The sequence below is a fragment of the Ochotona curzoniae genome, unplaced genomic scaffold (assembly GCF_017591425.1).
Source record: "Ochotona curzoniae isolate NIBS_2020 unplaced genomic scaffold, NIBS_Ocur_1.0 scaffold_3171, whole genome shotgun sequence".
NCBI classification, from domain to species: Eukaryota; Metazoa; Chordata; class Mammalia; order Lagomorpha; family Ochotonidae; genus Ochotona; species Ochotona curzoniae.
The window spans coordinates 3115085-3259263 of record NW_024467104.1 but is presented as its reverse complement, the minus strand read 5'-3'; the positions used below and the strand labels follow the sequence as shown (position 1 = coordinate 3259263).

General features: G+C 43.1%; 8 protein-coding genes across 8 annotated transcripts; 5 read left to right on the top strand and 3 right to left on the bottom strand.

The window, feature by feature from the left end:
* Positions 1–2727: 2727 nt before the first annotated feature.
* On the bottom strand, positions 2728–3672 carry LOC121172201 (olfactory receptor 4D6). The gene has a single exon (XM_041004048.1). The coding sequence runs from the start codon at positions 3670–3672 to the stop codon at positions 2728–2730; it is 945 nt and encodes a 314-aa protein (XP_040859982.1).
* An 8694-nt stretch (positions 3673–12366) lies between these two features.
* Positions 12367–13314, bottom strand: LOC121172296 (olfactory receptor 5A1-like). Its single transcript, XM_041004147.1, has one exon. The coding sequence runs from the start codon at positions 13312–13314 to the stop codon at positions 12367–12369; it is 948 nt and encodes a 315-aa protein (XP_040860081.1).
* Positions 13315–33480: 20166 nt separating this feature from the next.
* On the top strand, positions 33481–34536 carry LOC121172295 (olfactory receptor 5A2-like). The gene has a single exon (XM_041004145.1). It carries the CDS (start codon positions 33574–33576, stop codon positions 34534–34536), a length of 963 nt encoding a protein of 320 aa, XP_040860079.1. The 5' UTR covers positions 33481–33573.
* Positions 34537–53125: 18589 nt separating this feature from the next.
* On the top strand, positions 53126–54106 carry LOC121172294 (olfactory receptor 1440-like). The gene has a single exon (XM_041004144.1). The coding sequence runs from the start codon at positions 53126–53128 to the stop codon at positions 54104–54106; it is 981 nt and encodes a 326-aa protein (XP_040860078.1).
* Positions 54107–64430: 10324 nt separating this feature from the next.
* On the top strand, positions 64431–68631 carry LOC121172293 (olfactory receptor 1440-like). The gene is given in 4 exon segments (XM_041004143.1): positions 64431–64437; positions 64849–64871; positions 67701–67960; positions 67962–68631. Coding segments are annotated over 4 exon segments (960 nt in total).
* Positions 68632–81901: 13270 nt separating this feature from the next.
* On the top strand, positions 81902–83267 carry LOC121172372 (olfactory receptor 5A1-like). The gene has a single exon (XM_041004234.1). It carries the CDS (start codon positions 82252–82254, stop codon positions 83203–83205), a length of 954 nt encoding a protein of 317 aa, XP_040860168.1. The 5' UTR covers positions 81902–82251; the 3' UTR covers positions 83206–83267.
* Positions 83268–99734: 16467 nt separating this feature from the next.
* MPEG1 (macrophage expressed 1) lies at positions 99735–104160 on the top strand. Its single transcript, XM_041003983.1, has 2 exons — positions 99735–99860; positions 100130–104160. Exon 2 carries the CDS (start codon positions 100190–100192, stop codon positions 102341–102343), a length of 2154 nt encoding a protein of 717 aa, XP_040859917.1. The 5' UTR covers positions 99735–99860; positions 100130–100189; the 3' UTR covers positions 102344–104160.
* Positions 104161–106274: 2114 nt separating this feature from the next.
* On the bottom strand, positions 106275–137367 carry DTX4 (deltex E3 ubiquitin ligase 4). The gene is made up of 9 exons (XM_041003968.1): positions 136919–137367; positions 128503–129229; positions 122643–122704; positions 122147–122308; positions 119855–119916; positions 118809–118961; positions 115562–115723; positions 111458–111547; positions 106275–107939 (listed from the first exon to the last, which is right to left on the bottom strand). Exons 1-9 carry the CDS (start codon positions 137127–137129, stop codon positions 107706–107708), a joined length of 1863 nt encoding a protein of 620 aa, XP_040859902.1. The 5' UTR covers positions 137130–137367; the 3' UTR covers positions 106275–107705.
* Positions 137368–144179: the final 6812 nt, after the last annotated feature.

Below are 144179 nucleotides of genomic sequence, written 5' to 3'. Positions count from 1 at the left end.
AGTCACATTATCTTGGCTCTTCTGCATGTTCCATGGTTTTCTTGCTAGGGGCATAGTCTCTCAGGTCCATGCTTAATGCAAGAATCAGCAAAGCGGATTTTATTGGGTGTGAGTATGGAATAGAATGGACAGTCTCTTGGTAACATACCTCCAATGGGAGTTATTACACATTTCCCAAGTCTCCACTGCAATCAACGCATGCATCTGCATGTGTGTGTATGTGTGTTTAAATGCATACGTGTACACATACCCACGTATCCCAATGTTCACACTTATCTCTCTCTCTCTCTTTTTAAATTCCTGCGAGATAACAGGATATATAACTCCATCTAGTCAGTGGGTCTCTAAAATTTAAGAAAACATTGAAATGTGAAAACACCTAAAAGCATTCATTAATGGGGTCTGTCTATCCAAAGGAGCACCAGTTGGTTCTTGGGGGAGCCAAACATTCGTTTTAGATGTCATAATGTTTAGTGTCGCTTCAAAGGACCTCAATACATAAAAAGACATACAGTATATCTTTGGCATTAAATTTTCTTGGGGGGCAGGAAATTATGAAAAAAATGCCTAAGTAGCCTCCATGGAGGCAATACTTTTTAAAAACATTGAGAAGACTGTCGGCCAATCAAGAGTCTTGGCTCAATGTCTCCTTTGCAGATGATGATAGGTGTCTGTTGTTCTAGAATCTTCTTGGCCAGTTGTTAAAGCATCATAGCATTAAAACAAGATGCTCAGTGTGTTATTCTTTAACTTTTCTTACTTCAAGAAAGCCTATTTTAAGTGATTATTGAAGATGGAAAGTGGGATTTGAAGCAACACTAGGGAGAAAGAAAATCCATCAGCTCCTTACATATTCTCTTGGAATTCTTCCTTGGGAGAGAGGTAGATTCCAACAGTGATCCAGCAGCTATTCCTAAATAATCCCCAAACCAGTTTATTTTCTTATCTAACATGGGTCTTGAGGGCATTAAAATATTTCTTAGAAAGTTTTAATTATGGTAATTAGTTGCACACACCTAGACAAAAGTATACTTTTGCTCCAGTCATAAAAGCCCTGGGCATAAAATGCAATGATGAAATAAAGGGAAGAAGGAACTTCAGATTAACAGAATGTAAGTTAATTGTGGGATTTTGTGCAGCTATGACCCCAGACTAAAATTTTGAAATCAATTTTAGTGGGTAACTCAGGAGAATATACCAAAGAATAGGAAGTACTTGGTCCATGTTTAGATTTGTCTATGTAGATATATGAAAACACAATTTAAAATATTTTTAAAAATATTTATTTTTATTATTTTTTTATTGGAAAGGTGGATATACAGAGAGGAGAGACAGAGAGGAAGATCTTCAGGTCCGATGATTCACTCTCCAAGTGATTGCAACGGCCGATGCTATGCCGATCCGAAGCCAGGAGCCTCTTCCTGGTTTCCCATGCGGGTTCAGGGTCCCAAAGCCTTGGGCCGTCCTCAACTGCCAAGTAATTAGTGGGGCCCAGCACGGTGGCACAGTGGTTAAGGTCCTCACCTTGCACGCCCGGGATCCCATATGGGCGCCGGTTCTATCCCGGCAGCCCCACTTCCCTTCCAGCTCCCTGCCTGTGGCCTGGGAAAGCAGTCAAGGATGGGCCAAGGCTTTGGGGCCCTGCACCCGCGTGGGAGACCAGGAAGAGGCTCCTGGCTTCGGACTGGCATAGCACTGGCCGTTGCGCTCACTTGGGGAGTGAATCATCGTACGGAAGATCTTCCTCTCTGTCTCTCCTCTCTGTATATCCGCCTTTCCAATAAAAAAAATAATAATAAAAATAAATCTTTAAAAGTAATTAGTGAAATATATTTAAGATTTTGTTTCAGTATTTAGCAAAATATATTTAAGATTCTGTACTCAAAACATAAAATCCACAAATCATTTTAATCATTGATTGGAGATAGCAGAGTCACTTAAGAAAAAATGAATAAACTAATATACCTATTCTGTATAAATACACTTTTAGGAATTGGGCATAGATAGCAGGAATGGAATAGCATGATGAATACTAAGGGCAGTGCTAACCTTTGCAACTATTACCCTGGCAGTCATGGCCATACTTCTGTATGATAACCTTCTAGGAATGCAATTGTAGCTCCGTGTAACAGGTGGTTGAACATGAGATAAGTGTTGCACTAAAAGAGCATTAGGTGGTTGATTTTGACTTTTTAAAGAAGAAAATTTGGCTGGCTCATTAAGACTTTTTAAATATAATTTGAGTGATGTGAAAAAAAAATAAGGGGTAGAGAAACTGGTGTTACATACCCTCTGCTTCACTTCCCAAATTCCTTCAACAGCTAAGCCTTGGACCTATGAAGTTAATCTAGGTCTTCATGTGGATGGTATGACCCATATATTTGAGCCATCAGTGCTGCCTCCAGGGTATAATACATTATCAGGAAGGAGGAATTAGAAGCAAAGCTGGGACTTGAATTTAGGTATTTCAATATGAGATGTGGTCATCCCTACTGGGACTTAACTGCTAACCCAAATTCCCACCCCAGATGTCAATCTTACACTTCCAGGAGCTCGTTGTTTCATCTCATCTCTTCCTTTCAGTCTTATATTCTGCCTAATAGAATTGAATGGCCATAAAGATACACAATAAAATGACTGAAGGGGAAAGAGTCTGTGTCTTACTCTTGGACGAGCAGTCTGGGAAAAACAAAATCTGTCTTATGCATCTATAGGTCATCTCACTGCTCACCCCAGCTTATTCTGGTCTAAAGGCACGAGCCTCCTCTGCAGTCTCCTCATAGATGATTTCATCTCTTGGTTCCTCAGGCTGTAGATGAGGGGATTCAGCATTGGGGTGATGACCGTGTTATTGATGGACACGGCTGTGTCCATGGGCAGAGTGGTGAAAGGCCGGCAGTAGATGTAAACACAAGGCACGAAGTGGAGTGTCACCACCAGTATGTGGGATGTGCAGGTGGAGAGGATCTTGGTTCTCCCCTCCCCGGAGTGAGATCTCAGCATCACCAGAATGGCAGCGTATGAACCCAGGAGGAGGAGAAACCATACCAGTGTCACCAGTCCATTGTTGGAGATCAGCAGGAGCTCCAAAGCAAAGGTGTCAGTGCAGGCCAGTTTTACCACCTGGGGTACATCACAATAGAAGGCCTCCAGGATGTTGGGGCCACAGAAGGGGAGTGGAAGCATTAAAATTACCTGGACAATTGAATGCAAACCACCACCCACCCAAGAAACCACCACTAAGGCCACCCACACCTCTCTCCTCATAATTGTCACGTAGTGCAGGGGTTTAGCTATTGCAAGGTACCTGTCATAGGCCATCACAGAGAGGAAAAAAATATCTGCTCCTCCAGCAAAGTGGAAGAAAAAGATCTGTGCCAAACAGCCATTGTAGGAGATGGTCTTTCTCTCTGATAGAAGATCCACCAGGAACTTGGGGACAGTGATAGAGGAAAAAACAATATCCAGGACTGATTTGTTTCGTAACAGAAAGTACATGGGTGTGTGGAGGCGAGACTCAAAGGTGATTGTGATGACAATGAGTGCATTTCCCAAAATGGTTGTTATATACACAAGAAGAAAGATCACAAACAAGAAGAACTCAAGCTCCCGGAAGTGAGTGAGTTCCAGGAATACAAACTCCCTCACATTGGTGTAGTTGGTTTGGTCCATGATGGGGTGACTTCTCTGGGTCCACCTTGGGAAAAGACAGGTAGAGATAAGGCATATAGATGTTGTGAGATGGTAGCATTATTTAGCATGCATGACTGTTGTAATAAGGCTATGTCAACATTACAATCCAGGTCAACATGTTTACTCAGAACAAATGTGCCAAATCCTTGCCTTTGTGTTCTGGAAAGCCTTTCCTTTTGTGAGTGCGCCAAATAGACAAGAAGAACCTTTATACTCTGTTATCTTTACTCTGACTAGGGAGAGATGAACAGACTGTGACCATTTGCCAGTGGTTTATCTTCTGCCTAGTTGGCCCTAATTAGTACTTTCAAATAATGCTGCATTCAACATATTGAATGAATCTCCATATACATCTGTGATTTCTTTAAGATAAATTTCCAGAAACAGACTTACAACGTCAAATGACATGTTAGTTTTTAAATTTTTACCTGATGATTAAGGTAATTAAAAAAACAAGTTGATTCTAATTGCACATGCATATTTGATTTCTTTTTACGAGCTAAAACAGGTTGCCATGCCTTTTAATTTCTTATTGAAATGGAATACTGGAGAAGATTTTATCATTCTGACAACATAAATATCAAAGTTTAATATGGTTGATTATTAGAATAAAATTTAAGAAATATTTTCATCACTTTTGGGGTGCAAGTGCATTATGTAAAATATTTTAATGTTGGGCTTGTATACCTACTTAAAATTTGAAATAAAAGATTTTAATTATTAACTTGAACTCTGCCATTACATTTATTGTATTTTTCCTTTTAGTTTCTGTAAAGTTCTCAAAGAAAGTCATTTTAATTAAAAAAACTAAAATGAGGTTCATGGGTAAGTTAATCCCAATTTTCCTTTGGTATTGGCTGTGACTTTTTAGTGGAGAGAAGGACAAACCAACTTGCGTCTCCAATAACAGATTGTAGCTACGGGTTGCTGAGTTAATCTCTGAATTATTGTTATTCCACCTACTCTTCTTGTCAATCACCTTAAAGGTTCTAGACTATCAAATTCGGTGTCAGATCAGGACACTGGTCTTTCTGTCTTCTAACCACTGGGTTGTATTATTTAGCTAAAGCACAGCTTGTTCCAGAGAGCAACCTCAAAGGTCAGAACTTTTTAGGAATCTCAGGATCTTCTTCTAGAAACCCCAGAATCTCCTATTAAGTGGAAAGCATATGGCTTTTTTTTTTTATAATGGGATTTGCTTTTTATGATCTAGTTCTGCCTTTGCCTACAAATGTTAAGCTCTCTGAAGCCAAGACTTCCATTTGTCAGCAGTGTATCTCCAGTTGTCACCTGATATAAATCATTTCCTTAATGATTCCTTTTGAATAAATGAACAAATGGATATCAGAGACACTAATACAATAATTTCCCAACAAGTTTTTTTCTCTTCTCCACCCTTAGCCTTGTGTTGATGTCTAGATCAATTTACTGAATCAACACATTGTGAAACCATACTGTGAACATCAAAGCATCACACAAATGTAAGATATAAACTTCATCACATGTTAATAGAATTTATATATTTGTGTCTCTCTTTGCTTTCAGGTAAAGTTTAATTCCTTTTAAGAAAGTAACCATGCCAGCTGATTTCCTACACATTGTAGGTGTTCAGTTAATGTTTATGCAGTGAGATCTGGTTTTAAAAATCAAATTCTAATTTGAATGTGTCTTGAGAATCCCAATATTTTAAGTCAGATGTTAAAGAATCTTAATTGGTCTACAGTGTTTTTTTTTTTTGTTGTTGTTGTTCAAACGACATATTCCTCAACAACTGATATGAATAGCTTGTTTTCGGACTGAAGACCGAACAGTGTTGAAATAGCACAATTCTTGGTGTCATGAGCTCAATTTGTCTTCACCTACCTTTGTGTTAGCAAGCTGAGCCTGCCATTGTCAGTGTTCTGCCTTTCTTCATCCGAACACATGCACGACCTGCGCTGTTTCCATAGACTGTGTCGAAAGTCTAATATAACAACCAGCACAGGGAATTGTGTCTGATAGTTGTAGGAAATGTAATTTTCAATGAAGAATTTGCCTGTTGCAGATGCAATGGGATTTATTAAAAAGTTACTAAGGAATGTGTGTGTGTGTATATATATATATATATATATATATATCTTTCTCTCTCTCTTTCTGCAGGAATGTCAGAGGAATACTCAAAGGCCACTTCCTAGACTGTCGCTATGCAATTGACATGAAGTCCTTGTATCATTTGTACCCATTATGGTAGTTTTATCAACGAAATTCAAGAGTCAATTTCATGAGACAAGATTGGATGAATGGAAAAATATGATCCCCACCCTCCTGGAGTTTACTGTCAGCTGGGGAAGCCAGGCATGGGTTACATCACATGAATTATGATCTTGATGAGTTGAGGGTACTTGGATTACTTTGATTAGAGAAAGTGGTGTTTGATAACAAAACCCTAACATTTAGATCTTATTTTCATTTTTCTAAAATATTCATAAAGAAATTCATTGTCTTAATTGGGCTGGTAATAGTATTTGAAGTCCCAGGTGTTGGATACGACCATCCTTATGCAGAAGCCTCAACTGATGCTTGGAGACTTTTTCCCGTTCCTCTCCGGCTTGGAGATACTTGCAGGAAGTGTTCTACTAGTCTGCACCTCCTAGTACGGAAGTCTCTGATTATGGAAGGGAGTTCAGCTAAGAGTCTCTTAGTGGATGAGAATCGAGGAACCCCAAATATCTCAGTAAACACGTGAGAACCCAGTTCTCTTCTTGTGTTTCCCAGGAAAGTGGCTGAAATGGAATTGACACACTTGCTTTTTTTTTTATTGATTACATTGCATTATGTGACACAGTTTTATAGGCACTGGGATTTCCCTCACCTCTCCCTGTACCTTCCCCCCATGGTGGATTCCTCCACCTTGTTGCATTACCACAGTTCAAGTTCAGTTCAAATTCTTTCATTGCAAGCATTTACCATGCGTAAAGTCCAGCATCTTATTATCCAGATAAGTTCAACAGTTTCTTGGGAAGACCATCTCTGGTCTGAAGGTAGAGCTGGCAGAGTATCATCCCGATCAACTAAAAGCCTCGACATAATATCAGTAACAATTTACAAAGTTATGGAATTAATTGACATGGTATTGAGTAACTAATATGTTAAAAGAAAAAAAAAGAATCTGAATTCTGAACCACATCCTGTGACTTCTTCATTGACATTTCAATTATTAGTTTATATACAACCGGGTTCTATACACCTTAAAATGGCTACTGATTACTATTCAGCTGTCTCGTGTCTATTTTAATTTTAGTATTTAGCAGTTTATAGCGTTGAAGCATGATTTTGCTGAATCTGGCTGTTTTTCCAGGTAGTCTAACTCTTTAACTCTAACAAGACATATGTCAACAGTTTAGGTGAACAGTTTTAGGAGGGGTGTGCAGAGAAATCTTCGATACCCTAGTGAGGAGTAACTAATCTTTATGTCCCACCCAGTGAGGTATAATTGCATCCATGCTGACCATTTCCTGTCTGATTCTAAGCTTTCTTTGTTGTTCTCTGTCTATCTGTTCTAGATTTTTTGTTTGTTAGTTTTGAGGGGTTTCTGGAGTGATCCTGATGGTCATTGTGAGAGAGGGTGGGGACCCAAAGTTGGAACCAGGCAAGGACCAGAGAAAGCTCACCTCCCTAGTTCTGAAGGAAGTTTACTGTTCTGTTTCTGAGGACCGCTCAGGGCTCCTGGTTGTTGTTCCGATGACCTTGGATCCTGCAAGCCAAGATTTGGAATTCTTCCATCCCATGTGGTAGATCCAGATGGGGGTGGGTGACCTCAGAGTGCTCAGCCTCTGAAGGCACTCCAATTCCCAGTGGTCTCCTTGGCAGTTGGGATGTAGTCCTTGGTGCTCGTACTGATAGTCCTTGGTGAAGATCTGGGAGTCTTCAGGGTTGGGATACAAGCTTCCTCCTGTCCGCCTGCTCTACTCTGGGTCCCCCCCACCCCACTCCATGTGCTTGACCTCCTGTTAAGAGGTTGTCAGGATCGCTCCTGATTCTGCCCATATGCCGTTTGTAGTTTTACTATTGTCTAATGCAGATTCGAGTCTGTTTTCTATGAGTTACCAATTATGATCCTGGTAGGTTGTATTTCACGTCTTCCTCACACTTTTTAGGGAGATGGAAGATTTCTCTGCTCTCCCACCCCATTATGGAATAACATAGTATTAAAAGTATATTCAGTTTTGTAATTCTTTGATGTAAATCATAAGCAGTCTGACTCACATTGATTGTTGATTCATAGATTACATCGCATTATCTTATTGCATTAGATACAGGCTGTTTGAGGTTGAAATAATATTACAATATACAGGTACTATTTTCCAGATTGACATCATTTCATCTTAAATTAAGGCAAACATGTGGTATTTAACCTTTTGGGATTGGCTCATTTCCCTTAGCATAATAGATTCCAGTTGGGCCCATTTGGCCACAAAAAGACGGTATTTCATTTTTTTTTAATAGCTGAGTAGTATTCCATGGAGTAAATGAACCATAGCTTTCTTACCTAGTCTTCTGTTGATCGGCATTTCTGTTGCTTCCAAGTTTTTGCAATTATTGATTGTGCTGCTATGAACATAGGGGTGCATGTTGATTTCCTGTGAAACAGATGTTTTGGATATATTCCTAGGAGTGCTATTGCTGGATCATATGGTATGCTGATTTTCAGCTGTTTGAGTGTTCTCCATACTGATTTCCATAGAGGCTGTACCAACTTGCAGCCCTATCAGCAGTGGAGTAGGGTTCCCTTTTCCTCACATCCTTGTCAGCAAGTGTTATTGGTTTTTTGTATGTGTGCTATCCTTACTGATATTAGGGACACACCTGCTTTTATGGTCCCCTCTTACTCAGTGCTTTCTAGGAAGGTAGAAATGATTTAGATGGCTGGTGAATTTGGGAGAAAAATTAGAATAGCTAGATCCCTGGATTTTTAATCGTCTTCTTCCTTCCTTCCTTCCTTCCTTCCTTCCTTCCTTCCTTCCTTCCTTCCTTCCTTCCTTCCTTCCCTCCTTCCTTCCTTCCCTCCTTCCTTCCCTCTTTCCTTCCCTCTTTCCTTCCCTCCTTCCTTCCCTCTTTCCTTCCCTCCTTCCTTCTTCCATTCCTTCCTTCGTTCTTATAAAAGGTCTTTTTTTCCCTAAAAGGATTTATTCATTTGAAAGGCAGAGTGATAGAGCAGGACAAGGAGGTAGGGAAGCATGGTGGGAGGCAGGGAGAGATAGAAAGATAAGAGATATCTTTTGGTCGTAACAATTGGCTGAGTCAGGTTGAAGCCAGGGGCCAGGAATTCCATCCAGATCTCCCACAAGGTAGGGGTCCAAGTATTTTCTGCCATCATCTCCTTCCTTCCTAGGTGTATTAGTAGGGAACAGGATCATGAGCAGAGCAGATTGGGCTTGAGCAGGTGCTCATATGGGATGCTAGCTGTGCAGGAGACTCAACCTGCTGGACCACTGTGCACTATCAGTAACTAAGCTTCTGACTTTGATCTAGCTGCTCCCTGCTGTTCTCTTGGTAGGGTCTAAACTTTTTTAGAGTACAAGAAGAGATCTATTAGTTTGCTTAAACTTCAAAGATCTCATTTGTCATTATAATAGTTTGTATGTGTTTTTCATCTTCACAAGAACAAATCTTCAAGCATCAGGAACTACATTTCACTGATATGCATTTCTAATGATGCACCTTGTAGCCCTCAGTGAAGGTAGGTAGGAGTGACGATTGATATTTGAAACCTTGGTAGGGATGTCTTAGCATTCTCTAACTCTTCTGCTTACTGCTTCCCTGCAATAAAATAAGAACAGAAAAAATAATCTATTTAAACCAATTCTATTTAAGCTTTATCCTACATCACCTGTTATTGCCACCATACTCACATCCTTATGTTACTTATGTAACTCCATTAAATGACTTCATGCTTAGGTGAATGTATTATGCATTTCCAAGTGTTATGTAAATGTGAAGCAGTCACCTCATTACAATGTGAACAATGTGAATATCTTTATATAAGTGTGGCCTCTGCTTTTTTACCTCCAATTGGTAAATGGGCAGTGGGAGCACAGCAAAGGGGAAGAGGAGTTATGAAGTGAATCCTTTTTTTTTTTTAAAGATTTATTTATTTTTATTGGAAAGACAGGTTTACAAAGAGGAGAGACAGAGAGAAAGATCTTCCATCTGCTTGTTCATTCCTCAAGTGACCATAATAGTTAGAACTGAGCCGACCCGAATCCAAGAACAGGAACTTCTTCTGGGTCTCCTGTACAGGTGTAGGGTCCAAGGCTTTGGGTCATCCTTTACTGCTTTCCCAGGCCATAAGCAGGGAGCTGGATGGGAAGTGAAACAATCAGAACACAAACTGCTGCTCTTATAGGATCCTGGCATGTACAAGATGAGGATTTAGTAGCTGAGCCAACGTGCCAGGCGTGAAGTGAATTTCTTTAGTATTTTCTCTGGATAGTATAATTGGGTTGCCACCAACATGTCCAGCATTATCCTAATTATGGGCCCACTGTGAGCCAATATAAGACAAGAATGAAAAGCTTAGCTTTGGGAGCCACACGCTTGAATTGGAAACTAGATTTCACTCACTGGCTGTGTGACTTGAGAGGCAGTGGCCTAACAATCTGAGTCTTCTACATAGGTACCTGGGACCCACATCTGCTCCCTTTCCCAGCACATTAACAAGGAACTGGATTCAGGTGGGTCAGTTGGGACACAAACCTGCATTCATATGGGATGTAGGTTAATGTGCTGCATTCCAATACCCATCCCAAGATATTTTTCTTGATATTATTTTTGTGGCTAATATAGTATAACAACTAGTAATGTATAATTTACATTACATTAGATGTTATAAATAATCTAAAAATGATGTAAAATATACAAGAAGATGTACATAGGTTATATACAAATACTATGTTGATTTAAGTTAGGAGCACGAGCATCCAGGGATTTTGTTGTTCTTGGGAGTCACAGAATCAGTTCCTAGTGGATCCCAAGGGATGACAATGTGTTATTTTCAGGGATCATTATGAATTTTCTTGGCCTTTTCTGGGAGAAAGAACAATCCAGGAGATCTGAGCAGAGATCACTCCTCCCATTGTATGCTTATACTCTTTCAGACGAAAAGGAAATAATGAACTTTTTAGTCTGAATAATGAAATCAAATAGCAGCTCTGTATATTGAACAGACCTATGTTAATGGGAAATGAGTGTGTTGGAAGTGTCCATAACCTGAAGAACTAGGAGAGAGGACTTAAGCAGGAATGTTGTGATGGTCATTGCTCCATTGGTTCTTTCTGTGAAGGAGAAATGACACTCTTTCAATGTGGCAGAAAATAAATAATACCTGAATATGCAGCTACCACAGTTAACACATTCAGAAGAGGAAACTGGGGTTTTTTAACAAAAGAAATGAAGGGGAATTTGAAGTATGCAAATCAAAGTAGGCATGCATTTGTGAAATGAAGTCAGGTGACAACGAGTGAAAGAATGGGAGGGATAAAATCAGGAAGACGCTAGCCAAATCGCTGACTAAAACTGGGAAGAGAAAGGTACTGTTGTGATCCTATTGGACACAGCCATGCCTTAGCTGAGACAGAGAAATGGCCGCAAAAGATAACACCGTTCTGGATTTGTTCAGGAAATAGTTCGGTCACCAAAATGAAAAAGCTCATCAGAGAGATCTTAAAACGAGTGTTTAATGGAATAGGTGGGTTGTTTTCATAACTTGTCTCAGCTTTATAGAGTGTCTTGTTAAACTCTGCCATATGATAGTCACAAAACTTTGTTGTGTGACTTCAGGGCTGTTTGTTGCTCTATGTGGGTAAAACATGGAAATGCAGTGATGAAGATCTGCACCTGATTCAGAGTTCTGCCCCTTTCATCCTGCACAGCCGTGACCAAGTCATTTTTCCTTGCTGAGACCATGTTTCCTTATTATGATTATTTTTTTAACATAAAGATGGTGTAATAGACACTGTAGCAGGACCTACCACAGTAGCCTAGTGGTTAAAGTCTTCACCTTGAATGTGCTGGGATGTCATATACGTGCCTGTTCTAATTCCCGTGGCCCCACTTCCCATCCAGCTCCCTGCCCCTGCACTGGGAAGGCAGTCGAGGATGGCTCAAAGCCTTGGGACTCTGTACCCGCATGAGAGACCTGGAGGAAGTTCCTGGCTCCTGGCTTAGGATCGGTACAGCTCCGGCCATTGCAGCTACTTGGAGAGTGAATCGTCGGACAGATCTTCCTCTCTGTCTCTCCTCCTTTCTGTATATATGCCTTTGCAACAAAAATAAATAAATCTTAAAAAAAAATAGACACCATAGCATTGTGTGGTAACTTTTAATTAAAACGCGTTTGTGCTTGCTGCATATTAAGTAACCAATAAAGGCTAGTTGTTGTGATTATTGTGGGAATTGGGCTATTATGGGGAGAATTTTTTTTTTTTGGTTTTTATTTTTCACTGAAGATATTTCTTTCTGCTTTTGTTATGTTTGGTTGGGTCAAGAGAGAGGTGATGATGAAGAGCAGTGAGAGGCAGCAAGTGAGGAGTCTCCTTTTTTCAAAGACGAACCCCTTATGTCTTCCTTCTTTACTACAGAGGTGAAGGTCACGTCTGGCATCATTTAAGTTTCCAGTAATTTAGAGGCTACCGCTCATGACCTGGGAAAATTCCTCTCCAACACCTTCCACAGGGCATCCTTGATCTCTTTGTTCCTTAAACTGTAAATGAGTGGATTCAACATGGGGATCACAAGTGAATAGAACACAGACACCACCTTGTCCCTACCTAGTGAGTAGCTGGAACTGGGTCTCAAGTACATGAAAAGGGCTGTCCCAAACAACAATGTCACCACCATTAGGTGTGAGGCACAGGTATTGAAGGCTTTGCATCGGCCGTCCAGGGAGCGGATCTTCAGGACAGCAGACACTATGTAACTGTAGGAAATGAGGAGAATGAGGAACGATGTCCCTCCAACAGCAACCACCACCAGGAAATTGATCACTTGGCTGAGGAAGATGTCAGAACAAGACAGGGCCAGGACTGGTGGGAGGTCGCAGAAGAAGTGGTTGATAATGTTGGGACCACAGAAGTGAAGCCGGAAGATGGAACAGGCCTGGATCATGGAGCTCAGGAACCCTCCCACATAGGCGCCCAGCACCATGCGTGTACAGAGCCTCTGAGACATAATGGCTGTGTAGAGCAAGGGGCTGGAGATAGCAGCATACCGGTCATAGGCCATAGCTGTGAGGAGGAAGCATTCGGTCAGACCCATCCCGACAAAGAAGAAAAATTGAGCTGCACAGCCCATGAAGGATATGGTCTTCTGCTTCTGGAAGAAGTCAGCGAGCAGCTTGGGAGCCACAGCAGAGGAGTAGCAGATGTCAATGAAGGACAAGTTGCTAAGAAAGAAGTACATTGGTGAGTGCAGTCGAGGGTCATTTCTGATCAGAAAGATGAGGGCCAAGTTCCAGGCCAAAGTCACGAGATAGATGCCCAGGAATGTCACAAAGAGGAAGACCTGCAGTTCCGGATGGTCTGTGAATCCCAGTAGGATGAACATGGTCACTGAAGAACTGTTGTAGGTCTCGGCTGTGTGCATGTTTTTCATGGACCACAGGGACAAGATGTAGACCTGGATAACGAGAATCCTTGTGCAGGGAGTGTCAACAAATTATTCCAAATGCATGCGAGGGAGGGAGGAGGATTACAGAGGGTTGCAGTTTTACCCAAAAGCTCTATCTTTACCTTTTCTTCTCTCCTTTGCCCTCTGCCCATCTTTTCCTCAGTTTTTCTCTATCCAAGGCAATTGCAGTTCAGTGTCCCAAATACGTAGGCAGCATGGCATAGCCAATAGAAGTCTAAATTTAGGATTTAGACTTTCTGAAATCAACTGTTCTCCACTGTTTATTCATTACATCGTTTTGGATGGCATCTCTTGCTTTAATTAATTTATGTTTGAAACTGAAAGATAGTGATTACTTCACAGATTTTTAAGCATTGCATTTGCATTTCTAAAGTTAATATAAAGGGAACAGATTTCATGTTTCATATATACAATTTTAAGAATGCAATGATACTTCCAACCCCTCTCCAGCTTTCCCTCCTACTTTCTTTCTTAGTTCTCTTTTAATTTTTGCGATGACATACTTTCTTTTTTGTGTATGTGTTTAGCGTAGTCATTTTTTCCAAAATATAAATACTTTACATTTACAAAGAAGTCACATTAGTGGGTTGTCAAAGCAAGTTAAAGCTAAGAAACAATATCATTGTAAGAACATTTACCACTGTACCGGAAACCTCTTTTTTGCTTTCAAACCATGTCTCCTTTGCCTGAGAATATACAGACGGACAGTTTCCAAGAGGTACCTAAACAATTACAAGGACATGTCCGTTCTTTGTTTTCAAATCAAATGATATTTGAAATGCACACCAATCACCTAAACCAAGTGTCAATGCAAAGGACAAAGAAGTTTTCTTTGGAAGGGCTACAACACTTTCTGGGCCACTGCACTACTGAACAAAATGATGTTTGGTAATAAACCAAAATGACATTTATGCAAGATTTGCTTTTATGCTTTTTGTTGAAAAACACAAAGCTAGAAAAGCAGTAGCCAAGTGAGGAGCAAAGAACTTTGGACCTGGAGTCAGAAGTTCTGCAAGTGAGTTCTGGCCCCAGGGCTTTGTGGGAGATGACATACTTTCAATTTACCTTATAATCACAAACTCAAATGGCTATAGACATAAAAAAATGCTCAGGTTCCCTACCTGTTAAAACAAAACAAAACAAAACAAAACAAAACACAATGAAGTTGTACCAACTCCAGGGAGATTGGCCTATGTGCAGAAATCTAGTACTAACAAAGAAAGTGGGAGGACCTGTGAAGAACTTTAGCATGATTGAATGAAGGTGTGAAATCTCATAGAGAATTGCAAGATATACTTAAGACAGTTTTACTGTAGCTTCCACTCACGGTGTGGAGGACCCATCTTTTAGCAAGGCTGAGGTCTGAAATCTGTGTTGTGAGTCAGCACCACCTCGCCATACCTGTTCAGGTTAGCAGGAAATAGCATAAGGTTGAGGTCATGATTCTGATTGTGCTTCAGGCTGAGCCTGATTCTGATGTGATTTGGCCACTTGTCAGCTGTAGATAGCTGGGCAACTCATTTAGCCTGAGTTTTAACTTATTATTTAAAAAAAGAGGTACTAGTTATTACTTAATTGGAGGGTCACTTATGATAATACATGAAAGGTTTATGAGTTCCAGATGGTACTTATATGTGCTGCCAAAGCAAGCCCTCAAGATATCACTTATAAATTTACTGACTTTTTTTCCTCCAGAGAAACTGATTTATTGTTATTTATAGATTTAGTTCTTATTGAGCAACATTTCCTCCTCATGTGATAGGTTGAAATGTGCTTATCTTATATAATGGGGAGCTCACTGATGTATCATGCAGGTTCATAAAACATGTTTAGAAGTGTGGCTGAGGTATTAAATTATTTTAGATGGGGTCAATGTGTTAACTATAATCTATTTGGAATAGTGTGCTAGAAGAAAGAGTTTGCATATTTATTTATTTCTTTATGGAAGGATTTTCATAGTTAAGGATGATATTCTAGTCCCAAAAGTAAAAAATTGAAAGGAAAGGAAGGAATCAAGGATTGGTATTGTAATAATGCAGCAGGTTGGGTAATATCTGGTATTTGCTGATAATCATGCACATGAACTATTCGCTGATGGTCAATAGCTGAAGTTTATTGACATAGAGGATTTTAAACATGGAATGTCACGTAGGAATAAGGAAGGAGGGTTTGGGACAGGATGTGATTTGTGTGCTAGCAGCAGAGGGCATCAATGAGTAAACAATGCATTCTGGCAGGCACCTCTATATGATCTGCTATCTAAACTTGAGGATTAGGAAGTTCCTGACCTGTACATCTCCCTATCAAATGTTTCAGACCTTTGCTCTGAATTCCCAGAGCTTTCTCACAGGATTACAATGGTTATGGCTTTGCACAAGTGAGATTTCCCATTATTCTCTCATAATCAATCTGTCTTCCTACAACCTGGGAGGCGGGCATCCCATATGAACACTTTTTTTGTTCCTAGCTGCTCGAGTCGCAGTCCAGCTTTCTGCTAATGTGCCTGAGAAAGGAGCAGAAGATGGCTCAAGTATATGTACTCGTGTCACCCAAAATGGGAGACTTGAATGGAATTCTAGGCTGGCCCATCCTGGCTGTTGCAACCATTTTGGGAGTCAACTCTTCTCTCTTCCTCTCCATCTCTGTAACTTTACCTTTCCAATAAGTAACAACAACAACAACAACAAAGTTTACCTAGAGTCTTATTTCCACATATGAAGTCTCCTGACTCTTATTCTAGAAGTTGAAAAAGAAAGCGTGAGTGCTGTGCATGAAGAGGTACCTCTTCTTTTTCAAATAGCGAGTCAGCAAATATAGGAGGCTCAGATTGGGCTGAATCTGGGCGCCCTACAATTCTGCTGTGTTTAGATGAGGACTGAGTTGCTTAAACTCATGTTTAAACTTCTTACAGTTGGAATAGGAATATCTGAAGAAGAGATGCATTTATTTTTGTGTGAGTGGTTTGGTATAAAGCAGGTTTACTCTGTTGACTTATTCCCCTCTGTACCTGCCTGCTTTCCTTTTGTTGTTTCCTACCGTGTTATAGGGTGGCTTGAGATCCTCACCACTCACAACCATCCAGTCTCGGACTTCCAACCTCATTGTTGTAAATGACCTATTCTCAGATTTTTCTGTTATCACAACTGAAAAAGGAATAAGGCAAATCCCAGGATTTAGATATGATCAATGCAAGATTATATGAAACAGCTAAAGAAGTAGACCTCATTGGATTCATAAAGGCTGAGTTGCATGGTCATGAATATAAATTTTGAAGGTTGTGTAAGATTCAATTATTCCTTAGAATAAGACATCTAGCAAAGTATCTTACATATAGAGTTGATCCATGAGTTAGTTCTCATTTCATTGTATATCTGCAAGAGGGTGTTATATTTTGTGACCAAATGTGTTCAGTTGAGTTCAAAAGACATGGAATAACGGTGAAGAGACTCACAGCAGGCTTGTGGAGTTCAGAAGATTCTGTGGTTGCCCCTGATCAGGGCTCTAACCTTTACCTTGTAATGCTTTATTCTCTTACACCCATAAGTACCCAGCTTTCTCAAGATCTCACTTTTTCAGATCTTTTTTGTTCTTTTAAATGAACAAATGGCTGAGAGAACTGAAATAGTCCCTCTCAGTGCAAGGAGACAATTAAAAAAGAGTCAAGCTTTAGTTCAAGGATTGATTCCGATGGCAAAATTCATAGCATGAGTCATAAAAGATAAGGAGAGTTTTGGAGGTGAGGCAGGTTCTGTGAAATGTGGGAGAAACTATGATACAGGCTCGATTCAGATCCTCCAGCTTACTTTTCAGTCCATTTATGAATAATTGGGGCTGTATTTAAGGGCATAGAAATCTCTACAGAGATTTAATTTCATCTTAATTCTCATGCTAATTGTGAAAACTCGAACATGTTTCAAGTAATCCTTAAAGGAGGTGAAGGGCAGAACCAAAATTGGGCTTTTATTCCAGCACTGAAGCAGCTTATTCTGCAGCCTGTCTCAGATCATCGTGATGAACAGTATCTCTCTTTAGATAACTTAGTTTATTTTAAAGGATTGATGTTATGTTTGTTTTATGCTGTGTTGGCTTCTTACAAAAGTTTTTAATGGATATTCAGTACATTTATGAGATGAAGAATTCAGTTCATTGTGACTTTCTGAAGACTTTAAACATGCCACTACATTTTTAATAATCAGCCAGTTGAAAGGATTCTTTTAATTATTTGTAATATGGTTCATTTAAGACTTAATGAAGAATACAGTCCAGATTAGAAGTACCTATCAGTAGATAAATTGTGTACTGAGTAAACTGTTCAACTGACAAATCAAAAGCATTGAGATATCTGAGGCAGATAACAGTTTAGTACAAATTCCGGATTTCTGTGTGTTTTCACTTGAAGAATGCTCAATGGTTACAAAAGTATTCCGTCTGTAAATCAAACTTTGACATATTCTATTTAAGTAATTCATGACTGTCAGGGACACTTCAAGAAAATATACCTCAGAATTTTGAAAAGTATGGTCTCTAAAGGAATGAGCTGTCAAACAAAACACATGAGGATTCTGCTAAATGAAAAAACTCTATCTGAAAATGCTGTATGTATATAATTCCAAATGTATGATATTGCAGGAAAAATGAAAACTATGGACTCAGTAAAGAGACCAATGATGATGGAGCAGGGAGGGAGAGGGATACAAGCAGTGCAGAGGATTTTTAGGACAGTGGAACTACTCCGTGTGATGCTGTATTGCTGGCTTCCTGCCACTGGGCATTTGTCTTAACCCACAGAATGTTCAAACAGTCCTGATGTGCATTATGGACTTCAAGGGATAATGATGTGTCAGTGTAGGTCATTAATTTTAACAAAACATTGTGGTGGAAGGTGTTGCTGTCGTGGGCGGCTAAGATGTGTGGGGCAAAGAGTATGTAGGAAATCTCTATACAATCTGCTCTATATTGCTGTGAAGCTAAAATTGCTATAAACCATGAAGTCTAACTTTAAAAAAAAGTTGAAAAAAATTGGGCTGTCTTTAGTTCCTGCACTCGTTTGGGAGACCCAGATGAAACTCCAGGCTCCTAGCTTTGGATCGGCTCAATTCCAGCTGTTGTGGCCCCTTGAGGAGTGAATCAATGGATGGACAATCTTCCTCTCTGTTTCTCCTCCTCTCTGCATCTCTGATTTTGCAACAAAAATAAATAAATCTTTAAAAAAATTGGGCTGACTTTGAGAAAATGCAGATAGAAGAGAGAGGTACAAGGGTAAAAACAAAGTAATAGAACTCCTTGTTAAACTGTATGAACTTGTAGAGGTAGGTGCTCTATAAACTTAATATGGACATGAAGAAAAAAGAGTCAAAGAGGAGTTACTGCACTTACCCCGTCCTTCCTGGTCTGTCTGCCTCCAGCTGCCACATGACTTGGATTGTTCTGTCTTGGGAAGAGTTCGATGCTTCCAATGCCCAAAATATTAAGAAGTTTGGAAAGAGAGTTTGAGGCTGGTATGTTCATCAAGGATCAGAATACCTGTTTGGCAAGTAAGAGTGTGTTTGGACACAGTGATGGAAAGAAAAGATAGAGGAGGTTGTAGTTCTTATGAAGCTCTTAAAATATCCACTACGTCTACATTTGGGGTCATTTTGGAAGACCGTTTCACAGGTGAAGTTGGGGTGAATTTGGGAGATATTTTCCTCTTTCCATGGTAATGTATTATTACATTTGCCCATGAGGGTCTTTTTGAAAGAGCAATAAACACCTCACCCAAACTTCAGAGCTTTGTAGTTAATTGCCCTCTCGGGTTGTTTTGAAGATAAATTTATGTGCTCCAACGACAATGCTATTAACTCTGTCCCAGTGGCCAGGTCTTCTGATCCCCAAAGAATAATCAGAGTATCTTCTTTTAATACATGTTCAAAAGAAGTTCAAAAAAAGCATTGGAACTTAAGGACAAGACAAACAGCCACTCTGCAGAATAAAGGAAGATGGTTTTTTTTTTTTTGTACATATGTACATGTTACCCCCCTTTCATTTAGCCTGAAGTACCTATGCTAAAAGGATGGAGCCTTAGCCTTGTAAAGTTCCTACTACATGCCAAGCACTGTTCTTTGCATCTTACATCTATTAACTCATTAAATCTTCCAGAATCTTATTGCAGAAGAAGAAACTGAAGGAGCAGTTAATTAAGTTGCTACAAATTTTATAGCTTTTACAGCTTTTAAGGGATTGAACCAATATTTTGTCTCATGACTATATGATATCAAACTCTTCCTATGAAAGGATGGCACAGGTATTTATTTTGATGCTCAATTGCATACAAATGTATTGTTATGGTTACTCATCTCCCTTACGTCAAAACTCCAATTTCTTTCCATGGAAATTTACGATCTTTCACCAAGTAGGAGATCTTACTTATGGGGCACTTGATAAATTTACCTTAAAAGTATGTGCCAGAATATTGCACTGTGCCCCACAAAGGTATACAGTTATGATATTGTAGCCAAAAAATTCAAAGTATTAAAAACTAAACATATGGCATGATATAGGTACAATGATTTTAGAGCTTGAAAATACTTTTATTTTTGTATTTTTCATGTAATTCATACATAGAGTTGTTTAAAAGATTTATTATTTATTTTTATCGAAAAGGCAGATGTACAGAGAGGAGGAGAGACAGGGAAGAAGATCTTCCATCCGATGATTCACTCCCCAAGCAGCCGCAACAGTCAGAGCTGAGCTGATCCAAAGCCAGGATCCAGGAACTTCTTCTGGGTATCCCACACAGATGTGGGGTCCCAAAGCTTTGGGCCATCCTCGACTGCTTTCCCAGGCCACAGGCAGGGAGCTAGATGGGAAGTGGAGCTCCTGGGATTAGAACCAGCATCTATATGGGATCCTGATGTATTAAAGGCAAGGAATTTAACCACTAAGCTATCACGCCAAGCCCCAAAGATGTAATTTGAATTCATTCTATAATCACAGGCCAATTCACCACCAACCACAATATTCAATGAGTAGAAAGTGGGGAGACCACAGTTCCACAGGCGCATAGAGAAGGGATAAAAATAACAATCATATCACAAGATGTCATTTCTATATATTTTTTGGTATTCTATATGAATTGCCACATTCCAGAGAAAACAGGACATTTATCTTTTGGGAATGGCTTATTTTCCTAGGCATAATGGTTTTAAGTTGCATCGATTTTGTTGCAAAAGACAGGATTTTGTCTTTTTTTTTTTATGGCTGACTAGTATTTTGTAGTATTTTTATAATGTGTTTCATTTATCCAGGCATTATTTAATGGACATTTGTGTTGATTTTGTATCTTAGCTATTGTGAATAGCACCATTGCAATGAAATGGCGGGGGGCTGATTTTGTTTAGTTTGGGTAGATTCCTAAGAGTGAGATAGTTGAGTAATATGGTAGACCAGTTTTCAGATCTCTGTGAAATCTCCATATCATCTTCTTTAATGGTTGTACTAGATTGCATTCCTACCAGCAGTGTATTAGGGTACCTTTCCCCCTGCATCCTCATCAGCATTAATTACTTTTAGGTTTTTGGATGATAGCCATTCTAATTGGGGAGGGGTATAAGCCAAGTGGTTTTTATTTGTGTTTCCCCTGGTGGTAGAGCTCCTGAGCATTTTTCATGTGTCTGTTGGTCATTTGAATTTCGTCCTTTATAAAATGTCTGTGCATGTCCTTTGCCCATTTATTAACTTGCTGGTTTTGTTGTTGACTTTCCTGAGCTTTTTGTAGATTCTGGGTAAGAATCGTTTATCAATTTTGTAGCTTGTAAATATTTTCTCCCATTCTATTGGTTGCCTTTTCACTTATTAAAGCATTTCCTGGGTCTGGTGTGATAGCCTAGCGACTAAAGTCCTCATCTAGAATGTGCTGGGATCGCATATGGGTGCCGGTTCTAACCCTGGTTGCCCCGCTTCCCATCCAGCTCCTTGCTTGGATGAGAAGGAGATACAAGGAGAAAGGTCTTCCATCCGTTGGTTCAGTCCCAAAGTGGCCGCAACAGATGGAGCCAGGAGCTTCTTCTGAATCTCTCATGTGGGTGCAGGGTCCCAAGGCTGTGGGACGTCTCAGACTGCTTTCCCAGGCCACAGGCAGGAAGCTGGTTGGGAGATCTTGAATGAGAACTCATGATTTATCTTTTTTTTTCAATAATGTTATCTTAATGTATTTTCTTCTTATTACTGTTCATCATTTCTCTATGCTCAGTATGTTTCCATCTCTCTGGTCTGGTTTCTTTCTTAGAATTAAGTTCAGCTGCTTAAGGAGCACGTGATACAGAACTTGAAACATGGTAAAAAGTATAATGTGTCCAAGGATGATGGATCACTGTGGCAAAGATGGGGTATTATGTGAGTTTTAGATCCTGAAGTTTAACTGTTAAAATTGACCTGATGGGGAGTTTTAAGATGGCCGACGTAGGAGGAAGGCTGTGAGGGAGCGTCCAGTGAGAGAGGGATAGAACGCTACAGAAGCAGCAAAGAGGAACAGCAGGGAACCGCAGGGAGAGGTCCGTGAAGCTCCCTGGACAGTGTGGAGCCAAAAAGTTCCACACAACTCGGAAGAACAATGAGAACGGAGCAGGGCAAAGGTAGAGAAGCCGACATCCCACTCCAGACCTGCTGAGTCACTTCTGAGAACGGCCCGACAGGAGACGCAGTCAACTCAGAGACAAGGAAATCGGGAGGGATCCACGCCAGCGAAGGTCTTCAACAGCAGCAGAGGCAGACTGCAGCAGCCGGACGTTTGGTGAGCTAGGGGTTAACATAACAGCCTCCGCATTCCTCACCCCCTGCAGAGGTTCCAGCCTCTGAGAACACAGGGCAAGCAACTTGAAACTGTCAGGTCTGTGCCTTGGGAGCGGCGGCGCACAGTGGTATTGGTGGCTGAGAAGGCCCTGGGAAAGCGCCTCAGATATTCCTGCACTGAGGGGGCCAGTGCATCTTGGTGCGCAGAGGCTGCCGGCGAGGGTCTGGAATCCCCCACACCCTGATACCCGGTGGGTGGGCGACAACACCAGGAGGACTCTGAACGCTGCGCCGGGAGGGCTGGGCGGCTCCGCCTGCAGCAGCCGCCTCTGCAGCGCAGGTGTCAGGGGGGCTCTGAACACTGTGAAGGGTAGCCTGTGTGTCCCTGACACGCAGGTGCCACTCCCACAGTGTGACTTGCCCACTCCTCGCCTCCCACCCCGCAGTTCTGAGCGTGGGCAACCCACCAGGAGAGCTCTGAAAACTCCTGCACCACACTGACAGTGTGCGAACCCGCCGTGAAGTCATTTTAACAGGGCGCCTGGGTCACTCCTCCGCTAAGGGCCTGTGTGGGGGAGCCACACGGGAGTGGGGGCTCTGAACACCCACACACCACGAGTGGTGGAATCACTGCACAAGAGCCACGCCTAGAAAGTGCCTCACCCACAGTCCCGTGTGTGGGAGACGCACCAGGTGGGCTCTGAAAAACCCTGCAGTCCCTGACACGGAGAACGCAGGGAGAAAGCACATAATACCTTCTACGCCCTGTGGATTCCCGTGCAGGGGGCACACCCAGAGAGCGCCTCCATCCCTCCACGCCCTGGGGTGTCACACTTGTAGAAGAGGTGCCCAGAGTGTGCCTGGAATCCACTGAGCCCCCAAGGTGGTGCTCTACAGCCCCGGGCCCTGAGAACGCACCAACGGTGCCTTGAAAATTACCACGCCCGGCAACACCACGCCTGCAGGCTCCAATCTCTACAGGAAAGCGCCTGACGGCCCCTCAACACACGGGTCCATTTGCCCCACCAGAATACACCAACGCAATGGGAAAAACCACCAGAAAGAGTTGTGCTCCAGATGAAAGAGCCAGCACCCCACCAAACAAGGGCCAAAAGCCATTATCAATATCGGCGATGCGAGATGAAGACATGGAAGAGTTACCAGCAAAGGAATTGATGAAAATAATGCTAAAATTTCTCAGAGACATGGACACGAAGCTGGAAGACCTCCAGAACCGCATAATCACCGAAATACAACAAATCAAAACCAAACTGGATGCCCAAGATCATAAAATTCAAAGCATGATCAACAGAATAAATGCGGCAGAGGAAAGGATCTCTGAAACAGAAGACACACAAAATGAAGGTGCCCAGCGAATTAAACAGCTGGAGACAAGCCTCAGCAAAACTAATAAAATGATGCAAGAGATGAAGGATTACCTTAGAAAATTGAATATTCGGATCATCGGCCTCTCCGAGGGAGTAGAAAGAGAATCTGGAATGCAAGCAGTGCTTGACGAAATTATACAGGAAAACTTCCAAAACACTTGGAACACGAATCCACCCCGCATACAGGATGGACAGAGAACTCCCAACAGACATGATCCAAAGAGATCTTCACCCAGACACACGGTGCTCAAGTTCTACTCCAATGAAAACAAAGAAGGAATCCTGAGACAAGTACGAAGTAGAGAAAAGATCACATACAGGGGAAAACCCATCAGAATCACTGCTGACTTCTCCGAAGAGACCCTACAAGCAAGGAGAGAATGGACAAAGATCTTCCAAGTCCTGAAACAAAACAACTGTCAACCAAGAATAATCTACCCAGCAAAGATCTCATTTGTATATGAGAACGAAATCAGATACTTCAATAGCAAAGAAAAACTAGAAGAATATGTCTACACAAAACCAGCTCTGCAAAGTCTCCTTAGAAATGCGCTAGTCCTGGAAAAAAAGGAGGCAAATCACAAACAAAGTTGGCAAATAAGAAGGTCTCCAAACTAAAGGCCGCACAAACAAGACAATTACTTAGGCAACAACACACACACAACACAATCACATGGCAGGGCAAAATTGCAACCTCTCAATTTTAACTCTCAACACAAATGGTCTAAATTCACCAATCAAAAGACAGAGATTAGTAGAATGGATCATCAAACAAGACCCAACCATCTGTTGCCTACAAGAAACGCATCTAACCAGAAAGGATGCAAAGAAACTGAAAGTGAAGGGATGGAAAAAGATATTTCACGCCAATAGACGAGAAAAAAAAGCTGGGGTAGCTATCCTAATTTCAGACGAGATAGATTTCATTCTAACTAACATCAAAAGAGACAGGGAAGGCCATTTTATACTGGTGAAAGGAATGATCCATCAAGAAGCAATCACCATCATTAATGTTTATGCACCGAATCTTAATGCACCTAGTTACGTAAAGCAATTACTTACAGACTTAAGGGAAGACATAGATACCCGCACAATTCTTGTAGGCGATCTCAACACGCCTCTAACAACAATGGACCGGTCTACGAAACAAAAACTCAACAAAGAAACAACAGAGCTCACACAAACAATAGAACAACTGGACTTAGTAGACATATATAGAACTTTTTATCCTAAGGCCACAGACTATACATTCTTCTCAGCAGTGCATGGCACCTTCTCCAGAATCGACCACATGATAGGACATAAAGCGAATCTAAACAACTTCCAAAACATTAGTATCATACCATGTACCCTCTCAGACCACCATGGGATGAAACTGGAAATCAACAACTCAAAACTCCCCAGGAAGTATAGGCACTCTTGGAAATTGAACAATATGCTATTAAACGAACAATGGGTCAGAGAAGAAATTAAAGATGAGATCAAAAAATTTATGGAAACCAATGAAAACTCTGATACAACATTCCAAAACTTGTGGGACACCGCCAAAGCAGTGCTACGAGGTAGATTCATCGCAATCGGAGCCCATGTCAAGGCCCAAGAAACACGCCAAATACAGGAACTAACCACACACTTCCAGGATCTGGAAAAACAGCAGCAGAAGAGTCCCACGCACAATAGGAAACAAGAAATCATCAAAACAAGGGAGGAGATAAACCAAATAGAAATCAAAAAAACTATACATAAAATCAACAAATCAAAAAGTTGGTTTTTTGAGAAAATAAACAAAATAGACACTCCACTGGCCCGATTGACCAAAAAAAAAAAAAAAAAAAACAAGAGAAAGTGAGAATCAATAGCATTAAAGATGAAAAAGGCAACATAACAACAGACACTGCAACCATTAAGAAAATAATTAGAAATTACTACAAAGAATTGTACTCCCACAAATTTGAGGACCACCAAGAAATAGAAAAGTTCTTGGACTCCCACCACTTACCAAAACTCAGTCTGGAGGCAACTGAAGAATTAAATAAACCCATAACCGAGGTAGAGATTGAAACAGTCATCAAGGATCTCCCAACGAAAAAAAAGCCCAGGCCCAGACGGCTTCACTACAGAATTCTACAAAACATTCCGAACAGAACTAACCCCAATCCTCTACAAGCTCTTCAAAACAATAGAGGAGGAAGCAACCCTCCCAAACTCATTCTATGAAGCCAACATCACCTTAATCCCAAAACCGGACAGAGAACCATCAAAGAAGGAAAACTACAGACCTATTTCTCTGATGAACATTGATGCTAAAATTCTCAACAAAATCCTAGCCAATAGAATTCAAAAAACCATCAGACAGATCATTCATCCGGATCAAGTAGGATTCATCCCTGGAATGCAGGGATGGTTCAACATTCGGAAATCCATAAATGTTATAAACCATATCCAAAACCTGCAAAAGAAGAACCACATAATAGTTTCAATAGATGCAGAAAAAGCTTTCAACAAAATCCAACACCTCTTCATGCTAAAAACTCTAGCCAAAGTAGGCATAGATGGGAAAATCCACAACATAATCAAAGCAATTTATGAAAAACCCAACGCCAGTATCATACTGAATGGAGAAAAGCTAGAACCCTTCCCACTGAGATCTGGAACAAGACAAGGGTGCCCGCTATCACCACTGCTATTCAACATAGTCCTAGAGGTACTTGCAGAGGCCATAAGACAAGAAAAAGAAATCAAAGGCATACGTATAGGAAACGAAGAAGTCAAGCTTTCACTATATGCAGATAACATAATCCTATACATAGAAAAACCAGGAGACTCAATACAGAAACTGTTAGAACCTATACGAGAGTTTGGCAGAGTGGCGGGGTACAAAATTAATGAACGAAAATCAACAGCCATAGTGTACGCAAATAACACCAAGATGGAAGAAGATCTAACCAACAGGATACCATTCAAAATAGCAGAGAGGAGTATGAAGTATTTGGGAATAAATCTAACCAAAAGCGTAGGAGACCTATTCGAAGAAAACTACAAACTATTTAAAAAGGAAATTGAACAAGACCTCAAAAGATGGAATAACATCCCGTGCTCCTGGATAGGCAAAATCAATATCATTAAAATGTCTATACTACCACAAGCAATATACATTTTCAACCACTGTGCTGGCCCTAAATGTACTTTTATCTTGAATTCCTATAGACTGCCTGGTGAAATGATTTTTAATTAATACTAGTTTGAAGTTTTTGCTAGTCACTAGTGGAAGAAATACAAACCAAGATTACCAAAAGGTTTTTTTTTAAAGATTTATTTTTAGTATCTTTTTATTGGAAAGGCGATATACAGAGAGGAGAGACAGAGAGGAAGATCTTCCGTCCGATGATTCACTCCCCAAGTAAGCATAATGGCTGATGCTATGCCGATCCAAAGCCAGGAGCCAGGAACTTCTTCCGGGTCTCCCACATGGGTGCAGGGTCCCAAAGCTTTGGGCTGTCCTTGTCTGCTTTCCTGGGCCACAGGCAGGGAGCTGGAAGGGAAGCGGGGCTGCTGGGATAGAACCGGCGCCCATATGGGATCCCAAGCGTGCAAGGTGAGGACCTTAACCACTGCGCCGCCGTGCTGGGCCCTACCAAAAGGTTTTAAAAAATGCTTAAGGATCAAGATAACTTTTTACTGATAAGTACGTGTGGATTTTTTTTTTCTCTGTGCTTTACTTTGAGATGTTTCAAATAAACTAATGCAAATAGCTGTGTTGAAGTATTAAATAAACATGAAAGCAAACCATATTTTAGAAGAACCTGTCAGAAAACTCAGTCTAAGGAGAGTAAAATTCAAGCAAGATAAAATTTGAGTTAACTCTCAAAGCACTGTTTTCTACTTCTAAACATTTCTAAATTTGTGTGGAGTTCACTTACCTGTATATGTAATTTGAGTTTACATTATATGAAAAATATATTTTATTTAAGGAAGGATTGAAGAGTGAGAGAGAGAGAGAGAGAAATTTTCTATCAACTGATTCAATCCTCAAATGGCCATATCATCTGGTCTTGCCTAGGTCCAAAGCTAGGAGTTTCTTCCAGCTACGCTACATAGGTGCAGGAGCCCAAGCACTTTGATCATCCTCTGCTATTTTCTCAGGCACATTAATAAGCAATGAAGATGGACTAAGCCAGGTGTGACCAAGGAGCCTGCCATCACTCACAGGGAAAGGAACCCACAACAGTCTGGACTGGTCAAGGCAGCAGCACCCAAATGTGCATCCTGAATAGGGTGTGGGGTAGGCTGGGCTGCAATGTTCACCAGCTAATACAAGGCCAAATGGAAGGCCAGACTACACCAGGCACTGGCCTAAAACCCAATGGCATGTGTGAGAACTGGGTCTGGGAGTGGAACAAGTGGAGGAACTTGGGAAACTCCCTTGGTGGGTCATAGCTCCTGCTGGTGAACACGTGGTCCAGACCTGGGAGTCAGACAAGCTGGGCAAAGTATCTCCAATGGCTGGCCAGTGTGTAAGTTGGTAATGGAACGGGGTGGACTGGGCAGGACTGAGCAAATCTTAGCCCAGAAGCAAAATTAGAAACCAGGATGGAGCACAGGTCTTGCCGAGCTAGGCTCTTGTACCTACTGTCTGTGTGTGCCAGGGACACTAAGCCACAGTGTGTAAGGCAAGGGCCAGGACAGGTGAGGGGCTGTGCCAAGCTGAGTCAGAGCAACCACTGGCATGCGAGTGATCTATGGCTGAGAACAGGCCCGGTTGGGGAGCTAAGGGGACAACCCTAGCTGGGTTGAGGTTCCCACCAAGGGGTGCATGGGTTGGAATGGGGGTTGTGTTCTGATCAGGGTATGGTTGTAGTCTCCCTTGGCACAAGTGTGCACTGGGATTGGATGCACCAGGCCGGGCCAGACTCCAACACCCTCTGGTGTTCTGGAGGACCAGGGTAGATGTGGGAAGGACGAGGCTAGGTCTTAGCCCCTACTGAGCCATGTGTGAACTGTATGTGGGTATGGACAAGCTGTGGCTGGGCTGAAACATCCAGCAGCAAGAACCAGCTTGGGTTGAAGGCCAGTCAGGAAAAGTCACTATTCCTGCTAGAACAGGAGGTGAACTGAGTAGGACTGGCTCATGGATCCACTGGTATGTGCAAAATCTGGCATTGGGAGAGGTTCTGATGGAGGAGCCTGGGCAACTTTTCTGGAAGGACACAGACCCTGCAGGTAAACACAAGAGGCATGATAGGAAACAGCCCAGAACAGGCCATGGACAGTTTCCACTGGCATACATTTGGCATGGGTCAGGGGCAGACCAGGCTGAATCAGTTCACATCATCCACTGGCAAATCTGAGCACAGGAGCAGAGTGTGGGTCAAACCAGGTTCAGTTGTGACAAAAATCAGTGCACGATACGGAATGCCAAGATGAGGTTACCTGTACCAGATGTGACCATAGCACCCAACCAGCACATGTGAGAACCAGGAAGGGAGGGGCAGAGCCGGCAGTGGGAATATAGGGGATTCCCCTCTGGACAGCTACTTCCACTGGAGAGCATGAGCTGGGATGGGAGCAGAGCAGACTAAGCAGGGCTACAACACCTGTGCGCCACATGTGGACTAGACCAGGGAACAGCCAGGCTGGGCTGATTATTCTTCCTGGTGCAAACAAAATTAGAGTGGGTGAAGGTTGGTTGGGCTTAGCTGCTGCAATATCAGCTGGCAGATGCTGGCACAGGGGACTAATTCTGTCAAGTTAAACCACAGAACCACCTGGAGAGGGCATGATCCGGAGTGGGAGTGGCCTGGGAGGGAAATAGTGGGCTCCTCCCTCTTAAGTTACCCTTCCCACTGGAGGGCATGAAAACTAGGACAGGGGCTGGGGTGGCTAGACAGAAAGGCACCCAACAACATCTGTGAGGGCTCGATAGTTGAGCTGATTAGATGGAACTAGGCTTTAATACCCATTGACATGTGTGAGAGCCGAATGGGATGTGGGACAGACTGGACTAGTTTGCTGTATATACTGGCAAGCAGGAGAACCAGGGTAGGGGGCGGGTCTGGTGGGGATTCTTGTGGGTTGCTCTGACTAGGCTGCAGCTCCCACTGGTTTATGTGAGGACTGAGTGTGTGCTGGTCAGAACCAGGCTGGACTGCAACACCCATTGGTTCACGTGGAAGTCAGGGCTGGACACAGAACCAACCCCGCAGTTGCAACCACCAGCTGTTTGGGGCAATGGACTGTACTGGGCCCTGTACTTGCTAGTACATACAAAAATCTGGTCTGGGAACACCTCAGACAAAGTCTCTTTGGGGATCTCCCCAATCGAACTGCTTGACTCAGAACCCTAACCAAGAAAAGACAGAGGACAGAATGAATCAATCAACCACTTCAGCTATATGTTGGCAGCGAAAAACCAGGGCAAGCGGAGACTCTAAGACGGACTATGTCAATCAGTGGATTCTTCAACGACCTCATCATGCTTAGAGTGGCGAGATTGGCAGCAATTCAGAACTGTTGAACTATCAAAACCACTTGAGCAAGTATCTCAGAGCATGCCCCGCATAAGGGACCTGGGGTGGGTGGGAGACTGGTTGGGGTTTCTACCTCTGTATCCCCCTTTACCTCAGATACATGAAGGAAACAATATGGAAATAATAGTCTTACCCACTTTTCTATAGCCCTTGAACATTTTTTTAACCCTAATTAACTATGTAAAGTTTGTAAAAAATATAATAAAAAATGGAAAAAGTTAAAAAAAAAAAGAAGATAAAAAAATAAGCAATGGAGTACAAGTGGAGCAGCTAGAACTTGAACCGGTACTCGTCTCATATGGGACGTCAGGGTTGAGGGCAGCCCCTTCGCCCACGATAGCACAGTGCCAGCTCTAGGTTCTTATAGACTGAAATTGGGGCTGAGAGGTACGTTATCAACTCACGCACAAGTTCTTCATTGATGACTGTCCTTTGATTGGTTGGTGTGCTGTGCTCTTTAGGGAATTTATAAAGACAAAATGAGTTTCAGGAGGTCTAGGGCTGGTAGGTCTAGGTTCCCTGAGCGATACTGGCCTATATTGGCCATTCAGACTCTTATCTGTTGGAGAAGCAAATGACTCCTGGAGTGTGAAGATTAGAACCAGCTGTGTCATCCCCTTAAGTCAGTGAATTTCTGTTGATAAAGGACAGACAAGGAATGTAGGGCTAAGGGAGATGGATGAGAGATTGGATCCTGATTTCACATTTTAGACGTTCTGTTTCAGTATCCCCTGGGCAAAATGGCAGTACCAAAATTTGGACCCAGGTCTCTAGATTGGAGATCTGTTTCTAAGCACTTCATTTTAGTTCAAGATTTTGTCAGTTTAGATATGTGGTTTATATACAGCAACAGTTCTCTCAGACCAGGAGAAAGGTCATTGATGCAAGGGAAGTCTTCCTACACCCAAATTGGAAGAAAGTTCACAGGAGAGGGTGGCAGGGGATTGGAAAGAAGCTTCTGGTGATGGGTGAGTGGCTGGCCATTTGCAACATCACTCCAGAGAATAATTAGCCCTTAGAATGGTTGCAAGGCTTTGTACTTTGAATTCTAGTGTAAGACACAGAAGACAGCCTCTGCCCACAAAATTAATGAACTCCCATGGGCTGTTTTTGAAGATGTTTTAACAAAGGAACAGCAACTCCAGAAGCAGATGTTACTATTTATATGAGGCAAAGTATACAGAATTGACTGAATCAGAGTCAGTCATCAGGCAGCAGAAAAAGAAGATGAACTGAAGTTTGGAAAAGGTGTTGTCAGAACAAAGCAACTAATATTTTCTCTCTTGAAGAACAAGCTCTCAGGACCCTTCTGCCTAATGTAGCTCAGTAAGTCCAGTTCACTCCCTCTCACTTCTTCCAGCCAGAAAATGATAACTATAAACTTGTAGCATATCCATCCTTTTATCTGTAAAAAGGGGAAGACTACACTACCACTTGGTAAGACTATTAGGAGAATGATGCAGGTTTACAGCAGTACCTGATATACAACATATGCTCAACAAATGCTTGTGATTATATTATTTGAGGATGATTATTATTATAGTTTGGTTGAATATTTATAATTATACTAAATTATTATGATGTTAAAATACACCTAATAAAACATTTTAGCAGGCCAAAATTCTGCTAAACACTGAAGATGAAAAATGGAAGCAATTTCATTCTTTTAATAAGTATTTCCTGGGACGTTCATAGCATGCACTGTTCTAGGTTCAGGATACATAAGCAAACAGAACTGACGGAACCTCCGACTGTCTTTGAGGCATTTACATTCTCGTAGGGAAGTCTCGGTACGGTAAGAACACCACATTTATTATATTTATTTATTAAATTTTTTTTGCTGAATTTAATAGATAAGCATTATTGTGAAAAGTAGTTTTGGCCCCTCTTGGCTTTCCCTGCCTGATCAGTGACTTAGGATAATTTGTGATTTTTAGAAAGCATATAATCAGGAGCAGTTTTAATTAATTTATTTGAGGTGGGGAAAGAGAGAGAAAGGGAGGGAGAGAAAGTGCATTTCTACCCAGTGATTCATCTCTCAGGTGCTTCCAATCGCTGTGGCTGGGACAGGAAATCAGTTCTCCTGAGTGCGGCAGGGCCCAACCAACTACTTGATTCATCAACGTATTCCTTCCAGGATGTACATTAGCAAGAAGCTAGAATTAGGAGCCAAAGCCAGGAAACAAACTCCAGCATAGGATACGAGCATCCTAACCACTAGGATAAATGTCTATCTTAGTCTGTCTTTTAAAACTATTTTTTCTTATTATTTATTTTAAAGGATGAGAAACAGTGAGAGAAACAGAGAGATGCATAAGGAGCGATACCCATTTCTGACTTATTCCCCAAAGCTCACCACAGCCAGGACTGGGTCAATCTGAAACTAGGGATCCAGACCTCAATTAGAGTGTCACTTAGGGTCTCATGTGTACATGGCAGAGAGAACCAAGTACTTAAATCATTCTTTGCTATCTCCCGGGGTGTCAGTGAACAAGAAGGTATGTGCCAGGACTTAACCAGAACTCACTGATGGGACATGGCGTCCCATTGTGTCTCAAACACTCTACCCAATATAGTCTACCCTCTGTTCTTTCTTAGTCGCCAAATGTGTTCAGACCTGTCTACAGAATGCTCACCTGACCTGGTCTGATGACATCAAAGTTGTCCCTGTTTACCTTTGCCCTTAATTCTCCAGGGAACTCACTGTATCCTTGTGCTTTTCTTGTCAGGAAATACTGGTTCTGCCAACCAATATCAGTCAACTTTGGTATTACTCCTCTAACCTCCATTACAGAACCACAGGCACTGCCCTGGCACTCCCATAACAGTACTGGCTGGTCTAGTCCAAATTTTTATCTTCCTGAGAATGTTATATGGGGGCTCATATAAAAAATACATCATTAGAAAATTAATTCTAGCGTTAAGCATACATATATGTACACATTTCTCTTAGTCTCACCACCTAAAAGAATGGATGGTCAGGCTGTGGCTTCAATTTCCTCCCACAAAATGGAATGTCACACTTATATTGCATTCAGTTTTCTCTTAATGAGTTTTTATATTCAAGATACATAAAGTATAAAAATACCTAATTTTATTCTTGGTAATTTAGGATCATATTTTCAAGTTGGAAAGTCTAAAAAAATCAGTTCCAAAGGGACCTTGAACGTCTTCTGATCCAGCATTCTCATTTTACATTTGAGAAAACGAGAAGTGATGTGACTTATCCATATTCCTTCAAGTCAGGAATGAAGCTGAAGCAGGAATCAGGCTTCTCACTCCAACTGGCTTTCTCCTGTGTTAGACTGAATGTACTCTAGTCAACAAGGTAGGTGGCATGCAGATCTCAGAGTGTCAAAAAATTATCACAGGTTGATAAAACCTTCCTCTGAGAAGGTTTTGCCTGGAACATGGCTGACATTTTAGTGGGGTGTTAACTATTAGTATGATCTAAATGTCCACTCCTATGATAATAATGCGATCTGTTTGACCACAGGATTGCTTCTTCCTTTTATGCTGTGAGCAGTTCTATGGCTGTAGGAAGGAATAACACAGTTGTGACAAAATTCATCCTTCTGGGATTTTCAGATCATCCTCAAATGAAGATTCTCCTTTTTGTGTTTTTTCTGGGGATCTACCTCCTGACTCTAGCCTGGAACCTGAGCCTGATCATCCTTACCAGGATGGACTGTCACCTGCACACACCCATGTATTTCTTTCTCAGCAATCTTTCGTTTTTGGACATCTGCTATGCTTCCTCCACCACCCCCAAGATGCTTTCTGACGTCATCACAGAGCAGAAGGTGATTTCCTTTATTGGGTGTGCCACACAGTACTTTGTCTTCTGTGGAATGGGGCTGACTGAGTGCCTCCTCTTGGCAGCCATGGCCTATGACCGATATGCTGCCATCTGCAACCCATTGTTCTATGCAACCCTCATGTCCCAGGCACTTTGTTTAAAGATGGTGGCAGGTGCTTATGTAGGGGGGTTCCTTAGTTCTTTGATTGAAACATTCTCCATCTATCAGCATGACTTTTGCGGGCCCAACATAATCAACCACTTCTTTTGTGACCTGCCACCCATCTTGGCTTTATCATGCTCTGATACCTCTAGCAGCCAGGTGGTGACCTTTCTTCTGGGTGTTGTTGTCGGGGTGGTGTCTGTCCTGGTAATCCTTATCTCTTATGGTTACATTGTTGCTGCTGTTCTGAAGATCAGGTCGGCTGCAGGAAGGAACAAGGCCTTTAACACCTGTGCCACTCATCTGACAGCTGTGACCCTCTTCTATGGCTCTGGCCTCTTCATGTACATGCGACCTAGTTCCAGCTACGCCCTAAACCGGGACAAACTAGTGTCTATATTCTATGCTGTGTTGATCCCCATGGTAAATCCCATCATCTACAGTTTTAGGAATAAGGAGATTAAAAATTCAGTGAGGAAAGTGATGCAAAAGGACATTTGTGGGCATTGCTTTGAATTGACCCTAGGCTGATGCTCACATGAAGCTGTGAGCTGGGTCAGTGACACCGACATTCACGTGGGTCTGGATTAATTGATGCATCTGATGGTCTCTGTGGATCAGACTCATTCCCCGTCTATAAGATTCCATTCGCCAGTTTATTTCTTGGCTGTTACAAAAACAATGTGACTGTAGTAGGCTTCTAGATTAAAAAGTACTATACAAATTGAGATTTTGCAACATTTAGCAGAAAAATCCATTATGTTTAAAAAGAAATCCTAGAACATGAAAACGAGATTTTGTATCCATATGAGGAAACTCATTGGATAAGTTAGTTTAGCATTCAGGGCGCTGATTCTGCAGGCACCGCCCAGCATCTTAACTTTAAGACTGAGATGCTTTTTCTAGACACAGTTGCCTTTTTCTCGTCTGAAGTTCTCGAACAGTTTCTTTGAGTGCATGAGGACCCTGCTCTGTTTGAGAATTTTGGCAGGAATTCTGATTTTGCCCTCAATGAAAGAATAAACTGGGCTATCTCTATGCCAGTTAAATCAGATATACTGAAAGTTGCTCTGAAGACATTTATTTAAAACCAAGGAAGTATTGATTAAGTCCAAAGAAACATCTGTGTAGCCGATACTCAGATTTTCTTGTTTAGCAATCTTAAGAGGAGCAAATTCTCGTTTGGGAGGAAAGATCCTGCTTTTGTTAGGTTTGTGGTGAGGTCAGAAGTCAGCCAAGCCAAGGAATTGAAGTCAGTGTTTTAAATATTTGGCAAATAGGAAAATCTGAGCGGTAATCTCACTGACATTAGGGTCTAAGTTTAGGTATTTTCAAAAATTGTTAAAAACTGTCTCATTCAATGGTTTCATCTGTCCTTTGTCTAGAAGACTGAAGACCTCAGGCAATAATTACAGATTTGTGGTGATCCTACATAACCCATACGAAGGCTGCTTTACCTTGACAACCTCATTGAACCAAAAATGAGTTGAAATCATTGCCCTTGCTATCACCTCCAATGTGATGCCAGGGAGCAAATATTCAGACTATCCAATGTGTCTGGAAATCAAAGTTCCAACTCTCTTTAGCTACTTACTAGCTACTTACTCTTTTTTTTTTCTCTTCAGAAGTCTATTGGCAATATAAGAAGAAAATTATGCAATGAAACAATTTAAATTTGTTTTAAGTTGAAGTTTCTGGTGAACTGCATCTGTGTACATGAATAATGTGTATTTTAAAATATATTTTTACTTTTTCCACATATTTAACACTCCAGGTGATGATATAAAAAATGACAAATAGAAAAGAATAATAATAACATAGAACGGGAAAAAATCAACAGAAATGTTGCAAAACATACTCTTCAGATTTTATATAAGCAAAGGCTGTACATAATAATCAAATTCCAGACTGTCACTTTTGTATCTATATATTACACTTTTTTTTTTTTGTACTCTGAATTATTTGTCACACATTAGGGAAAACATATGCTGTTTGTCTTTTTGGTGCTCACTTATCTCACTGAGCATAGTGGTTTCCAAATACACCCACTTAGTTGCAAAAAACACAAGTTTTTCATTCCTTTTTATGGCTGAGTAGTATTCCATAGCATTTATGTATATTTTCTGTATCCAGTCACTCATTGATGGACTTCTGGGTTGATTCCATTTCTTAGCTGTTGTGAATTGAGCTGCTATAAACATGGGGATATGGATCATTTTCTCATATGCTTATTTCATTCCCACTGGATGAAGCCCCGGAGGTCAGATGGCAGGATCCTATGGCAGATCTATTTTCAGATATCTTGGGAATCTCCATACTGTCTTCCATTATGGTTACACTATTTTATATTCCCACCAAAGGTAGATTAGGGTCCTTTCCTCCACCATCCTTTCTCACATTTATTGATATTTGATTTTTGGATGATAGCCTTTCTAACTAAAGAGAGGTGAAATCTCATTATGGTTTGATTTGCATTTCTCTCATGGCTAAAGAACCTGAGCATTTTTTTTCCGTTTGTCTGCTGGCCATTTGAATTAAACCTTTTGAGAAATGCCTGTTCAGATCTTTCCCCATTTCTTAAATTGAATGTTTATTTTGTTGTTGAGTTTCTTGAGCTTGTTATAGATCCTGGGTATTAATCCTCTGTTAGCTGCACAGTTTGCAAATGTTCTCTCGCATTCTGCTAGTTTCTTCTTCATGTTGTTGGCACTTTCTCTGTGATAAAGAAACTTCTTAGCTTGCTATAATCCCATTTTAAATTTTTTGTTCTGATTGCTTTGCTCCTGGGGTCTTTTTGGAGAAGTCTTTGCCTATGTCTGTGTCTTGCAGAATGTCCTCAATATTTTCCTCAAGTAATTTGATGGTGTCACATCATAAATATAGATGTTTGATCCATTTAGAGTTGATTTTTGTAGAAGACGCATGGTAGGATGGTGAAGACCAGCTCCAGCTGAGTCCGGAGCTCTAGAAGGATGTGTAGTGTCAGTGAGAAAGGAGACGTGGACACAAGGACTCGGGGATCATAATGAACAACTCAAGAAGGCTTATTTATATAGAAATCCTTACAAACTTTTGCACAAACTTTTTTACTTTGGGGTTAAGCAGGCGTTTTCAAAGATAATTCTGCAAACCATTTCATGTTTAAACCATTATTCATTCTGATCTTGCAGCCAGGAATTGCTTGTCTGGTAGCACTTGTTAGTAAAACACTCCAGCTACCTTTTTTTTTTTCTACAACTTATCTTACATTTAGAGCAAAAAAAAAATGTGTCATAAAGGGAAAAACATAAAGATCAGAAACAAAAATTTCAAACACAAATCCCCACTGCAAATACAGGCTTTACAACCCCTTACTCAGTTTGAAAGTGTGTATTTATGTTAGTACCTACATGCTTGAGTTTCTCTAGCCAAAGGGTCATGGGAGTGGCCAAGACAGATACATTCTCTATGCTCAAACAGGTTAATTCTTTTTTTTTTTTAAAGATTTATTTTTATTATGTTTTTATTGGAAAGGCGGATATACAGAGAGGAGAGACAGAGAGGAAGATCTTCCGTCCGATGATTCACTCCCCAAGTGAGCGCCTCGACTGCTTTCCCGGGCCACAGGCAGGGAGCTGGAAGGGAAGTGGGGCTGCCGGGATAGAACCGGCGTGAGGACCTTAACCACTTGCGCCACCGCGCCGGGCCCTAAACAGGTTAATTCTTAACGTCACTTATACTGCTGTGTGCATTAATTCTTATAAATTGTTAAAGGCTCACTCACCAAGATGTTATTAATGACTTTAGTTTCCAAGCTCACATCAGTTACAGAGACCATCTCACAAAGGCAAACAACAATGTCTCAACAGATTTCAGAATTTTTTAAAGGGGTGGTTAAGTGTTCTACAAAGTGGGTGAAACTGAGCTAAAGTGGTTTCAAGAGACATCTGCCAGGCCTTGCCATACAGTTGGGGACTCCTTTCGGCCTTGCCAACAGGGAGCCGTTCTCTTCACACCTTTGTGTAGTTCACTCCAACTTCATGGGCCTCAGCAGTACGTTCTTGTTTCGTATTCCTGCAGCTCCACTTTCCAGAGACTGCCCTTTCTCCAAGTATTGATTACATTTTGCTTATCAAAAATCGGTTGGCTGTAACTGTGTGCATTAACTTCTGGGATTTCTGCTCTGCTTCATTGATTTCCAGGTCTGTTATTTGTGACAGTTGCTGCTTATTTGGATCACAATTGCCTTGTAACACATCTTGAAGTCTAATGTTGTGCTTTAGGTTGCTTTAGCTCTATCGAGTTTCTTGTGTTTTCATATGAAATTTGGCATCTTTTTCTAGATCTGAGAATGCCATAATTGAGATCACATTGAATCTGTGAATTCCTTTTAGCAGTATGGATATTTTGATGACATGAATCCTATTCATCATCCATGAAAATGAAAAGTTTTCCATGTTTTTAGGTGTTCTAATTGTCTAATGTTTTGTAATTTTTATCGTAGGAGTCCCTCACACCCCTGGTTAAACTTATTTCATGAGATTACCTCTATATCTGGGCTAAGTGAGGAGAGAAGGGGCAGAGTCACTCCCAGCAGTTGATATAGTCCACCTTAGAGTCTCCAGTTGCGCAGACACTCACTGTCAAAGCTTGGATGAGAGAGCTGTCCAATTTGTTCTGCCTTCCACGGTTCTAGTCCTCTGCAGGCCTCAATGAACTGGTTGTCATGTGCAACTTGACATGCATCTTGACATACTGTCCACTGCACAGGGCTGAGCAATTGAGGACACCCAGTTCTGACATGTGCATTCCATGGTCAAACCACAGAATCTGTAATTTTCCCCATGGTTGGAGTTCCAAGTCCAGTGATCCAGTTGAGAGTGGAGGTCTCCAATAAAACCTCACCAGAGGTGATCCCAGACCTGACTCCTGTGCATGCCAGCCAGTTCATGGCCTGGCTCAGTTCATTACCCACGTAGGCCTATACATATACTGGTGTTTGCAGTCACGAGGTCATTTCTGTCCCCAGCTGCATCTCATATGCAAACCAGTGGATACTGCAGCACAGCCCAGCCTGCCCACCACACACTCAGCTACACACACACCAATGGGAATTGCAGCCTAGTTGGAGTGACCGCCAGGAACTCCCCACAGGTCCGCCCCCAGCCCTGGTTCCTGTGCGTGCTGCTATGTGCAGCAGACTGACCCAGTCAGTCCTGCATTCCATTCAGTTCTTACATATGTCCTTATGGAATTAGGAGGAGCTCAGCTTTAGAGGTGTCCACATTTAGAAATGCTGTGCCAATTTAATCAGCTACCTAAACTCCCTTCCTTTTCCTTACAGATATTTTAATCTCAACTTTAAAAACACCTATAATAATGCTCACCACTTATCCTTTTATTTATCATATTAAAAAATGGTTAGCTAGTCTTAAGTTCTCCCAATGACAAAAATAAGCATAGCCTCATTATAATAAATGGACTGAAAAATGCCTTATATTTGGATTTGCAGAGCAGGACAAGATACAGATGTCTCTGGGCAGGGTTTCCTAGCTGGAGATGGAATTCTCTCTGCTAAAACTCCCGCAGTCCAAGGAATAGCACTCATTTCTGCAAACTCAAAATGTCTGTTCCAGATGGACAGAAATTAACCAAGCTTAGAATAGCTAACAGCACCAGCTGGAATGCCATTTTTAGTTTTCAGTGAGGAACAAAACTGCCAAGCTTGTGCTTGTGCCAGTGACACAATTCTCCATCTGTTGAGGAAACCACACAGAAAGCCACTCTACAATAGAAAGTTTATTTGGAGAGACAAGGACCATGTGAGAGCGGATGGTCTGTGACTGGGCCTTCTGTGCCAGCTACAGGGTCCAGATGGGCTGGACATTATTGAGTTTCTCCTTAAGCATTCCTTTTCCTCTCTTCCAACAGAATTATTCTCCCTTTAAAAAAAATCTAAAAATTTTATTTGAAAGGGGAAGAATGAGGGGGAGAAAGAAGAAGACAGGGAGATTGAGCATGTTAGCACTTCCACTCTTAGGGTCACTTCCCAAATGCTTGCATTTGCTAGAGCTAGGCTAGACTGAAACCAGAACCTAGCACTCCAGCCAGCCTCCTTCATGGCTGGGATGGAACCAGCTATTTAAGGCATTATATAATGTTGCTTCAGGTGCACATTCATCAGAAAGCTAGATCAGAATCTGAGGAACTGGGCATGAATCAGACATTGTAGTTTGTGATGTGGGCATCTTAACTGGCATCCTAACCACTGTGCCAAATGCCTCCTCTAACCATCCTACCTTCTGACCCATGTTTTAATAGTATGTTGAATCAATACATCATGTATAGATTGATAAATTGACCATGTTTCCCTTTTTGGTGGAAAAACCAGATATTTTTTCTGCTAAGATGCCTCTGTTAAAATTTTAACTAATCTATTAGGGCTGCTTGGGTGTTGTTCCAGTATTAGCAAACACTTCCCTGTTCTTTTTGTAGGTATGTATGCTTATACACATCTAAAATGAGTTAGTGAAGTGTTCAATAGGCCCTGATGAGATTTTTAGCTTTTTTTTCCCTAAGAATTAGTCATCTTGAAATTCCTTTGTGGAACCCAGACAAACCTAGAATTAATTTGTTCTATGATCATCAACTTACCTGAGGAGCCACTTGCATTTCACTTGCGCATGTCCAGACAGCAATGACGAAGCAAGACTATCTTGTACATTATGAGCTACATCATGCTCCCCAGCATTTCCCTTATCAGTTTCAGCTTCGAACTACCTTCCCTAAATTCCTGATGTTTCACCTTCAGGCCTGCAACATTTCCAAACCCACTGGAAAAGATAAACCACACTTTTACATCTGACTTTCATCGTCAGCCTGCTTTTTCTCATGCTTCCTTCCCTCTCCCCTTCTAAAGCTACACAGGATCTTCTATGTGCAAATACCGCATGTGGGCTTGGCCAGAGGTAGATTTCCCCTTTTGCAAGTAAAGGAGTAGTTATGGCGATTTTTTGCAATAATGGCTTGGGACTTTTACAAGCTAGATGGCAGCATTTCCCTTAAGAGTTGCCAAGTCAGATGGCTGGCACTGTCCAGTTGGAAGAGGCATGACCTCACACTTCAGAGTGACCATACTCTAGAAATAAATAGGGAACTAATTTCTTTGGAAATAGAACTGCCATATCAGGCTGGATTTAAATGTCAGGGTAACCAGGAAAATCAGCATGCAAAAGTTATCACTTTGAGGATGTATAGCATATTGTTGTTTATTCTAATGACGGTCCATGATCTGAAGAAATCCTTAAGGCTCAGAATTGATTCCATTTCAGCATGCACTGAAATGAGCAATCTATTTTCTAACAGCTGTACGCTAAGTAGGTAGCAAAGCAGGAGTCATTTCATCCCACACCTTGATTCTAGCAGGGGCTGAACAGCAGCTGGGACATGTCCCGGGAGCCTAACGGAGAACACCGGAGTTCTGAGGAGCCTCTCTCAGTTGGCCTTCCCCATCTTCCTCTCACATATCCTATGACTGACCCCACCACTGTCTGCATAGTCTGAACAGATGCCGGTTATTGCTTTTTGTAATCCTTGTTTTGACTGGAAGGAAAATCAAACTTTTTTTTTCTCTGCTGAATAGCTTTTTAAAAAAATTCTAGTTTATTTATATAGAGTAAGTTTCACATATTTCACCACACAGGTTTAAGAGCACAGTGTTACCTCCCACTCGCCCCTTCCTCTTTCCCAATGTCTTTGACTTTCTGGAAGGTTCTGGAATTATTTTTTAAGTCATCTGTGGTAGATTTCCAACAGAAACTCATGCATATTTTCCTGCTTTGGTTAGTTAGGCAGCTCTTACTGGGACTTTGGCCTTCTTTATTCATTTGCTTTATTTATTTTATAATTAGCTATAACTTACTATACTTTTTCAGGTAATATTATTTTAAATTGTTGTTTTTATGTAGTACATTTGGATACATATGGTGTAATGTCCAGAGTAAGTATCTATTTCTTCAAGCATTTAGCATTCCTGTATGATAAAAACAGCCAATATCCTATGTTCTAGTTATTTTTATAGATAAGCCCCTATTATATGCAATTTAATTTTAGAAAACTATGTTCTAATTTTAATTTTGGAATGAAGACAAGATTTTTTTCCATTTATAAGTAAAAAGTTTATATCTGGATAATTAACTTGACAGTGAAGCCTGTACAGTGTGAATAATTTCCTCCTCTACACGACAAGATATTTTTATGTGTTAAATATATATATATATATAAATAAATATATGTGAAGTATATGTATAAATACAACACAAATAGATACAGAGATAAACAAGCATAGACATATACTCTGATAAATGAACTGTATGGTGAATAATGCTAAGTGAAGATAGATTGCATATACATCTCTGTTCCTGACTGAAAAACGACTCCCTGTGAGAGAGTTAAATGCAGCTTAATAATACGATCCTGGACTTCCTGCCTTTGTCTATACCTAAAGTTCTCTGGTGCACTTATGACTATCAGTAAAGGACTATGCTACTGTAAAAATATGGGAGAAAATGGTGGGAGAGGGAAAGAGAGGAAGAGGAGTGAGGGAAGGGGGGAGATTCCTAAGGCTGTACCATGGAAAACAGTAAAAAATATTATTAAAAAGAACACAAAAGAATTGGCTATAATGTGGGGGGAAAAGTCATTATATTGTTGACCAGCATGTAAATTAGTGCAGTGATTTTGGAAAGTAGTATAGAAAGTTTTCAAAAAACTAAAAATAGAATTACTATTTGAGTTTACTCTCCCACTTTTGGGTATATACTCAAAGAAATTAAAATCAGCGAGTCACAGATTTCCACAATTCAGCATCATTCGTGATAATCTGAGTCATTATAACCTATGGCTGTTGTGTATGTACACAGTGGGACACTGGTAAATCACTATGAAGGATGGAATTCTGTCATTTTTGACAGTGAACCTCGTGAAAGTTATGTTAAGCACAATAAACCAGAGACAGTAAGTTAAATCGCATGATTTCCCTTACGGATGAACATTTTAAAAATGCTTGTTTTTCATTTTGCAGTTTTGCTGGCATAGGGCTTCTTCCCTCTCCCCGACCCCATCCCTTTCTCTCTCCCCTCCGCCCACATCTCCCCTGTGCTTTATAGTAAAACAGTCTGTCAGGTGTACTCTTGGCTCCAACTTTCTGCTCTTTATGTGGTCATGATACTGTTGGTATAGACAATGGTGGAAAGATTAATATTTTGTTGTTTCAGTATATTTAGAATTTTCATTAGGAACCTACTTCTATTCAGCGGTAAAGAAGCAATCAATTTTCTTAAATTCCTGATACTCTGGTCTCTATTACATCTTTGGTTTGTAAAAGCAACATGTTCTCATGTATTCATTACAGCACAATCAACAGTCAAAAACATGGAAACAACCTAGATGACCATTAAAGGAGGACTGAATAAAGAAACCATGGTACATCTACCCTATGGAATACTACTCAGCTATTAAAAAGAATTAAATGTTACCATTTGCAACCAAATGGTCCCAAGTAGAGACCATAATGCTAAGTGAAATGAGCCGATCCCAAAAGGACAAATATCTCATGTCCTCTTTCACATAAGACAACCTCTATTGAAAATACAAAACAAAACATAAAAGTAGACAAAAACACACTTGTAATCTTACAGGTGAGTATTAAGACAGACTTAATAGAATAGTTGAGGCTGAATGGTCTCAGAAAGAGAAAATGTTAGTCAAAATGCACAAAATTTCAGCTAGAGGTTAGCAGTAAGCGTGGCTATTTACTGCACAACATGTTGACTACATTTAAATAGTAATGCATTGTATACTTCCAAATTGCTAAAATGCTCTCATTGCAAAGGAATGGTAAGTATGTGAAAGGATGTGTAGGTTAAAGACTCATTCCACAATGTATGTTTGCATCAGAATATCACTTTATACACCACTAGTGTATACAGCTATTATTTTTTTAGTAAAAATAAAATCAGTAAGCTATTTCTGACAGAAATTTAGGTACTATATATATTTTGTTAGCCAGTTTAAATTCTTTGAATGTCACCCGGCACAGGTATGTTTTCATTCAGTTCCAACTGCTACTATTACCAGATCTGTGTGAGTATAATCCAATTTCTGCAGGTCTAATCATACAGGCCCTTATCTCATACTTGCACTCTTACCAATCTTTCATAGAGATCACCCTGTTGATGCTGAGATAACCAGCATTACTCAACTGATATTCATGTGTGTTTAATATGCAAACATGAAAATGAACAGCAAGACACATCTTTGGCCAATAAGAGAGGGCAACTGAACAATAAAGTGGTTTTCCTTACTTTTCCAGGCACATTATCCAGACCTTCATTTTATGCAGCTTCCCAAAAGACAGTCCTCTGAGACAAAACAAGTGGTTATTTATTGCAGAGGGCAATATGAATATGTGTTTTTGTGTGCTTCCCCTTTCCTTTCCGTCTCTTTCCCCAAATAGTAAGCGGTTGATAGGACTCAGACTGTTTTCTGAGAAATCCATTTTGAAGCAGAACAATATTGAAATTGAAGTAGCAATAACCCAGACAGATAATAGCATTAATATTACCATGATTAATGAGACTAAGGTTTGTGTAGGCCATGAGTCATCAGAATACACAATGGCTGTGATTAAATCACAGGGAGACAGACTCTAGCATGGTGGCACAATAGGCAAACCTCTGCTTGCTATATGGACACTGGTTTTAGTCCTTGCAGCTTCACTTCTAAGCTAGCTCCCTACTTAGACACTGGGAAAGCAGCAGAGGATGGCTCAAGTCTTTGGGCTCCTGCACCCATGTGGAAGACCTGGAAGAAGTTCCTGGTTCCTGGCTTTGGATTGGCTCAGTTCTGAACACTGCAGCCATCTGGGGAGTGAACCAGCGAGTGGAGCTCTCTCTCGCTCTCTCTTTCTCTCTGTAAATCTGCCTTTCCAATAAAAATGAATGTCTTTTAAAAAATGATGAGAGGCGATGGTAATTGTAGAGATTTGTTGAATAGACTTACTTTTCTAAGTGACAATGAAACCATTAAAGAAAAGAAAATAGGACACCTAGGATAGGTAATTAACAGCAGCTATGCCACAGCAGTCAAAGGGCCACTCTGGCTGACTGCGTACACACTCTTATCCCTTAGGGAAATCTGTGCAATTAGACTTGGAGTCTAAGTGTTTGGAGTGGCAGAACCACAAAGACAATGAAAAAGCAAGCTTGACAAAGCATCCCATCATTATCTGAATTCTTTCAGGAATGAGTGGTACGGTAAAATAGTTTAGAAAAATTATGGATTTGAGGCTAATAATCCTTTTGGCCATTTTTATTGTTGTTATTATTTTCCATAATTTAGTTTTGTGGTATGGGGATTCCCATCTTTCCTTTTTTTCCTCCTTCTCCATTCTCCCCTCCTACCATTTTCCTCCATACAGTAGTGAGGCTAATAGTCTTATCTTCTAGATTTACCCGAATTTTGCCACAAAAGTTGGTCTTTTGTTTTTTAGAAGGGAAGTAACCCTCTGCCTGAAGTTAAGTAATAAATTCACAGCTGCCTTGTGAGATTCCATTTGTTCTTGTTGAGATGTGCTCTGCTGTTTCATCATTGTTTGACAGTTGATTCCCATGGTCTGCACTATGTACCACCCAAATGAGGAAATACTGCAGCTTTAAGGGGAAATTAACTTTATGCAGTTGAACCTGGGACAGGAAGTACCTACACAACAGATATGCCAATCCAGTTTATGATGAACATGGCACATTTGGGAGACCCAGGCAGCTCTAGTCCATGCAAATTACAGAAGTGAAAAGTCAGAAGTGCTGTGTCACCCTTTTAGCTCTGCATCATGAGGGCTGTTACCTGAGGAGGCAGAAAGATTTACTCATGGATGGTTTTGGTATGATGTTTTGGTGCAATAATATGAAATTGTATCAGTGAGATTTTTGCATCAATTGCACTAATTCCATTGGATAATCTTGCTTTTGAATGACTTTGTCCCCATGATTTATTCTGGCCTCACTAAAGAATCTAAGAGACTCTAAGAGTAACCTGCCATATTTTGAGAACTTCTGTTTAGACGATATACTTAGTGAAACTTGAGGGCTATAAAGATATCTAGGTATTTTTGTACATATCTCATAGAAATTTGGCATAAATTAATAATTGAAAATTTTTGTTATGTTTTACTTATATACTTACTGCTTACAATAGTGTTAATATGACTATGGCATGCTATAATATTTTTCCCATGGAGTAGGTTTTAATTTTTTTTTGCAGTTGCTGAACTTTTCTATATAAATTTTATCTTTAAATAATGATCACATAGTTGATCAGGGTGGGAAGGATTGAAGTTTAAGGAAAATTGGGTGAACTCATTGCTTCCAAATTTGCTATTTCTTCTTGTTCCTGGGGGAAGGGGAGTGACAAAGGGGGAACCACTTGTGAGTTTCCACACATTCCAGTACCCAAGGATGAGGAACTGCCACCTCATATCAACCCTGAGTCACAATGTGTACATATTCCAAGGGTTCTGTCCAAGTGGTTTGGATAGTTCTGAAATGCTGCTGATTTCACCGATCCAAGGATGATGTCACCCTGCCAATGTCCGTTGGCTCCATTCACCAAGATTTTTGCTGTCATCGTTTGTTTGGGGTAGTTGTTGAGTAATTTCTGTTCTCTTTCTTCTGCTACAGTACCAAATGAGCTGTCATATTTTCCTTTTACAAAAGGGCCTGTGTTCACTGCTCTACCTTTTTCAATAAGTTGGACATGTTTTGGTAGGCAAGTCAAGTATCAAGGCCAGCCAGGGCTCACAAACCTGACACCCACTTAGATGGGGCTCTGAACATGGTTTAGGTGACCCGAGCCTCACTGGATCTCCCACCTCTGGTGCTCACAAATCTGGCACCCACTTAATAGGTGGGCCCTGGGATCCAGGCCAGCCGACTGGAGCCCTGCTGGATTCCCCACCCCTGAGGCTTAGGTTTTAATGTTAAGCTCTTATTTTTTTTTTCCTTAAAAATGCTAAGAGTATCTTTAACATAGAGCATGCTAAAATGTTTCCTATGTTGAGCATCCTAATCTATGGATGTTAATGGTTTTTTCTTTTATTAGAATTATTTTATAATTTAGTTCTATAGGCTCTGGGATTTTCTTTCCCCATCCTCCAATTCCCCCCCCCCCACTGATTTCTCCTATTTGATTACAATAGTATAGTCCTTCATACACAGTCGTAAGTTCATCATTCTGCTATTGAAGTGCAACCTGACATTGTACATATGGGCAATAGCAGAGAGTCCAGCATCCTATGGTCAATTTAATGGTTTCACTGGGAGTCCATTTTTGATTTGGAAGTAAATATGCAAACTGCATTGTATTTTTTATTTTATTTTAATTTATTGTTGTTATTTTGCTTTATGGCCAGTTTAACAGATACTGGGATTTGCCATTCCCCTCCCCAGAATCTCCCTCCATCCAGTGATTTCTCCTCTAGTTTTCCTATGGGTGTCTTTAATGAACATTCATAAGTCCATCATGCTGTCATTGAAGTAGACATGGACCATGTCGGAGGGTCCCACATCCTGCTGTCAGGACATCTTCAGCCATGGAGTCCATCCATGTTCTGTATGCACAGAGACATACTGCTCTGTCTCTCCACCACTGAACATATCCGCTTCAGCTACACTTCCATTATGTATTCCCTTAAATACAGAGCCGGAATGCACAGCCCACGACAGGGGGAAAAGCAGTAAATTGTCATCAACATGAAGTTAATGAACACGTAACAAAAATACCAACGCGTTGCTAGAGTGGTGAAAAAGAGAATCAGGAATCCTCATGTAGGAATAGATGCCAGTGCATGACCCATGTGATGATAAAGAAATTACAATAAAAACTAGAACATCATTACTCATGAGATGTAGCAATTACAGCGATGAAAGGGACATCAACAATCTCAGGTGTTTACAAGCAATTAATCTCTTATGGATGATCGATTAATTGAATCACAAGATCTAATTGAGAAAGATACAAATAACTAGGAAGTGTGAAAAGGTAAGTTTCATAGGAAAAATAATCCAATTTAATGGCATTAAACTGCAAATAGAACCATGAAAGAGCTATTCTCTGAGATGATGTGCAGAACTTCCCCTAGCCGTGTTAGCATTGAGCATTGGCAGGACACAATCTCTTACAATTAGATAGGAGTCTACCTTCATTCCTTAGTAGAAACGTCCTGCATTGATTGGCCTTGGTTCCTGGTAGTCTGGTCTCTGCTACATCTTTTGATGGTGGGTTAAATGCGTTTGTTCTCCTTTTTTTTTGTTGCTATTGTTTTTTTTTTTATTTTTGATGGATGTTATATTAGAGCAAACGTATGGTATCTCATGTTTTAGGATTGGCTCATTTCCCTTAGCATAATGGTCTCAAGTTCGGCACATTTGACTGCAAATGATTGTATTTCATTCTTTTTAATAGCTGAGTAGTATTCCATAGAGTAGTTGAGCCACAGTTTCTTTACCCGATTCTCTGTTAATGGCATCTAGGCTACTTCCATGTTTTTGCAATTATTGATTGCGCTGCAGTGAACATAGAGGTGCACATTGCTTTCTCGTGTGTCAGGTCTATTGCATATATTCCTAGAAGTGGAATGTGCATTATATCTTCACATCTGAATGTAATAGTCTCTATTCCAGTTACTGTACATCTCCTTAAATTGAAAGCCATAAAGCAAAATCAACAACAGGAAGAAAAATAGAAAATTTACAACATGAAGTTATATAACATGCTACTGAATAATCAATGTATTGCTGAAAGTGAAAAATAAAATAAAAAATTTTACTGAAGAAAATAATGTTACTGTATGACCTAAATGTCACTAAAGAAATTAATAATAAAAACCCTTTTTTTGACCTGATGTGGTAGCCTAGTGGCTAAATTCCTCACTTTGCACAGGCCAGCATCTATATGGGTGCCAGTTCTGATCCCGGCAGCCCCTCTTCCCATGCTGCTCCCTGCTTGTGGCCTGGGAAGGCAGTAGAGGACAGCCCAAGGCCTTGGGACCCTGCACCTGCTTGGAAGACCTAGAAGTAGCTTCTGGCTCCTGGCTTTGAATCGATTCAGCACCAGCTATTGCACCCACTTGGGGAGTGAACCAGCGAATGGAAGATCTTCTCTGTTTCTCCTCCTCTTTGTAGATATGACTTTCCAATAAAAATAAATAAATCTTTTATTAAAAATCCTTTTGAATAAATGAAAATGAAAAATTAAAATCCATGAGATGTAGCAAAAATAGTGTTGAGAGAGACAGTTATGAAATCAGGTGCTTTCAAAACATAAAAATACCTCAAGTAAATCATTGAATAATGCATCTCAAGGATTTACTAAAAAATAATTAGCAGGATACGTCATTCCTTTTTCTTTTCCATTAGCCTGGAATGTTTTCTTCCATCCTTTCACTTTCAGTTTTTGCGTATCTTTGTTAGTAGATGCATCTCCTGTAGATAGCAGATGGGTTTTGTTTTTTAAATCCAGTCCACTAATCTATGGTGCTTGATTCATGAGTTTAAGCCATTTACGTTCAGAGTTAATATTGAAAGTTAGTAATTTGGTCCTGTCATTTTAACAATTGGTTGTTCGTTGATTTAGTCTTTTTTTCTTTTTTTACTGGGATGTTCTCCATGTTTGCCTTTGATTTTGATAGTGTTATTCCTTTTCTCTGTCAAGAGAACCTCTTTCAGTGTCATTTGTAGGCAAGGTCTGAAAGACGCAAATTTTTCGAGTGTTTCTTTACTGTTGAACAATTTTGTTATATTTTCAGGTGAAGGAAAGCTATTTTGGGCACATTATTTCGGGGGTAGATTAATAATTAAAAATTATGAAATATTACAAGCATATAAGATAATTATTGACTTAAGGTAGAGAGATTTGTTAAAGAAGAAGTAGAAACCAAAGAGGGAATATTAGAAAATGTAGCCACATTTCACTAAGAGCTCGTTCTCAAAGTTTTGAGTGGAAAGAAGTCCTAACTGAAGACAAGATGAATCACAAATGAATAACTGACAAAAGATTACTATCTAAAACGTAGAACAAGTCCTTATGAATAAAAAGATAAGTATCTAAATTAAGAATTGGCAAAATAAAAGAAAGAATCTTGACTTAATTTGAACTGTAATACTGCAACAAGGTGGAGGAATCCACCATGGGGGGAGGGCACGGGGAGGGGTGGGGGAATCCCAGAGCCTATGAAACTGTGTCATATAATGCAATGTAATTAATAATAATGAAAAAAGAATTGGCAAATTAAGCAGTAGGAACTTATTGAGGCAATACAAATTATCCTGAAATCTTTTAAGGGATGTTAAATTGCCTTAGTCACAAAGAAATACAACTTTCTCCTGCACCATTTAGGTAAAGACTAAGTTGGAACCTGTCAAATGTTGAATGGAGCATGCATGGAAAAACAAGTAAATGTTTAAGGATAGGAAAATTATTAACCAAATTATATGTTGGCTGACATATATAATTATACAGCCATTGGATTGAATTTTCAAAATTTTGTATGTTCTTAACATGTGAAAAAAGATTAAGGTCACAAAACTCACAAGAGAAGAAGCCAGAATTGAATCCCAACCAAGTATATCCAGAACTTAATATATAATCAAATTGTGGATTTGGTGAAGACTTAAAAGTTTGGGGAACTACGAATGTGATGTGCCCACCATGATCCTGTTCATGTCAGTTGTCCTGACATGATTATTAATCATTCTTCAAGTTGTTCAGTTTAGATATTAAATTATGGTCACTCCATCTTAAGAAATCCTCCAAGACATCGTGATTCTCACACCTGGAAAGGAAATTTGGAACTTGATCTTATTAGATCATGAGGGGCATGCGATTATGGCAACATGGAATCCACTGGAGACATTTCTCCGTTTTCTCCAGCCATCACTCTGGGGAATTATTACTACAAAGCTGTTCTTCTGTTAATTATCTTTTCTTTCTCCACACTGGATTCTAAGGAAATATTTAACAGAGTCTTCAGTGGGAAGTGACTCTGTTGCAGCAATGGCCAGGAGTGGCCATAACCCCAAGTATAGACCCTGAAGGGAAGCTGAATGCTTCGGATATTTTTGTGATTTCTGCTTTCTGAAAGAACTCCCAGCAATCTGAAGAATTAAAATAGCAGCCAGGAAGACAGCTGTGACTGCAGTATGTCTTAGATTTCACCGAGGAACACCTGTTAGGAGGCCAGCACTGCAGGAATGCCTACGTAGGTGAAGTCGGACGGAGGGCAAAGTAGCCTCTGTGTTTGAAACCCTTTCTTTTTTTTCCCTGTAATCCCATTATCTTATGCACTGGACCCAAAGATCTCATGCATTCACCTAAATGTGCTTAATTTCTTTCTAGAAAAAAAAAATCATACATGCCTTTCTTCCTCACTCCAATGGGATAAATTTAATAGAACTCAAAGTACCTGAGATGAAAAACTTCTTTTAAGATTTATTTTTATTGAAAAGGCAGGTTTAAAAAGAGGAGAGACAGAGAAAAAGATCTTCTGTCCATTGGTTCACTCCCCAAGTGGCTGCAATGGCTAGAGCTGAGCTGATCCAAAACCAGGAGCCTGGAGCTTCTCCTAGGTCTTCCATGCAGGTGCAGGGTCCCAAAGCTTTGGCCTGTCCTCTACTGCTTTCCCAGGCCACAGGCAGGGAGTGGGATGGGAAGTAGAATAGCTGGGGAATGAACCGGTGCCCATATGGGATCCTGGTGCATGCAAGGCTAGGATTTAGCCACTGAAACACTGTACCAAGCCCCTGGCTTGGAATTTCAAACACTATCATGGTTGGAGAGAACAGAGTCATCAAGCATTCCTGATAGCTTACCAACTGGACCATGGAAGCTAATCTATTTACCACCAAAGAATTCCATTTTACTGTAAAATGTTTTGGTTAGATACATTCCCTTAGATATGTATTTATTATGCATATTAATGTAACAACTTCCATTTTCAAAATCATACTTGTCACTTTATTCTGTATATTTATTAGTATATTCTGCATGCCATACTTATAAATAAATGCTTGTAAAAATCCTATGAAGTGGTGATGATTCCTTCTTTACAGATAAAAAATTGAGGCACATAAAAATGAACAAATTCTCCCCAAATCACACAATTGGTAATTGGTATACCAAATATACTCTGCTACTCAGTAGTTAATTTAACATTCAGGTTTTATTTACTGAGATAATTAGAACTTTGTTTTGGTTTGAAATTCAGAAGTCAGAGGGTTGGTAATTTTATGCCAATGAAATTTGAAGGGATTATATTAAAGAAATGTATAATTTTGGTATCTTTTTGAGATACCAAAATTGTCCTCTTCTACCATCTTTGCAGACCCCAATGATATTCATTATAATAGTTAATGGAGGGGAAGTCATTGTCTATAGTTGATGTTGGGCCAATTTTATTCTTTGACTTCTCTTACTCCTTTGTTTTCAAGCTTTTGATGATTTATACATTAATTAAATTAGGTGGTGTAATGCTAATGAATGAGAAATGCTAATGTAATGCTAATTAATGAGAAAACAAAGAGAAAAGGAATAAGAAATTTTTAGATAAATTGGCAGGACAGTGTCCCAGGTCTATCACTTAGGACTTCGAACCAAAGGCAAGAACGTAACTACCTGTGATTCAAGTCAAAATACTGTTGTTGTGAGGATTAAGTATGTGTGTTAGAAGGATGGGGACAGTAAGTGCTGAGTGCCTAGTACTGTAATTATTATCCAGGGAGGGAATTCATCATGCTGTACTCTGAAAGTTCACTTGCTTTATCTGTTTGATGTTCACGGTTTTATCAGAATACAAATTCTAAACCATCCTTGTTTTGTCCTCCAGGAGGCCTGATGGATTAGTAACAGAAAGTGTAATGACTCCCTTTTACTTGCGGGGAAGTTGATGCATAGAATCACTGGTGATTATTTAGGGATAAGGTCAACTGGATTATTGTCTCTCAAACGACTCACTGTCTCATTGGTTCTGTGATTTTTGTGGACAGAAGGTGATTTATTTAAATTACAACTGAGTTAACACCTGCACTGGATGCTTATTCTCTTCTTTCTCTATAGATCCTTGGTCACCAGTGCAATAACTGGAGAAAAGAACAGTACAACAGTTACGAGGTTCATTCTCTTGGGATTCTCTGAGTTTCCAAAGCTCGCCTTTGTCCTCTTCCCCATATTTCTGGGGATCTATCTCATGACAGTGTCCTGGAATGTGAGTCTCATCACGCTCATCAGGATGGACTCCCATCTGCACACACCCATGTACTTTTTCCTCAGCAACCTGTCCTTTCTGGACATTGGCTATATTTCTACTACAGTCCCTAAGATGCTTGCAGACTTCTTAAAGAAGCATAAATCCATCTCTTTTATGGGATGCACCCTGCAGTATTTCTTCTTCTCCTGCCTGGGTCTGACTGAGTGCTGTCTTCTGGCAGCCATGGCTTACGACCGGTATGCTGCCATTTGTAACCCTCTGCTCTACACAGCCATCATGTCCCCCACCCTCTGTGTCAAGATGGTAGTAGGAAGTTGGATAACTGGATTTTTGGGGTCATCTGTCCAACTGTGTGCCTTGCTTCAGCTTGATTTCTGTGGACCAAATGTCATCAACCATTTTTTCTGTGACCTGCCCCAACTGCTGATCCTTTCCTGCTCAGGCATCTTTTTCTTTCAAGTACTGATCTTTGTAATGACAGTGATTTTTGGACTCTTATCTTCCTTGGTCATTATGATATCTTATGGTTATATTGTCGCCACCATTCTGAGAATCACTTCAGTAGAAGGCAGATCAAAAGCTTTCAACACCTGTGCTTCTCACCTGACAGCAGTCACCCTCTTCTTTGGCTCAGGTATATTTGTTTATCTGTTTCCTAACTCTGGTGATTCCGTGAGCCAAAATAAGTTAGCATCAATCTTGTATACTGTTTTAATCCCCATGTTAAATCCACTGATCTACAGCTTGAGGAATAAGGAAATCAAAGATGCCCTAAACCGATGGAAGAAGAGAATGTTCTCCTGATGTTACTAAGAGTGGAATTTACTTTAGCTGTATAAACATATAGGAAGAATGGTACTTAGATATTTATATTCAACTCTCCAAATTGTGGAGAAAATAGCAGTTGCTATACACTTTGGAGATAAACCTGAGACTGGCATAAAGCCAGACTCAGTATTCATTCTTCATCATGTGTGATTTAATAAATCAGTGGACCAGGCAGTGAATACTACATAACTGCCTAGAATCAGGCTGTCTTCATGGTCAGAGGTAATAGGGCTGGTCAAGGCTTTTAGGAGAACAAGCCTCTCTATGGCTTTTCATTTTACGTAGCGCAGAGATTGTTGGTTGTGTAGGAAGATCTTTCAAAAATAGTCTCTTAAATTAGCTTTAACATTTTATCTATAATTTCACATTTGGGAATTATGGATTAATTTCTTCATTTATGCATTCCTCTAAAGCAAAATTAACAGGTAAAAGTTTTGTTGATTTCACACAAAGATAGAAATGCATTGTACATGAATAGTTCAAATGTCTGCCACAGTTAAGGTTTGGTTGACCAACTGGCTAGTTATGTGTCACTAGAAAACTTCGTTTTTTTTTTTTACTACAAACTCATCTTTGTTTTCCCATCTTAGCTCCACCTGGAATTTGGAAAAGGAATGAAAAAAGCCATCGTTCTCTTGATTAGGCAATCTGGCTTCTGCTTTTTGTGATTAAACAAACAAACAAAACCTAAAAGGATTTGAGCCTCTGTAAGCCTAAGAAAGTTGAATTTAGTTATTTCCCATGTAACCTTGTTTGGAATTACTATTAGACATAGAGACATTCAGGAGGATTGAGGTTAAAATTATACCAACAAAAGAAAAGAACCAGGGACCCAAATCATATTTCTGTTGTTTTTTTCTCCTAGGGGGATATGAATTTCTCTTAGGACAGTAAAGATGGAAACTTTTAGGAGACTATTTTGATTTTAAAAAAGTGTTTTGTGTATCCCTCCAAGTTTCATCGAGAAAGGAAAAGTCCAAATCCATTTGAGTGTTAGTGTAATAAAAACTTAAGGCAAATCGTTTGGACAACTGTAGACGGCACTGCTTGGTAAGTCCTGCTTCTGAGGTTCCATAGCCAGGGGACAGACTCCACCACACAGAGCTGGCAGGTGAACTGCTGCTATGGATGATGTCAGGGGACGTTAGGAGAGGATTTCAGACCTCGATTGTGTCTAAGAGCTTCCCCACCGTCTGCAGTTTCTCCATCCATACTTCCATTGGCTTCCATCTAAAGCCAAGGAAATTACTTGACATCTGTAGTCCAGCTTGAGAAATAATTCCATGAGTGCTATTCATTTTACTTGGTTGTATCCTCAGTGTTTCCAAGGTTTAAGATGATTAACATCTTTGTGGAGAAGAATAGCGTAGAGTCAATACCATAGCTAATAGAAATGCTTGATTATGTGAAATTCAAAACATTTTTAGCAGTTAAAAAGTTCACACAAAATAGTGGTATGTTCCTTAATTAAAAAGGTGAAAGCAACAGGATTATTGAATTTGAAGAAAATGTGACTCCCTTAGGTTGAAAGACAAAATTGAATGTTTGTCTTTTCTAAAGAATGTATTTTTTAAATTAATGTTGTTTTTATTCTGAATATATTTGGTGAATATTTTTTATATGTTTTCTCAGCTGTATACATACATGCACAGCATAAGATAAAACAGTATAAAAAGAACATTGTGTTCAAGATAAGTCTCCCATTTTCTCCATTCTGCCAGCCTCTCTGAGCAATGCCCTTGCATTTTATAAACGTCCACCAGGGTACTTCAATAAGTCTTTGGAAAAAGGAATTAAAAGTGTACATTCTGCACAAAAATTTTCAAGACCTTGTGTGTGTGTGTGCACATATGTATGCACAACGTGAAAATTTGTGGTAAATGTATATTAATAAAAATTCTGATTTTTTGCATCATAATACATTCATCATTTAGCTTCATTTTCAGTACGCTTTTGGATAAACAATTAAAATATGAGGAAATAATCGACACACATGTGCCAGATTCAGGGACAAAGTGGGCAGGGAGGAAAGGAAGGAGAGATTAATTTTTGTTTTCAATTTGTGTCTGTGGGAAGATAGAGAATGCCCCCTCCTTATTGCCTGTGTTTTTACGAGCCTTCAAAGAGGATGGTTATGCAATACTACATCCAAGTTCCAGGTGAAGGGGAGTATATTGTTGAGAAGGTGTCACTTGACTGACAGAAAGGCAGACAGTATTACATAGAGCAGGGGAGTTATGGCTTCCAGTTTGTGACTCCAAGTTAGCTACCTGCCTGTCCTATTTTATGCTGCGCTCAAAGATTTCCTGCCTTTCTTAAGGGTTGCTGAAGGATGCCACTTTATCTCTTTGTCTGTAGCTACTTACTGCTAATTAGAACCATAGGTATTGTGAAGCCTGGGTTCAGAAATCTCTCCCTGTTGCATCTAATGGGTCCATCTCACGAGCTGAAGAAATTCCAGCTGGTGCCAATGACTTGTCCCTCACATTGTCATCACCACTCTGAATAATCATTGGCTTCGTGGAGATCCCGCACCTGTAGTGGTTTCCACAGATAATTAAAAGGTAGAAAGTACAGGTCAGCCTTTTTAAAGTGTGGTAGCCTTAAAAAGGCAAAAGTAAAGTCTCCAGTTAGCTTTTTGTCTTTCGTAGAGGTAACCAAGGTCTTCGACTGGTTCACAGGAGCAGGCTGACTCATCATGATCCCCCGCATGAGTCAGCATAGAACGTGGCACAACAGGCACTATGTACTCCGATGCCAGAACACACAATCCCAAGCTCTGGTACCTAAGATTGGAAATCCTGTCATGTCTGAGACCAGCTGGATATGAAGCCTGGGCTTCTTGTTGACTCCAAAATCCATCGATGCCCATTATTCTTGTGGGCTCTGGCCTCTGGATGGTGGTGTCCTGCAGTGTCATTACTTAGGATCTGCAGCTCTCAGGCCTATGCAGGCATGGTATGCCATGGTATGACCTGCCAATGACCCACCTGGCTCCTGGTCTACTGCTCCCAGGCCAGTGAGTTGTTGCTTAGAAGTTGGTCTGCCTGGGACCTGTCAGACACCTGTCCTGCAAAGGCCATCATGAGGTTCCTCTCAGGCCCTGGGCCTCAGACCCCTGAGCTAGTACAGTGGTACACTGTGGATACTTTCTACTCAGGAACCCAGTGTCAGATACCGGACCTGCCACTCCCAGACTGACATGATGATATGCCAAAAGAGTGGCCTACCTTGGATCTCAGCATCAGGCGTTAGGTGAATTCCAACGAAAATCCCAAAAGAATTTGAAGAGGTGGTAGTGAAAGGCGCTTCATAAAAAGATGTTAATGTCAAATTTGGATAATAAATGTCAATAATGATAAAGAATACTGTGAAAGTTTGATAAGGAATATTCAATAATAATCCAGCAATCTTAATTAAATAATTAATAACTTAAACAATAACAAAAATGTGGAATAGTGCAAAATAGAACCATGGAAGCAAGACCTACTTGGGAAAATGATCTATTTTAGATGAAAACTAAAATTTAATAAAGGAAGCATCTGCAAATTATTGAGAAAAACATTTATCAATATAGTTCCAAGACTAAGCATTCTGGAATACAAAGTAAGTCTGCACTTGTTTCATAATACATAAAATATGGTTGTGAATTGAAGAATAACAAGTAGAGCACATTTATGTTACAGGTGTATGCTACAAAAAGTGAATACTATTGGCAAAAATATCTGAGGAATTACAAATGCATGTGATGTGTGAACGATAGAGTTTAACAAACAAAAATCAGTGAAAGAAATCACAAAGTAAAATAGGGTTTCAAAAGACTGATTTTTCACTTTTAAATTTATTTTATTTTTATTGACATAAATAGAACAGACTTTAAGCATTCCATAGGTACATTTCCTAAAAGACAATCACACTTCTTTTGTTCCTCCTGTCACTTCTCTACAATATCCCTCGCTCCTTTCCCTCCCTTCAACAGTTATGTGCAGAGCAATAATTTTAATTCACTCTATATTCACAGGCTTCATGACCCACTAATATTTAACAAGCAAAAAGTCCACAGATCACATTTGGACTCAAAGAGACAATTCCTATGCCAAAGTGACCATGTTGTTATACTTTTTTGTGTATATATAAGCACTGGCATGTACTAGATAAAACATATTTGTCTTATTGAGATTAACTTGTTAAGACTGAAATTGCTCAAAAATGCTCATTGTCCATTTTTGTTGAGTTTCTTGAGCTCTTTAGAGATCCTGGATATTAATCCTTAATCATTCGCATAATTTGCAAGTATTTTCACCCATTCTTTTTTTTTTTTTACATTTTTATTAGTATTATTACCATTTTATGATATAGTTCCATAGGCTCCTGTAATTTCCCTTATCCCAGCCCCAATTCCCCCCTCACCACATAGTTCCTCTATATCATTACTGAAGTATAGTTCTTCATGCTCAGTCATATGTCCATCATTGCAGGCATGGACAATGGCAGAGAGTGCAGCATCCTATTGTCAAGATACAGTAAACAGTTTCATTGTAAGTCCATCTTTGGTAGTAGAAATGCATACTACATTGTATCCTCACATCTGAATGTTAGTCTCCATTTCATAGCTACTGTACATCCCCTTAAATGAAAAGTCATGATACAGAATCAACAATAGAAAGAAAAATAGAAATTTACAATGCCATGAAGTTAAATGACATGTTACTAGATATGACAGTCTCCATTACACAGCTACTATACATCCCCTTAAATGAAAAGCCACAAAACAAAATTAACATCAGGGAGAAAAAAGAAATTAACAACACCATTGATTTGTGTATGTTAAACCATTCCTGCATGCTTGGGTCTGGGTGAATGATTTGTTTGGTGTATTTTGGGATTCTGTTGGCTTAGTTTTTGCTGAGAATTTTTGCATCTGTGCTCATTTGGCATATTGGCCTATAGTTCTCTTTCTCTGTTGTGCCTCTTTCTGGTTTTGGAATTAATGTACTGTTGGTTTCATAGGGGGATTTGGGAGAGTTTTCTACGTTTCTATTGTTTTGAATAGCTAAAAAGAATTAGTTCTTGGAACGTTTGTAGAATTCAGCTGTGAAGCAGCTGACATTGTATTGTTTTTAATAGTTTCTGATGATTCTTTTTATGTCCGTGGTATCTGTTATATCTTCTTTTCCATTTCTGATTTTATTAATTTGCTTCTTCTCCCTCTTTTTTTTTGATTAGTTGTGCTAATAGTGTATCTATCTTTTTAAACTTTTCAAAGGATCAGCTCTTCAATTTGTTCATCTTACGTATCGTTCTGTTGATTTCAATTTGTTTTTTTCCTCTCATAATTTTAAGAAGCCCCCCTGGTTAATGTCAGCATATATTACCCTTTTCAGGCATCTTGGCAATCATTTCAACAGACTTTAAATATCAGTAGATTACACATATGTAATTAGATACCAAGCAGACATTTCAGGAAACTACTTAAGCTCATGAATAATAGAATTAAATTTTGAAGGCAGTTTTATTTTCTCTCCTGAAAAATAACTAGATTATACAAACTTATATATATATATATGTCTAATGATGCATATAATGTAGCATAGAATATGTTGTATATATTAGTATAGTATGCTACATAGTAGCATAGTATATAAGTATATATAGAGAGAGAGAGATGTGAAGTGCAATGTTCAAATTACATATGTTAGGAATCTAGACATGTATATATGTCTATATTTATACTTCTCTATATAATACATGTATATATATATAATAGTTCAAATTCAATGTTTAGTACATATGAATTATCAATGCCACATTCTACATGTTAAATTAAGAAAACAATTTAAAGTCTATTTATTTAGTTTATTTATTTTTATGGACTAGAAACACCCTCGCATCATACAACTAATTGTATTTCTTTTCTTTCAGGGGGAAGAGATGGAAAGGACCCTTGCGATCTGTATGTACAATTTATTAGGATTATCTTGCCCATTTATCAGAGGATCAATTTCAACCTTCACAGCAAAATCTCAGTATAATGTTTAAGGATTATCTCTGTCCAAAAAATTCATTTTACACAGTGGAGACTATGTTCTTAAATTCCAAGAACTGAGATGAGATGTTGGGAGGATGTCTCAGTGTGCTTCGGCTGTGACAAAGATCAAGGCCGTGTGTACGTGAGCCTCCCGTGTCTCTCTTCACATTGCTCTCATGGGACCTGAGAGACAGACAGCAAACACTGCCTTAATTAGTAAACTCCTATAAATCCATTTTAGCTCCTTTTCCGGACCACTCCAGGCTGTTGAAGTGTGAGTAGACAGCCTGGCAGTTGCTACTACACAGATGCTTAGAAATTGCTTGATTATCTGGTCGCAGATAAACACCAACCTGTTAGAATAAAAGGCATCAGAAACCATGCCAGTATACGTTGATTGAAACACTAGACCTGTCAGCTAGTAATAAACACCATAGATTGTACTCCCTGTGACTCTGTCAAATGCCAGGTACAGTTTCATGTGTGTTGCAGGTACCCACTCAATCTTTCAATCCCTTGAGAGATTCATTATTATTTGTTTTTTAGGGGGGAGGTTCTTTATTATTATGCATTTGTTTTTAATGTGATAAAATGGGAACAAGAGGACTTCAGTAAGTAACAGTTTCTATGTTAAGGCTGGTATCTGGCATTCCCCTGCAGTTATTTATTTATTTTTTTTTAGGTATTCTGGGTTTTCTTTGGTTTCAGAAAGGCACAAAGGGAATCATACCATTGTTCATATACTTCAAAGAGAATGTGAAAATGCCAGTGTATCAAGGAAATCCGATGGTCAGAAGAATGAAGATTATGGGGATTAACAGCCAGAGACCATCAGAACTTTGGGCATCTCAGCATGTGTGGCAAATGGGACTGTCGCAGGTTAGATCCAATCGTCAAGGAAAATATGGTCTGAAAAGCACTCGGTTGCTCAACGCATTGTGAGGAAATTCATTGCAAACTCGGACATGAAAACCCTTTGCAATGATCCTGCAGCACTTTACCAGCTATGTGGCTGAGAGTTAATGGTAAGGAGGCATTGAAAGAAAACAATCATAATTGGTAAAATTAGATATTCAGACAAGATCATCAGAAAAGCCTCAAATTGAATGACTTCACTTGGAAAAATTGATAAATGACTATTGTTAGTGGCTGTCACTGGGTGGCATAAGGGTTCAACATAGCAATTATATGAAAAGGTAATAAGTAAGTTCCATTTTTTTAAGTAGTCAGTTTGTGGATTGAAATTGCTATCTTATTCTGCATTAAATTGAGGTCGAACTTCAGTGGCTTCTGGTCTTACATGAACTCGGATCAGGGATGACCAAAGTAAGTTTGCTTTGGCCTCTTCTGAGCCAAAACCTGAAAGGCTGTATTACTATTTTAGGTGGGCAATCTGGAAGTCTACGGGTTTCATATACATGGCCCGCTCAATTTTTATGGAGTTGACCATGGCTAGATATGAAGCTGACAGACTTTAGACTCTTACAGTTTCTGCGTAATCCAGCATTTTCTGTATGCATCCCCAAGTTAAAGCCTTCATAATCACTTTGTCCAGACTTCTAGAAATAAATAGAACTTTCCCTGGGGAATAAGGTACACAGTTCCAATAGACCCATAGGGAATGGGTAAATGGGAAGATAAGATGTGATTTTTCCAACAGGGTGTTCGCAGTATTCATTGCAGCTATTTATGTATAGTGGGATGAGTCACCTTTTATTGTAGTGTTTGTATTCGAATTCTCTCAAATGAAAGCTTACCCATTTTCTGTTGAATAATAATAATTTTAAGAGATGAGGGGGAAGACAAAAATTTAAGAGGGATAGAGTGAAAACAGTGGAACATACAGTGAAGTCTTCATCACCACCCCACTGCTACACTGTTCAAGCACCCTTAGGATGCTCAGCTTTTCCTTGGCCATTTAAAATGTCTTAAATGAACATCTCTTAAAAAGCAATCAGACAGATTCCTATCTGGAGTTGATGGTAATAACCACTCACACACAGTTGGGTGAAGAGATGTATCCAAGGAAAGCTTGGCTAAAAGGCCATAAAACTGTCGCCTTGTACTCTACCTGCAAAAGCAAACAGATGAAACTCTTCAATGGTCAAGCTGCTCTTGTAACCATTCTTTTTTTTTTTTTTTCCATGTGAGTCAGCAGCATTCGAGTGTACTCACATGGAAAAGAGCATGCGGATAAGATGGACAGGAAAGACACCCTTCTTAGGAATCTTGCAGTATAGTAGAGTGCCTGGTGTAAGAATAAATAACGTCAATGCCATGAGATAAAATGCAACATTAAGAGTCTTGCAAGATGCATGGTAACTTTGAATCCTCCCTGTAATGTTAAAGGTTTAGACAAATCAATAAAACAAAATCGACATGAGTGAAAATTGATTAAAGACGTTGAAAAATTAAGTTGAATGTTCTTGTTAATATATAAAGGATAAAATTTACCAGTACTGGCAAAGGAATTGTGGTCATGCTTGGTACTTTGAGCTTTGAATATCTTTTTTTTTTCTATTAAATATCAATTAGTAACTATAGATATTGGAGACATATGGCAAAATCAGCTTTATACTACAAAATAGAACTACATTTTTTTATTTTGAAAAATTCAGTAGTTTGTACATCCCATCAGATGAAAAGCACCCAAGTCTACATGAAAAAATGCAAATTGTTTCATAACTCATGTATAATCTATGATCAAGGAGCTATAAATTGTTAAAAAAAATAATTTGTTTTTTAACTTAATGGCTAACTAGGCAAGGAAAAACAATTCCTTATGTATAAATTGGAATAATTGTAGTGATGGGCACTTGGCACAGCTTGTAAGATACCACTTAGTAAGCTCATCTCCTAAATGGGTGTACCTGGATACAAGCCCTGGCTGCACTTCTGCCTCCGGGTTCATACTGATGGACACATTGAAAGGCAGCAGGTGATGGCTCAAATGCCTGAATCTCTGCCACTTGTGTTAAACATCCAGCTTTTACAGGAATTTGGGGAGTGAACTGCTGCATTCAGGCTTTCTGTCTGGATCTTTATCTTTCAAATAATAAAAAAAAAAGCAGTTAAAGATAACATCTAAGCCCTAGAAAAGTCAAAGAAACATAGGATGATGCTTATTTGGTCTTTGAACTGGGAGGAAGCTTTGCTTAAAACCTGTGAGAAGGGCTGGTGCTGTGGTGGCTATTGCTTGGGATGCTGGCAGAGCTTGTCAGAGTCCAGGCTGTTCTGTTTTGGGATCCTCCTTCCTGTTGATACGCCTGGGCAAACGACAGAAATTGGCTTATGTATTTTGGCTCTTTTCTCCCAGATTGGAGCTCTTTTCTGCATTCCAGGCTCCTGGTTTTGGCCTGGCCCACCTCTACCTGCAGGGGCCATTTGAGGAGTAAATCAGAACATGGAAGATCTTTTTCTGATTCTCCTAGTCTCTGTTACTTCTGCCTTTCAAATCAATAAATCTTAGAAAAATCAATAAAAAATAAATAAGTTTACTGTGAAAAAAAGATTTTCTTAAATTTAAAACATTTTAATAATTGAGTATCATACTATAGGAAATTGTATATAAAACGAAGTAAAATTGAAAACGAGGACACTGAATTTATAACATTGAAGCAATGCTTCTTTCTAGATTTTATTTTATGAAAAATTTCTGAAGCATTGGAACTGCATATTGATTTTTATAGTTACGTTTTTATAGCAACAGTTTATATCCTATTTAAAATTCAACAGAGGAAAATTTTCAATAGAAAAATTCCATGGAGAAAAAAAATATCCAACTTTGCTTAATGTGGAGCACTATATAAAAATCAATATTTACATTTATGATGCAGCACTTGAGTAGTTTCAATATTATGGTATGAGCCTGGAGCTGTGGCATAGTGAACTAAGCTCCATTCGTGATACCAGCATCCCACACGGGCACTGGTTCATGTCTTGGATGCTCTGTCTCCTATCCAGCTCCCTGCTCATGGCATGGCAAAGCGGTGGAGGATGGCTCACATCCTTGGGCTCCTGCATCCATGTGACAGACCAGGAAGAAACTCCTAGCTCCTGGCTCCAGATGGGCAAAACTCTGGCTCCTGTAGCTACTTGGGAGTGAGCCAGCAGATGGAAGGTCTCTATCGCTCTCTAACTTAAATAACAATAAAACAAATCTTTTAAAATTAAATATTATAATACATTGAATAAAATATACAGTAAGATTCCATTTATACCAGAACAAAAATGAAAGCTCTATCACGAATTATAGATTTCACGTACGGTGACATGGAAGGTTCATTCCTATGCTAATGATGTGTTGATCTAAAAACACTTTTTTGAACTTGAAATATCCACATCGTAGAAATGTAATCATCAAGGGAGGTCACTTAGGTTATCTTCACCAACACTGTCATTACACTAGAGAATAATTACCTGGACAGTTTAATTAGTTATCCTGTCTCCTTGTTGGAACAAGAAGGCATTTAAGTGAAGCCCAGGCATTTAAGTACATCTCGTGTGGCTGGCCTAGAGCTTGTACAGACAAAGCTGAGCTGGGATGACAGAGATCTTGTAGGAATGTTCCTTTGGAAGATAGTGAAAGTAAGTATTTAATGAACTTCCTCAGGACCAGGAGTCTGACCAGGAGTGGGAAATGGATCACGCTGGGTTTCCCAGACTCCAATGGGGTAATGGACACTAACAGCCCGCTCTCTCACAAGTACCTGGGTGAGACCTTGAGAAACATAGCACAGCCATGTTGGCACCTCATCGCCAGATTTCTGTTTGGGAACCTTTATCAGCCATGCCTTGCAGCATCATCTTATTCTTAGGCAGTTTGCCGTTCATGCCTCATACGTGCTTGGAACTCAGGTACTTTATTTTCTTAAAAAAAATGATTTAGTTTGTGATATAGTTCCTTAGGCTCAGGGGTTTTCCTTCTCTCCTCCTCAATTCCCTTCCTCCCACTGTGACCTTCCCTATAGTATAACACTAGTATAGCCCTTCCAAAACAGCCTCAAGTCCACCATTCTGCTATTTAAGTATATCCCGATATGGTCGGTATAGACAATGGCATACGTACAATGTCATATTCTTTCTAGTGGAGAGTAAAAACTTTCCCGTCAGTGGGAGATTTTTAAAGAAATAAAAATATTTCATTAGCCGAATAATACTTTGAATTCAGGAACTTTCCATGTGTGAGAGAGAATTAACTATGATTTCTATTAATATCCTGTCTTCCCTGGTTAGTGTTATTCTGTTTATTTATATTTTCTGAAAATCACGACTTTGTTTATTTTCGTAAGAAATGGGTTACAGGTGCATTATGTAAAAGCTTAAAAGCTACCACGAAACTATGCTAAGGAGTGGAAGACAGGAAAACAGATTTGATAATCTGAACAGACATTGGCCTCTCTTTATGATGAAATAACAGAGCCATTGAAGGTAGTTTCAAAGAAAAAACTGCACTGGGAAAATTCTGCATACATATACCAATGCTGCTATGAAGATTTTAATTTTACCATGCCATGATTGAATGCTTTCCAAGGTTATTTCCAGTCACATCTCCCATCCTTTCCAAAAGGGCACACCAGGCTGTCATTGCAGTTAAAATATTGGCTTGTTGTTTTGTCTGCCTTCTCTTTTGGAAAGCAGTATAATAGTAATGAATTTAATGGTGATACATTTGTATCTAATAAAGAACATTTACAAATATCAGAAATATGATTTTGAAATAGTTGTGTTAGTTTTGAACTGGATCAGCATTCTGTAGGATTTTTTTTTTTGTTTTCTAAAGGCAGCAGTTTGACCTACCGTCTTGCTCCTAGACACATTTCTGCTGAAGAAAGTGGAAGAGAGAATTAATGCAGCATTTCCTCATTGGCCTCAAAAATGCTAATTTCATGAAAGGTTACAGCAACAAGCATCTGGTGATGGTTTTAAAACCTGTACTGACAAATGCAATCAGGAGAATCACTCTGCATATGCTGGTACAATTTACCAAGTCATGTTAGAATGGTCTCACATTCAATTCAGGGACCAGCCCATATTAAAATTGCGGTAACTATTTTCATTTTCAGAGACAGTCCCCTCCCTCCTTTTCCTTTTCTTTCTTTTTTCTTTCTTTCCATTTTTCCTTCTTTCTTTCCCTTTCTTTCTTTCTTTCTTTCTTTCTTTCTTTCTTTCTTTCTTTCTTTCCTTCTTTCTTTGTTTCTTTCTTTGTTTCTTCCTTCCTTCCTTCCTTCCTTCTTTTCTTTTCTTTCTTTCTTTCTTTCTTCCTTTCTCTCTCTTTCTTTTCTTTCCTTTTCTCTTCTCTTCTCTTCTCTTCTCTTCTCTTCTCTTCTCTTCTCTTCTTTTCTTTTCTTTTCTTTTCTTTTCTTTTCTTTTCTTTTCTTTTCTTTTCTTTTCTTTTCTTTTCTTTTCTTTTCTTTTCTTTTCTTTTCTTTTCTTTCTCTCTTTCTTTCCCTAAAACAAGTGCTGGGCCTGAAGGATGGCCTTCCTTTCATATTAATTTTATTATTATGAGCAGTAACAACCATCAATAATCTGGTATTTCCTGCTTTTCCATTTCACAACGCTTTCATTTAGAATTTCAATGAAACAGAGGCAAAAATTCATGATACAAAAGACTCTGAAACCAACGTTAAGTCAAAGAAATGTAAAACAGGCACTACATTGAATTTCTTGATCTGGTGCACTAAAAAGAATGAAGCCTAGGAAAAGTTACCTACTGCTTTATTGAAGAATCAATGGTACTTACATAGTAAGTGTGTGATCTTGACTGAGTTAGTTAACCTTTGTGGACCTCAGTCTCTGCTTTGGTGAAATAAAGATTCGTAGGGCTATGGTTCTAAAGCAGGAGAGCACCCAAGTAAAACACCTTAAACAATTCCAGCCACAGAGTTAGAGGTTTCTTTTGATGGCTACCGACGCTATTGCGAAATTATCTGGATTTTCTAAAATGTTTCATTTACCTCCTCCCCATCTCTCAACATATGCCAAAATTTCAAGGAATTTTATTTTATCTTGTCCTTTTAAAAAAAAATCACGTGTGGTGATCTTCCCAGCTAGACTTTAATTTCCTGCAGGCTAGACATTTTACACTTGTGATTTAAGCTCCTTCTTTCTGAACCACGATTATTGATTCAAAACAAAAGAACACACAGAAATGAATGGCTGAATTTTCCTACTATTTTATGATAAAATGATTCCATACCTGTAACACAAAAAAATGTGACCAATTAGCATTTGAACTGAAGCAGTCATTAATTTATTTGATAGATGAAAAATCCGTGTTCCACCAACAGATGCCTCCTCTGTCCTCACTGTTCCTAAAGCTGCATGAGTTGGGAAGTCCTTACTGCCTGGAGGCATCCGCCTAATTACATGAAGCCATTGAAATTTTCTAGCACTGTTCTAGAGGTAGACAAAGTTTATAACAAACTCCCCCCCCCCCAAAAAAAAACAAGGCAGGTACATAATATTAAAATAATCAATTATTAACCCAAGGATCTTTCTGCAGATTTAAGAAGCTTCAAGGTTATGTCTGTGGGAAAGAACAATGCAACTATCACCAAATTCATCCTTTTGGGATTTTCAGATTTTCCCAAGCTCAAGATCATTCTTTTTCTTGCATTCTTGGGGACTTACATCTTGACGGTGACCTGGAACTTGGGCCTCATCATTCTGATTAGGATGGAAGCCTACCTGCATACACCCATGTACTTCTTCCTTAGCAACTTATCCTTTTTAGATTTCTGCTATGTCTCCTCCGTAACCCCCAAAATGCTTTCATACTTCTTCCAGAAGTCCAAGTCCATCTTTTATGGGATGCACCCTGCAGTATTTCTTCTTCTCCTGCCTGGGTCTGACTGAGTGCTGTCTTCTGGCAGCCATGGCTTATGATCGGTATGTTGCCATTTGTAATCCTCTGCTCTACACAGCCATTATGTCCCCCTCCCTCTGTGTGCAAATGGTGGTTGGAGTCTATATAACTGGTCTCTTTGGCTCATTGATTCAACTGTGTGCCTTGCTTCAGCTCAATTTCTGTGGACCAAACATGATCAATCATTTCTTCTGTGACTTGCCTCAGTTACTGGTCCTTTCCTGCTCTGAAACCTTTTTTCTACAAGTCATGAAATTTGTGATAGCAGTGGTTTTTGGTGTGGCCTCAGTCTTAATTGTCATAGTATCCTATGGTTCTATTGTTGCTACCATCTTGAAGATGAGCTCTGTTGAAGGTAGGTCCAAGGCCTTCAACACCTGTGCCTCACACCTGGTGGCTGTGACTCTCTTTTTTGGATCTGGGCTCTTTGTCTATATGCATCCCAGCTCTGGTCATTCCCTGGGCTATGACAGGATGGCATCAGTCTTCTATACAGTGGTGATTCCTATGTTGAATCCTTTGATTTACAGCTTGAGGAACAAGGAAATCAAAGATGCCCTGAAGAGGTGCAAGAAGAGAGTGCTTTCCCACTGCCACTATTAAACAAAGGTCTGTTATACTAGTGGCTCTACCACATGGAAGTCTCTGTTTCTGCAAGAGAAGGTCAACATTATTCAACCTCAGTGTTGCTTTGACAGGATTGCGAGTCAACCCAGCCAAACGCAGTACGGGCTCAGTGTCATGCAAGACATTTTCATTCTTGACCATTGACTTTCCTCTCTTGTATCAGCAATGACCTCACCAAGCAGTTACTCTGTCACTCCTTATGGAGTAGCAACTTTTGCTTCTTCGGAGTTTGACTCTTACATGTTATTTAGGATTTTTAGGTTGCATGCCAGAGAGAACGGCACTAAACAAGGGGTCAGTGGTTTTTCATAATAAGCAATGTAATGACCACTTTGTTCCAGACGTCAGACCCTCAGGATGTCCAGGCAAATTCCAGTGTAGAGAGAATCATAACTTCATGCTTTGACCTAACTTCTTTGCCAAGAAATTTTCTACAGATTGTTTTGTCTAGATAATTTGCATTTAGGATTTTATTTTTAGAATTAAATATCATATAGTCTGTAAGTGAATGAACTGGTAATTTCCATTGTGTTATGCCTCTGGAAAGCTAAATACAAAGGAAAAGTGGACATTTGGCCTTTAAAAACGAAAAACACTACATTTCTTTTATGATGACAGAAAGGATAGCATAAATGTAACTAGTTCTGTAACACAAAGATGCTGGAGGAAATATACATATATGTGCAAATATATACATATATACATACATGTATGTATGTATATGTTTATATTTACATGTAAGAAAATATTGTACCATACATTTCTGTGCAGGTGAGCAAACAAGGGAAATCTGTAATATCCAAATGCAAAGTAAATCAGGAATGCTGAAAAGAAAGGCAGTTTTTAACACTGGAGAAACTAACTCTGCTAATGTTGGATCTGTATTTTGACAGAGAAGGTCTGATGGGAGATCCAGACATACATAGATGGCGTGAAGGAAATCAAGGGAAAAAAAAATCCTAATTCAGATGCAAAAGGACTATTGATTCTCAGACTCCGTGCCATGTATAGACCCGTGGGCCCTAGTTCTCAGTTGCTTTTTTTCATAGATACTGCATAAAATGGGAGAGTCAAAATTCTCAGGGTCTTTTTTAAGATCTTGAACTACATGGGTGGTATGGATTCAGGAATCCTGAGATAATAATTTTAAGATAGTCCCAGGTTAGGAGTACAACAAATTTCCAGTAAGAAACAAAGGAAAATCCTTTTGGAAATCTTAAGAGAGAAAATTAAATCCACACCCAAACAAGTCTCACAAATCATCTTCAAAGAAAGTCAGACCTCTGGGAACAAATCAAGATGACATGACAATGTCAGGATCATAAAGGTTTCAGGAATAGCAATGATCTCAACAAAAAAATATAAAACAGAGCTACTCATAGCTCTTCATCTTGGCTATTGTGGCTAAACCTGCAGTAAGCATAGGATTTTACATACCTTTCCTGTATACTAATTCCATTTCCTTTGGATGCAGTAATCCTATTTTTAATTTTTAAAAAATAACCTCCATAGCATTTTGCATAATGGCTGTACAATTTTACATTCCCATCCAAAGTGCATTTTCATTTCTGCATATCTATGCCAGAATCTGTTATTTTATTTCATGTTTTTGGTAATAGCCTTTCTGGCAGGGCTGTGGTGCCATCCCACTGTAGTTTGGAACACCAGGATGACTCTAGTTAAAAATACTGTAACATTTACTTCAAAATAACTAGAAGAAAGTGTTAAAAATGTTCTTTCCACAAAGAACCAGTGAGTGAGATAACAGACACGGTGATTTGATTGTTACACATTATGCACATGAATTGAAATGTCACACACTATGGTATATTTATATATCACTATTATATGTCAGTTAAAAACAAAATAAGGGGCTGGTGTTATGGCATATTGAACTAAACTATTACTTGCCATGCTGGCATCCCATGCAAGTTCTAGTTCAAGTCCTTGTTTCTCTACTTCAAATTCAACTCCCTGTTAATGCTTCTGGGAGAGCAGCTGAAACTTTCTTGCCACCCATGTGAGAGATCTGGATGGAGTTCCAGGCTCCTGACGTAGGACTGTCCTGACTGACCATTTCAATCATTTGGAAAGTGAGCCAGTAGATGGAAGACTACTCCCTCCCTCTCTCTCTCTCTCTCTCTCTCTAAATAACTACCTACCTACCTACCTACCTAACTAACTAAATTAACAAATCTTAAAAACAAAAAGAATAAGAATTAAAAATGTGGTTGAAAGAACAAGAGCCTCCTGAGGCTTTCCATTATTGGCAGTTAGGTGCATCTCAGAATGTCTAAATGACCCTCCTCTCTGGAACAACTGAAGAGTTGGATCTGAAACAGAATCACCATGTAAATGCATTTCCACTTGTTTAGTGACAATGATGAATTAACTACGCCTCCAAATGAAGTGAAATGAGGAAACCAGGGAAATAAGCAAGTGACAAAAGTAATAGTCCTCAACCTTCAGCTGAAGACCAAAAGTGTCTGCTGCTGATCATTTATGCAGTGCTGAGTCAGAACACCAAGCCAGGGCCCACCACCTGCCAACTGGAAGGAGACCTGTACAGAAAACACACGGGACCTTCTCTTGATGCATGTAAAATCTTTAAGAGATTATGCTCAATAAGACAAATCTGCAAATAATGCATAATTCAAAACAGTTACAAAAATAACAGAATCAAGCTTCCATCACAGAAAGCCATCAGGGAAAGTAAAGTAAGCATAGAAACATATCTGCAAAACCTACAGATCTTGGAATCTTTGTTACCTTGGAGAAGGCATTTGAAACTGGCTGTGGTGAAACACAGATTTATTCTCCTCCAAAAAGAGATATGTCCTCTCTCCCAGAAAATAAAATACTGGAAATAGGCCAGATATCCAGTAGCTACCAGGACTCAAATGCAATGAATTAAAAGGGAGAATGAGTTAGCTATCAATCCCACAAATGGGAGTATTGTTTGGCTATGAAAAGGATTGGAGTACTGACATGCGACAACCTGGAACAATCTTAAGACTGCACTACTAAGCAAAAGACCTAATTATAAAGATCCATGATAGCATGATTCCATTTTACCAGAATCTTCTGAACAAGCCTGAGGATGCAGGGCTGGAGAGACCCTAGAAAGTGACTTCTGATGGGTATGGACTTTTTATATTTTATAATGAAGAGGTCTTAAAATCAGATCATGGTAATGCTTGCAAAACTATGAGATGCTATAAATCACTGAGTTATGCATTTTAAGTAAAGGGTGCATTTAACAATACATGAAATATACCTCCAGGGTCTGCAAGAAAGGGGAAAGGAAGCCAATTCCTAACAGAATTTTTAAGATGAAGTGAAATACTAATTCATTCCTGTTCTTCAGTAAATCACTGAATTTGAAAGAAACTGTTTCTCCTTACAGCAACAGAAAAACACACAGTGAAACTGGAAGGTCCAGCAAGGTGCTCTGATCCTAGGTCTTTGTGTGATGTCGGCATGGCCTACAATCTCCGTCTCAACGTCTGAGAGCCTGTGATTAGCTAAGACTGGCGGACTGTCAGAATTCCCCCACTGCTGTGTTGTGGCATTGTTTCCATACATGGTTTACCAACAATGCATCTGCCCAAGAGCTCCGTGCTCTTGGCCCAGAATTGCATCAAAAGAGGAAGAAGGAGTCGATGGGACAGCCCCTTTGGTTTGAAATGAAAAGATTCATCGCAGTTTTTCTTAAAATGGTAATTTCTCTTTGTTGGGTTAAAATGCAGTTTGACTTGGACCAATTCAAGTTCCCTATGGGCTATCAGGAATACTCAAGGTACTCCAAAAGCTTGCAGAAAATAGCCCCAAATTTTAAGTTTTGGTGAAAAAAAATATTGAGATCCATCCTTACAAGGAATTTTCAAAACATTCATGGAAAATGCATTTGGTGAAAGAAAATATCCATGGATTTCAAATACTTTTTTGCACCTAAATAAAGTTATTACTTAATTTCATTTCCCTACCGACTGAACTTCCATGGTATGGCAAAGCCATGAAGAAAACAAAATTAATCAATGAATGTAAAGCGACCTGTGAAATAAAAACATTTTTGTTTGTCTTTGGGCGTAGCTGTTACAAAGGAACGCTGAAAAGTGACATTCTGTTAGGCTTTCAGTAACCAGCAGAGGGAGGCCTGTCCCAAGATTCTGCAGTAACACAAAAGGCGACAGTCTGAGTAGTGAGTGTCAATGCTACAGCGACCCACCTGTTCACCACTTTGAAAGTTGGGGCTGGTGTGCAGTGGCATATCAAACTATAACCATCCACCCTGTGGCACTGGCATCCCGTATGGGCACCAGGTCATGTCCCAAGTTCTCAACTTCTGATCCAGTTCTCTGCTCACGGCCTGGGAAAGTAACATATAACAGCCTCTGCTGTTATACATGGAACACATGGGGGACCTGGAAGATGGTCCTGGCTCCCAGCTTTGGATCAGCTCAGCTCTGGCCGTTTTAGCCATCCCTCTCTCTCTCTCTCTGTTCAGCCATCTCTCTCTTCTCTCTGTAATTCTGCCTTTCAAACAACAATAAGTTAATCCTTTAAAAAATGGTATATCCATGAACCTTTGGTCTTTTTATACCTTGACTATGAGCCTCTCATTTTTTTGCTTGTTTTTGCAAATTGATATCTGTTTCTCTCAACAATCAAAATGCAAAAAAAAACAAAACAAAACAAAAAACAAAAAAACAAAGTTCACCACAATGGAGCCACTTATTAGCCCTTCATCTTTTGTGGGAGGGAGCAGATGTTCAGCTTGCACTTGCTGAAGCTGACCTAGCAAAAAGGCAGCTGATAAGGGGCCGGGCACACATACACATCACTGTGACCCCAGGGACAGTTGGTTAACATCCTTCCCACAATGGTCTAGGCAAGGCGTTCTTTTTCTTAGATAGTTTTCATTTCTGCTGGAATGAGCTCAACTAATGTTTTGGCCTGAGAGAGGCTGGATAAATACACCTCAGTGTCTTCCCCTGAAGCTCTCTTCTATCTCAAGGGCTGCTGACCTTCTGTACAATTCTTTATATATATATATATATATATATATAATCTGTGAGGAAAATTCCTCCTTGAACAAAGCAACAGTTCTTTCTTAATCATTTCAAAATGTGTCATTTCTCAATGCCAACAGGGACCTTAAAACATCCTCCCTAACTATTTCACAAGACACAGCATTCAATGCCCTTGTGGGAACCAAGGACGCATTTAGACAGCTAAGTCCATAGGCAGCCTGAGGAGCTCACTGGAAAAAAAAAGAACAAAACAGTGAGTGGTGATGGTAAGACACAGGCTCAGTTGATGAGTTTAAGAATCTAGCAGAGTCTCAGGAGCAACAGTTATGAATATCAAGCATATATTCACTGGGAGTGGCAGTGTGAAAAACAGGAAGCCATAGTAGAGGGGAAATTTCAAGTTTGAGACTTTAAAAGTAAGCAGTTTCCCCTGAGGGTGAGGTCAGGGACAGGGCTGTCAAATCATGCGCTCAGGGTGGAACAGTTATAAGTTGGTGAAGGGGTAGAGGTTAAGGCTGTGCAGCCAGGGAATTTCGAAGCTCATTAGCTGTGAAACCATCTGATTTATCTTTCCGGCGGCCATCAGATGTGGCACAGTGCCATCAAACGTGGGGGGCTCAATCAATGTTGACTTGAGAAGCCTACAGAAAAGTGAGTCACAGGGAAAAAGTTGGTCCAGAAATTCCCCTCCATTACTGAGATTGAAATGTGCTGTGTACTTTTCTTTTTGTACTTTCTATTTGAGATACGGACACAATGGGAGAGAGGAATGAAGAGACTTCTCCCTAAATGTTGACAGTAGCCTGGGGGTCAGGCAGACAGGGCAAGCTGAAGCTGGGACCCAAGAACACCGTCTTCAGGGTCTGCATTAGCAGGAATGTGGAAATCAAGAGCTACAGCCAAGAACGCACTCCAAGTACTCCAGAATGGAATGCCTGAAGTTTAACTGCTGGGCCTAATGCTTGCTCTCTGAAATTTGGTCTTGAAGAGAAGCATTTGTTGGGTGAGAAAGAAGTGATTTCTTGTCATTAGTGAGCAGAGAGCACTTGCTTGTTGTTTTTGATTATCTTTCTCTCTGTCCTATATGGCAGAGAGAATTTCAAGGCTAATTTTAAATTTTAGTACAACTGATGTGAAATAAGCGTACTTGATAATCTATAGCTGTCTGCTGCTGTCTTTCCCTCTCACCTCCTCAAGCCAGCACCATCCATGTAGATTCAAAAACCTCCTGTTCATCAGACTTTTGTGGTCCCTTGTAGAACTTGCTCACCACCTGGGACCCATCTGAGCATCCCTCTCCAGTGAAAATCCAGCCGCCACACTGCCTGCCTCCAGTGACAGCTGTCTTTTCTTAAAACTGAGTCCTGCAAACAAAATCCTACTTTTAAGATCCAGCAAGTTCAGCATGGTTGGACTTTTCCCAAAATCACATCATGCCTGGATCATTTTCAGGTCTATTTTAAGGGACTACTTGGGTGTTGCAATGCATGAGAATCAATAGGATGCACAATTCCCAATGACTCCATGCTCAACTGTGTTCCTGGTCTCAGAAACGCTTTCTCGAGTTTATTTAAGGAAAAGTCAAGGGTGGGTTCTCTCAGTGGGGGATACCACAGCATTGTGGCTTCCCAGAAGTGGCTCTACTCCTCCCCTCACTCCAAGCAGAATCAGAAGTTCAGAAGAATCTCTTCAAAGAATAGACCACAGAGAGTACACATGGATGGCTGCAGATGTCTGACAGATGTGGCTGGCAACTATTTTCTAGGTTTTTACCAGGCCAGTTTATAGATCTATTCTAAGACTGAGAATTGGTCTCAGAGAACACTTTCTCTCATTTATCTTGGATCATGTTAATTTTTAAAAGATAAAACAGTTATTTACAGAAAGACAAAACAAGCTTTCAGGCAGCGTATAAAATCCGGTAACTTTGTCCTTTGAAATGTCGCTATGGCCATGTGCAGCTCTTGTTTGCTGGATTCTCTGCTCCTGGATTCTTTGTGCTGGCTGTCTCTAAGCAGGCACAGGCTTCAATCCCCACCCTGGAAGCAACTGAGTCTGACTGAAGCCCACCCACCTACACCACATAGCTGAGACCCACCACCACGGAGTATTCCCCTCTGTGGCTTTGTTTCAGACTCCTGTGGGTTTACACAATTTACAGTTTCTCCAATCTACAGTTCTTTCACCTGACAGCACCAGCTCCTGGAAGTCCTTTTTCATTTTCTTATCTTCTACTTTAAGCCAGGCATATTCATTTCATCAGCACTGGATCTTACTCAACCCCCCCCCCCCCAATTCCAGATACCCCCACCATTCTTCTCCAAGCCCCTGCACCACCATTCTACTGAACTATACTACAGAAGCTACACCTTTCTCTCCACATCCCAACGTCTCCTTGGTAGTGTTTACCCTCTGATTTCCACACCCAAACATCACTGTGCAGTCAGAGCTTAGAGATCAGAATGAGGAATTTAGATGCCTTCGGGCCACTAACAGACAGCAAAATATCTAAAGTACACGTTTGAACAAGAAATGTCAAGATTGGATGTTTGCTTTGGAGAGACCCACCTCCAGGCTAGCAGGAAGGATTGGCTTGAATGGAGGCTGGAGGCAAAAAGACCAGTTAGGAAATTACGGCAGATCATGAACAGCAGGCTACACTTGTCTGAAAAAAACTAGAAGTTCCTGCAGATGGAGAATGCACAAAAGAAAGTTTTACCCTGTTTTGACAGAGGTTTAAGTAAAAAGAAAAAAGATAGTCTTTAATGAACATTGACTTTTAATGAAGGTGGGAGAGGAATCATAAAACATCACAGTCTTTTTCAAATTCTAACCTTACACATTCCACTTGGCAATAATGAAGGCTTTTTTTTTTTCCCTAGAAAATTTAATTACATCTAAACTTTTGCAGTGGCCATATTGAACTTCTCTTAACTTGAAGCCTTTAAGTGACAGAAGATTGTAGGGTCGACCCCAAGAGCTGGGCATTCAAGAAGGGTATATAATTTGTTTGGTTTCACAGTAGGAGGCTCAGACCCTGGCAGAAGCCAGGCTGATGGGGCAGTGGGTGGAGAAGGAAGCGTGCAGCCTTTTCTCATCTGGATGTGAATTGAAGAGCTGCCAGCACAAACAGGGTGTGGGCACCATCTTTCAAAAATCCTTGAAAGAAGCCACAGTCTCCTGTGGGTTTACACAATGCCCACTTCCTTCTGTTCTTTGCATATCCCTTCTCACCCACACAAATAGTCTTCAACTTTTTTTTCAAGTTGAGTATTGGACAAGCCAAAACAGAATACATACACAAGGGAAATGTGGCCCTAATAAAAAAGCAAAAGGTATTTTTTTTCTTTAAAATTTCCTGTACACAAACATTTTGAATGACCAGAACTGCCAGGTGATTTAAAAAAAAATGCCATTCATTCTTCATGTCTGTGTGAGGCCATTGGGTCGTGGAGGACCCAGTGTGAGTTTGGCTTCTGGAAGAGCTTAGATCAAATGCCAGGTTTGTCACAAACTTTCTTTGTGATTCTTGTAAGCCACTTCTCCGAAAATTTGTTTTGTTATCTGAAAGTGTGTTTAAAAATTTTTGGGGGGTGGCTACAGGGAGGATATTACGAAAGAAAGTGTGCAAGAATCAGAATCTCAGGATTTCAAAAGTCCACAAGTCATATAACTCAGACTTAGTTTTTGGGATTTATTTTATTTTTATATGAAAGACAGAGTTACAGGGAGAAAGAAAAACAGAGAGATGCCTTCCATTTGCTGGTTCATTCATTGAAAGACCACAGTGGCTGGTGCTGGTGGATTCAAAGCTTGGAGCCTGCAGCTTCTTTGGGGTCTTTCACATGGGTGCAGGGGCCTAAGATCTTGAACCATCCTCCACTACTTTCCCAGTGCATGTACAAGGAGCTGGATCAGAGGTGAAGCAGCCAGGACTCAACTGGCATGCATATGGGATGTTAGCCTCACAGGCAGAGAATTAGCAGGCTGTGCCATCATACCCCACCAACTCAGACTACTTAAAAATCATAAAACTCTTCACTGTTCAGAGTGTGTCAACTGTGCTTACACATGTCCAGCATGCCTGTAATCTGGCTCCCTCTCCCCTTTTAACATTCAGGTTGGTGGTTTCGCAATTCTGGACTCATGGGTATGCGTAAGCGTGCTTTTGCTTTAAAGCCTCCTTGCCTCCACTCCCTTTCTGTGTAGATTTTTCTTTTTAAATTTTTTTGTTCAGTTTCATCCTAGTTTCAATTTTTAGAATTATCCAGAGAGTTTCTGTAAAATCATTTGCTTTACAAAGGTAATTGTTATTGTCTAGTGCTCTTGCTTGCTTTGAAGCCAAAAAATAGTCTTGGATTTCATTGACTCCAGGGATATCTTACTGGAACCAGCCCAGGGCCCATGAATATAATGGGAGCAGGGCCAATAGAAATTCGTTTTTACTCCTGAGCCCAGGCCTGTTGGAACTGGCAACCCCAGGCAAGTGCCACAGTACCTGGGGGAAGAACTACCCTTCTATCAAGGCTGGGTAATGTACTTCCCTAGGTAGGTAGTTTATCCTAGTACATCAGAAGTTTATCTATTTCTTAGGCCAGAGCTTGTACTCTAGGTGCTGGCAGAGCTGAATTTCATTGTTGTCCCAAGGACTTGCTCTTAGCCATCCAACTGAAATGCAGATCTTAAGGAAGTCTCTGAGTCCACTCTTTTCTTCCTTAGAATGGTGCCTGGTAAGTCCTAGAATCCCGGAATAGTACAATATGACAGATTTTCGAATCTGGGAAAAGCAGAGCAGGGAAGATGCTTGGATCTCCTCTGCTACAGCTCCGACTTCAACCAGAGGCAACTGGATTTACCTTTTCACGTTCTGTAATTCTGAAAAAAAAAAAAAAAGAAATCTGTGGTTTTAAAAACAAGTCGGTTTTACTTACAAATAGAAATAAGGAAGGAAGAAAAATGGGCCAGAAAACATTAATCTAAATTAGTCCTAAACTACCTACTGGAACGTTCAAGTTCAGAAAGGCAAATAGTTTTGCAGAGGTTACAGAATATAAAGCAGGACAAACAGCACTTGAGTCAGAATTGAACTTTCTGGCGGGAACGTTCTGTGAACGTCTAGACTCACAGATGTATGCAGGTGTAATTGTTTTTGGATCATCTCCATTTTGAGACACCGTATTTTAAAAAACAAAAGAGTGGAAACAGCTATTCCTGGAGAATGAAGAATCAATTCTCTTTTCACCTCTGGTGTCAATGACACTCACCCCATCTCTTTTGGAATCAGTTTTGGTATCTATCATGGGGAAAGACCAGGTTAACTGGTTTCTGACTTTGATATTTTACAATTCTAGCATTTTAGATGTGTCCTCAGAGTTTTTGGGACATTCATAAATTATTTAAGATAGGGTAACCCCAGTGATGAACAGATTAGGACAAGTTTACAGTGTCTATGTAGTAACTACATAGTAACTACTGGACAACCTTTTATTTGGCCCAAGAGTAACGCAATCACTGAGCACCGATGATAGTGCCAGACACTGAAGCAGATCAGGAGGGAAATAAATGACCAGGGTAGATAGTCCATTTTCTCCCCTTCGTGTTAGTTTTTCCAGGTTTCCTTAGTCATGCCTCACAAAGACCATCTGAACTGTAAATACCTACCATACTTCCAATTCCTGGTTCACTTGGGAGTTACCACATTAGAAATTCATTCCTGTTTTCTAGATTTGCTGCTGTGCCAACCTTCAGTACAAAAAGCTTTTCATAGTCATTTTCAGAACTCAGACTGTACAAAACCACTTTTGTCCTGTCAGTTGGGATGGGAGCAGGATAGGATCTATTGTAGTTATAGGTGTTATAGTCTAATATACTGCCCAGGGCCAGATGATTTAATTACATCCATGAAAGAAACCCTGGGGTCAACAAATTCGGGGTGTAAACCTCACCCTGGTCATTCAGCACAGTCTTGAGCTTTCATAACCTCAGCAGTCTTCTCATCTGTAAATGTGAGTTTTCGGAATGGCAATTAACCTCACTCAGCAAATGTTGCTTTGTTGCTTGCTTTGTGAGAGCCCTGGACAAGTCTTTGAGGCCCTAATGGCCTCGCAGAGCTTGTAGTTAAGGAGACAGGAAGTCAATATGTCGGTACAAATCCAAAGTGTACCAAGTTTTATTAAGGAAAGGGCATGTAGTGTTTAGTTATATACAAGTTCATTCACGGAGTTCAGGCAGCAGGGATGGTGGAGAAAAGACATTGACTGAACGATGAAATGGCATGGGTTCAAATTCTGCCACTACAGATTATTTGAAAAGTGATGAAAACAGTTTTTATCTTTAAAACTTTGTTATTTCATTTGATATTCATAACCTATGAGGTAGTTCCATGATTGCCTCCATTTTACAGTAAAGGAAAAAAATCACACAAGGTGACTAAGCAATGTTGTGTCCACTCTTCCAAAGCCACAAGGTGGAGAGCAGGAATTCAAGGATTAGAAACTAGTTTTACCTGAGCTCAAAACCCTGCTTTTGATTACAACAAATAAGATAACAGAAATGCACTAAAACTAAGTGGCACTGGCTCAAAAAGCAGGCAGACAATTACATATACATTGCTTAATTTGCAAAGGAAATGTAACGTATATGATACAAACCATTTCTTTATTTCTACCTCCAGATGCTTCCGTTCAAAATAACAAGGTGATCTATGTAAGAATTGCAGAAAAATAATCAGAAATTAGCTTTTGTTACACTTTAAAAATGCGATAGAATAGACCTTCCAGGAACTAAATAGAGAAAAAAGGATGAATTTGGTAAAATGTACTTCTGATGGTAAATGTAGAGGTACAGAAATAAGTAGGGGGTGGGAAGGACACTTGCCTGGCTTGAAAAGGTTTCCTGTTTGGGTGGTTTCATTTCTAAACTGTCTCAATTCAAATCATGGTCTTTCTTAGCTTTGGAAGACATTTTCTGGTCTTCTTTCTCAGAATGTTTATACTTCCAGCCATCTTTTATACTGTCAGTTATGTGGTTAAAGAATGTTTGATAACTAATTCCTTGCTTACCAAGAAACGAACAAAATTTTAAAACCAAGCAAAAGCAAAACCTTCACAGCTCCCTTTTTAACCAAATAGGAAAAAGGTCAAACTCCTTAACATGCTATTAATTCAACCAATAGATAGTAATCCTGTGTGTCAGGCACTAATCTGGGTGTCTGGGGTTCTTCAACAATCCGAAGAGGTGCCGGCATTGTGGTGCAGCAGGTAAAGTCACAGCTGAGAGGTGGGCATCTCACATGGGTGCTGATCTGGGTCTCAGTTGCTCCACTTTTAATTCAGCTTCTTGCTAAAGGTCAGAGCAAAGGAGCAGGAGGTAGCCCAGATCTCCCAAGTGAGAGACCCGGATGAAGCTCCAGGCTCCTGCCATTGGCCGTGGCCCAACCCTGAACATTGCAGCCATCTGAGGAGTAAACCAGCAGATGGGAGATTTTTCTCTTTCTTTCTGTCTCTTTGCCCCTGCCCTATTCTCATCCCCAATAATGTTCCTCAAACACTATGTCTTCTCTGCTTTTGAAAATACCCCTTTTTAATACAGACAGCTCTGAGTTCTCAGTTCTCTCCCACACCAAATCTTCATTCTAATAGCACTTTACTTATTTTTGGAATCCTCCTCAAACACATGCCTCTGAAAACATCTTCTGTTACATCTAGAGGCTGCCAGATATTGTTGCAGTATATTAAAATTGACCTGTGAATTTATCTTGTGAATTAAGCTGAATACCTTGAACTTATGAATATTCATTAATCTATATATCATTGATATTTAGTTCTGTCACAAACTTGATCCCAAGATATTTGATCAGTTGCCCATGTCTGTGCACAACCAGCAATAGAATTTTAATGTCAGACTTTTTTTTAACCCTATTGTGTAGTCTCTAAAAGGTATGCCAATTTTTCACAACTCCATATGGTTCACTCAGGTGCTTAAAGAAAAAAGACAACCTTAACCCATAAAACAAAATATAATAAAAAGCACAATTTGTTTTACCAAATGTTTTGAATTATGATGTTTCTTTTTTATTTTAATTTTTTATTTTGCATAATGATTACATGGTTGATCAGGCTGTAAAGAATCAAAGTTTAGGGAAAAGTGGGTGAAATCATGGTTTCCAAATTTTCTATTTCTTCTTCTTGTTTCTGGGAGGATGTAAATTTGAGTAACCTAATAATTTAATCCCATTACTTGGTGCAACTGAAAAAAAGAATACTTAATTCAAGTACTGTTTATAATTTTCTTTGAGAGTATCGTGATGTTAACAATGAAGCCTGATTTTCCAATGTGGAAATGATGGGGAATTATTCTAGATCCTGTCAATGCAAAAAAGGTGACAGTGATCACACCGAAAGACCCAACCGATGGGGTCGAGAGAATTTCTGCATCAGAGATAGCATGTTTGCCTTTTGGGGTTTCCTCTGATTCTGGAAGTCTATGATTCTCCTGTAGATTCTGGTTGCCATTGCCCCAAGAATTTCCTTTTGGGACTCTGAAGGAAACAGAGAGTTGATCCATGGATGTGAGAAGGAATAGCACACATTTCATCCTTTTGGGATTTCCAGAACGTCTGGAGCTGCAAGTTCTGCTCTTTTTGTTGTGTCTGGGGATCTACTTCACGACTCTGGCTGGGAGCCTGGGACTCATCGTACTCATCAGCGGAGAGTCACACCTCCATTCTCCCATGTATTTCTTTCTTGGTAACTTGTCCTTTGTTGACATAGCGTACACCACCTCTGTAGCCCCTAAGATGCTCTGTGACTTCTTCCAGGCACAGAAGGTCATCTCCTTGGCGGGCTGTGCAGTTCAGATGTTTTTCTTCCTTGCGATGGGAAGCACCGAGTGCTGCCTCCTGGCAGCCATGGCCTATGATCGATATGCTGCCATTTCCAGTCCGCTGCTCTACACAGTACTCATGTCTCCCACTGTCTGTCTCAGGATGGCCACGACAGCCTATGCTGCAGGAGTCCTCACTGGTCTGGTGCAAACCAGCTCCATATTCCAGCTCCATTTCTGTGAGCCACGAATCATTAATCACTTCTTCTGTGACCTGCCACCCCTGCTGGGCTTGTCTTGCTCCAGTATCTTCTTCAGCCAGTTGGTAAATTTTCTAGTTGTGTGTGCAGTTGGTGGCACATCAGCTCTCATTGTTTTGGTTTCTTATGGCTACATCATTGCTGCTGTTATACAGAGCCATTCATCCCCAGGGCGGATGAAGGCTTTCAACACCTGTGCCTCTCATCTGACCACAGTGATTCTCTTCTATGGCTCTGGGCTCTTCTCATACCTTCATTCTACCGTTGGGTACTCACAGAACCAAGATAAAGTGGCTTCCATGTTCTATAGTGCTGTGATTCCCATGCTGAATCCCATCATCTATAGTCTGAGAAACAAGGAGATCAAAGATGCATTGAAAAAACTCAAGAAGAGGAAGAAGCAGACACTCTTTCTGTGGTGTACAGTTTCTTAAGTTGAGAAAAAGTTTTGCTGATCCTAAATAGGCATAAGAATAAGTGGCATGAGACTCTGAGTAGTATTAGAGAAACTCAAATAAAATCCCCAGGCTACATGTCCATGAACAGGGGCTAGTGTTTTTTATTTAGTATTTTTTCTCATGAGCTGATATGGTTTCAGTTTTGACCATTTGCAATAAAATATAAATATTACTTCCTACAACATTACTTAGCTGTGACAAATCAAGTGCTTTAAAACTAGATGGGACACCGTTCCAGGACTACTGACATTCACCGAGGCTCTTTTTATAATACAACAGTTCTCCCACCAATTAACTTAACAATTAGGCACCAATCTTACATCTCTGTTTGGCTTGAATTCCTACCCAATCAAGGACTGTCACTGACCGGGAAAGTTGATTTGGGGCTAGGAATCTGACTTTCCTGTCTCATTTGACTTGAGCAATGGTTCCTCAGCCAAAGGAGGAAGAGGAAGCTGTAAACCATGTCGCAGAAGAACCAATGTCACATCATTAGGGTTATTAAATCCATTGGGGCCAAAAACAGGAGCCCAAAACAGAAGTTCCAGAGCTGTAAAGCAATGACAAGCAAAAACCATCAAAAAGTTGAAATGAGAAGACTTAGCAGAGAATATAGTGTTCATAATGTTAATTTTCATATTTCAAATTCCCCTGTGATGAGGAGGCCACCAGGTTTAAGGAACAGGGTCAGAGAAGAGAGATTTTTCTCTGGCAGCTCTGACTGTGCATCTACTACTGAACCAGTTCTGCTCTTGGCCTTATATGGCTATCTGACTCTCTCCTCTGCTACTCCATCCTCACTTGACTTTTATATCATGCACTAGCAATTGTTGACCGTCTGCTGTCCCCTGGAATTTGACCTCCGTTTGTCCCATGATTCTAACATCCTTGTTTTCATTTTCATCCTGTATTTTAGACAGGGGTCCCATTCCAGGATACGGTCTGAGATAGGAAAATCACGTTAGTGAGTGTGTACCAGAACTGAATGTGGATTTTAAGTTGTCTTTGATCTTGTTTTAAGGATGACTCTTGAGGGAAGGATAATAAAAGTTGTGTGTTTAAATCATGGTGAACTGTTACAACCCACCCTAAATCACATTGGCTATGGCCATAACTATTCTGCCTTAACACCACTCCACTCAATTCATGCTGTTGTCATTTGATTTGTCTCCTTGGATTATTGGCTGTTTATGCAGGGGAATGGTGGTGACTTGGACAGCAAATTCCACTGTAAAGCCTTCCTCCATTGCAACCGCCTGCAGGCTAGTTTAAATGCTACCGCGTGGCCTTCCTATAACATTCTCTATTTCACCTTTTGTCACTTTGAGATTTTGGTCATTTTTGTGTGTGTGTTTAATTCTTAACATCCTTCTTTAAATTTCTCCTCTATTCTTTCTCCCAAATGGGACATGACTAGAGGAAACTATGTGTTTAATGAATATTGGTTTAATAAATGAATCCAAGTTCACTTAGCAAGTAATTTAGACATGCTATAGCCAAAGAAGGGAATCAGCCTTCACTGAGTCGTTATATCAGGAATTGCACACCACAGTCTTAAAAAATTTGATTTTAATTCAATAACATAAATACTGATTCCTTGTTTATCAAATTCAAACCTATAGGTAAGAAAATCTTCTCTGACACAACCCTCAATGTAATTCTCCAAGAAGCATTAATTCCCATGCTGTGCCCCATTATCTATGATTCATAAATGTATACATTTATGCACATCAACATTCATATGGACTTGAACTGGAACTACATTTTACTGTATTTTTGCGTGTATTAACATAAATGGTATCTTACTTAATAATTATTCTACACATTGTGTTATTGCCTTTAACATTGTTTCTTGAAGCTCTTTTGATGTTAGGATGTTCATATCAACATCCATCTTTTTGTTTCATAGAATTAAATGCAAAAGTTTATGTTGCCTGTGGAACTATATCATAAAAAAATATGTATAAGATAAAATTTTATTTATTTATGCAGGCACCTAGTCCCAGCACTTGCCAGTGGGTGCTGTGGCCTAGCCTGGCTGGCCTGCGCCTGTTCTGGCTCTCACATATGATAGAAGGTACAGCAGTCTAGCCCAGCCTCGCCTGCCCCAGACTCAGCTCTCACACCAGCAGAAGCAACAGTCTTGCTAAAGTTCCTCTGCCAGGCCTCCTTCTAGCCCCAGGTCTTGCATATGCTGTGACCTGGTCTAGTATGGCCTGCCCCCAATCTTGGCATTCATCAGCAAGTGCTGAAACCTGGCTCAGTCCATCTTGCCTCAGTTCCAGCTCTCACAGGCAGGTGTTACAGTCTAGTCTACCCTGGCCTGCCCCTATCCCTGACCCTCGGGTTAACTGGTAGGTGCTGCAGTCCAACATGGGTTGGTCTTCCAGGTGTTCTGACTCTCATTTGTGCCAGTAGGTACTGAGGACTGGCTCTGCCAGGCTTGCCTCCCTACCCAGTCCATACATATGCTGATGGGTGCTGCAACCTGCTCTTCTGTCAGCTTCAGCTCTTGGGCTCATCAATAGGAGCTGGGGCCTAGTGGGAGAATTCCCCAAGTTCTCCTACCAGGTCTTCTCCCAGCCCAGGATCTTATGTGTGCCAGCAGGTGCTGCAGCCTAGCCTGACATGGACCACTCTGAGTGCTGGCACTCACTGGTAAGTACTACAGCCTATCCCAACCCATTCTGGCTTTCCTGAGTGCCAATGGGAACTGGGGCCCAGCCATGTCCTCCCCACCTCCAGACACAGTCCACACTCATGTTATTAGCTGATGGTGCTACAACCTTGCCCAGCCCAGTTTGTCCCTAGCTCCAGTTCTCTTGCTCACCAGTGGGAGCAGGTGAGTCCCCAAGGCTCCTCTATCAGGCCCATTCCCAGCCCTGGATTCTGCATGTGCCAGTGGGTACATTGACCCAGCCTGGTGTGGCCTACTCCTGGTCTTGGCAATTGTCAGTGGATGCTGCAGCCTGGCCTGGTCCAGCCTGAAAGAATTAAGGGAAAACTGAAATACACCAACTGAATACAAGTTGTTTCATCTGATCTGAAACTTTACATGCTCTGCTAATCCGAGGTAGATGAGGGAAGCTTCATCTATCCAGAAATTAACTTAGAGCTTTGGATAGAGGCTCTTGAGTGACACCTTCAACTTCAGGTATTCTGTATGATTAACACCTTTCTCTGTGTGACTAAAAACCCTCAGCTCTGTTTTATCCTTCCCAAATTCTCTGCCTCAGCATGGTCCATTGTAATTTGCTTAAAGACTAGAAACGAGTGATGTAATGTGAATTTCCTGGTTTTGGTTTATCTTAGCAGATTCCTTGACTCCTGTGGGCATTGGCATTGGAATTCATGAAGTTAGGAAGCTGCTGCCTTGCAGAAGGTCGATAACTTTGATTGTAGTGACTGGCGGATGGCAATGATCATCCTATAATCCCAATGGCTATAGCACACGATGGTAACAAAAAATTCTACGATTTTATTTCTTAATAGAACAATTTTAGAATTAGTTTTATTTACAAATGACTGAAATGAAGAAGGAACTTAAATGTTAAAATGAAACAATTATGAATGAATTTCCAAAAGTTAGGATAGTCGTGAGACACCCCCCATCCCAGCGTAAAGCACCTGTGTCTGCATTCAGTGAAAGGATTGGCCATCAGGCAGGAGACTGGCACAGGCAAGCAGGCTTGAGTGGCAGAGGTGGGAAAGGGTCAGGTGACGAGGGTGTATCTGGTGCTTTACAGTCTACCTCCAGATGGAACCACATAAGACTTCAACACACGACATGATTTGAGAGTCCATTCAGCGAGGTGTGTACGGAAGGACTCTGAGAGCATCCCTCTGACAGCTCTGCCTGATTCTCAGCCTGAATTGTATGCTGACTTGTATCACTGAAATGGAAATGTGAGCTATTCCCACATCAGCCACTGAGAAATCCTGAGTATAATTAGTGGCTCGTTTGCAGCAGGAATTTGGGTCACTCTGGCAAGCACTTCTGTTTTTATTCCCGGTTTTACTCTTCTGCATCTCTAATTTTTTTGTTCTTCAGTCTTTTAATTTGATGTTTCTATATTTACAAATTCCTCAAGCTGTGTGCTTACACATGTTGGAGTAAAGTAAAAAATAAAAATGACCAAAATTCTCTGTTTTACTCATAAGGATGATGCATTTAAAAGTGAATTTGTTTTAAAAAAGTGAATTAGTGATAACTTCCTTTTAGTCAAAAATGTCAGAAAATTGAAAAGAAGTCAGACTAGGAATTAAGAGAATTTCTCTCTTGTTTTTTTTTTTCCTAATTTTTAAAATATAAAAAGAATTCTCAAAGATATAATTCTAAGAAGATAATCATACTCCCTCCCTCTGTCCCTAACCTCCCTTAACCTCATCCTTTACTTTCTTCTTTTTTCTTTATTTTGTGCATAGCTGTAATTGCAGTGCACTCTATAATCATAAGCATAATCTACCACTGACCATCAAGTAAAAAAAAAATAGACATGCCACAATTCCACAGCAGTACAGACAAGGCTAAAACAATGATTACATCCTACATTTCATTTCTTTTTGATGATGATTACATGGTTGATCAACATGGGTAAGATCGAGGGATAAGGAAAAGTGGGTGAAATTATTGTTTCCAGTTTTTAAATTTCTTCTTATAATTTCTGGGGGAAGGGGAGAGGTAAAGGAGAAGCCACGCCCAGCCTCCCAAATGACTCAGGGGTAGGAGAAACACCACCCGATATCAACCCAGGGTCCTGATACGGTGCATGTTCTGAGGGTTCTGCCCAAGTGGTTAGGATAGTTGTGAAATGCTGTCAGTTTCATGGATCCAAGGGCTAAGCGGTCCTCCCAACGTCCATTGGCTGACATTGTCCACCTCAAGGCTCCATTCACCCAGATTTTCTCTGTCATCGTTTGGCTGGGGTAGTTGTCCAATTTGTCCAGCTCTTTTTCCTCTGTTACTGTATCCAATGAGCTGCCATATTCTCCATGTGCATCAGGGTCTGTATGCACTGCTCCACTTTTTTCATTCATAGGCAGGCCCCAGAAACTGTGCCAGGTGACCTGATGCCAGCCAAATCCCTGCTCCCAGTGCTCACTAACCCAACACACTCCTCACAGGTGGGCCCAAGGATCCGGGCCAGGTGACCGAATCCCCACTGGATACCCCAGCCCTGGGGCTCATAAATCCAGCACCCACCTCATAGGTAGACCCAAGGACATGAGACAGGCAATCCCAATACCCATTGATGAAAGGCTGACATGGCTCACCTCACCTCAGCATCCACGGTTGCATTGCGCATCCTGGTTAAGTCCAGCCTCTCTCTAGTTCCAGCACCTGCTGGTGGGTGTTACAGCCTAGCCCAATCCAGCCAGGCCCCTGTGCCCTCTCTAATGTGAACTGGCTGGTGTTGCGGCCCAACCTAGCCCGCCTGAACCGTATCCTGGTTTTCATATCTGCCAATGGATGTTATGAACTGGCCCAGCCTTGTCTGTCCCCAGATCTGACCCTCATGTATGCTGGCAGATACTGTAACTTGGCATGGTCTGGGCTGGTCTTTGTCTTGGTTCTTGCACTCACCTGCAGGGACTGCATGCTGATGAAGGAGTTTCCCAAGCTCCTCTGTTGGATCTCCTCAGATCTCACACTGGCAGATCTCACGTACAACAGTGGGTTCTTGGCCCAGGTTGACTTTGTCCACTTCTTGTCTTAGCAGGAACAGTGACTTTGTTGAACTGGCCCACACCCATTCTGGTTCTTACTGTTGAGTGTTGCAGCACAGCCACACCTGGTCCACACTCAAACATAGCTTTTGTGTGGTTCAACAGGAGACAAGACCTATCACAGCCCGTTCTTCACCTACCCTGGCTCTCACAAGAACCAGTGGGTACTGGAGTGCAGCCGAGCCTCCACTCTCCAGACCCCATTCCCATCCATGGGGAGGCTGTAGCCATGTCCAGCCCAGACTCAGCTGGAGCATCCCCTTAGCTCCCAAGCAAGGCCTGATCCCTCCACAGCTTTTGGGCATGCCAGCCAAGATTGCAGTTTTGTAGGGGTGAGTCCACATATCTCCTACAGATTCTGCTTCCAGACCAGATTCATTCACATGCAAGCTATTGTCATGTGCAGCCTAACATCACCTGTCTCCTGTTCCAGCTCTCACTGGTAGGTACTATGATCTTGCTCTGTTGGGTAGGCCCCCACCTTTAGCTTTAGTGTATGCCAATGAGTGGTGCTTGGTGATGGTTGAAACTAATTACCCCAGTTCAGGTCTCTGACTCTTTAATGCCCTCCTGCTCCCTCCTCCAAACCATTTGGTCTCAGCCCCTCGCTTACCTACACAGACAGTGGCCTTAGCCATGGATGCCCCTCAGCAATAATTCTTGACCTGGGCATGAGGCCACAGATCATGCTCAATCCCACATATATTATCCCCTAGTCCCTCTGCAAATCAGCACAAGCCAAGCCCTCAAAGCATGCCACTGGGTGGTCTGAGGGCTTTGTCCAGCACCGTTGTTGCCAGGACCTCTTGAGCAGCCACCTGTCCCAGGCAGGGGAGATCCCCTACCAGCATGGCGGCTGGTGGCTGGTGGCTGGCAGCTGGCGGCTGGCGGCTGTCTGAGCAGCTGCATCCTGTGTTTCATTTCCACTAGCATTCTTACTCTATATTAACAAGTACATATCAGAGAAAATGTATAATACCCATCTTTTAGAGATTAGCTTATTTCACTAAGTATGATGACTTCCAATTGCATCCATTTTTGTCGCAAAAGCTAGACTCTCTTTTTTATGGCGGAGTAGTATTCCACAGAATATTTTTTCCAGACATCAGTTTCTTTACCTAAACATCAGTTGGTAGACACTGGGTTGATTCTCTATCTTAGTTATTGTTAATTATGCTTCAATTAACACGGTAGTATAGATGCTAATTTCCTTTCATTCTCTTGGCATTCTTGTCTTCCCTTTGTCTAAAGCATCTTACTCAATGACGTCTTCCCACTAGACTAATCTTCATGACAAAGCAAGTAATATCTGATAAATATCAATTGCCCAAGAAATGTTGGTATAAGAAAGCTGATCTTAATTCCGACCATTTTTAGGGGGTGTTAATGACCTCCTAGTGATGAGTTCTCCTGTTTACAGATAGAGAACTGAAGCTCCAAGTGGTGAAATACTCTGTGAATATCTCACAGCTGGCTAACAAAAGATATCCTTTGCAGCCCAGCAGTCTTTCCATGGACCATGCAACAGCTGACCACAGCTTGTTAACAACTTAGTGCAAAGGAGGTGAAAGGTTCTAGAAGGCAGAATAATGCGTGCAGCACAGTCTGAGAACTTCTGCTTCATAGTTTGGCAGCTAACTTGCTGTTTTAAGGGAACTCACGCTACGGCAGCCGAATTCCCTTGAGTTTTAAAGCAAGGGAAAGTTTCCTTTTTCTCCTCCTAATTAGAATGCCTAAACTGCAGGGAACACCAGCACAAGGTACCAAGTGGCAACTTCCAGATTGTATTCCAGGGAATACCAGGATTCTGTATAGGGAGTGAAGCTAAGTCAATGGCTGTGAGAAATGGTCTCCTGTTCAACCAATGCAGCTTTTCTTTTCTTTTCTTTTTTCCATTTTAAAAATTATGTTTTGACAATCTTTACATAGTTAATGAGAGTAAAAATGTTCAAGGGCAACAGGAAAGTGGGTAAGACTATTATTTCCATATTGTTTCCTTCATGTATCTGAGGTAAAGGGGGATTTTAAGAAAGAAGCCCCACCCAGTCTCCCACCCACCCCAGGTTCCTGATGCGGGGCATGCCCCGAGCGTCTTGCTCAAGTGGTTTTGATAGTTCAACAGTTCTGAATTGCTGCCATTCTCGTCACTCCAAGCATGATGAGGTCGTTGAAAAATTCACTGATTGAAATAGTCCGTCTTAGAGTCTCCGCTTGCCCTGTTTTTCACTGCCAACATATAGCTGAGGTAGTTGATTGACTCATTCTGTCCTCTGACTTTTCATGGTTAGGGTTCTGAGTCAAGCAGTTCAATTGGGGAGATCCCCAAAGAGACTTTGAGGTGTTCTCAGACCAGATTTTTATATGTACTAGCAAGTACAGGGCCCAGACAGTCCATTGCCCCAATCAGCTGGGGATTGCAATTGCTGGGTTGGTTCTGTTTCTGGCCTTGACTTCCACATGAACCAATGGGTGTTGCAGTCCAGCCTGGTTCAGCCTAGCACATACTTGGCCCTCGGATAAACCAGTGGAAGCTGCAGCCTAGTCAGAGCAACCCACAAGAATCCCCACCAGGCCTGCTCCCTATCCTGGTTTGTGAGTATGTGCAGCAGACTAGTCCAGTCTGTCCCACATCCTGTTTGGCTCTAATACGTGTCAATGGACATTGACATAGTTAAACCCAACGAGCCCGACTATCCAGCACTCATGGATGTTGTTGGGTGCCTCTCTGTCTAGCCATCCCAGCCCCTGTCATAGTTTTCATGCCCTCCAGTTGGGGTGGTAACCCAAGAGGGAGGAGCCCACTATTTCCCTCCCAGGCCACTCCCACTCCCACTCAAGGATCATGCACTCTTCAGGTGGTTCTGTGGTTTTACTTGACAGAATTAGCCCCCTGTGCCAGCATCTGCCAGTTGATATTGCAGCAAAGCCCAACCAACCCTCAGCCACTCTGATTTATGCTTGCACCAGTAGGAACAGTCAGCCCAGCCTGGCTTTTCCCTGGTCTAGTTCACTTGAGGCACACAGGTGTTGTAGCCCTGCTTAGTCTGGTCTGCCCCCATCCCAGCTCATGCTCTCCAGTGGGAGTAGCTGTCCAGCAGGGGAATCCCCCATATTCCCCCAGCCGGTTCTGCCCCCCCCGCTTCCTGGTTCTCACATATGCTGGTTGGGTGCTGCGGTCACATTTGGTACAGGTAAACTCACCTTGGCATTCTGTATCGTGCACTGATTTTTGCCACAGCCAAACCTGGCTAAACCCACACTCTGCTCCTGTGCTCGGATTCGCCAGTGGATGATGTGAACTGATTCAGCCTGGTCAGCCCCTGACCCATGCCAAATGTATGCCAGTGGGTAATTTACCATGGCCTGTTCTGGGCTGTTTCCTATCATGCCTCTTGCGTTTACCTGCAGGGTCTGTGTCCTTCCAGAGAAGTTGCACAGGCTCCTCCATCAGAACCTCTCCCAATGCCAGATTTTGCACATACCAGTGGATCCATGAGCCAGTCTTACTCAGTTCACCTCCTGTTCTAGCAGGAATAGTGACTTTTCCTGACTGGCCTTCAACCCAAGCTGGTTCTTGCTGCTGGATGTTTCAGCCCAGCCTCGGCTCATCCATACCCACATAGAGCAAACACATGGCTCAATAGGGGCTGAGACCTTGGCTAGTCTGTCCCACATCTACCCTGGTCCTCCAGAACACCAGAGGGTGTTGGAGTCTGGCCCGGCCTGGTGCATCCAATCCCAGTCCACACTTGTGCCAAGGGAGACTACAACCATACCCTGATCAGAACACAACCCCCATTCTAGCCCATGCACCCCTTGGTGGGAATCTCCACCCAGCTAGCTCCCCAACCGGGCCTGTTCTCAGCCATAGATCACTCGCATGCCAGTGGTTGCTCTGACTCAGCTTGGCACAGCCCCTCACCTGTCTCGACCCCTGCCTTAGACAGTGTGGCTTAGCATCCCTCGCATACACAGACCAGTAGGTACAAGAGCCTAGCTCAGCATGACTTGTGCTCCAGTCTGGTTTCTAATTTTGCTTGTGGGTTAAGGTTCACTCAGTCCTGCCCAGTCCACCCCGTTCCATTACTAACTCACACTCTGGCCAGCTGTTGGAGCTACTTTGCCCAGGTCTGGACCATGTGTTCACCAGCGGGAGCTATGACTCACTAGGGGAGTTTCCCAAGTTCCTCCACTTGATCCACTCCCAGACCCAGTTCTCATACATGCCATTGGGTTTTAAGCCAGTGCCCGGCATAGTCTGGCCTTCCATTTAGCCTTGAATGAGCTGGTGAACATTGCAGCCCGGCCCACCCCACACCCTATTCAGGATGCACATTCGGGTGCTGCTGCCTTGACCAGTCCAGACTGTTGTAGGTTCCTTTACCTGTGAGTGATGGCAGGCCCCTGGTCCAAGGCAACTTTTCTTTTAAATATTTTATATCTTAGCTTCTGTGTAAGCTCATATTTGAAAATATAGGTTCCAGTGCCAAAACAATGCTTATAACTTTCAGGTATAATCCAATTCTCTAATTAGATGAGTGAATAAATTGGATATCAGAGGAAAAAATGCGATCTGCATGCGAGTGGCAGCACAAGAACTGATTTTTCCTAATTCCTCAGGTCCTCATTAAACACTTTTCTCTCCATGAAGAATTTGCTCATTTTATCACACTCTGTAAAAGTTAAGCAAAAAGGGTAAGATCTGGCTCTTGTTAACAAGCAACAGCTGTCAGTAAAATCAGTCTCCAAATTGTTCTTCACCTAAGAGTCAACATTTTTCATCTTTTCATTGCTCTACCTGACTTACGCAGTATCTGTTCCTGCTCGGTGCAATTCTTTTCATTTTCCTAGCAAGAAAAGTAGAAGGAAGGACAGACTTCATTGAAGACCTGAGCTTTCCTCATAGGAAAAACAGTCTTTACTCTGGACAAAGGATCTTAGATTTCGATAAAGGTGTTATTTGATTTGCAGCAGTGTGTGATCACAATAAGGTTCCTTGTCAGAGCTGTGACAACCCAAACAGTGTGGGTCATCAACTCTATCTATGAAAAGATGAACCATAATTAAAAATAATTTAGCTGGTTAAGCTGACACCTGGAAACCCCCCAGCCCAATGTGTTCAGGCAAACCCAAAGACTCAAGCTAAAATCTTAAAAGGGGAAATATGTGAGTGCCAAAAAGAAAATATGCAAAATTGGTACTGTCAGTGGGAGCGAATGGGTTGTCTGAGACAAATGTAGCTCTGCTAACAGAGTATGGAGGTGGGAGGGGATGAGAGGCTGTCCGGGATACTGCTCCTATGTGCTTGGGAGGTCAGGAAGGTCGGAATGCGCGTATACAGGAGGTGTTAGTTCACACTGAACCCCCAAACACTTGGTCAGTGGAAGGCCTTCACTGGAGCAAAGCAAAAAGCCACAAGGGGGCAAACCGGCCTCTCACAGCAAGTGTTTTCAGTAGAAAAGGAGCTCCAGATGAACAATTTACAAACCGCAGAGGAAAAGTATCAACAGAACGTACAAATGGGGAAAATTGTAAACCACGGCTCTGTAGCATGCAATTTTACTGTTTTAGTAAACCTACAGCTGTAGTTTTTAGTTGGAGTGGGTTTCAGTCACTGAGGCATAGGATCCTGGGCCAGGCATCATGGACCCCAGAGAGGACCTCAAGGAACCCTCTTGTTTTGTACATGGGGAAGCAGAAACTCAGTGGGAGGGAAATGACTCATCAATTGTTATTGATAGGTCAGCGGCAGTTTGAGGAAGAGAAACCAAGGGTCCAAAGTCCTGGCCAGACGCTGCTTGTCCTGTGAGGCATTCATTTTGCAAGGTAGGAATTAAAACTCTGGAGGTCAAGAGAAAGGAGGAACAGAAAAGCCTGCCTGCATGCCAAGGCTTGGAGAAAACCCAGAGCAAGAGGCCCTGGTTCTTGTTTCCAGAGCTCTAATCTGGCTTTATATGAACTGGGAATTTGAAATAAATATATCCTATTTTTTTTTTGCATAATGTTGACTTGTTTCTCTTTCTTATTAATCTCCTATTTTTCTGATTCCTTCTTGTGACTGCCTGCAAGGAAAGGTGTTATTACAATTAGGAGGTCAGCTTCTGTGGTAATCCCTCCTTTCTTCCCAAACTGTGTCCCATTTTGCTTGCGCTGTCATGCATTGCATAAAGACGTGTTGATAAATGGCAGCAGAGATATGGTGGTGGGTCCATGACACTTTAATGAAGCTACAAGGTTATTCCCTGGTGATATCACAGCTGTTCTAACATTGTAGCCACCATAAAACTGTAATGATACATATTATCCACACTTTTGTGGTATTGCTTGTGTAAACACACCCACAGGTGGTGCCAGCAATGGAATAGTACATTCCATTAAGTACAGTAAGATAAACAATGCTGCTACTGGTGTAGTTACTATACATTTTGTTATTTTTATAGTGTATTCCTAATCATAAAAATGTTTATTAGGGCTGGTGTAGCGGTGTAACAGGCTAACCCTCTGCCTGCAGCACTTGGCATCACATATGGGCACCAATTCATGTTGCAATTGCTCCGTTTCTGATTCAGCTCCCTGCTTACGGTCTGGGAAGCAGAGGATGGCCCAGGTCCTTGGGACCCTGCATCTACGTGGGAAACCTGGAAGTACTGCTTTGCAAGTAGTGGAAGCTAAACGCAGTGAGTGTGCTCAAAATTATCAAAATAAATTCAAACAAGAATAACTAATAATGGGGGCTGATGTTGTGGTTAGACAGGTTCAGCCATCTCCTGTGAAGGCGACATCTCCTTCGAGTGCAGGTTGAGTTTCGAATGCTCCACTCCCAATCCAGTTCTCCGCTAAAGCACCTGAAAGAGCAGCAGAAGAACCAAGTACTTGTGCTCCTCCAACTCTTGTGGAAACTCTGCGTGAAGCTCCAGGCTCCTGGCACAGTCCCTGCTTGGCCCTGGCTGTTGAGGCCATTTAGGGAGTGGTTCAGTGGATGAAAGATCTCCCTCTTTCTGGGTATGGGCCAGTTGGGCAAGGACATTGTTCCTGCTAGGATGAGAGGTGGACAAAGGCAACCCGGGCCAAAGACCCACCGGTATGATGGCAAGATCTGTCACTGGGAGGAGATTGGATAAAGGAGCTTGGCGAACTTCTGATTTTTAAAGATTTACTTATTTTTATTTCAAAGTTAGAGTTACAGAGAGAAGGAGAGAACATAAGAAGGGAGCTGGATGGGAAGCGGAGCAACGGGGACATGAACTGGTGTCAAGATGTGACATCAGTGTTGCAGGTGGAGGATTAACCTCCTTTGTCACACTGCACCTGCCCCTGGAATTTCCTTCTTCAAGCGTTTATTTTTTGAAAGGCAGAGCAATGGAGAGAGAGGGAGAGACCAGAATGGTCTCAACAGTCAGGGTTGGTCTATGCCAAAGCCAGGAACATGTTTTCATCCATGTCTCCCACATGGGTGGCAGGGACCCAACCACTTGGGCCATCTTCTGTTGTGTCTCTGGTGTGTTTATAAGGAACTGGATCCAAAGTGCAGCAGCTAGACTGTGAACCCACTCGCTGGTATCCGATGTCAGCGTGGCAAGCGTCAGTTTAGCCTGCTGCGCCGTAATACGAATCTCTTCTTTGTCACATCGGAAGTACACTCCGTGAGTCACAGACACATGTCTTCCAAAGGAAAAGAAAAAGCAGAAAGGAAATAGTTGATTAGGGAAAAAAGGATAGGGAAAGAATGCATGAAAGAGGAAGGGAAAAGTACTAATACTATTGGCCGGCAAACTCTGGCCTAGCTTTTAACGGGAATATGCAGATTTCAGTAGAGCCTCATAATTTTACCCTCTAGATTAGAGGAAATCAGAAACTCACATTCTTGCATTTGTGGTGATTATAAAACATCACACAAGGAAGCACCTGTGCAGAAAAGATCGCTGTGTTCACTGGTACCTCCTACATTTTCCAGAACAAAATGTATTCCAGTATTTATAAAAGTTATTGTGATCTGGGCCCGGTGGCATGGCCTAGCAGCTAAAGTCCTTGCCTTGAATGCTCCAGGATCCCATATGGGCTCCAGTTCTAATCCTGGCAGCTCCACTTCCCATCCAGCTCCCTGTTTGTGGCCTGGGAAAGTAATCGAGGATGGCCCAAAGCTTTGGGACCCTCTACCTGTGTGAGAGATCCGGAAAGAAGTTCCTGGGTTCTGGCTCTGGATCGGCACAGCACCGGCCGTTGTGCTCACTTGGGGAGTGAATCATTGGACGAAAGGTATTTCTCTCTGTCTCTCCTCTTCTCTGTATATCTGACTTTGTAATAAAAATAAATAAATCTTCATTTTAAAAAAAGTTATTGCGATTGAATCTACTTAACAGATGAGGATCCTGGATTCCTGCTTAAAATACAAAAGGAAGGGGTCCCAGCAACACTGGCCAGGCTCTCACTTCAGACCACAGATGAAATGCAGAAGTAGGAGCCGGCTGGGCCAGAGCCAAGCCCACACAGAGTCGAGCCTCATTTGTGAGCTACATGAGCACCACATGAGGATGGTGTCAGAAGGCTCACACGTGCTCAAACTGAGAAAGAAAGCTGCCTTGGGACTTCCCTTTGGTCTCTTTGGGAGGAAGTGAAATTGCTGTTGGGCAGTGCAGGTGCCTGTCTTTGTGGGAGAGCTGCCTCCTTCCTTCACAGTCTAACCTTGATGTTTTAGCCACCAGCCCTCGGTCCTCCAGGGCAGCCATCTGGAGCGGTTACTCGATCACTTGTGCATTTCAGGACAAGAAAAGAGCAGAGGAAATTGCTGGTGAGCAGAGCAGGACAGGAAAGGTGTGGGCGAACTGTACTGTCGAAGCCCTCGTCACCACTTCCTCACTCCTGACCATTATGAGTTGTTCTTTCTGCTCCTGGCATGAAGATTCAAATTGAGCCCAAATTGCCATCCCTGGCACTTCCCTTTTAATTGTTGCTCCGCTAACTGACATGAAAATTTCTTTGCATTCAGCTATCCACAGGCTTTGGATCATTTTGGGCAGACGAACATTCCGGAATAACTTGCTGCTTTTGCTTTTTAGGTGTATTCTTGGTGATTCTTTCCTGAGTACAAAAGCGAGGATTAGTTTGTACTCCTCATTGTTTGATATTTAGTGGGTTCTCAAACTTAATTTTATTATTATAAAATTACATAAGGTACATATTTTATTTTCAATTAGAATGTGTCTTGACAAGTTCACTGTTGAAAATTCAAAACACATGCAAAAAAGTGAGACAAAAATTTGGAAATGATTCATGGCTACTAATAGTGGGTTAGGATACACCTTACTAGTTGTATTTGTTTATGTATATTTGGGGTCATATGAATGTGTCATCCTTTTTATTAATGTGATGGCATAAGAATTTCTCATGTTCACCAAATTGCCTAAAGTCATACTAGGCTACGAGATATTTTGGCTTAAAATGCAATACAGTTCCACTCTCGTTGGCTCTTTTAGTTCCCTCACCCTGCCATTTTTTTCCTTTGATAAAAAATGAGCAGGAAGATTGTAGCAAAAGAAAGAAACAGAGGAGGGAGGAAGGAAGGAAGGAAAGAAAAGGAGGAGAGAAATAAAGGAAGGAAGGAAGGTGAAATGGAAGGAAGAAGGGGGAAGTGAGAGAGAGGGAATAAAAAGGAATGAATGGAGGAAAAAAAAGAAGGAAAAAGAAAAATGAAGGAAGGCAGGCAGGAAGAAAGAAAAGTAGGGAAAGATTTGTAATTTAGAGAAGCAGGACCATCTGAATGCACAATGGTCTATCTCATCTTGCTTCCACGCTCATTTCAGGTGAGTGAGTTTCCAATAGGATCTAGTAGAGATCTTACAAAGGCTAAGAAATTACCAGCATGTCTACACGGTGTCTTGCAAGGTGTCTGGGAAGGCAGTGCAACGTAGTTCAAATGTTTGGGCCCTGTCACCTCTGAAGGAGACCCAGATGGAGTTTCTGATCCTTTGCTTCTGCCAGGCCTAGACCCAGTTACGCTTATTTCAGGACTGAATTAGCAGGTGGAAGCTCCTCCCCACCCCCATCTCTCCCTTTCTCTTAATTACGATTTTTAAATGAATATTGTACAAAATGGACATATTCTTATTCTAAGGAACTATCTCCAAATAAGCTTGAAGACAAATGTTCAGATATTTTCACAAACTTATATTAAATACTCAAGGACATTCAATTCTGCTTTTTAAACTTCTGGCATCACAGTGGATGCATACACTTACACCTAGCTGATTGACAAACTTAGCTAGAGCATCCTGTGCAGAGGTTAGCTTCCTAGTCAAGCGCAGACTTCACAGTGGATGGATAACGTGGATCCGTCCTCCCTCGCAGCGTGGAAACTGTGGCATGAACACACCTCGAATGTGGCAGATGTATGCACTTTTATTTCTTGGGCACTGACTGCTTCTGGTAAGTCAAAATCTAGATTACAATGTGCTGCTTTTCTTGGTCTGAAAAGAGGCATCAACACAGTGTAGGAAGGCTTGCTGTTCCCCTCAATTCTTTAGGCAATGCAGACATCTCTTTCATAAGGCAAACAGAATCCTCTTTGGATCCCGGTAGCTCTTCCAGATAATACCATCTCCAAAGCCCACATGCTCAGGGCGTATAACACAGAAATGCCTTGGGATACGTGTCCAGGGCTGTTGTTCTTCTCTTCTGTGGGAGCAACCTTCATCTCCATGAGAACGGAGAGCACAGGACTGGTCTTGACCTGCTCTGGACTGCTGCAGTCAAAGTGGGCTGTAGCAACAAAGTTGATGTTGCTACTCCCAGTTGCATTTTCAGAGAAAGGAAACTGAAACTGATGTTGGAAGTAGTCAGAGAGAATTCAAAACAAATCCAAAGGAGTTACCGAAAAGCAGACCCAACGCTTTCTGCTGGAGGAAGTGGTAAGCTTGGGGTCATTGTTTTTCTGGGGGCTCGTGGTGGGTACAGAGTAATTAGCAGGAGTTGGGGACAGTAAGGGTGGTGAACTTAAGGGCACAAAACTATTTGCCTATCCCATAGAGCAAAATTTCTGGAAGTCCTCATGGCAGTAGCATTCCAACTGGCTCTCATTTCCTCATTTTGTAATTCTGTCAGTCTAAAGAGGAACTGGTGTGTCTATGAGAACTTGAAATGTTTGTTTCAGTAATTGCCTTCTTTTCAATCCGTTCAGTTTGCAACAGGCTTCCTCGCCCCTGCCTCGGGGTGGTGTGTGGCTGAGGCAGCCTGAGCCATGAAGAACTTCAGCATTGCCGTCCTTTCCTGGGCTGTGGCAGCCTGGATGGCAGCGGCCACAATTCCTGGGGAGACAGACAGAACTGGATTTCAGAAATGCAAGGAAGCCCTGAAGCTCCCTGTGCTAGAAGTCCTGCCTGGAGGAGGCTGGGATAACCTGCAGAATGTGGACATGGGAAGGGTGATGAATTTGACCTATGCCAACTGCAGGACCACAGAGGATGGGCAGTACATCATTCCAGATGAAATCTTCACCATTGCTCAAAAACAGAGCAACTTGGAGCTGAACTCAGAAATCTTGGAATCCTGGAAAAATTACCACAGCAGTAATTCCTACTCCATCAATGCGGAGCTCTCTCTTTTTTCCAAAATCAATGGCAAATTCTCCGCTGAGTTCCAGAGGATGAAGACGCTCCAGGTGAAGGATCAAGCTATAACCACCCGAGTTCAGGTCAGAAACCTGGTGTACACAGCCAAAATCAACCCAGACTCAGGACTGAGCAGGGCCTTCAGGAAGGAACTCACAGACATCGCTGACCGCCTGGAGAACAATCAGACGAGGATGGCCACCTACCTGGCAGAACTCTTGGTCCTTAACTATGGCACCCACGTTATCACCAGTGTGGATGCCGGAGCTGCACTCATCCAGGAGGACCACATAATGTCCTCCTTCTTTGAGGACAGTCGGAACAACCGGGCCTCCCTGACCGCATCTGCTGGAGCTGCTTTCCTCAACACCGTGAACTTCAAATTTGAAGAGAACTACACTTCCCAGAGTGGCTTCACCAAGAGCTACCTCTCCAACAGAACCAACTCGAGGGTGCAGAGCCTGGGAGGGATTCCTTTCTACCCCGGGATCACCCTCCAGACCTGGCAACAAAACATCCACAACCACCTGGTGGCTGTGGACCGTGCTGGCCTGCCCCTGCACTTCTTCATTAGCCCTGACATGCTGCCTGACTTGCCAGCCCCCCTGGTGAAGAAGTTGTCTAAGGTAGTGGAGATGGCTGTGAGACGCTACTACACATTCAACACCTACCCAGGCTGCACAGATGTTAATTCGCCCAACTTCAATTTCCAAGCCAACATGGATGACGGCTCCTGTGATGGGAAAATGACCAACTTCTCCTTTGGTGGGGTTTATCAGGAATGCACACAGCTCTCAGGGAGTGACGCTCATGTCCTCTGCCAAAACCTGGAGCAGAAGAATCCACTTACTGGTAACTTCTCTTGTCCCTCTGGCTACTCGCCAGTCCGCCTTCTAACCCAGATCCAAGAGGAGGGTTACAACCACTTGGAGTGTCGGCGCAAGTGCAAGGTACTCATCTTTTGTAAGACGGTGTGTGAAGATGTTTTCCGGGTGGCCAGGGCTGAATTCCGGGCTTTTTGGTGTGTGTCCAATGGCCAAGTACCTGAAAACTCGGGGCTGCTTTTTGGGGGCCTCTTCAGCAGTAAGAGCATCAACCCCATGACCAATGCGCAGTCGTGCCCAGCAAGCTATTACCAACTGAAGCTCTTTGGAAGTCTCAAAGTGTGTGTTTCTCAGGACTATGAATTGGGATACAGGTTTCTCGTCCCCTTTGGAGGGTTCTTCAGTTGCGAAGCGGGAAACCCCTTAGCGGATCCTGCAACCTCCAGAGATGTAGACACGCCTTCCCTGAAAAAGTGTCCTGGGGGCTTCAGCCAACACCTGGCCCTCATCAGCGATGAGTGTCAAGTGTCCTACTGTGTCAAAGCTGGGATCTTCACCGGAGGGCCCCTGCCACCTGCCAGGCTCCCGCCTTACACGCGGCCACCTGTCATGAGTCAGGCTGCCACCAACACCGTCATAGTGACCAATACTGAGAATGTCAGATCCTGGATTAAAGACTCTCAGACCCAGCAGTGGCGGCTAGGAGAGCCTTTGGAACTGCGCAGGGCCAGGAAGGACATCCATGGGGAAGGTGACGGTCTGTCAGGATGGGCAGCGGCTGGGGTCACACTTGCGGTCACCAGCTTCTTGGCAACTGTCATCGCCCTGGCCATCTATGGCACCCGGAAGTACAAGAAGAAGGAATACCAGACAATCGATGATGAGAGGCAGAGCCTAGTGCCAGACATCACCCCAGGCGGAAACACCCCTGCTATGGAACAGGAACACAACTCAGTTTAAATTTCTTCGTGCCAAGTGGTTTACTTTCTCTGTAACCACAGCTTCAAATCTGTCTTTCCTTACTTCTCTCTCTACTTCTGCCCTGCTAAGTCCTGAAGAGGCAAGTGCAACCAAAAGCAGGTACGGTTTTGTAACCTCTTGTTTAGATCTCTGTGCCAGGAAATAAATGGAGCCATGCAGACAAGGTGGTGGGTGGGGACAGGGAGCTGTAGTGGCTTTTAAAGAAGAATCCACCCTGAGGACTCATCCATAAAGGGGATACTCCTTTCCAGGTATGTGTATCCCCAGTGGTTTTCATCTAGCTACATGTATGTAAAAAGAAAAGAGGGGGAATGCTGACATTTGGGTATGGAAATTGTGGTTTTAATCTGTGGTCTGCCTGGTTTGCAATTTTGTGAGCTACAGGAATTTCTGCTTTTAAACACGCACTCCTTTTATGTTGCTTTCTCTCAATTGCTCCAATAGGAAGACTTGTTTAGGCCAGATAACCCCTCGCTTCTTATTGTCAGATCCTCAGAAAATATTTTAACACATAGAGTTCCATTACAGTCAAAGGGGATAGATGAGTAGAAGACGGGAGGTCAGCAAAGATAAAACCCAGGAGAGAGTCTTTGGTGCTGAGGGGACGCTAGGACTTGTGCTCACAACCGGCTAATGGAGCTTTCTCTTGGCTCATCATAAAGGGACACTAAGAGGGATGCAGACTTGGAAAGATCAAGAATCACAGTGTTATATTCTTTCCTCTTCTACACATGCCCCCTGCTGCTTCATTTCCCCTCAAATGCATGCGTACACACACACACACACACACACACACACACGCGCGCGCACAAGAAATCAATCATTGTTACTGTTACATCCACCCTGAAAATTAAAGCCAAGCAGAAAGCAGCAGTAAGACACCCTACCTTTTCTTTCCCCCCAGCAGAAAGGGGGTTGACATGATCAGCCTATATGTTTAAGTAAACCAAAAGAGGCATCCAGCGCCACTCACTTGTTTCAAGCTGAGTTCCCTGGGGCATCCACAGGATGCCAAGAGTGTCATCTGGAAACATTTGGGTTTTTGCTCAGTTCCAACGCCTGGTTCACCTAAATGTTAAGTATTTCAACACCATCAATGTTTCTCCACAACAGTTTAAAAATTGTATATTTTTACTTCCCCAATCAAACATGATTAGTGAATTATATTGTCTCTGAAGGATAGTTTGTTCTTTCTGTGTTAATACTTGCAAGTAAGATCCACGGCTGACCCCTTAATTTCCAAGTCAGATATAGAGAATTTGAGCCTGACTTCCTGGCCGGCCCGGCCAAAGTCATGGGTTTCAACAACTTGAACATTTAACTCTGGCTTGCAAGCACTGACACGTTCGAAACCTCTGGGTGTTCTGTGGTCTTTGGGGTTGTTGCCTATGTTGCAAGCAAGCTAACCACTTTTTGGCAAATACTGATTTTCCAGTAACTTCTTTGAAGAATACTGAATATAACCAATGATTCCCAGACCTTTAATGTACTAACTGCTCACCAAAAAAGACTGTTTTTCACATGCTAACATTTCTACGAACCAAACAACATAGCAGTATGAATTAAGATAGAGACAAGGGAGCACTCCGAATGTTCATCCTTTTGAAAGCAACATTTGCCATATCATTCTGCAAGGCTGGAACTTGATGGGAGAGCTCAGGGCCTCTGAGTTCTGAGTCCTGGTGGTCTCGGGCTGGGAATTATGGAAGGATTCATCCTGGCTTCTAAAGAATCCACACCCAGTGGGTTATGAGAAATGGAGAGAAAGTCAGGTGCTGCAGGTAGCTTTATGTGTGTTTTTTATTTTTGTGTTCTCATTAGTATCATGATGATGGCACTGAACATGTAATAAGAAAAAAAAAAAAACCAGCCTGTGAACAACTGAGTCAGGTGAAGGGGCCCTTAAACAGTAAATCTCCGGGGCTGATGTTGTGGCACAGCCGGTTAACTGCTGTCTGTGCTGTTGACATCTCGTGTTGGAAGGCCAGTTTGAGTCCTAGCTGCTCTGCTTCTGATCCAGCTCCCTGATGATATGCTTGGGAAAGGAGAAGAATATGGCACAAGTACTTGAACCCTTGTTACACGGGAGACCCAGAAGGAGTTCCAGGCTCTTGGCTACGGCCCAGCTCTGTCCTGGACATTGTGGCCATCTGTGGAGTGTCCCAGCACATGAAGGTGGTCTTATCTCCTCCCTCTCCCTCTGCTTTTCAAATAAACGTTTTTTTTTTTTAAAGTGAATGTTCGTGAATTTAGAGTGGTGTTCCCCCAAGATCACTTCTTCATTTCCTCTGCCATGTGTGCGGTTTACTTCTTCAGGGGACTGGGAATCAAGCCAGATCAGATTTGTGGGTGGTAAAGAAAGTTAAAATACAGGGAAGGGACTCCCCCACCAGCATCCAGTGTAAAGACTTGTGGTTGTTTATGGACTCGGAGAGGTACCTGCATCTGCAGAAAGCAGAAGGTCAACAGTACATTGTGGTTGTTCATTTGCCATTTATTGTTCTGCACATACACCTCAAGAGCACCAGGTGGCGATGTCCTCTCACAGAGCAACACCAAGGACTTCAAAACACACCAGTCAACAGAACAATTCACGTTAGGACATACATCTGTCCCCGCCCCCAACCCCCACTGAGATGCTGGGCAACCACAGATAAGGAAAGGGGGGCACGAGGGGCCTTTCTTGTACCACATGGACCTCCCCCCAATCCTCTTCATGCACATCACAGTGCAATACCAGGACAAGTACTTTTGACCAAGTATAAAACCACAGAGTCCAGATTTTACAAAAAAAAAAAAAAAGGTAGAGCAGGAGGGAAATGAAGACACAAAGGCACATACAACCACATATACACATCTGATCTTTCGATGGATAAGCATCCGGTAAGTTTGGTCTCCAATCCTGTTCTCCATCCCTGGAGACTCGGGCAGGGTGAAGCCATGCTGCTGGTGCTAAGACCATGGAAGGAGCAGCATGGAATCTGCCACTTGGGCTAGGAGAGCACAGCAGGGCTTCTGGTGGGACCGTGTCCTGTGTCACAGTAGTCTGCACAGGGCCCTGCTGGTGGCATTCCAGCTGAGAGAAGGAGCAAAATACGCCTTTTGCCTTGCCCAGCCCAGTGTTGGGAGGGAATTCTGGATCTCTTTCGTCTAACAAGTCCCATAGGGAGAGTGGCACAAGGATGAGGTAGCTCCTACTGAGCATGCCCAGACAGGGAGAGAACAGGGTGCAGACACAATCCAAACCCCAGAAAGACTTGAAGCATGAAGACAAACTCTCAAAGCGGCAGGACCACTGCAGCACGGACCCTCCGACACAGTCTCTTTGGGCTGCTGCTTCCCCACCTGTGCCTACTTCTGCCTGATGCAGGGGAGCCAGCCTCTCCCCCAGGGTCTGTTTCTAGCTGTCGATGTGTGTTTTCTTCCCTTCCCTACCTCCTAGTGCCCCCTCTTTTTTTTTTTCTTTTTTTTCCTGGCCATGGGTGTTGAAGATACGCATGATACTAAGCCTACCTCGAGGCTCTCCAGCAATCTTTGACACTCCATAAGCTGGCCAAGGATGCGGTCGTGGCATTAAGCACCATAGGAATGCCTCTTTCACTTGGTTCAGATGTTTCCTTGTCAATTGTGGCAGGAAATTGCCCCATGGTGCAGGGAGCTCAGGATCTGGGTTCTGGTTTGCTGGTGAAGGAATGGTTCCTCCTATCGGAGCTCCCTCTGGTACAGTCAATAAACAGCCCGAGGCCATTAGAGTGAGACAAGGCTCAACAGCCCTGTGTCCTGTCCTTAAGAACAGGGTGATCCTCCGGTGAAGACACTGCCACACCAGGGCCTCCCATTGTAACACCAGTACCATTTTGAAAGTTCCTTTGTTTTAATTTTCCTAGCATAAAAATCATTTCAAATACTATGAAACACATATGCATCTGTATACGTCAAACCTCCAGAACATGAGGTATATAAATTCAAATGAGCATCAGAGGAACTTGCCCCAGACATATAGCTCAAAGAACCCACTTTCAAAGGGGCAATTGTTTTTCCCTTCTTGATCCTTCCTGATCCGCAATTCCTTCTTTAAGGAGAATAAGAGGCAAGAGGCATATGTGGGAGGAATTAGGGCCTGGGGACACAATGAAGATACAACCTGGACCAAATCATAATGGAACTGCAACCAGTTAGAAACGGGCTGACAAGGCTTCCTGTCTGTTCCAAGTCAGCACCATCTCTGGGCTTTGATGAGCAAAACTGCATCAAAGACATGGTAAAAAGGACTGGATGGAATTGGCTCTGATCCAGTCCCATCACCTCATCACATCTCCTCCAGCACAGTTCTGTGTCCACCAGGTTTAAGCTTATGATGGGATGGGGTGAACAAAAGGACCACAACTCAACTGTTCAATCCTTCTCAGAACCAGAGTCTGGCATCATGCAAGACAGAATGAGGACTGTGATGGGGCTCTGCCACACCCACACACATACACAGATGGCACAAAGCCCAGTATGGGCTCCAGTCACAGTGACTTGATGAAACTCATGGAATCTTTGAGCTGATCTGGGATGCGTTGGGAAGAAGGCTATAGGCTCCTCTCCCTGAGGACAGTTCAGATGCTCAATGGATGTAGGCTCTGGTTTGATCAGAGAGGGGCTAAAAACAGCATTGTGGAATGCCAACCCAGAGACGTCCCAGAGCCCAACCACCCCAGAGGTGCGAGGAGGAGGGGAGGGTCCAGAGAAGCCCAAGGACCATGATGAGAGTCGATACGGCTTCCAGAGGTTTCTGACCCTCACAGCAGGGAGGGCTTCCTCACTCCACATAGAGGCATCTGACTTCTGCTGTTACAACAGGAGAGTGGTTCACCCCTTCATTCCCCAACCTTGCACAGTGAGAGCTCCCTGCCTCCTGTGGAGGAGAGAAAAGTGAAACTCCACTCTCATTTGGAGTGGAAGCAGCAAGAAAGCTAGCTGAGGCCAGGAGCATTGGGTCTCGTAGGCTGGGGTGTGGAGTGCCCTTGCATGGTCTGTACCCTGTGTGTGCTGACCATACCCCTGATTGGGGCATGTGGAGGGGGTGAGGCTTGCATCCTAACCAGCACCAACAACTCCACGGGAACCGACCCAGCATGGCCTTCATCTCATGCCCTCTTCGTATTGGATGAGGTTCATGAATGACAACACTGTATTCAGTCTATCTCCCCCTGGTTGCTAGACTGAGAGGGGTGAGGGCTAGGGACAAGACAGAAGGGGAGATGTGGGTGTTGAGAGGCATGGCACCAAATGGCACCTAGACCCTCCTCCCTGTGTGCCCTCCATGGCCCCCTCCTACTTCAAGAGTCTCCCAGCTTCAGTCCTTCTCCTGGGCAGTACTGTCCTCCGAGATGCCCTGGGCAGCCAGTTCAGCCAGCACGTTATCCAGGTAATTGGCATCTGGGTAACCGTGGCCAGTGAGGTTAGAGCCAAACTCTGTCTTGTGGTGGACCTCATTCCAGATGACGGTATCTGATTCCCCCGTGGTGCTGGAAGTACCGATGGCGAAGATGAGGCGGCGATCCCAGGCCACAAGCAGCAGCTTGAGAACCTAGTGGGGCAAAGATGGGAGACCCAAGGTGGGAAGTCAGTGTTGCTCGAAAGCTTTCCCTTGGACAACAGTGTCCTTCCTACGGTCCCACCCCTGTCCGTATCGTGATGCCCTGAGCAACAGAGTGGCAGAGACAGGCATTTGAATGTGTAGTCAGGCGGCTATGAGTTGAGTTTTGGCTTTGTCACTTTGGAGAAGTTGCAGCACCTCTCTGAGCTTCCATTTTCTTATTTATTATGATCTATTTCCAAAAGTGTGGACATTTTATGGGCCCTGTCTGAAGAGCATTTTTATGCTAGTGCATGGAACACACTACCTAAACAATGTTAGCTGGTGCCATAAAGGTTGCATTTTGGAGAGGCACTTATGAGCGGAACACTTTGGGAGGTCTTCCTTTCACTGTCACCACTGTCTCAATGGGATACTAACTTACCTGCAGCTGACATGGTGTTTGTTGCCCCTGTTTTACTGATGGGGAAACTGAAACCCAGATAATAATATGGTGGCCTGCAGAATGTTCTAATTCAACTAAATGAAAAATAATACATATCTTTGTTGAGCAAGACTAATATATGATTCCCTGCTTGAGGCCTTGGTCAGCAGGCATTGGTCAGCAGGAAGAAAACACCCAATAAAGATGTCCTGAGTTCAAAACTCTGAAGGTGGACCCTGCGTGGCGGCCTAGTGGCTAAAGTCCTCACCTTGAACATGCCAGGATCCCACATGGGCGCCGGTTCTAATCCTGGCAGCTCCACTTCCCATCCAGCTCCTTGCTTGTGGCCTGGGAAAGCAGTCGAGGACGGCCTAAAGCCTTGGGACCCTGCACCCGCGTGGGAGACCTGGAAGAGCTCCTGGATCCTGGCTTCAGATTGGCACAGCACTGGCTGTTGTGCTCTCTTGGGGAGTGAGTCATCGGACAGAAGAGCTTCCTCTCTGTCTCTCCTCCTCTCTGTATATCTGACTTTGTAATAAAAATAAATCTTTAATAAAAAAACTCTGAGGGTGATAAATTACAAGAATATCAGTAATAATAATAATAATAGACCTTACAAAGGGAGCTATCTGCCACTTCCTGAGTAAGCACTTATAAACCGTCAGACATTGGGTCAAGTAACGTTAGAAGAACTGGATGAGCCGGATGAGATAGGTTCTCTTGTTGTGCACTGTTTTCAGAGTAGGACAGATTCAGAAGATAAAAAGACTTGCCTTTGTCTTAGAGTAAGCTGTCAAGGCTGGAGTGTGAACCTTGACCTTCTGAGCCCACAACTCACGCTGTGAGAGATCATACTCTTAATCCTCAGATGGGGAACAAGACAGATTACACGGAGGAGGGTGTCTCTGCGCTGAGTTTTGGAGTAAGGGGAGAACTTGAGATATGAGGAGGATGAGCAGATTCAGTAAATAAATGTGAGTCCACCATTCCAAACCACAGACAGTTACAACAGTTCCTAGCTTACCAATGCTCCTCTCAGGAACACAATGCTTTGTCCACCTGGTTAGATATTATTGCTGCTCAGTATGTATTAGACACCGGAGGCCTGATGGCACACAGCTGTTTGCCAATCCTCACTAACAGTCAAACTAGGACTGAGCCTGGGTTGGTTTAACAGTAAGTCTATACTCTGTTGCCACACTTTCCTCTGTTTTGAAGGTCACAGTCAGGGTCCTGGGATGCTGATGCTGGGATGCTGATGCGAAGCAGCAAGGTAGAGAATGACCGGGAGGGAAAGGCTGAGGTCCACATCGTAACAAGTTGTAGGAGTTTATGGAGGGAGCCCTGCAGGAAGGGCAGCCCCTGGCAACAGGACTCCAATTTTAGCTGTACAACTACACAGCAGAGTCATTCAGCCAAGAGCTGGGGAGCAGGTACGGACACAGAAACCAGGCTGTGGAAAGCAATGAGGCATCAAGGCTGGGCACCGTGCATTGGCCTACCATCACTACTAGTTCTCTCACTGTTTCAAGCACCCATCGTGGTGCACTCAGTCCCCACTCGCATCTGATGCCATCAGGTCTATGACAGCTTGCGATGCAGTAACAAGCCTCCAGGGGCTCTGAATCAGGCTTACACATGTCCACGCAAATTTCCTTTTTTGGCCCTCATCCTGATTCCCTGGAAAGGGACAGGATCACAGTGGAGCTGCTCCTTTAACTTGGTTTCAGGAGGTGAAGAAGACATATGGAGCTGAGTGGAGCTGACTACTGGGTCCGAATGTTTATGTTCCTCCCAAATTCAGCTGTTGAAATCCTCATCCCCACCCCCAAGGTGATAATATTAGGAAATAGGTCCTTTGAGAGATGATTATTACTGCATAAGTTGGACTGGAGCACTTCCAAGTTGGATTACGGGTCCCTCTATCCCTTGGGCTGTGTCCGAACACAGCAAGAGGGCACCATCCGGGAACAGGAAATGGGCCCTCACCAGGCAGTGCTATACTCTTCTACTTCTCAGCCTCCAAATCGCTGAGATTATAAGACACTGTTCTGCACCCTGACTCGCTGACACGCAAGGTGCATGAGACATAAGGGTGCTCAAATTTGTTGCCGACATTTGGAAGGAGAGCTAAGTAAAACACACGTCTTGCCCAACATTTTCCCAGAGCTTCCTTTAGGCCGGTGGTTCTTATCTCTTTTCAGACTATGAAAGACTGTGAAAATCTACTATTTTTGCTGGTCTCATACATACAATAATGAACATACTTTAAAAATGTTAATGTTACGGTTCGCAGAACCGCTAACGTCTGATCATGAGCCCTCAGAATCCAAAAACTCAGTGACTGTTCCCTTTGACCTTCTGGGGAAAAACATCCAAGAAATGCACAAGAGTAGAAGAAGAAAATAACCTGCCACCAGTTACAACTTTAGTGTGATGTCAGATCAGTGATAGTGCTTGTTTAGATGAAGGAGGCCTTACTTCCAGATTTCTTTTTTCTTTTTATGCTTTAAAAATTTGAGGGAAGGAGACCAAGACATACAGAGAATGACCTCGTATCTGCCGTCTCACTCCCTAAGTCCCTGTGATGGCCAGGGTTGGGACAGCAACAGGAACAAAGTCAGGAATCAGGGATTCAGTCCAGGTTCCCACAGGAGTGGCAAGAGCTCAAACACTTGAACTGTCACCCCTGCCTGTAGGGTCTCCATTGGCAAGAAACTGGAGTCAGGGGCTGGAAGCTGTCCTGCAGAGATAGACACGAGCCTCTTCAGCTCTAGGTGAAGAGAACAAGCTCCCAGATGTCATCCCTGGTCTTGGATCGGATCCAGGATCAGCCTGTAAGACTAACACTCTAGGCAAAGGTTCCTACAACCAAAGGATTATTGCTAATGATCTCCAGGGGGCGGGGGGGTGCCCAAAGCCCTGTCTCCTGCTTCTGCTAAAGAATTTCTACTCCCATTTGCCCTTCCCTGTTGTAGATGTAAATATGAACCATCACCGAGAGTTCAAAAAGACCCAGTGCACTGTAGGAAGCAAAACATCAGTCCTGAACATGCAAAGAAAACCCCGCACCCTCTGCTCTTACCTTCCTCCCTTTCTCGCTGTCTGGAAGGTAACAGTGTCGTGGGAAGCCACGGGCACTGAAACTCTTCCCAGGATTTGGATGCTCTGGCCCCTAAAAAGGAAGCAAGGGCATTCTTATCAAACCGCTTCTGCTGAGTGGAGTAAATTAGGATGATGATGATAGTAACGACAAGCACAGAATCTGGACAGGGAATAGCAGTGCGATAGCCATGGAACACACATGTTTTGCTATCCTTGGAGCTACGTGTGGACTTACAGCTGGATTACCTGGAGCCCTCCCTTGGGAATTTTCTTCCCATTTCTTCAGTAGGAATGATATGGAATACTTGCCTCCGGGAACTGCTGTGAGCGTTAAGCGTGTGTCGTGTCTGGTGCTTAGGAAGACTTCAGTAAATGTCTGATCTTAGCATCATCATAGTTTTGTGTTTAATCATAGTCATAATTATCCATTGCTTGAGGAAAGAAAAAAAATTCCCAGAGAACTAAATTACATTAGTGAGTTTGCTAGCTTGAAAGCCCAGGTTTTCTGGGGCACAAATTCTGGATGTCTCACACTTAATGAGAATGCTTTTGCTTTAGGAGCCAGGCAGATGACAAACTTTTCTGAATGATTTCCTTGTCTAACACTTTTTCTTACACAATGTGGATTTGGGACATTAGTGACGCAAAAATCCAGTACCATGTCAATATTGTCACCCATGACTGCTTTTGGGAGGGAAAGAAACTGAAACACAACTGAGTCATAGTCCTCGAGTTCCTTTAAGAAACCTGTGAAAAGCAACCGATTTTCTCCCTGGAATGGTGCATAATTCTCCTCTCTGTACACAAATTTCCATCTGCTTTTTCTAAGCGCTCCCGAGCCCTGCTTTGGGGATGGAGTCCTGCTTAAAACCTCTAGGCGCAATCATTATACCCTGATAATCCCATATGGCAACTGGCCCAAGCTTTCACACAGATGATCAGGAACTGTGCTTTGGCTCAACAGATGTGAGTGAATAAATGGCCAAACTGCAAGGAAATAGATTTTTCATTTTCTCTTTTATGGAAATGGTTACAGATGATTAAAAAACAGGTTTCTCTCGTTTTAATAGTTTTCAAAGTCATGATGGAAGATCATGGATTGTGTGGCTGCCTGAATGGTAAGACAGGTGCCATGGGGTCTCAGACAGATGAAAGACCTAACAGTGTCTCTCTGGAGATGCGAAATCAGACATACAGGAACTGCACATTTGTGGAAAATCATTACAAATGTATAACATTTCCATGGCCAATGTTATCACTAAGCCTGGCTGCCTGGCTGAAAGTCAACTTCAGCAGCGGCTCTAACCACTCTGCTCCTGCCTGAGGGGGCCCATGGTGTGGCTGACTCACAGTCTGTAGGCACTGACCCAGCAAGGCTGTGAGCAACCAGGGCCATTATGACCTTGGCCCAGTCCCTGGATTCCTGCCCAGGGAATTAGCCCCTGCAGTGAAAGCAACACTCAAAGACTCTGCTCCTCACAGAAGCCCAATCCCGTGTGGTTCCCAGACTGGGCTGCTGAACGTCCTGCTGCTAACCCTCGGTGAGTCTATGGAACAGTGGTGCTCACCACAGGGAGATGCACTTCCCCTGAAACACGCTGAGGGTTCCCCATGGGAGCCAGGGCCTTGGTAGAAGTGGCATTTGGCCATCTCTATACACTAGTGCAGGTTCCCTTTTCCTTAGCCTTGGAAACTGGGAAAAAGGGCCTGTTCCAAGACAGTTGCCCCACCTCATCTTCACTTGCATTGGTCTGTCTTCTTCCTGTCAATGTCATCTGCTGTGTCTGACTTGTAGATTTGTGTTCCCACGCCTGTTGCCCTGAACAACCTCAGAATCATTCCAGAGAACTCCCCTGACTCACATCCAATGGTAACACCTCACTCCCGCCCTTGCCATGGTCAGGCCCCATCACTAGTTGACCGAAACTCCTGCAGCAGCTTGTTGGATTAACTGCAGTTCTTTCCCCTGGTCATGTCTCACTCTAGCCTGACTTATTCCTAATCTTGTAGTGTCCCGTAAACCTGATCACACATTAACAACCTTCAGAGGCTCTCCGAAGCGTGGTCAGTACACTCTGTGGCCCCCAGCCTACCTTGCTCAAGGCCTTCTCTGACCTGGTTTAAAACTTGGCTCACTTCCCAGTCTTCCAGATCTCCATGTTTCCTTTCCACACCCCCTTTGCCATTCATTGGCTCTTACTGCCTTTGGACATCACCACTTCCTACTTTCTAGACTCTGTTGTGAACTCCACATAAAAATGCCCTCCATTTCTCCATGTCTCTCAACACTGAGCTACAAGAGTGCCCTGTAACAGAGTCATCCCAAACTCTACCTGGCAGGGAGACAGAAGCCTTCCTCCTTACAAAGTAGGACACTCAAAGGGTGCTGGTGACCAGACGCGGAGCCCCTGACTACTGTGCAGGTGTAAGGGTTGCCTCCTCATCTCAGATCTGCGTGTTTGGTGTCCAGTAGTACAGGTGAGTAAATCCAGTTCAGAAAGGTCAAGTGTCTGTCCTAAACCATCAGCCAGTTTTATGAGGCTTTGGCAGGTTCATGAATCCACTCTGTACACTGACTGTCATAGCTTTTATCAAGGGCGCCCATCAATGTTTTGTTCGGCAGCTGGATTAGTGAAGTGTGTGTTTCCTTCTCTGGCCGGCTGGCTGGCTGGTCCCTCAAAGAAGAATCAGCTTTTATTTAATTCTTCCACAGGAAATCACGCCTTTCTCTTTTATTTCCGCTATCTGACTTGCCACTATTTGAAAGTTGCTTATTTATTTGCTTGCTGACTTTGTTGTCTTTCTGGCACCACTACAAAGAGAACTTCAGGGAGCAAGGACTGACTTAATGTAGCTTATTGTCTCCCCAGCACTTGGAACATCCCTAGATCATACTCCACATTGAAATGCTTGTTAAAGAAGAGATAAAGGACTGGATTGTGAGGCAGTTTCTGGCATCCACATGAGTGTGCATTTGAGTTTCAGATGCTTTACTTCGAATCCAGCTCCCAGCTAACGTGCCTGGGAAAGCAGTGTGAGATGGTCCAAATGACCGAGTCAGCTGCCACCCACATGGGAGACCAGGATGGCGTTTTAGGCTCCTGGATTTGTCTTGGACTACATCCGATCATTGTAGTAATGTGGGAATGTGTACCAGAGGAGAAAAGGTCTCTCTCTCATTGTCTCTCTCTGAATGTGTGTGCACACATGTTGTATGTCCGTCTTCCTCCCTGTGACTCTTTCAATTACATAAACAAATCTTTTCTAAAAAAAGAAAAAGTGGTAGAAGACAAGTAGGAGAGAGGAAGAGGGAGAACTAGTAAATATCTATCAAGTGTATGAACCCACTCCGCACCCTATAACATTTTGAGCTCTCTTACCAGTTCTTTTGGAATTGGTAAAATAAATAAGTAAAAATTTTAAAAAGCTTCATCATGTGAAGGATCAAACTGACATATAATAACTATGAGGGATTTTTTTGAATTTGTTCATTACAACTGTCTTTTAATGACAAGAGACAAGAAAGGCCCACAAAATATCAAAGCTGAGGATATATCAAATTGCAGATGCAAATATCACTTGGCAAAGAAACTCTACTTCTAAAGAATTATTCTATAGATACACCCATGTGTATATATAAGGTTGCAGCATTATGGCATTATTTGTTGTAGCAAAAGACTGGAAACAATGCATATGTCCATCAAATATAGACTGTTGACTATATATTAAAGGGCATTTATACAATGGATTATTATACAGACATAAGAAAGAATGAGGAAGCTCTCTACACCAACATGAAAAGATCCATAGACTGTATTATTCATTGAAAAATACAGGATGCAAAACAATGTGCCCAAAATGTCACTCTGTGGAAAAACAGGAGGGGTGGATGCAATGTCAGTTGCAAATGCACAAAGAACCCTGATGGCGGTATCAGAAAGAACAATGGTGGTTACTGGGGAGGAAGTTGAGGGGTTGAGAATGCACACGTAGGAGGACAAGGGTGGGGAGGAGATTTCCACAGTGTAATATTGTAGCTGCACAAATTTCAACTTCAAACGTCTAGCGCTGAGGGTGGGCTCACCTGAATACCAGGGGGGATGCTGTAGATGATGCGGATGGTTTTACAGTCTGGGTGGCCTGGCAAGGAGTGCGGGATCAGGTGGTACTCCATCTTCCCAGGAGGCTGGGTGCCTGTCTTCACCCCGTAGATGGTCTTGCAGGTTGGGCACTGCAGACTTCCATCCTGAGAGGGCAAGGCCAGAAGAGCCAGGCTGCAAACTGTGCCAACAATGAGCTCTCCACCCAGCTCCAAAAGGTGTCAGAGACAAAGGGGAGACAAAATGAACGCCAACCAGCATTAGGTCCGAAACTGGCCCAGCTGCTCAGGCCCTTTCTACTCCCCAAAGTGGTAAAGAGTTCAATTCCACAAATATCCTCAAAGGCCCTTGTAGCTGACATGAAAGAGACATGTCTGTCCTTGAGACAGAGTGCAGCTTGCTGGTGTGGGGGAACACACACACACACACACACACACACAGAGCAAATTCATTTAGGCTCTAAGTAGCAGAGGAGTGCAATACACAGCAGGAAACCAGCCAGCTGCTGAGAACAGAAACCTGTTAACAGTAAAGATGCTTGAATCCCACATCAGGCTCAGTGAATTAGAACCGGGAGGCTTCAAAGTGTAGTGGTTTCAATGTGAACAGTGAAGTCAAACTGCCTCTTTGGTTCTCAGATCTGCCATCTCCCTCCCTTCTGAACACCTCGGACAAATTAAGGGATCACTCTGCTTTCTTAGGGAGCTGGGACAAGGGGAATATATGCCTCACTGATTGTTGGATTAAATGAGATGATCCATAGGAAGCGGTTTCTGATAGAAAGTATTCTGGTTTCTGTGGGGAAGACTACCATGCATGCAAGTTTGAAAGCCCTTGCTGTGACAAGAGCAGTTTAACACTAATGGGTTGGAGCAAGAGAGGATGACTGGGAGAAAATGGTCCTAGGGGCTGGTATTGTGGTGCAGTGTGTTAGTGCACCACTTATGACATCAACATTCCAACTGGAGTGCCAGCTGAAGTCACGGCTACTCCACTTCCCATCCAGTTCCCTACAAATGTGTCCAGTGGGAAGAATTACTGGGGCTCTTTGTCATCTGTGTGGGAGACCAGGATGGAGTTGGTCACTCCTGGCTTCAGCCTGGCCCTGTTCTAGAAAATCTGAGGAGCAAATCAGAGGATGGAGGATAACTCTCTTTGTTTCTCTGTCTTTCAAATAAAAAGCAGATATGTGTATATATATATATATGTGTGTGTGTGTATGTTTTTTTAAAAAATCATCTTTGAAAAATCTAGAGGGTGGAGGGTAAGTTCTACATTGATAACTAGAGGAGGGAATGACATCATGCATGGATTAGGATATTCTAAATCCCACAACAGAATCTACATCTCTTGTGGTTTTGAGGCCTAAATTTCTGACATTAATCAGGAAGAAGTTATTGGCCTCCTTCCATCTGGGAGGAAACTGAGTCACAGCAATCTGAAAGGACCCACTGCCACTCACAGCGGGGGCTCCAGGAGTCTACATAAGCCCCCCCAGGCCCTGAACCACACCTCATTGGCCCTGCTTGCAGGGAGAGAGGAGGACAGAGGTTCTGCCTTCAGAGATGTCAAGAACTGTGGTTTGATAGAGAGAACTGGGCAGGCGCTGCCTGGAGAGGAGGGGGGCAGCCAAGCACAAACCCCGTTCCTGGGCTCACGGAAAGAACGGGGGTGAGGAGAAGCTAGGCACACACAGGCAGGGAGAGATGTCTGTTCACTATGCCATCACACAGCTGGGACCAAAGCTCTCGGGGACATTCCTGCAGCTTCTGGAAGACAGAGATTCACAGCTGAGCTAATGAGACTTCCATTCAAGTCCTACTCACTTCATGGAACTGTTGTAACAGCAGATGATTCAAAGTCCTGGTGCAAAGAGAGCCAAGGATGGCATCTGGCAGAATACTTTTGAGACACCATATAAAGAAAGGCAGAGTGTATAGATATTTCTTGCTAATAGTTACTTCAGCTGAATGCTTTTTTTTTTTTTACCAAAATGGTAATGAGTGTGCTAACAAACCCGTATAAATCCAAAAGGACTTATGAAAATGTAATGTCCATCTGAAAATTCTGGCTCTGGAGTTGGGAACGTGAAATGTGGGATCTGGATTTGCATTGTCTATCAGTGATTGGCATCCCCTAAAAGCCTGGCCATCTGGAACTCTGAGAAAGAGCTCAAGATTAGCACGTTGGGAACTTAAACTGTATATAAGGATGAAAGGGGGGGTGGATAATGATAGATACAACACAAGCGAAATATCAACTTGAATAATAACAGTATTAACTGTCTCTAAAGCAGGGGCTGTTTTATTTCCATGTTCCAGATGGAAAATGTCTTCCCAGAGATGGTGAAGCATCTTGCCCCAGGTCCCGCAGCTGAGAAGCCAGGATTTAGCAGGATCTGCTGCCTCTTGTTGTTTCTCAGACACAAGGCTCATGGAGTAGTCCCCAGGAACTAGATACTTTGGGGAATGAGTAAAAAGCCGGAAGTTATTTGTGAAATCTCCAAGGCAAGTCTGGAGAGATGAGGAGGTGAAGAGAGATGACATGTATTCCAGGCAGAGGAAAGACCACGAGAAAAGCCAATGACTCAGAAAGACCTCAGACACTGGCAGGAGAGAACGCTCATGGAGGAAGACTCCCAGAGACCTGGAAATCAGCTCTCAAGGCTGAGACCACCCCACAGTCTATTAACAGACAAGCACCATACAACCTTCCCCTCTTCCAACAGAGGAGTTCCAGGGTGCCAGGCGCACTGTGGCAAAAGTGGATGTATCTTTGAAGGGACACCTTGATGGTTGTTTAAAGACAACAGACTATAAACAAGATTCACTAGCTGACTGGGAAATCCATTACACCAGCATCAATAGGGTTCACCAGGGGCCAACATTGGCCTAGCAATGAGCTGCAACAATGGGTCACTTTTTCAGTACTCTATGAATCAAATCCATTTTCCATTGATAGCCACAATCAACATTGGGACAGTTGGGTAGCAAGACCCAAAGGGAAGGTGAAAAATAGACTTTAGTCAATGTGGCAATAAGGTGGATAATTGATCCAGCTGAGAATAACCAAGATTGTCACTCCCATTGGTCTGGGATGCATCTAGGATACCCAAAAACACCCGGGTGAGGACTACACAGGGCCTCATGCTTCATGATCCATATCCCAGTGTGTGTGTGTGTGTGTGTGTGTGTGTGTGAGTGGTCAGCAGCCCCCAAAGCCAGCACTAACCTTGTTCCCATTGTTGTACATGGCGACCAGGCAGTAGATGTGATATATGTGGCCACACCTGGACAGCTTTCCCACCAGGTCAGGCTTGACTGTAGGCTGAGGACCCTTGTAGCCTGAGGGGGCTGTGAGGCGCTCCATACAGATAGTGCAGTCCTGGGGGAGGAAAGGACAGAGCAGAGAGGCTGTCATTTCCCCCTGGCCTAGGAGACCACAGTAACCCCATGATAATTCCTGTGAGATCTCAGATGAGCTGTTCTGAGTTCTCTTCCACCAAGCCCACAAATTAAGGTGCCTGTGCTTTTAGGAATGTAAGTACAGCTTTGTCTTGCTTTAAGCAAAAGAGATTTCTAAAGTAATTCCCTATAGTGGTATATGTTAGCTTGGGCTGATAAACTAAATGGTAATGATAAACTAAATGGAGTGCTGTGAAGATACACCATTCCTTCCTTAGTGCCTTCCAATGGCTTATGAAGACAATAGATAACTGCTGATAGACTCATAAACTTTTCTTCAATGGAACTTTCGTAGAGGGATTTATAAGGGTCTGGAGGGGCTGCTATTTAAATAAATTGATAGCACACTTTCTCAACTTCAGCACTTTAGACATTTTGGATTGGGTCATTCCTTGGGGACCTTGCTGGTCATGGTAGGATAGCAACAGCCCTGATCTCTTCCCAGTAAATGTCAGTGGCATCCCCTTATGCCTCTCCCCTCCTCAACATGTCAAGCATCATTGTCTCCACTGACGCTCCCTGGGGATCCAATCACCTCCACGAGAACCACCAGTCTATAAAATCCATGTTCCCGTGACCAATCTGACCGAATTTTTCTTAAGTCTTGACTGTGACATTAAGGGGGCTCAGAAGCAGAATGGGAAGTGGGTGGAGGCAAGGCGCACCTGAGGCTCTGGACCACAAACCTTGGATTCCAGCATCAGCTCTGACCAGCTCTGAACCGGTCAGGGCTGGAAAGCAGTTCCTGTTTCCTACAGAAAACTTCTGGAATAACAGAAGAGGTTAACCCTGCCTCCCTTCCCTTCTACTCACCTCATCAGGTGGGTGCCGGACCTTCTGCAGATACTTCTTCAGCACTTCTTCTGGAGTTTTACCTGTGGAGACAGGAGGCTTAGTGGACAACCAAGGTGGAGGGGAGGGATCAAACAGCCTGGTCACGTACGCAGGTCACAGAGGTGAATTACTTGTCAAGTTCAAAGCATAGCCTATAACTGGATTTAAGAATGTGAAAGATCAGTTAGCTCTCTCCGTCCAGAAGCTGTACATCCAAGGATTCAACCAATGGATCAGATATCCTGAAAAATGTTTGCACGTGTGTCGAACATTTACAGACTTTTCTTCTCATTGTTTCTTAAACTGACCATAGCAGCTATTTATGTGGCATTTATATTGCATTGGGGATGAGAAATAATCCTGAGGTGATCTGCAGTATACAAGATGATGCAAATACTATGTCATCTTACGTGAGGGATTTAGACACCTCTGGATTTGGGTATCCTTGAGGGTGCCACAACCAAAGCCTCATGAACTTGGAAAGGTGGTTGGACAGCTAGTGAGGTGATCTGCGGCAGGGATGGGGTTTGTATCTGCAGTCTCCTCTCAGAGTTACCCTCCTGAGAGCCTCCCATCCCATCTATTATTGAAAAAAACCCTACTTTTTAAAAAAGATTTTTATTTTTAAATTTTTATTGGAAAGTCAGATATACACAGAGAAGAGGAGAGACAAAGAAGAAGATCTTCCATCCACTGATTCACTCCCTAAGTGACTCCAATGACCGTAGCTGAGGCAAACCAAAGCCAGGAGCTTCTTCTGGATCTCCATGTCGGTGCAAGGTCTCAAGGCCTTGAGCCATCCTCGACTGCTTTCCCAGGCCACAAGCAGGGAGCTGGATGGGAAGTGGAGCCTCTGGTATTACAACTGGTGCCCATGTGGGATCCCGGTGCATGCAAGGCAAAGGACTTTCGCAGCTAGGCTACCTCACCAGGTCCAGGAAACCTGCTTTTAAGCCACATTCACTTGACAATTTATTAAGTCCAACCTTAGTGTATAGTGCAGCATCTAAATGAGATTCGTTTTACGGGAAACCAGGAAGTTTTGAGCCATAGTGCCAGGACGTTCTCTGTGGACCTGAATGGTGCTGTGACTGCCAGCAGACACCACCCCTAAGGAGGAAAAGGATGAAGTTCCCTGACCTCAAGGATGTGGGGATTTTTCTGGGGACTCTGTCCTTAGGTAGTCGCTCAAGACCAAGGTGGAGGTTGGGGTAACAGGGCGTTGTAAGGAGGTACAGAGGGGGAAGGATCAGTGCCACCTTGGGTTCTTTGGCATCTTGATTTTGTCACATTATAGAATGAGGAAGTGTGGTTGTACCTGTCTTAGATAATTGCTCTGACAATGTGATGAGCTAATGGAGGCACTTTGCCAGGTAAGGGCCCTCTATGTGCTATTTTAACAATAACAGGAAGAGTGTGAAAGTGTGAAACTCTGTCACTTCCCACCAGACTGGGAGCAAGGCAACTGAGTTCATCCAAGCAGGGAAACGTTTATACCCTTAAAATGCAGGAAGTAGATAATGCAACAGCCAAAAACTGGGAAGCAGCAGGCCCTGCTCTCCCACTGTCTTGCTTCTTTTATAAGAATTCAACTTCTATTAATGGAGAACTTATTTCTTGCCAGGTCCCAGGCTAAGTGCAAAATCTGTTGAGATCCAATTTCAACTTCAAAAAAAGCTTGCTTAACGGGGATATTTAAATCCTCTAACAACCAACATAGAGACCAGAAAGTGCAGCCCAGAGCCGAGCCAGGGTCCTGCTGGGCTGCTGGCCTGTAGGCAGGTGGGCAAGGGTCCCTGAAGGAGGATTCACGTGGTCAGAGAGGCTGGAGACTCTAGAGGTACAGAAAACAGCGGGAGCTTCCCAAATGGCATGGATGTAGTGCAAGGCATACCAACTGAAGGCAGGCTGTGGGCATTTTCACCCCATTACTAAGATAAGAAAACAGTTTCCACATTGCCACACAGCATCCAAGTGGCTGGGTCAAGTCAGTTTGGGTTCTGATATCAAAGTTCTATTTCTCTACCCTATGTTCTCTGTATCACATTTTCTTTGTGACTGTCTCTTGCATGATCAATTTCTGTTTCTCAAAGTATGCCACCAATCCATACAGAATCCATTTCATTGTAATCCTAAAAAAACCCCCCACGATTCAGATCTACATAGTAGATGCAGAAATGAAGACCCAAAGAGGAAATCCCTGGATAGGAACACAGAGTTAGGAAACAAATCTTAGACTCCAGAGCTCTCAGAAAGTAACGAGGAGGGTACCTTTCTTGGCTTGCTTTTTGGTGGTCTTGCGACTTGTGTTGGAAACCCCTGGAATGGACTTGATTTCACTCTTGCTCACGGGGGGTGGGTGCAGGACCAGCTTTGGTGGCCTGGTGAGGCATACAGGCAGCCCTGCAGCACTCATGAGGATCCCGGTGATGCCTGGAAGGGTTGGGTGTGGGTGAAGCAGGACCGAGGAATCGACTCCTAGCACTCCCTTAAACCCTCCCTCCCCATTCGCTCTTTCACTTCTTCCCTGCAGACAGTGATAATTCACAGATCCTCCACCCTCTACTTTTCCAAGAAACTCGTGCATTCTCTGGTCTTCAATAGTAGGTTTTGCTTTTAGTAATCTTTTCTGTCCCAGACTCTTGCTACATGTTCAATGCAATTCCTAAAACCCTCATTTGCTTTATTGAACACCCAAACGGTGTTCTTTACAACGGCTCTCCATCTACTTCACGACTCTTTTTTCAGCACTTTAAGCATGTCTTACCTGCCAGGGCGGGATTGACAGGACTGGTGCCATTTAAATTCTTCACTGGGATGGTGGGAACCCTGTGAATGGCGAAAGTAGATATATTGTAATTTGGACAAGTGGGGCCAGTGATGCAAGTTCTCAACACAGTAGCTGGGATGAGGAAAGGGATGTCTTCCGAACCTACCTCAGCCCACATCACTCCATGACTCGGTACCCCAGAGAACGGATCGACTCAACACCCACGTGGCGCTCCCGTCAACATCCTGCTGCCAACACTCCCACGCTAATCTCCAGGTCTCGCTTTCCTCCTGGGATATCTCTTGCCTCTTGATCTCCCTCCTGCACACCAGGCCTGCTCCTGTTCAAAGCCTCTGCATTACTTCTCCCTTTGGCCTGAGAGGCTGTGCTGCCACAGAAACGCGTAGCTACTTCCTACACTTCCCAAGTCTGGGCTCACAGCTCACTTTCATGGCGAGGTTCTCGAGACCACCTTATTTCTTTATTTAATATGACAACCTGCCTCTCCATTCCACCTGCAGGCCAACTAACTTTCTCTTTTGTTTAGTATTTTGCTTAGGATTTAATTAACTAATTATTCATTTGAAAGAGTAGGAGAGAGTGAGGGAGAGACAGAGATCTTCCATCTGCTGGTTCACTCCCTAAATGGCCACAAGGCTGGGGCTGGTCTAAGCTGAAGCCAGGAGCCAGGAGCTTCCCACAGTGTCCCACAGAAATGGTCCATTATCTGATGCTTTGCCCAGGCCATTAACATGGAGCTGGATTGAAGGTGAATCAGAAGGCACACAGACTGGTGCCCATACAGGATGCTGGCATTGCAGATGGCAGCTTTATCCACTATGCCACAATGCCAGCCCACCAAAAACTTTCTCACCTTGCTCCTCCCCCATCCCTACCCCCTCATGGAACTTAAGATATTTTAAAGCAAAATATTACGTCTTATCTCTCCTTCTGGAACTTCATCTCTACAAGGGCAAATATCTTGGCCTAGTTTGTTCAGAGCCTGACTCAAGGAGACATTACATTTGTATTTGTTGCAGATTTTGTTTTAAAAAGAAGCTCAAACAGAGTTCAAAAGAGCCACCTAAGTAAGATACTTAAGAAAACAAAACAAGACAGAACTTCAACCCCAGATCAGAATCCACCATACTGTGTGGTCCACAAATACACATTTTCCCAAAGCTCCAGAGGATACGGATGTCACCAAGTCCCAGTCCAACATCTGGAAACCTCTCTTGAACAGCTGTCACTTCCCCTTTTCCCTGAAATGTGTGAATATCAGGCTGAGCCTCCTCCCTTTTCTGTCCTCTTCCCCAGCCACACAGCAGGCTGGAGAGGAGCTGGCGCAGCTGCCTGGGAAAGGCCAGGCCCCCCACAGTGCTGACTGGCAAAACACTGGGCTCATGGAGCTCAGGTCAGCGCCAACCCCTCTGCCACCCAGGCTTTCCCCACAGCTGGGCTTGGAGAGGCCACTGGGTCTCTGCTTCTGGGAGCCAGATGGCTTGAAAAGTCAGCAGTTGTGCTGTGGGAAAGCCAGTGGAGGTGCAAGGAGTCCTTATCTGTCCTTTTGAATAGCACGTACTGAGCTCTGCACGGCCAAGGCACAAGACAAAAAGCTCCTTCGCCAACAGGTTAGAACTGCTCACATGGCCAGGGCTCACCCCTACTAGAAGTAAATCTCACTGCTCACAACCCAGCCACCTATGCAAGTGGGACTATCATCAACGCCCTTTCATAGGTGAAGGCAATGCATGCAGACTCTAAGCGCACTGGCCTAGGACCCCACGGCTAGGGACTTCAGATGAGAAAATCCGGCTCCAGAGCCCATTCTCTAGGCTGCCCACTCCAGGCACCCAGCTCCTTGTACCCTGCTGATCTTCACCTTGGCCCTCCTTGCAAAGAACATGAGTTTCAGAGAGTGTAAAGAATAAACCTGCCAGCAGGAGAGGGGAGAGCTGGAGTGGGTCCTGGAGGCTGAGCACGGGGGTCAGTGTGACTCCATTTGTCCCTAAGGATGCGGGCTGGCTCTTCTGTCCAAGCTGGGGGAAGCGTGTGAAGCAACAGAAAGTGAAAATGCTTGTATCTCAGCAGACCACCAAAGGCAGCTCGTCTTCGGAAGCTGTCCCTAGGATAATGAAGCCCAGATGAGGGGAGGGAACGCTGAATTCAACACAAGGACCCCTGGGCCAAATAACTAGGGACAGACTCGGTTCCGACAACGTGGCTCCATGTCTGAGGTCCAACCCTGCAGGGGCTCCTTACTGAATATGTTAACTTTCCTGAGCACAACTTCCCCATCTGTAGCCCTGTGAGTGCCTTGGGTTAGTACGCGCCAGAGGCATGTGGCATTACCATCCCAGGTCCTAAGAAGAAGAAGAAATCCCAAGCCACAAACTAACTGTTTCCTGAGCACAGAAGATGCTGGGGTGAAGGTGCCACCTCCTGTGGCCTAATCCCCAGCTCCCCACCGGGGCCAGTACTGACTACCCTAACCCTCCTCTTATAAGGCCCCCACTCCAGCTGATAAGTAGCTGTGATCCGTCACAAAAGCCACCTTTGTTCCCACAAACTGGACTGGCAGGTTTCCACACCCAATCTAGTCAACCAGGAAATACTCCAGATCAGCCCAACGACTTGGGGGCAAGGTCTGGAGAGACAGGGGGGGCTGCCCATGGCAGGGTGGGGGAGGGGCTGGTATACATGAACAGGTTGGAGTGTTGCCTGGGCAGGGAAGAGGGTCTGTCGACCAGCTCTGGGAAGGAGGGGAACAATTTGTGTGTGAAGGGCAGAGGGTATAACGGAAGCAGCCCTGCACTGGACTTAGGGGTCTCTACCCTGGTCCTAGCTAAGCCCTGATATGGGTGGGTCCTGGAGCCATTCCCCTCTGACCATGTCTGAGTCACCCCAGTTGCAAACAAGGCACCCTAAATGTTTGCTCACGGATCCCTCTTAGGATTCATGTTCCTCTTGGTAAAGTCTCCGAGTCTGTGTGAATCTGGGTGACTGTTTACAGTCAAAGGACACTGGGTGTAGTGAAGGCTTTACCTGCCTTGGTTTTCTGCTGTTTTCAGGCCCTTAGGGACATACAGGTCAAGTGTGAAGTGCAGAGTAAGGGCTAGGCAGTTCTTAGGATAGATGAGTTGGAAACACCTGCTCACCCTTTTCCCATGGCAGCTGATTAAAAGAGAAAACCTTAGAGAACAGCCCATGGTGTTGATGCTGGGCACAGCCAGTCCGGACCCCAGCCTGGGCCCTGCTGGAAACAGCAAGCCAGTGACCAGCAGGCAGGCGGGAGGACCTCTTATGTCTGCCACACTGCTCTGAGGCAGCTGGAGCTGGCCGAAGCACCTGTAAACCAATCAGGAACCACTGCTCTCTACCCCTTCTGTTGGGTTGCTTCTAGGGTTCAAGTTTTAATTTCTTTCACACACACACACACACAAAATATAAAACTTAGAAAAGAGAAGCCTGAGAAGGCGGTGGAGTCTGGGTGAGGGGCGGGCAAGGGAGATGTCTGCATATAGGGCAGTGAGAAGTGGATTTCCACCCTCAGGACAATGGTCTGGTCTCTATGGCAACCAGGGCCTAGCTGGACAGAGAGGCCCCAACTTTGGAGGAGAGGGCCAGAGGGGTGACTCACAGCCCACCCTTGCTTTAGAAACTCCCTGCCTGTGTCTTTGAATAATTTACAGAATCTTTTGTTCCCCCTTCCGAATGCCCCCGTCTCTTCGCCCCACTTCTGCACCGTCTCTGGTCTTCCTTTTTTTTTTTTTCTTTTCCGTGGGAAAGTTGCTTGGAGAGGTCATGGGCAGAGGGAGGGGGACGGGACAGTTCGACGACAGAAGGTCGATGGCAGTGCCAGACAAAGGGAAGAAACACGCCAATTAAAGAGCCACAAAAGGCTGGAGGAGAAGATGGTAGTGGGGTGAGGGAGGTGGTGAGGTGAAAAGGAGAGGGCTGGAAGGTAGAGAGGGTAGGCAGGGCCCTCCTTGTCAGGAAAACACTGCAGTGCAGAAAAAAACAAAACAAAAATCTCATCTTGTTTCTATGGCTCTTTTGAACAGCACTGCCTAGGTCCCCACCTCACTCTCTAGCTCCAAGCCTATTGGTGGGCAGAGGGAACAGCCAGAGGTAAAGCCTGATGACTCCTAACCAAGGAGGCGCAAGGTGCTGCTGTCCCTCCCTCGGTGATGGAAAGGAGCCAACCAGCCTTTGTGAAGGATCCCCGAGATCAGGTGGCCATCAGATCCTGCTTAGCTGAGACTTCAACTCAACAGCTGTGTTCACAGCATATATTCTATATATATATATTTTAATAATGAGCAACTCAACAGCCACTATCGACTGAACACATCAAGCCTGGCACCAAGTCTTTATCTGAGTATCTCCTCCAATCCCCAAGACAACCCCAGAAGGAAGGCATGAGTACTACTCTCCCCTTTTACAGATAGGAAACTAAACTGCTCCTACTCCAAGCAACATAGCCGAGAACTTGGGTTAGGTACAGCCAGCCAGCACAGACGCTGTCAGGAAATCCCCATGCAACTGACCAGCCTTAGCCATTCATCTATTGTCTATTCCTCCATCGAGGACCTGGGATAGACCCCAAAAAACAGAGGACCAGGAAATCCAAATCTGGGTTCCTGCACCTACAATGCAACCCATGGGTGGCCCAACTTCATTGTGAGCTAACTGTCCCAGTGCAAGGGAATGAGGTGACATGAAAGAGTCCTTCTAGTGAGCTGCCAAGGGCTGCTCCCCTTTGGAGGCTTTTAGGATGACCTCATCCCTGTTTGCTATAAGAGGATGCTGGATTTAGCAACAATCCTGTGGCTCACCCAAGAGGCAGAGAGGCAGGGGTAGAGCCCAGGCCTCTATACCCACAGGCTGGTTGTCCTCCCAGTCTGCAAGGTGCTCCTGCTCCCTCCAAGCTCCAAACCTCCAAGTGTAGAGATCAAGCTGAGTATAAACAGTGTCTCCTCCAGGCAGCCTGGGGCTGTCAACTTCTGCACCGTCCTGACCACCGGGAGCTCAGGTAGGGCTAGATCCCTCTGCACAAAGGGAAGATTGAAGGGGACTAGGAGGCTGCCAGGAAGCCAGGGGCTGGCGGCCAAAGGCTGCAGAGGTAGCACAGACCTGGGCAGCTCCTCCTAGTCTGTGATCAGGAAGATTCAGAAGAATCTAAAGCAATGCTAATAAAATCCACACTACCAGGTCATCATGGGAATAATAGACAATACATCGGAAGCGTCCAGCATAAAGTAAGCGTACTCTAAATATGGGCTACGTTTGCGATTGGAAGTCACTCTCCAGCTTCCAGAGGAACAGGAGGAAAGGAACTAACCCTCCTTGGGCACCTACTGTGTGCTGGGCAAAGTGCTGTCCACTTGGTAGGGAGAGTCAGAATCCAGGCTCTCAGCGTATGCTTCCTAAACGTTTGAATGACAGTCACTGCTTCCATTTTGTTCCTCTGTAAAATGGATTTACACTACCTATCTCACTCAGTAGCTGTACACATTGATTGGAAAAGGTAAGGCTCTAGACTAGAACGCAGTGGGAGTTCAATTAACGTTGCCTGTGATTATTTAGTATCCCTAACCTCTAAAATTCTCACAGTAAATGTATCAGGACTGTTCCTGCCAGTATTCACAACTGAGAAAGTCAGGCCTCTATGGTGTTACCCTTGCAAGACGGTAAACCTCAACTAGAAAGATGACACCCAGTATGACACCCTCCCTTTTGCAACACATCTGCTCCCACGGGCCTGCAGCTTTGCGGTCAGTCCCTCTGCAGTCTCAGAAGTCAGATTTCATCCTGGTGGGCAGGGAGTGCTTTGTGGAAACCTGAAAGCACCTACCCGGAGGCGATGAGTACGCGGGACTGGGCGACAGCCAGTCGCTGTAGGTTGGTACGATTCAAGGTGGCCAAGGCTGCCCGTCCTGTCTTGCTGTTTGCTCCCGGGGGGCTGGCAGGAGAGCCCGCAGTGGCCCCAGCAGGCGTGTTGGAGACTTGTCGTCGGATCACCTGCGGTGGGGCGGTCTTTACTGGGCCTCGAATGGTACCTGTGCCGTCCGGTAGCTTGGTTCCAGGGCCTGGTGGTGAAGACAGCTTGACTACTCCAGAAGGGGGCATGTTTTTGCGGGCTGCAGGGGGTTGTGGGGGCCCAGTGCTTCCGTTGGTCACCGCCGCCTTAACACTCCTCACCAAGACACACTGTGGACAGGAGCAGGGTGGCACAGGGGGTGAGGAGGCTGGCTGGCCAGGACTGACTGGCCAGGACTGAGCCTTAGGCAAGGTGCCAGTGACCATGGGGTAGATGAGGTCGAGACGGCGGCGGACACGGCGCTGGCGCTGGGTCTGCCGGTTGATCTGGCCCATGGTGCTGAAGTCGATGACGTAACTAAAGCCGATGGACGTGAGGTCGATCCAGGGGTGCTGCTTCTCGTAGGCATGTTGAATGGTGATGCCCACCTCCATGTCATAGGGCGTCCAAGAGCCATTGTCGTTCTCCCACTCCCACACCACGCCCTTCCCAGGGGCCGAGGATGGGTCATAGTAATTGCGGCGAACTGGGCGGAGGGTCCCTGCCAGAGGGGCATAATAGAGGAGAGGTCAGGGTCAGCATGGCCATCACAGGAAAACATAAACTAGCCTGACTGTGTGCAAGGCACAATGCCCACCACCGAGGTGTCAGCTGGGACAGGGACACATTCCTGCTTTTCAAGGGTCTACACAGAGGAGCCACAATCAGGTAACAGAAAAGATGGCCTCTGGTTTGGAGGATGGTTAGCAACCAAATACATTCACTAACTGACCAAGGAAGGTCCTTAAGTCATGTCTTTCTTATAAAACAGGATAGCAATACCTTTCAAGGAATTTTATGAAATTAAATACAACTCCCTTATTCATTCAACCAACACTTATTTGCACATATAAGGTGCCTGATTTCATGTGCAGACCTCATGATTTGCACTGAGGCATAGGAAACCCATTGATTCATAGTAGGTGTTCACAAATGCTCTCTCTCTCCTTGTCCCTCCAAAGGTACTTGCACTGAGGGTTTCAGTTATGGAGACATTCAAGCCCCCTAAAAGGCAGCATCATCTTAATTTTGACAGTCTTAGAGTGGGACTGAAAAAGACCAGGCTTCATCCAGGACAGTGGGACAGAAGCAACGAGCCAGCAGGATAGAGGGTCATTTGCCCACCTTAAGTCCCAATCCAGAAACAGTGTCAACATCAAGGCTGAACACGCATGGGCAGGCCAGAGAGGGCTCCCAGGACGCTGGAATCTTTGCATCTGTCGGCTTAAGTTCCATCCACCAAAGTGCTGGGAAAAGACTCCCCTTCCCTGGCCTCTGACCCACCCCCTCCTCTATCCTGGAGGGAGACACCAAGATTGGGGACAGAATCCCATTCAAGAAGGGAAGAAAAGGAACAATAGCTATTCAGGCCTCTGCAGGGTCATAACCCAACCCCCCCACCCCATCTCCAAGCCCCTTAATGACCCAAAATATCAACATTCAGATGCACAGGGAGAAGAAGAACAATCCCCTATTCAGCACCCGGCCTCTGCCAGGGGACATGGGGGGTCTCAGGATGGGAGGAGAGGCGGAGTGGGTAATGGTTCCCTAGTTAGCCTCCATTTCCTTCCTAAATGGCCAATTTGCTGTAGAACAAAGAATATGGACTTTGGTCCAACAGGGAAGGTTCTGCCCCTTCCAGCTGTGTGACTAAGCCTCAGTTTCCTCATCTTTTTGGGTTCCTGGTAGCTGCTTGAAAGGGTGGATTTGAGGATTAATGGAAGGAATGAATACACAACGCTGAAATTGCACCTGTCACATGGAAAAGACTTGAATGTGAGCTGGTGATTATTATTGTAATTTATTTTCTATTATGTCTAAGCAGGATGGTGGCAGCATGGGGAAGCTTAGATTAGGGAATGATGTGGGCATACATGTGAGAGGGGAGGGCTCTATTGAACCCATAGTTGCAGTCTTCACTATTTGCAAAGGATGTCACATATCCCAGCCATAAAATCTTCATGACAGGCCTATGAAACACCCTTCACAGATGAGGAAATTACGTTTAGAGACTTTATGGGGCACGATGGCAGTTTTCTATTCAGGGCAGGGATAATGCACTTGACCCATTCTCGAAAATGGGCTTAAAAGGCAACATTTGAACAATACTATTGTCAATCCTGCAGATGCCAGAGGGTTGTCCTGGAACATCCAGAAACAATGCCCCACCATCTACCTTTGCAGACTGCTCTTCTTCCGTCCCCTGTATTGCCCTCTGTTCCAACCCATCAGAGGTGCCTGGTATCCTTACATGTTGCCTTAGTGCTCCATGCCTCACTCCCTCTATCCTCTAAGTACCTTCCACAGAAACACAACCCCTTGTTATTGTTACTCAAAGTCTCCTTGTCATTCAGGTTCTACGCCATTTGCCTTCTGCTCTTTGAAATGTTCTTTCAGCCCAGGCCCCGATCTGGTGACATCTGGAATGCAGCTCCTGGCCACACCGGATGTGCATCTGTTTTGGTACATTGCTGTAATCCTTATGCAGGCACAGGGGTACTGTTGCATGGCTCTTCACAGCCTAGTGCCTAAGGGAAGGCCTGGCAATTACGGAGCTCCATGAACTGTGTTGTAATTGATTGAAGACTTCTGACTACTTTGATGTTAAATCATTTATCACTTATTGCCGAGTTCTCATTAGCTGCTGCGAGAAATGCAACATTCAGGCATTCCTCAAGTAGCGTACCGTGTAAGCCAGTGAGAGAAGACCACTGTGCGACTATTTGTGAGGCAGAATATGCCAGAAAAATAAGCCAACAAGTGCATGTTGGCAGGAAATTTGACCACATCCCCTCCCTGACCAAGTCCCTTCCAAGACTTCCCCTAAAGTCAGGACTGAAAGGCCCTCCACCCACCAACCTCTGCCGCCCTCTCACATTCTAATGCCATCTGCTACATTTCAGACATACAGGTCTTCAACTCTTCCCATTTCTCTGATTCTGAGCGTCTTTCTGATCCTTACGCCCACATACTCTTCACTGCTCAGCCTGCAGATTAAAGCCGTTTCCTCAAGGAAGTCTCTTAGGGCTACCCCGGCCAGGTCAAACTCTTGTATGTATGTGTGTGTGTGTGTACATATACATAAGTGGATCTAGACATTCATAATGGATTCACCTCAATACGCACTTACACATCTATTGAAGTGGCTACTTTATCTCCCCCACTAGGATTCTCAACCCCATTTGAGAAAGCATCAAGCTGTGTGAACACCACCAAATCTCCCTTGCCTGGCGTGTCTTATGGGGTTCCATACATATTGAGTAAATGAAGTAACGATGCCTTGAGGAACATTTTAAAAAATGGATGACAAGCAACGCAGGACTTACCATGAAAGACAGTTTCAATAGGTAAAACAGCAATGCATTTTAGTAGCAGGAACCTGATGAAAAGCTGACAGTGAGGAGGACTCTGAGGGGGCACATGAAATAAGGTCCCATATTAAGTGCCTGTTCGTATTAGGCACCCAAATAAGATCTTGAGTGAAGGAATGAGTCAAAGAATCCTGTGGTTTTAACCATGAGAATGTGGCAAAATGATAATGCCGTTTAGCAGAAAACAGGCATGGGTTCATTTTTGGAGAAAAAGTGTTGAGTTTAGTTTAACCCTAGAACTATCCCACAGGACAGAGATCTAAGAGGGTGGGAATTCATCAGTCTTCTGCTTGGTGGGAACAGAGAGTATAAGAAGATAAGCATGGAGAGGGCCGTTAGAGCTGGAGAATAGAAGGTCTGGAATGCCAGGCTGTGACAGATTTAATTTGCAGCAATGGAGAGCCAGTGGACCTTGCTAAAAAGAAATGACAAGACCAAGGATTTTCTATTAATTAGGTTCTTGATGAGTAGAAGGCTGCTGGCAGGAAAAAGACAAAGAGGTGACAAAATAGAGCAACGCTACTGGGAAGAAATGGGTAACATTTGACCAGGAGTAACTGAATACTTTTCAAAGCGAGAGCTGCCTCCTTCAGAATCTCCGGGGGTGTGGCTTGGAAATGCCCTGAACTCAACTAATTGGTTAGCATCTCCAGGTCCAAGACCCCAGCATCTGCCTAAGAATGACTATCCTGGGTTTATATCCTACACAATAAGTTACACCTGTTGGGTCCCATATTAAGTGCCTGTTTGTATTAGGCACCCAAATAAGATCTTGAGTGAAGGAATGAGTCAAAGAATCCTGTGGTTCTAACCATGGGAATGTGGCAAAATGCTAATGCCATTTAGCAGAAAACAGGCATGGGTTCATTTTTGGAGAAAAAGTGTTGAGTTGAGTTTAACCCTAGAACTATCCCACAGGACAGAGATCTAAGAGGGTGGGAATTCATTCTCTGATCATTTTAAGAGACTCTCTATTTGGGGGCATTGTTAGTCCTGGACTTCTGTATAATCAGGACAACATATTAGATGCCATGAGGACCAGTTCTAACCTTGCCTAAGAGACAGTGACATAAGGAAAAGCTGTGTAATAGGACAGAGACAGAGGATGCTTACAAACCAAAGTGGGAGAGAGAGAGAGATCCCAGTCCTCTGACATGTACACTCTAAGACATTCAAGATGTTCAGGCCTCTGGGAAATGGGAGGCAGTGTCTTCCAGGCGTGTCATCCACATCCATGCAAAGTGACTGACTGCTTTCAGCCCACGGCCTGTCCTTGCAATCCCAGGTCGCTCTGATCAGCACCTTGAGCCTAACTAGAACCTTCCATTAGAACAAAGACTCAGACGTCCTCCTTGTGCTAGATCCTCCATGCCTAGAACAGTGCCTGCACCAAGCTTACATGTTCAGCAGTTGAAAGTCAGACACAGAACACTGAATCCTGCATCTCAGCTTTGCCATGTACTAGCCACAAACTCACCAACAACAGAAGGAGACACATCGTGCCTCCTGCGTACTCTATCGTGTGGTCAAATTGGTGTCTGCCCCCTCCATGCTCATTCAGAGAAGGGGTGTTGTGGTGTCGAGGCTATAAAAAAGTCTGCTTCTGTCAAATCCTCAGCTAAATTCGTTTTCCCCATATAGGCCTTCTCATCACACTCAAGACCTAAGGGAGGCAAAACTTGCACAGAAAATTCTGACCTAGATAAAGCTCTTCTCTGCACCAAGCTACTGATTAGCACCATCCCTGGTACAGGAGCCAAATCATTGACTTGCTGATCGGCTTGACAGAAACAATGCAGGAGAAGGGATCTTACGGTTGCTCGTCATTCTACAGAGGAAAAGGAAACCTGGCAAGTTAAGGGGCTTGCTTATGGCTCCACAATAAGCAGTGAGTCTGGGACAAGCACCTAAGTGGTGTGTCTCCACTCTCAGCCTAGGTCTTCCCCATGTCCCTGCTGGAGGACTCAGGGCGAGTGATGTTGAAACAAAGTCCCCGCAGACACTGTTCTACAACCGAAGAAGGAAGCCCAGCCAATGAAATGCATGATGGGTGGAGAGTGGAGCCCACTGAGTGGGAAAGAGGGTTAGCCCCTCCATCTCAGTCCATCTCTTCCTTCCTTTCAGATTCTCTGGCCAAAATGTGCCAAGAAGAGGCCAGGAGAGTATGCAGAAAGGTTGGGATCCCTAGGAAGCTTAGAGTAGCAGCAGGGCCCCAGGGAAAACAGAGGCGGGCAGACGGGTGTCTACAGGCCCTCAGCCATCTCCCTGGAGACAGGCTGGCTGAGGCCCGCAGCCCAGGGGAGGGGAGAGGCTGAGGACTGCCTTGGCAGCCGGGCGGGCAACTTCTAAAAAGGACAAAAGTCCACGTCAGGAAACGTCCCCACAGAGAGAAGGCAACAAAAAGAGAGAAAAATTGCCTCCAGGCAGGGGACTTCCATATCGCTTTTGTTGATGGGGATGTTTCTGGTTCCCAGATTTAAACTGTGGCTTGGGGGACGGTGGGTAATTTAATTAAACATTGCCAGGGCTTGGCTGGGGTTGCCTGGGAAGCCGGTGGTATAAAGTTCCTACCTTGTCATGGTCCCATCAATGAGCTGCATTGAAAGGAGCTGTGTGTGTGTGTGTGTGTGTGTGTGTGTGTGTGTGTGTGTGTGCTGGGAAGAGAGAGGAGGGGGCTCAGGGCCAAGAAAACCAGAGATTGCATTCTATGTTGACAAGTTCCCTGATGGACCCAGCACGCTTGGAAACTGAGCCGGGGGGTGGGGGGGGAGGTTCTTCAGAACCCGGCCCAGAGGGGGAAGGTGCTTGGAATGGTTGACCAGCTGACCACAGGAATGAGAGGTTGAAACCAAAGCAGTGTGAATGCCAAACACACCCAGAGAGAAGCTTTTAAAGGAGCTGGGGCTTTTGCTGTACAGTGCAAGCACCCTCAGCTCCTGCCTAAGCTGCTAGCCGCCCGTCCTCACACAATGGAGATCAGACCTGGGGAGAGGGAGAACAATGGCTGTTTTTCAGTTCACATTTCCCTACAGTTCCACTTCGGTCAAAAGGACCTTTTGGGCCATGACTCTTCCCAGGTGCCAAGCTCATCCAAGGCACTGCCAGACACCATGCTGGAAGAACCACGCCCTTCCTGGGTACTAGAGGGGGATCCCATCTTTCATATCTTCAGTAGCTCTCAGTACTTTCCAGAGGTGTACTCTATAAACAAACACCTGCTCCTAAAGATGTTGTGTAGGATGGCAATTCCCTGACAGGTGCACTGGCTGCTGTGTTCCCCAAGCTGTCCTCCACTGCGCAGTGCTGGGACTAATGCACCTCTTTATGCTCACCTGCCTGACCTCCATCCAAAGTGCACCCACCCTTTCCTTCTGCCAGCCACACTCACTGCCCTCCACCCCCTTCCTCGTTCTCTTACGACTCTGCGTCCCCACCAAGACTGCAGCCCGAGTGCTAACCCTCCTGGAAGCCTTTCCCCAGAAAGCTCTTCTCCTCAGTTGGCCAGTGTCTGCAAAGTCCTCGGCAAAGTGATTCCTGCGAGTTGGGACTAAAGATGGGGACACGAGGATGGGAAGAAACCCCTTTCCCATGACAATCCGAATTAGCACACAGGATGTGGGGGCTTTCCAAGGAGGCTGAGATGCCTGCCCCAACAGCTGTTCTCTGAGCAGCAAGCTCTTCTAGTCATATTCTCCACTCCCCTCCACCCCTCCCCCGCCACCCCCACAACACCTGCTTTTCCAGGCTCCTTGGTGCGCCTCTTGGGAAAGCAGAGCCAAAATTCCAGAACAGCCCCTTCCCCTCCCGAGTCACTGGAGTGTTTGCAAGGCAGACAAGAACATCAAGTGCGCCTGGATACACTCCACCAAGCCAAGAAGTGCAGCTGTGGCCTGCCCTCCAATGACCCCTGTGCGCCCTGACCTCCACCCTGTCAGCCTGTCTTCCTGACTGTGACCTGACCAAGCCGCCCAGCTGCGAACTGGGAGCCTGGCCACCAGAGAAGCAACTTGATTCTTCTGAGAAGACAGGAATTAGTTCAGCGCTTTGGAAAGTCAGAGTGTCCCTGACCAGCTGCAGTTTCAGAAGGAAGCTCCCGGACAGTTTCTCCTTAGGAATCTACTGCCCCACCTCCTCCTCCTCTGGGGACAAAGGGAGCGGCTTCCCTGCCAGGCATTCCCGAGCCCTGACCTCCCCCTCCTCTCTCCATCTGTTGCTTTGGCACTTGGAGCGCACAGCACAGAGGTACTCGCTAGAGCAGCAACGGGGACGTCTCACGCTCTGGAATCTCCTGTCGGGGAGCACGGGAGGTGGGGTGGTTTGCCCCATACATCTGGATCCTCCAAGAGAATCCTTTCTGCCGCCTACACTTTGCACACCTAGCACACCTCTGGGAGGGATGGGGAGGAGGACGTGCGTGGCAGGCCCAAGGGTGCCTGGGGCGCACACGTAAGGCAAGTTGAGAGCAGCCAAGCATGCGAGAACAGGAAGCTTTGGCGAGGGGCTGGGAAGGCTTGTGGCCGGGGGCGGCCCTAGGATTTCTGCACCAAAGGACGTGGGCAAAAGAAGGCAGGAAAGGCACTCGGGGCTCTTAGCAGCCAGGTTAAAGCTGGGTTTGTATAACCACGACACCAAGACCATTTGCACGCACGCACGTGTGTGGCCGGGGCGTGTCCAGAGAGGATCAAGGGAAGTTAGGAGCTTTTTGTCAGCGCCTCTCAGGTGACACCTGTGCGCCGCGGTGGGCTCACCAGGCGGGAGACCCTCGGGTAGGCAGGGAAGCGAGAGCGGGCGGGCAAGCAAGGTTGGGGCTGCCGGCTCACCCGTGTCTTGTCGGAACTGGTTCATGGACTGCAGATCGATGATGTAGGGCGCGAGCCGGCTATCCACCTGGCCCAGCACCACGCTGCCCCCGGCGCGGGGGCCGGCGCGGGCCACCGCCTCGATGTGGTGGCTCACGGCCGGGCTGTAGGGACGCCAGCGGCCGTGCTCGTTCAGCCATTCCCAGACCACCACGGCCGAGGCCAGGAGCATGACGAACCCGGGGCTGCGGCAGCGAAGGCGGCGGCGCTGCGCTGACCGCCTCCCGAGCCCGGCGTGCCCGACCTCCTCCGCTTCCTCCTGCGCCGCCGCCTCCGGGCCTCGACCGCGCCCCTCGCCGCGCGCCCCGACGCCCCGGGCAGCCTCAGCTCCGGCCCATGGGCTCCTCCCAGGCCACGCATCCACCGGGGCCCGGAAAGCGGGGCCGCCTGGCTGGGACTGCGCGCCGCCGCCGCTGCCCGGGTGCGCCGCTGCAGCCGCTGCTCGGCAGGATCCAGTCGCTTCATGCAAATCCCCGGCTCTCTGCAAACAGGCCGGCGCCTTGCAAAGCCCCGGCCCCCGGCGGCCGCGAGCTGGCGCGGACGGCGAGGCGAGGAGCCGGCGCTTGCACCAGTTGCGCCGCGGGGCTCTGCAGGCGCCGGGGTGGGCTCCCGCCGCGCGCCCGCGCTCGGGAAGGCACGCTCGGTCCCTTCCCCGCCCCTCCCCGCCCCGCCCCGCACGGCTCGCCCGCGGGCAGAGCTCCCCCTCCTTGTGACTCCGCTCAGTCCCTTCCAGAAGGAATCGCTCCTTCCCGGCCGAGCGCCCAGGCAAGCCCGCGCCCGCGCCCTCGGGGGATCCCCCTGTCCCTGGGTGCACGGGTGCCCCCCGTCATGGCTCGGCGCCCGGACCGCTTCGCAGCCTCCTTTTCCAAGATGGGGTTTCCCTCCTCCCTGTCTTTTCTGCACAGCCTGGTCCGAGGCACTCGGGGGTCTCCGGCTCGTGCACACACGCGCGCACCCCCACGCCCTCCTCGGCAGGCTGCTATTACCTCATCTTCGCCTGCATCCTTAGCTGTCCATCAAGGATGCAGAAGCCACGCCCCCGGCCCCTCGCCCTGTGCCCCGGCGCTGACGCGCCCCCTGCTGGCCTTCAGCGTCACGCGCCGGGCCGGGGCCGTGCACCTGTTCGTGGCTAATGTGGTCCACGGATGGAGGAGTGTATATTACCCATGTTAAGAGCATGGGGAGTGTTTTTATGACCCGAAAAAGAGTTAATGGAGTCAACAAGATGTATGGTCAATCCAATGATTCGCCAGCGTTTCTATGGCCAAAAAGTATGAGACACCAGGGCAAATCTAAGGCAAATTTAGTTATTTTGGTTCTCTATAGTTACGGGGCAAAGTAATACAAAAGGGGCTCTGATTCAAAGGGAAGGGTGAAATGAGGATTACATACTAATCTTACGAACACTAGCTTTCCACCACACAAAACAATTTATCTTGTCAGAATTCAAGACAAAATGTGGAAAAATTAAAACGGGTTGTTTGTTAGGGTTACCATTTTTAATAATGTTTTTGTAATATGATATGGTCGTTTTATGTTTTAAAAGACAAGGACGAAAGTAAAACCTAACCTACTCCCCCCGCCCCCGTGGACTGTCCAAAAGCCCTCCCCCACCTGTTACTATTGTAATTCCTAAATCAGGAATTCCTAGGAGGGAACGCAGTGTTCCAGATAACAGCGATCATTTGAAACATGAATAGGAAGCAGAAAAATGACCCTTCCCTATCTATTACTAGCCTGGTTTTGGACCTTGTTTTCTTTTTAAAATATTTGTTTATCACAAGGTGGAGTGATGAGAGAGAGAGAGAGAGAGAGAGAGAGAGAGAGAGAGAGAGAGAGAGAGAGAGAGAGAGGTTGATTCTGTCCACGGATTCATATCCTAGATGGATGCAACAGTCTGAGGCAGATCGGGTCAAAGCCAAGCAGGAATTGCATGTGGGTGGCAGGGGCCAAAGCGGTGGGGCTATTATTTGCTGCTTTCCCAAGTACATCACCAGGAAGTTAGATTAGAAGTGAAGCAGCTGGAGCTGAAGCTCACTGTCAGATATGGGGATGCCATTGTCACAGAGGTGGCATAATGTACTATGCTACTATGCCAGCACTGTATTTGGTCTTGTGTCCGGCATGTTAAACGTAACAGAGTATTACAGCAAAATTGAAATGCACAGTGACACAGGAGAGAGCTTGTCCAATTCATTTGTAAGAGGAAGTAAGTGGATGGTTTGACAGTATTAATCAGTTATAATTGTAAAAGTACATTTATTAATGTGTCATAAATCATAACAGATAATTTAGAAATAACCTATTAATCAGTGAGAAGCATATGCTTCTTAGGTATTCTAAGAGAATCTTAGTTAATCTGTACCATAAATTTTTAAAAATCTCAGCCATCCCAGTTTAGTATCAAAACTACGTTTTTTATTACCTCTAAGTGGCATGGAGTTGTTGAGCAAGTGACATATCCAATTTGTAATGTGGTCATACTATGGCTGTGTTAAAGCATCACTAGTTAAGACCAATTTGAGTGAAGCAGTTTTTACAACTGTCCAATGATATAATTTTATGATGCTTGTAAAAATATTATCAGTCGTAACATGAAGGTTCTATCAAAATGCCATTCCTTTTCTGTGGAATATCCATAGACAAAACAGCTGTTCCACTCCCCTCCCTGCCCCACCACCCAGCTACCTGTTGCTCTAGTAGCAAGCTACTCTAAAGCTGGTGGGTGAAAACAGTACCACGCGTTTAGTCGGCAGACAAGTTTGCACTTTGAGGAGGACTCCCAAACCCAAGGACAGCCCGTCTCTGCTGCACACGAAGTGGAGCAAGGCAGCTGGAAGGATGCCTGGAGGGGAATCTGTCAGCAAGCCCCTGGCTTGTGCTCGATGCCACTGTTGCCAGGGAACAGGTAGGACTAGCATCAAACCCTGTGCCTACACCTCGCCTGTGCTTCTTGCTGACTGGCCTGCCCACAACACAGAGGTTGGTTTCCAACTTATTTTGGCTCAATAAAAAGAGCCAGACAAAAGCTTAATTCCATTTTAGTTTTTATTATTATTATTATTTTTGAAAAGTTCAGGAGGGTTTTAATTTTTTTAAAAGTCTTGTTTATTTTTCATGAAATTCAGAGTTACAGTGAGAGAGAGGGAGAGACAGAGAGGAATCATCCATCTACTTTTTCACTCCCCAAATAGCCAGAGCTGGACTTGTCCAATCCTGGGAGTCAGGAGATTGTTCCAGGTCTCCTACGTGGGTGCAGGTTCCCGAGAACTACTTTTTTTCAGGCCATAAGCAGGGAATTGGGTTGGAAGTGGAACAGCTGAGACTTGAACTCGTGCCCATAAGGGATGCCAGTGCTACAGGCAGAGGATTAGCCTGATATGCCACCATGCCAGCCCCTAGTACACAGTTTTAAAGAAATGAGACAGAAAATCTCATGGATTCTCTTCCTCCACATGATCCAAACTATACTGCAAGTCCACACCTTCACTGATGTAGCACGATTGGGCTATTCGTTACACAATAGACACTTTCTGTAAAGTACACAATTGTGTCACCTCTAGAGCCCCTTATGTTGTCCTTCCTTCTCTTTTCATTCTACTTTAACCCTTAGCCATCATGGACACGTTCTGCCTGCTTGCGATTTCATTATTTTCAAGAATGTCAATGGAACCTTAGAAGCTTTGCACCTTTTGGAATGAGCTTTTCCTATGGCATACTTCTCTAATGATTCCTTTAGGTTGTTGCGTGTCTAAGGAGTCTGTCCCATTTTATTGTCTGTTGACACTCCTTTGCATCAATGTGCGACTATTTGTCTTGTAGTTCACCCATGGATGGACCTGTGTATGTATTGTTCAAGTTTGGACTATTATTAACAAAGCTGCCATATACATCTTCATTCAGATTTGTGCATGTCTACCAAGTTTCTATGTCTTTGGGATAAATAAAGACAATTATGAAGTCCTATGGTATTTTGTCAAAGAGTTATGTATTTATTTGAAAGGCAGAGCATCCGAGAGAATACACACACACACACACACACACACACACACACACACACACACACACACACCTTGTACATGTTGGCTCATGGCCCCCAAATGGTGGTAATGGCATCTAATTTGTCTTTTTTCTTTAACTGTTGAAATGAAACATTTTCTTTAAGTTTTCTGTCATTATACTTGATGGATATGTGATTTCCAAAGATTGTCTCTCTGATTCATTTTTTTACCCTCTTTACAGAGCCTCTCACAAAGCAACGTTCAATTTTTAGAATTTATTTTTAAGCACCCAAATTTATCAAATTTTCTATTCTAAATTTTACTTTCCAAGTCAATGGTAAGAAATCTTTGGATAGCCTTAGGACTTGGATATTCCTTCCTAGATTTTTATAGCTATAAGACTTACAATGGTTTATTTTGTGTTAATGTTTGCATAAGTAGCAAGGTTTCAGTGAGTGGTTCATTTTGCTGATTGATTGCTTGTTTGTTGTTGCCTGTGGATGAACTGCTATTTGTCCAACATCACTTGTTGAACTGGCTCATTTGAGCTTCTTTCACGTCTTTGTTAAAAAATGATCAGGCATATTTAGGTGGATCTATTTCTGGTTTTTCTGTTCTGTCCCATTGATCTGTGCAGTCATTCCAACACTGTCACACAGTGTTGATTGACAAGTTGTAGTAAGGAGTTATAGACTATCTAATTACAATGTTGGTAAATAGTGTTACCCTATTTTATCCTTTCTCTTTTTAAAGTCAATTTACTTTACTTTATTATTTTATGATACAGCTCTACAGACTCTGGGACTTCCTCTCAGCCCTCTCCGAGTCTCCCTCTTCCCCTCGCATTGATTCTATATTTTTACAATAGTGTAGTCCTTCATAAACAGTCATAAGTGCATCATTCTGCTATTGAAGTGTATCCCAACGTTGTAGGGATGGACACTGGCAGAGAGTCTAGCGTCCTATTGTCAAGATATAGTTAACAGTCTTATTGGAAGTCCATCTTTGATTTGGAAGTAGAGATGCATACTGCAGAGTATCTTCACATCTGGATAGGATAGTCACTATTATACAGTTACCATACACCCCTTTAAAGGAAAAACTGTAAAGCAAAACAGGAAGAAAAATAAAAATTTCAGCAACATGAAGTTAAACAACATGATACTGAATGAACAGTGTATCATTGAAAATAAAAAAGCTTCCTGAAGAAAATGATGCTACTGTATAACCTATGTCACTGAAGAAATTAACCAGAAAAAAATTTTAAGCAAATGAAAATAAAAATTTAAAAAAATATCAAAACCCATGAGATGTAGCAGAAGCAACATTAAAATGGACATTTATAACATCAGGTGCTTAACAAAAAAAAACTCAGAAATATCTCAAACAAATGACCTAACAATGCATCTCAAGGACTTACTAAAAACAGAAAAAAATGAACAGGAAACAAGAAATGATAAAAAGCATGGCAAAAATAAATGTAATTGAAACTAAAAAAACACATAGATTGCAACAAGAAAGAGCCATTTTTTAAAGAAGATGAACAAAGCAAACTTTTAGCTAGTCTAGCAAAGGAAAGCAAGAGAGAAAAACCAGGTAGAAGCAGAGATGAAAAAGAAAACATCCTAAGAAACTAGTAAGGTGATCGCTTCATGATGAATGGGTCCTTTGATCATTGTGTGGTACCCTTGTTTATCTCTTTCATGTTCTTCACGTCAAAGTCTATATTATTTGATATAAGAATGGCTACACCAGCTTCTTTTCTTTTATGTTAGCCTGGATTATCTTTTCCCATGCTTTCACTTTCCATTTTTGCATACCTTTGTTGGTGAGATGTGTCTCACATGGGAACTACATACACGGGCTTTGCTTTCTGATCCAGTCTGCTAATCAATGACACTTCATTGGTGAGTTTAAACCATTAACTTCCAGGGTTAGTATGGATAGCTGGTAGTTTGGTCCTATTTAGCAATGGGTTATTTTTTATTTGATTTGGTCTTCCTTTGCTGCTTTATTGGGACATTCTCCACATTTGCCTTTGGTTTTGGTAGTGCTATTCATTTTTTTTCTGTCAATAGAACATCTTTAAATATCATTTGTAAGACAGGTATAAAAGAGGCAAGTTCTTTGAGCTTTTCTTTGCAGTTCAAGAATTTTATTTCATTTTTAAAGACAAAGTAAAACTTTGCTGGGTACATTCGTCTGGACTGACAAATTTTTGCTTTTAGAATCGGGAATATGTTCTGGCCTGTAGGATTTTCTCTATGAATTTGTTGAAGAGAACTGGATTATCATGTTTTGTGATGAAGATTTCTTTTGATCAATCCTACTGGGAGTTCTGCATTCATCCTGTATTTTTTTCCTATTTTTTCCTTTATTATTTAAGTGAATATATTTTTAAACCCAGCTTCTCTTTCTGTGCTTTCTGATAGCTTTCTCATAATGTCCCTTAATTCTTGAATACTTTACATAGTTTAACTTAGTTCCTCTTCCAGCTTTTTGATTTTCCACCATTTTTTAAATTACAAAGTCAGATATACAGAGAGGAGGAGAGACAGAGAGGAAGATCTTCCGTCCGATGATTCACTCCCCAAGTGACCGCAATAGCCGGTGCTGCACTGATCCGAAGCCGGGAACCAGGAACCTCTTCCGGGTCTCCCATGTGGGTGCAGGGTCCCAAGGCTTTGGGCTGTCCTTGACTGCTTTCCCAGGCCACAAGCAGGGAGCTGAATGGGAAGTGGGGCTGCCGGGATTAGAACTGGCACCCATATGGGATCCTGGTGCGTTCAAGGCGAGGACTTTAGGCGCTAAGCCACGCTGCTGGGCCCAATTTTCCACCATTGTTGAGGAAACGTCTTCCAATCTGGAGGCTCTTCTCCTTTGCTCATTATTATTGAGGCTTTCTGTTGAGTTTTTAATTTGCTCCTTTGTGTCCTTCATTTCTAATAATTCTTCTTATATTCTTCTTAGGGCCAGTCTCAAAGCTGTGTTGCCCACTTGTCTACAGGTTGATTTTACTCATTGCATTTGGTACCTGGTTCTTCATTTGCAGTCACTTGTGCCACTCGCTCCAGCAAGTTTCAGTCCTGGGTTGTTTTGCTAGGATTTTACCACAGTCTCTGTATTCCCAGCTCCTAGCTCACCAATTTCAGCCACCTGTGATCCTGTGCTGTGGCCACACCATTGCCTGCACAGTCTTTCTCCCACTTGTGGTTCAAACA

Coding starts and splice junctions, on each gene's coding strand:
- LOC121172201 (XM_041004048.1), bottom strand. CDS start 3,672: ATGGACCAAACCAACTACACCAATGTGAGGGAGTTTGTATTCCTGGAA.
- LOC121172294 (XM_041004144.1), top strand. CDS start 53,126: ATGCTTATTCTCTTCTTTCTCTATAGATCCTTGGTCACCAGTGCAATA.
- LOC121172296 (XM_041004147.1), bottom strand. CDS start 13,314: ATGCACACAGCCGAGACCTACAACAGTTCTTCAGTGACCATGTTCATC.
- MPEG1 (XM_041003983.1), top strand. CDS start 100,190: ATGAAGAACTTCAGCATTGCCGTCCTTTCCTGGGCTGTGGCAGCCTGG.
- LOC121172295 (XM_041004145.1), top strand. CDS start 33,574: ATGGCTGTAGGAAGGAATAACACAGTTGTGACAAAATTCATCCTTCTG.
- DTX4 (XM_041003968.1), bottom strand. CDS start 137,129: ATGCTCCTGGCCTCGGCCGTGGTGGTCTGGGAATGGCTGAACGAGCAC. Junction 129,230..136,918: donor CCAGTTCCGACAAGACACGG/GTGAGCCGGCAG, acceptor CCCCTCTGGCAG/GGACCCTCCGCCCAGTTCGC. Junction 119,917..122,146: donor CAAAAAGCAAGCCAAGAAAG/GTACCCTCCTCG, acceptor CTGTCTCCACAG/GTAAAACTCCAGAAGAAGTG.
- LOC121172372 (XM_041004234.1), top strand. CDS start 82,252: ATGGATGTGAGAAGGAATAGCACACATTTCATCCTTTTGGGATTTCCA.